Raw genomic sequence first — 144179 nt, 5'->3', positions numbered from 1 at the left:
TGGAAATTGAACTAAAATGTGTCATTCCTACTGACATTAGCATCTATTGAAATGGTTGCTTAGGTCACAAATCTAGGAATCATTCTCAATTCTTCTTTTCCCAGCACCCCACATGAAATCCTATGGTAATTCTTGTTGGTTCCACTTTTAAAATATATACCAAATCTATGTTCCTCTCACTACCTCCACCACGCCCACTCCCCATCAAGCCCCATCATCTTATGCCAGGTCTATTGTGACAGCCTCCTCCACTGGCTTTTCTATGGAGGAGTTCAGAGTGTGCCTCCCCCCAGATATGCCACTTTGACATAAGGATTAATGTGAGCTGAAAGGCATTTAAGAAGAAGCAAACTCAAGAAAACACTCTGTCCACCCCCTCTCCACTAGGAAGGGCAGGATGACTCTTAAGCACTGGAAGCAAATCTAGACTCTTATCAACAAAAGGCAGCATGATCTACACAAGGCAGAAAAACCTACGTGGCAAACCTTGTTAAAACCATTTTCATCTTTCACCAGTTTCCCCCATGTATTTACCTTCCCACAACTTGCCATCCCGAGAAGCTCAAAGCCCCTTTCCTTTTTCTGGTCACTTCTCTGAAAATTTATCATTCCTTTGTTAAGATACTATATATGCCAAGTTCTAGCCACCTCTCTGAGCTGCTCATCACTGAGCACTCCCGTGTGTATATGTGAGGTGTGCAATATACTTACTTCTATTTGTTTTTCTCTTGTTAATCTGTCTTTCATTAATCTAATTTACAGGGACCCCCGCCAGTGAACCTAAGATGGCTAGAAGAAAGAAAAGACTTTTTTCCTCTCCTACATTTACCTTCTCTCTTGCCTTTGGGATGTTCTTAACCCTGAAGACAAAGTGATACATTTTTAAAATAAAAAGCAGATAATGCCACTCTTCTTCCAAAATGACTTTGTTAGTGGTTTTCCATCACACTTAAAATCCACAATCAATACCATTGCTCACCAGGACCTACACAGTCTGGCTTAACCTCTCATCCCCAAACATTCTCTCCTCTTTTTTCCTGATTTAGGGCATTTTACACATGCTAATTTCCTACTGGTACAAAGCCAAAACTGCTCAAATAATGAACCTGGTTTTTGTTCTTTTTTTTTTTTTTTTTTTTTTTTTTTACCATGCAACAAAACCTTTACTAACATTTTGAACTGGTTCAGTCCTCCTTCTCCAGGGCTTCCTATAGCCAGTCTCTTCACATTATTCAAGGTGCAATTTCTGTTTTGCAAGCTAAAACAGAAGCCATCCAGTTAAATCTGAATTCCAGTTAACAACCAATAATATTTGAGTTTATGTATGTCCTATGAATATACATATTGACCATCTTGTATTTTTATTTGCCAAATCTGGCAATACTATTTAAATATTTTAAATAATTAAGGTTGAACTATCTAAATACCCTCACCTACTTCCCTTTCTATCTTTTCAACATGATTTTGTTATTAATATTATGATTATTGTTACAGCACTTTTATTGATAAATTATTCATTTCTTTTTGCTATCTATCTACCCAAGTAGGATGTACTCCATGAGGTAGGGACCCTGTTTTAATCACATTATATCTCTAGAACCAGAACTCAGTACAACTTAGGATTTGCACTAAATATTTGTTAAAGAAGTAAATGAATAGATAGCTAAGTTTCTTTGACCTTTGTGTCCTGACTGTATGGGGACCTCCCTCTTCCCCTCAAGCAGTGTCCAGCTATCTGGGCTGGGAGAGGGAAGACACTGAGAATTTGATTATCACAGAAGGTAGTTAAAAAGGGAAAAGCCCCAAATTATGTTGCAAAATATATTCCCATCACATGTTTATGCAGGTTAGCACTGGACAAACAGAATAGGCTCTCAGCCAACATCAGACCCTCTGCCCTAGGATTACATACACCGTGAATGGCATTTCCCTTCCTGTTTGAGAGAGATGGGGGCAGCTGGCACAGGCCCCTGGAGAAATCCATTTGCGTTTAATTGTCTGGGCACTTAGGAAGGGATAGGGGTCACTTTTCCAGTTCTGCTTTTCCTGTTAATTTAAATGCATACATTTAAATCAGGTCCTTTTTCCTGCCTGGCTGATAATTACTATATTTGACAGTTGCTAGTCCTCAGCAATGCCTGAAACTTGTGAATAATTTAGGAATGCTGAGTTATTCCCTAATCAAGACAACTGAATAAAAGCGTAATCTGGACCTGTAGCATCAGCAGCTCCTTGCCGAAAATGACAGCTTTAAAACAAAGGAAGTGACAGGCTTTCTGCGGGATAATGCTCATTTTTGGATATGACCTCTTTCTGATATTCATATCACAATAGCTACAAATACCACCTTGATACATAGTTAACAAGAAGGCAGAGGAAACACACTAATCCTATATCCTGGATTATATGAAGTCTTTATTCCAAATAGGCTGGGTCTTTGCTCCACAAAAGCCACATACCATGGTTGCTTTGGAAAATAGGGTCACTGTTCATTTGTTCAGTTACCAAAATGGTATGAAGTGCCTACTATTTGTTAAATATTGTGCCAGGCACCAGGATAAAATGATTTTTTTTAAAAAAAAGATATAGTTCTAAGCAGGACATACAGAAGTCTATCTACGGCAGAAGTAGATACCCAGCAAACAATGCCACAAGAAAATATATACACACATGTATAATTATCCGCTGTAATAAGCTTGAAGAAGAAGAACTTTCAAAATGAGATGAGGCCCTAGCATAGGGAAAGCTGACCTGGATTAGTGGGAGAAGAGAGGATTGATGTCAGGGAAGTTCTCTTTGGGGAAATGACATGGAAGAAGAGATTCAAAGGATGGGTGAAAACTAGTCAGGTGAGGAATAGAAGGAAGAGCCTTCAAACTAACTTATGTGAAACCTCAGTGACAGGTTTGCAGCATTTGAATGAATGAAATGAATAAACGAAAACCAGTATGGTAGGAGCCTAAGGAGCCAGGGCCAGAGTGGGAGAGAAGCAGCTGGAGCAGACAGGCCAGGTCAGAACAGGGCAGGAGGGCGTGCTGGCTGCCAGCAACAGGGTTTAGTGCAAAGGGAAGCCACCTTAGTCAGAAGCAGATGAGTAATGTGATTAGATTTAGATTTTTAAAAGTTTGCTCTGGCTCTTGAAAGAAGACTCTCTTGGAGCTGGCTCTTCAGAGTGGAATGAGGGTTCGACAATCCATCAGGGAGTTAGGAAAGATGTATCAGAATGCTGATATTTTGTATTTAAAATTTCTGTTTCTATGTATGTCTTATAATGCAGCACAGTAAGTAAATAAACATATATTGGAGGTGTATGCTTACTGTAAAATGATAAAACTACGGGATTAAAAAAATCTGATAACCAATGGCTTCGGCAAGTTAGAAGTCCATAGAGAAAAAGACAGATGGATTTGGAGATAGTATCTGTAGGGGAGGAAAAAGGAAAAAAACCCTTTCTTCTACCCTCTTAGATATTACATCTGGACCTGCAAATTAGAATCACAAAAGTCAGGTTAACAGAAGAAAAGGTATACAAATTTTATTTGATGTTCATATTTTAATGTTTTATGCAGGGAGGCCTTCATAGAAAAGAAATATAGACCTAAGAACTAGTTAGACCCAGGGCGTTGTATATCATTTTAGCAAAGGGCAATAAATTTGTGGAGAAGGGACAAGACAAAGTAAGGTGGGACTGAATTCTAGGGGCAGCAACTGTGGGAAGGTAAATATATAGAGGAAGCTAATGGAAGATAAAGGTTATTCTGGCAAGACTTGTTTGTGCAGACCCATCTCAGTATTTGCTTTCTCTCTCTAGTGATGAGAGTTATTCTTTCCTCGTATGGGAGAGAGGAAGGGGGACATGTATGTCCTGCTTTTAAGCAGATGGGGAGGGGGAAGAGCCCTTTATACACTTGTTGCTTAATTGTGTTCGGCTTAAAGTAATTCTATGGCAAAGGGGCATATTTTGGAGTGACACAGTCTGCTCCCCTTTACACTATGCCACCCTCACTCTGGAAGATGCCACATACAGTTGACCAGGTGAAAAAAAAAAAAACCTAATCATAAACAGGCAGCCACAATCAGAGGGTCCTCCCAGGACTTTGGATCTTGGAGTCACATTATAGACATCATTTGCTTTCCCTGCCTTCCACATTTCAACATGTCTGGCATGTGTCCGCAGACATGGCCCACCATGATACTGTTAATTATATCTCAGTTTCAGCTTCTTCAGGGAAGGACTGTTTATCTCAAGGTGCTCCCAGGGCCCCTTGAAGTAAATTCTGCATACTTCCCATAGGTTTCATTTTAAGTTCTAATACCCCAGATATACCCTGTGAATATGATAAAAGTTCATCCAGACATTTCCTTGAGTTTTTGACAATGGTCAAATGAAATCTGAATTGCTACTATCCATCTCCCTCCTGACCCTAGACTCTTATAAGGAAGCTTACAAAGAGTAATGGGCTGATGAAAGGCTTTCAGCTTTCAGGATTCACTTTGCATTCTTTACTATGAGGTCATCCATCAAAAGCCCAAGGCTTAGGTGGTCTCCACCACCATCTTCCCTAAGTTGAGATCAGCATCCACTGACTAGAAAATTAGAAGGGGAAAAAAAAAAAAAAAAGTCGGGCATGACTTCCTGTGCAATTGTGAAATTTGCTGGGGCTGTGGTGTGCGTGGATATGACTGAGAAATTTCACTGTCTTTAACCTCAATCTGCATAACAAAGCTGATGTTGGCTGCTTAGCATCATGGGAAGATGTTCAGAACCACCCACACTTGGGATGCTCAACAAAATACAGACAAGCACAGTTCCAAATCCTAGGACTCAGGATGAAGGAGGAAATCACCCTCCCTTGCCTCCTCCCACCGTGCGGAGGGCAGCCAGCCAGGGACGCAGGTGTGCAGCTCATTAAGAACAGAATTAGGCCCAATGGGATAGGCAACAGCCACACAAAGAATGCTCTGCAAAGTACAAGCACTCCTCCTGCTCTGACCTTGGAAAGGGAGTCAGGAGGAAAATGCTGCCTTCCTCATTTACCTGTTCTCCACTCTGATCAACCCGGCAAGAGCCACAGAATTATTTTACTCCAGATCTGCAGCAGGAGGCCCCCAAGACACAGTTGTTTCTAATGATTTATTGAAGGCAATATCTGCTGAGTATATAGAGGTATGTCAAGAACTGTCCTGAGGGCTGGGGAAGCTAATGAAAATAGCAGAACACTACAAAGGAATCCCAAAATAGGTGGACACAACTAAAACATAATTTCTCTCTTAACATTGTTTCCAAATAAGAAAGCCACAGTGACTACATTTCTCACTTCCACCAACCCCAGTTTCACAGAATATGAGCTTCAAATGGGGGCCTTAAGCAAAATTAGGTCATTTCATGCCAAAGACCTATGGGGTTGCCGTCAAATAATAGATTCTAGAAACCAATGCTCAGTGCCTAAAATCTATTCTATAGCCTTGTTTTCAAGAAGGTGGACACAGAGATCTTCAGCCTAGAGTTGTGATCAAAATATGGGCTGGAGGGAAGGGGGGGTGGGAGCTGCTGAGTACAGACTACAGGAAGAACTTGAGTTTTAGTAACCCTACCATCATAATTTATTCTAAAACATTGAAAACAACAAGAAAAATTTCATGCCTGGCTTATTTTCCTGAAAGCTCTTAGGAAGTTTTTTTTTTAACATCTCTGAGTGACTTGGATACAGTATATAACAAGTATGAGTAATGTCAAATAAAAAATGAATTTGGACATGTAAGGAGAGACTATGTGAAAGGAGTATTGTTGTTACCCCAAAAGGTAAAGACCCTGATTCTTGTCTCCCAAAAGACAAGTTCACAGTCGGGAGATGGTGCCTTGTGTAGCGAAAGATTTTATACGATTTATTTAAAAAAAGGAAGAGTACACCCCCAAGAACGGGAGGCGGGCTGATCCAAGGCAGGAAAAGCAGCATTTTCTGTCTCTCCTTTTATTTTCTCACCTGCGCTTAAAGGTGGTCTCCTGACTGATTGACAGCTCTTGTCCCTGAATGCTTAGTCATGTTTGGCCCCTTTGCGCATGTCCTTACCCATGCTGTACACAGAGAAACCCATGGGGTACGGGGGCCTAAACCTCAATGTTTATTATAATACAGTGAGCATTGGCTTGTGTCTGGGTAAGTCCTTTCTGCTACTGTGCAGTCGTGGCTGTTGGGTTTTAACCAGTTTCTTGCTGGCACTCATTTAGAAGTAAAGACCCTTTATGCTGGAGGCAGGCATAACGCCATCTTCTGGACCATCTTCCCTCTCCTCCACCTGTCTGCCTGGGGCTCCCACTTATCTAACTACCTAACATTGTGAGCGGTGAATGTAGGGCAAATACTGCAATAGGGAAAGGTGGGGCTATTGCAATGGGAAGAGCACTCTGACCATAAGACATAGAAGCGTGTCAAGAGTTAGACTGAAAGGATTTCTTTTATAGAGAGGAGTAAACGAGGATACAAAGAGCCAGGGATGGGGAAGCAGGATGAAAAGGTGGGGTAATGAGAGACTAGAGGAGAGAATGTTTTATCATGAAGCCAGTCTAGTCGCAGGAGGGGCTGTGTCTTAGTGCAGACGGCTATAGCAAATACCATAGACTAGGTGGCTCATATCCAACAGAAACTCATTTCTCACAGCTCTAGAGGCTGGAAGTTCAAGATCAGGGTGCCTTCACGGTTGAGTTCTGGTGAGACCCTCTTCTGGTGTGAACACTGCTGAGTACTCCTTGTCTCCTCCCGTGGCACTGAGCAGAGACAGGAGGCAAGCTCTCTCATGCACTAATCTCATCCATGAAGGCTCCACCCCCCTCCTCCTCTCAAGACCTCAGCTAATGCTAATCACGTCACAAAGGCCTCCACCTCCTAATGCCATCTCATTGTGGGGGGCTGGGGAGGGTTTCAACATGAATTTTGGGGAGACACAAACATCCAGCCCATAACAGGCTGTTAAGGAGGGCTTATGTGCAGGTTCAGGCTGAGAAGTGAGCAGAGATTCAATAACTGGCCAAAGGAGGGAATTTTAACCACAGTTTGGTTAACAAGCACTTTGCTTCTATTAATGAGTGAAGACAAAACAGTTCAACTAATCATTCATGAGGTGAAGAATGGGAATTTGGAGGGTCTGCATCAGACCTCTTCATGCGTAAACAAGATGGGGGTGTCCATGAGTCTTATCTGAGTTGTATGAAGAATGGAGTTTCTTTGCACTAAATCGTTTCCAGGAACACAAAGGGTGGGGGAGAATTTCTTAATCTTTGTTCTTTTCTGAGACCACAGGGCTCAGGTAAAACTTAACATTCAGTAAGGATAATCATCGAGGTAACGGGGCTGTTTATTTAAAAACAGATTGTCCTAGAAATACTCAGTTTGAATGGAATCTCTTCCAGTGTTTGGACATGGTATTTTGGCTCTTAAGTAATTGGGCATTTGCATCTTTTTACAGAAATCTACAATACAAGAGCCCTTCCAGTGTGCCATTAGAATACTATATTAACCCAACAAAGTCCTCAACTTACATATATTATAGTATAAAAAGTAGCTGCCACGCCGCCAAGGAAACCTCTCATTTATGACCAATCGGGTAAATATCTATTAAGTGCCTACAGTGTGCATCATGCTTATTACCTACATTTTTATGCAAATTCCACCACCCCTCAATTCCCCAACCCAACTAGATTTCAATAAAATCTAGCTTGAACAGCTAGTTCAAGTTATCCTACAACAAATGTATAATTTATATATGAAAGGAACTTTGTCAAAGAAAATGTCCCCTTCCCACCCTATTGCCGTATCTTCATCCGGGTTGGCTCTACAAGATCTGTACCAAGAGATATTGCTTAGCTGCTGGACAAACATATTCAGGTACTTTTAGACAATTCCTGTTTGAGAATATTGCAGTCCAAGGGGCATAGGGAACAACATACAAAATAAAAGTGATAAAAAATTAATTACAACTTAATCCTTAAATGCTTTACAACCTATACACACAACGTACTGAGCCGACATAATTAGCAGTATACATTTAGATAATCCATTTTAAAATATTACTTCTAAACTATAATCACCCTCAATTATGGAACAAGAATAAAGCATCATTTAGTATGTAACAGTGGAAGGGTGAACTGGCTGAGTTACATGTTAAAAAAGCAAGTCCCCCCACCCCACCCCACCCCCTGCAAGTAAATGCTTTGGAAGGGCCCTCCTGCCTCTCCCCTTACCCCTAATTATGCTTCTCCTTCTGCTCCCTCCACCCACCACCCAGAATTATTTCAAAGGAACTAAAAGCTCTTATTTACGGAGTTGCCAGAGTATTAATCATGTCTAATGGTTTTAACACAAAAGCCACCAACCTTTAAATGTGTTCCTTAAAGGCTACATATGCCCTGCTTCCTTTTGTCCACTTGGCTTCTCCTCCTATCCCTAAATTTGCCCATGATTCCAGTAAACCTCCCTCCCTCTGCTAAAATCAGCACCTCTCTTTTCAGTAAACCTGCGCTGGGGTGAGAGGAGAGAGTAGGGAAGGGACAGCAATAGCACAGAGACTAACAGCTTCAGAGAGACACCTTATTAATCTCTATATTCCCTACACCACCATTACTGCAGGGAAGGCAAAAGTTTTCCCTCTTCCCTCTTAGGAATTTTTTGGCTGGGCCTGCAAATTAAACTGACATAAAACAGATTAACAGAAGAAAAGCATACAGAGTTACATAAATTTTACATGACACAGGAACCCTCATGAAGAAATGAAGACCCAAAGAAGGGGCCAATCTACATGCTTTTACACCAGATTGAACAAAGAGAGGCAATTGTGGAACAGTAACTAAAATATTCTGAGTGGCTAAAGCAAGATTTTAACAAGGTTTGTTTGTACAGAGTTCTCTCAGCTTTGACTCCCTATTGAAGAATTTATTTATCTCCTGACACAGGAAAAGCATCTTTCATATGGGAGTTTTTACCTCCTGTTTTCAGGAAGGAAAGGGAAGATCAGAATGCCCTTCTTGTACCTGCTGTTTTGCAATGTCTTTAGCTCGAAATAATTCCCATGCCGAAGTTGCATATCTTAGGGTCCATATTCTGCCAACCTTCACCACCTAACACAGTAGTAGACACACCATAGACACTCAGTCAATATTTATGAAGTGAACGGGGAGGGAGGGAGAAAAGAAGGGAGGGAGGGCGGGAAGGAAATGTTACTCTTCATTAAGAGGCTAGAGAGCTCCCACCTTCTTGGGGGGACTTTACCAGAGGGCAAGTCCATGGCCAACAGTAGAAAGTAAAGCCATGAGGTGGGAGGAGAGCTCACCAGCATTCCCGACTTTCCTTCTGCTCTGTAGGTGCCAAGGGTGGGCGTGTGAGGGTTGCTTCTGGGACACAAAGAAAAGTCAGCTCTGGAAGCTTCTGCTGCCAAGCTAGCCTGAGAATTAATTGCTCTCTCTTAAACAAGTGCAGGGTCCATTAGCGCGGTGATGCGCTCAGGGCCTCGGGGCTCCTTTCTCTGGACCCAAGTGCTGTTATCCATCATCACTGACCGGGGAGAGCTAAGCCACACGGGTGTAAATGGATCTTGGGTGCAGCCTTTGTGAGCTACAAACACTAGAAGCCACCTACAGGTCACAGTTTGGTTTTATTTCCCATTCTGCATAATTTTCTGAGGAGGTATGGGGTAATCAGTAATTACTTAGACTACAACAGCCAGAGTTAATTGTTCCTCTTCCAACTGTGTCAAGAAAACAACAAGGGAATTGAGCCTGTAAGTGGGCTTTGTGTAGCAGGAGGCATAAAATAACACTTAATACTTTAGTTAGGGGATTTTCGTTTTCAAAACATTCGACCATTTGCGAATGCATTATTCCCACCCGAGAGCCTTCTGAGATAGGTCTGGTCATTGTGCTAATCCTTCAAGCCTGTTAGGAGGGAAACAAAGAGGCTGAAGGCATGTGGTGTCACAGATGTGTCACTGTGAATGAGTGAGCTGTGCCTGTCGGACCATCTAACCACCACGTCAAAAGTGAAGCCGCATCAGAGGGAGCCCGAGGTGGTGAGGCATTGTCCACAGTTAAGCCTGCACAGATGGGGTGTCATTACTGTCCTTTGTCAGTAATCTGTGAAGTTTTGAGGATTAAGCATTCCGTCCCTCCCTAACCACCCCCCAGCTTTAAAAATAGTTAACAAATCCCAGGACTCCTCCTAGTTTTCCTGTCAGAAGAATTAGTTATCCATAAGAAAATGCAGAAAACAAACTCAAATGTAGGAATGAGCATATGCCATTGAAGATACAGATTTGCTTATACTTATATGATTCTATGTGTCTGTATACACACACACACACACACACACACACACACACACACCCCTTCTAAGTCATGACATGCTGATAGCAACCTAGGCTACAAAGTCAAAGATGTAAATGAAGCCACATCTCTCCAACATACCCCCATGTAAAAAAAAAAAAAAAAAAAAAAAACTTTCCAGTTCTAATTGCATCAGGGTCTCAGTAAAGCATTAATTTCTCTTTATAACACTCTGTGGCTCCAACCTTTACATAATTTATTTAAGAAATGTATTCCTGTCACAGCATTAATTTCTTGTTAACATCTCGTACTTTTCTGATTATAGATATTTCCCTGCCTATCCAGACTGCATCCTGTCCCTGAAACATCAAGAAGTCACCCCCTGCAAATGGAAAGAGTGATGGTTGGGATGGTGATGTGGGAGCATGATGTGCAGAATGGACATGCTGTAAAAGAGAGAGAAGAATCTATCCCTATCGCTTTTGAGCAGTGTCTCTTCTGGAGATGGATTCTGCCTGGTATAGCTCTTCTGCAATGCCATGCTGAATATTAAAATTTTTGTTCTAGGAAGTCGAAGAGGAGCCGAAGGTGGAAATATCTACATACACCAGAAAAGCAGGTTCTAAACATCTCCTTGGAAAGACAGGGGTCATCCCGTGATAAGAGAGGCACCCTAAATTTTTAAAAATCTGACTCTGTAATCACAAATGATTCCAATACTAAAGCAAAGAGAGATGGTTCTGAAGAAATATATTTTGTTAATAAAAAGTCCAAAATTCTAGAATTGTGCTGCGCAATATGGTAGCTATTAGCCGCATATGGCTATTTAAAGTTAAGTTAAAATTAATCAGAATTTAAAATCCAGTCCCTTACTTGCACTAGCCAGATTTTGAGTACTTAATAACCATATGTGACTAGTGGCTACTGTTTTGGACAGTGCAGATATGGGACGTTTCCATCATCACGGGAATTTCAACTGGATGGCCCTATTTGAGAGCACGGAGATTTTTCTAAAACAACTTCAAAATCAGGATGGATCGTAAAGGTTTAAATAAATCAAATTTCTAACCCACAAAAAGTTAAACCATGTTACTAAAAGAACCTTGCGTTATGATCACGAAGTAAGTGTCTGAGACTTTCATAAGCAAGAGGCTAAAAGTACCAAGTGAAAATAAAAATTCAAAGTGAAAAAAGACTCTAGCAATTGCAGACTAATAAAATTCATGTATTTCACCAGCATACCCATACTAATGGCTACAGAGAATGTTGGTGCACAAACAGAAGAATGTGATGATTCTTAGGAAACAGCACGAACTCAAGACAAAATACTTTCCCTTCTCTTTCTGATAAGGCAATTTGGTAAGGAAATACAGTTTCACCAAAGATTTCAGCAAAGCTGTGACAGAGTTTTAGGACACAGCTTGTGGGCAGAATGAAGAAATGTTTGCTAATTCATAAAACTTGTAAATTTTCATGAAGAGTAGGACACTGGAACCTAAATGATATTGATTAAAGTATCCATGTCTGTCTGGAGGGAGGTCCCAAATGGCAGACCTAAAGGTCTAGTTCTTGGTTCTATCCTATTCAATAACTCTATCAAAAGCTTAGATTAAGACATAAATGTCACACTTACCAGATGGAAAATGACAGAAATTTTCACTGGAGGACAGAATCAAGCCGTAAGAGATTCTTAAGATAATTATAAAGAGAGAGAGAGGGACAGAGAGACAAAAAGTAACGTAATAAAATTTAGTAGGAATTAAGGTTATGTACTCCATTTAATATTTGGGGATGTTTTAGCAGTTTGTAGCACTACTTTAAGTGATGTTCAGGAGGTCAAGTCCTGAAGGCTCTAGGTGACCTTGTGCTTGCTCTCTCTGTACGTCAGGAATATTGTTACCAAACTCAGGTTTGGCTGCTGGCTGCTCAAAAGCAAATATTCTAGAGACAAATGTTGGCTGGAAAGGAAAAGTTACTTTATTCAGGAGGTCAGCAACCTGGGAAGAATGAGGATGCATGTCCAAAAACCAACTCCAAAGATTCTGCTCAACGATGAGAGTTTTTAAAGGAAGAAAGGGAAAGCTACTTGCAGTTAATCATTTGGGGAGGGGGTCAGAGTCTTTGTCATCTTTCACTGTGTGCAGACCGTCTGACTCCACTGTCCTTTTCTGATGCTCTCTTGGTCACAGAGCCTAGTCACAACTGCTGGAGGAACAGCCTGGTTATCCTTTAATCACATACTCACCATTTTCCCTTCCTTCAATCTAAGAAAAGACTCAACATGTTAAGCACGGAAGAACAAGAACAAACGCCTGGGAAAATATGCAGAAGCTTGAGGGTCCTGAAATCTAGCTATGGTACAGGTTAGGGTGTAAAGCATAACTAGATTCTAAGACCAAGGAGCTGCTTACAAATCTCCACTGTCAAGCATTATTCCATTTCTGTGGGATTGGGGTGAAGGTACATTTTCTGTAACTTCATGCTGATACAGGGCATTACATTCTTAGAGTGCAAGATGTTGACATGGGTCTGTAGCATTTCTTTATTGACAACTTCAGTTGCCTGCTTGCATGTGCTGGCAGAGCCAGCTACAGTTATTTTAATGTCCACAAAGATACATACTTTTATGAGCAATAATGTTAACCCCATTCTCTTGAAGCCAGTTCTTGGAATTGTGCTAGTCATAGATTCAGTACTGCTGAAGATGGAGCAGCTTATGTCATGGCTATAGTCTGGTCATCATGTAGTCAGCTTTTTCCCTCTCGTGGCAGTTATAGTAAGTTATAGTAAACAACTCAAGAACGTGCATTAGGAACTGTCATCTATGTCCTTCAGGGAGGAACTGAAGACCCTGTGACTCTATTGTCCTAATGACTAACTGCTTGAGCCTACTCTTTTGTGACTCACAGGAGGCCTGGGAGGCTTCAGCTTTCCTATAAACAAGAGGCAGAGGACATGGAGGGGCTTTTATACCTGGGAGGGTCCCACAGGGTCCTGCTCAAGCTTCAAAATCAGCTTTTATTCATGAAATTATAATTTGGGGCTGCTTTGAGAGAACTACACTGACATGATCAAGAGAAGTCACAAGCCATGGAAACAACCCAAGTGCCCATCAACATATGATTGGTTTAAGAAGATTTAGTATGTACATGCAATGGAATATTATTTAGTCATAAAAAGAATGAAATATTGCCATTTGCAGCAATATGGATGGACTGAGAGAATATCATACTAAGTGAAGTAAGTCAGACAGAGAAAGACAAATATGTGATATCACTTTTTTGTGGAATCCAAAAAAAAAAATACAAAATGAATCTATACACAAAACAGAAACAGACTCACAGACAGTAGAAAACAAACTCAGAGTTACCAAAGAGGAAAGGGTAGGGGGAGGATAAGTTAGGAGTATGGAATTAACAGATGCAAACTATTATACATAAAAGAGATAAGCAACAAGAATTTACGGTTTAACACAGGGAACTATATTCAATATCTTGTTATAACAAATGGAAAATAATCTGAAAATGTCTGAAACACTTTGCTGCACACCTAAAACTAACACAATATTGCAAATTAACTATACTTTAAAAAACCATAAAAAAAGAAGTCATAGTCACCTCAAATTCTCTAGCGTTCAAGCAGAAGGTAATCCATAGTCTTACATCCCAGCCAGGAGGGAAAGGGAGGCAGAAACAAAAGTGAGAAGGTGTCCAGCAAGCCCACTTGAAAGGCATTAGATTTTGAATTCTATGCTAAGTCTCTCAAGGTCTCATCCCCACATTACTTCCTCTAAAATAATTTCATCTTAGTTTTAACCACCATGATTTATTTCCCTTAAAATCAATGGAAAGACATTCCTTTAAGAGAAGGCATTACTCTGCTTGTCCCCTGTCTCTCCTGAAAATTATATTTAAAGGAAGTAATAAAGACCTAGGGTAGATCTTGAGAAAGGTGACTAGAAGAATAAAACATTCAGAAGAAGAATTCCTCAATTCAGTTCAGCAATAAGGCAAAGAGGAGGAAAGAGAGCAGAAATATGCACAAATTAATATGCTAATTGGCATGACATAAATTCCAAATTCAAGAAGCAAATAAAGTGCTTTGGAATTGTCATTTATGTAAGGAATGGGGATTTTTATTCAGCCTCTAGAAAAGACTGATAGAGGACATGAGAGTGAGCTTCAGCTATTTGGAGGGCAATTATAAGAAAGATGAATTAAACTTATTCTGTGTTACTCCAGGGGATAGAATGAGGGCCACTGGGTAAAAGTTATGGGAAGCATATTTCAGCTCAATAGAAAAAAAGGATTTCCTAATAATTAGCTCTGTCCTAAAGTGGAATGAGATCCCTCAAAAGAGCAATCATCATTCTCGGTGGGATGTTCAACAGAAGCCATATGTCGGTGGCACTTGGGAAAGATTCCTGCTACCGGCAGGAGATTAAACCAAATGACCTCTAAGAACCTTTTAACTTCTGAAAGTCTACGACTCTCTTTCCTATTTCCTTTTACCTGCACAGATCCTACAAGGTGGATAAGTAGGGAGTGGCCAGTCTACTCAACATAGAATCATAAATCAGACTTCCCACTGTTCCCCACTTCCTCACTGTCTCCAGGCAAGATAATGTAGCTGACCTCTCAAAACCTGCAATGCATGGGAGTTGGTGATGTATTACACTATCTCTGTATCTTAGATTTATTTAGCTTTTATATTAACAATTTCATTCTTTTCATTTCCCTCCCTTGGATACAATGCATAACATTGGTTTAACCCTTTTTTAAACATTAAATGTACAGTTGAAAGCACAAGAAGGGCTTATAGTACTTTATGTGGCAATTTGGGACTTGGTTTAACTGTTTGACTCAAACAAACATTTGTAGAGTAATTGCTTGTGTATGTGTGTTCAGTTACTTATAAAATATCTTTATTTTCTTAGACATGGCACCTAATTAAGGATTTAACTGAGGGATTAGGGTTCTTAACATGGTGCTTTGAGATTCTATTCCATTAAAGTAATCTCTAACACCTACTATTTATAAGGCTTACTGCTAATCACTATACGAAACACAAGGATGAATAAGATAAAAACTCTGCCATAAAGAAGTATACAGTTTAATGGCATACAAATAATGGAAGAAAGATAGAATGCAAATGTCTCTACAGAGTTCCATAGTTCTTTGGAGAGAAAATTTGCACCTGGCCAAGAAAAATCAAAGCAGATTTCATCCAAGAGAAGGGCAAAAAGCCATACCATGAAGGGCCATTATGCCTGGAATAATCTGTTTATTCTTGAATTTAAGGAAGTCAATGAATGTTTATGTTAAAGAGAGTCTTACAATAGGAATTATATTTAGGAAAGTTAATCCAGTACCAATGGGCAGCCTATTTAGAGGGTAGAAGGGGTAAGCTTATAGGTCCTGGTTGGAGGGAAGCAACCAGACCTAGAAACCACATGATGGAAGTAAGAGTGGATGGGAGTAGCCAAACTGAAGACTTTATGCAGGTCAATCAAAGCATCTGAAAATTGACAGAAGTGGTGGAGAAGTCTGTGAACTCAAAATGGAGAGGACGGATTGAGAGAATTTCCAGGCATCACAGGCCTGAATAAGCCTGAAGAATTTGGTGAGTGGAGTAAACAAATGGAGACAAAGGAGCACAGGGGTTATGCTGGCCACAAGGGAAATTTCAGAGAACAAGATCCAAAGTGAGTGTGAAGCATAGTTAATCTAATTTAGGGCTTCATCTTGGTAGCTTAAGTAAAGATGGTGATCACTGGCACTGACAGGTTAGGATGTTGATGGACAGTTAAATTCCCAAGTGTGAAAATAGAATATCAAGTTAACTGGGTGGGAAATGGGAAAGAGTTAAGTGGAAAAGAAGATAGAAATCCAATCATTAAAGGATCTGGAGACAATCTAGGAGACTAGACATATTAATCATGCTTGTTTATTTTCTATATTTTTAATGCTTTGACCTCTGGGGTCTTGCTGATCCTTGAGAGACTGTGCCTCCCAGAGCTAGTCAATTTCCAGAGCTATTAAAGGACTCTTCTGCAAGGGGTCCTTTCATATGCAAACCAATGGATCCAAAGTCCCTACCCCCTAACCATCTCCCTTATCTGTCTTACACTCCAGTCCACCATCTACCTACCTTAATTATCCCAGGGCCAAGCACACAGGACAGCTTCCACACTCCTGAGCCCACTAAAAGTACTGAAACTAGCCAATCCTGAACTGCTTACTCTGCCTTGGTCATTCTTTCCCATGGAAACCACAGTGAAGGCTCCTGCCTACACTTTCCCCTGCTCCCTCTGCCACATAACTGACCCCATGCTTCCTTTTCTTTTCAACGGCAGTTGTCTTAAGCTGATGGCCTTGCCACACCTGAACAGTAATAAAATCTACATTCCAAAATACTAGAGATGACTGAAATGAGAAAAGGGAGAGCTGTTAAGTGTATAGTGAGAATGTCGAAGGCAGGGCACCATTTCAAATAAAGACATTAAGCTAAAGACAGATCATAGCCTGTCAGGAAGATTGGGAAAGACTTTAAAAAATAGAACTATTCACTTGAGAAGTACAAAGATTGAACTGAATATTGCAAGAAATATACCAAACCCCAGCTTGGTTCCCAAAGCTCTGGGAAACACAGGGATTGTAAGAAAAAGAAGTTACCAGATATTTGTCTGGTGTTTATTACCATATTCAGAGGCAATCTATAGTTTAAATTAAACCTGAGTAGAAGATTCAATTATGTGTGTGTAGATTAAATAAAATTTAACCTAGAAAGGTTACCAGAAACAGAGTAATGTGAGAGGAAAATCTAGTTTTAGTTGTGACCAGGGGAGAGGGGTGTTAAAAGCAGGTTAGACACCTAGATGGCACAGAAGCAGGGTAAGATAGGGTGGCAGACACTGTTGCATTAGCAGGATGAGAGTAGGAAAGAGATAAGTGCATCAAAGGGGATGGAGAGTAGAAGGGTTGGTAGCTGTGGTTTAACTATCAAGAAGAGAAATCAAAGAAGAAAGAGGTTCACATTGCTGCAGGGAGACCACCAAGTAAGGAGAGCTTCAACCCTAGAGGAATCTGGAGGACTGTTCAGTAAAAAAAAAAAAAAATGCCACCTAGAATCTCTGTGGTCCCAAACAGTCCTCTCCAAATGAAAGGCTCAGACCAAGGGGAGTTCTTGTGAATAACTTTAATCCAAATAGAACCCTGAGACTAATCATTTATGGGTATAAATATATAATGTGGGTATAATCTGTGCTTAATGATGACCATCACTAGGATCTGAGGAGTTGATCTTGTAGAAAACATAAAAGACATTACAGAGTCACCAGATACTTATCTGGTATTTATTTACCATGCGGGGGTGATTTGAAGTTTAAATTAAAGCTCAGTAGAAGCTTCAACTATGATGCCATAGGGATGTATTTAGCTTAGAGGGTTTTGTTTTTTGTTTGTTTGTTTGTTTTTAATCTCTGAAAGGGAAAAACAAAATTTTCATGAAGAGTAGCCCTCTTCCTATCTCAGCCCCTATTCTATCTCCAAAATATAACCTACATTAAAAATAAACCTATCAAAATATTTAGACAAAGGCTATAGAATAAAGGAAAACAAGGGCAAAGTAGGTGGGTCAGGAGTGCCAATTGGATCATAACAGGTTGAGATGTGAAGTTGGATGTTCAGGGAGGTAGTCCTGAAAAGGTGAGATATGAACAAATGGTTAAAGCAGATGAAGATGTGAGCCAAGGAGATATACTTTCTAGATGCCAGGCACTGTGCTTTATAGGCACAATCTCATTTTCATCCATATGAAACATTTACTACCATTATCAACACTTGACATGAGGAAATGGAGCAGAGAGAGTAACAAGCATTGCTAAGCTCACATAACTAGTAAGGGCAGATTCCACATGCAGACCCAGGGAGTCTGAGTGTTAAAAACCATGCTCCTTTAAAAGCTCTCTCTCAGCTTTTCACCACTGACTATGATGTTAGTATGAATATAAATTTGGCAGCCACTATGGAAAACAGTACAGAGGTTGTTCAAAAAACTAAAAATAGAACTACCATATGATCTAGCAATTCCATTCCTGGGTATATATCCAAATAAAATGAAAACACCAATTAGAAAAGATACATGTACTCCAATGCTTATAGCAGCATTATTTACAATAACCAAGATATGGAAGCAAACTAAATGTCCATCAACAGATAAATGGATAAAGATGTGGTGTATATATACAATGGAATACTACTCAGTCATAAAAAAGAATGAAAAATTGCCATTTGCAACAACATGGATGGACCTGGAGGGTATTGTGCTTAGTGAGATAAATCAGACAGAGAAAGACAAATATCGTATGTCATCACTTATATGTGGAATCTAAAAAATAAAACGCACAAGTAACAAAACAGAAACAGACTCACAGATAAAGAGAATAAAGCAGTGGTTACCAGTGCGGAGAGAGAAAGGAGGAAGGATAATATAGGGGAAGTGGAGTTAGAGATACAAACTATTAGATAGAAGATAAATAAGCAACAAGAATATATTGTACAGCACAGGGAATATAGCCAATATTTTATAACAGCTTTAAATGGAGTATAATCTACAAAGATACTGAATCACTATGCTGTACAACTGAAACTAATATAATATTGTAAATCAACTATACTTCCATAATAAATAAAAGCAAACAAACAAACAAGTAAATGCTCCTTCTCTCCCCTTAAGTTCCCTGAATTTTACCATCCTCAGCTGGCCCAGCTACATGGAAGGAAGAAACCCCAGAGTAGAGAGTGCTGGATGAATGTCATTCCTGTGTCAGTGTATAACTTCCACCACAGGGAAGGAAAAGAAAGTCCTGGGCACCAGAAAGAGAGCCCCATGGCCAGGCTGTAACCTTCAGTGCACAGTGACATCACCCTTGCAAATGTGGCCCAGTTGGGATCCTGGAACCCAATGATCAGATCAAGGACTTCTCCTCCTGGGAGGAAGCAGAGAGGAGGTGATGTTAAGCAAGGAGTTCTCCTTAGTCTCTCAAAATACTCCATTTCCCTGGTTCTAAGGTGCCACACATTCATATTCATTCATTCATTTACTCTGCAACGACTGGCTGCCTCCTGTGTTCACTGTACCAGGCTCTAGGTGCACACGACAGGAATGGCCCCTGCACCCCAGGTACTTCCAGTCCAGTGGGGAGGGGAGGGTGAGGAAGTCACAGCTGATGGCAGAATAAGGAATCAGGAGAGAAATTGTAAGCCTTTTGTCGGTAGGGTGAGGAAAATATTACCACCTAAATATGTGAAAGGATTAAAAAATAAATTCTAAGTTTGGAAACTTTAAAATTGAAAAACTATTCAGCTAAGAAGAAAGAAATAATGGACTTATCACTTTTGTCAAATCTAAAGATAGGATCTGAATGCAACATACTGCCTATAAATTATCTGCTCTGAGTGGTTGCCCTGCATCATCCTATGCATCAACAAAGATGTTGTGCTGCAGTAGGAGAAATGGGGATAGAGACCTGAGACTCTACCACTCCCATATACAACAGATGATCCACAGATTATCCAGTGAGCTCTGGGTACTCACAAAAGCCCTTAAAATCAGAGCTTTCTCTTGACTGAAAGAAAAGTGAAAGACAAAGAGATTCAAAGCATGAGAAAGACTAGATATGCCATTGCTCATTTTACGATGGAGGGGCAGTGTGATGAGGAATGCAGGAGGCCTTGAGTCGAGAGACCAGCTTATGACCAGCAAAGAAATTCAGACCTCAGTCCTATGACCACAAGGAACTGAATTTCCAGACAACCTGAATGATCTCAGAAGCAAATTCATCCCCAAAGGTTCTGGAAAGGAAAGCACTTCTATCTGTATCTTTATTTCAGCCATGTGGGCAAAGGACCAGCTGAGCCATACTATGCCCAGACTACTGATATCCATAACAGTGGTATAAAAAATAGGTGTTGTTTGAAGCTGCTAAAGTTATGAAAATTTATTACAGCAGCAATAGAAAATTGATATAGAAGTCATCGCAGGAATATGACAAATCTGTTCTATGTTGTCATAGAGCCTAAGGCTTAAATCTCAGATCAGTCACTCACAAGATGTGTGACTTTGGACAAGTCACTTTATCTCCCAGAGCATAGTTCTAGGATACAAAGCCTCCAGCTATATATTCTGTCCCTTAAAGGATGCATGGTTTCACTGTGAGAATTAAGTAAGTCGAGATCTAGGAAAATGACTGGTGCTTCATAAACTTTTTTTAAACTAACCAAAGTCCATAATTTATTCAGATTTCTTTAGTTTTCACCTAATGACCTTTTTTCGTTCCAGGATCCCATCCAAGATTCCACATTACATTTAGTTGTCATATCTTCTTTTTAAGCTCCTCTTTCCGTGACAGTTTCTCAGACTTTCCTTGTTTTTGAAGACCTTGACAGCCTTAAGGAGTACTAGGCACATGTTTTATAAGATGCCTCTCTACTGGAATTTGTCAGATATTTTTCTCATGATTACACTGGAGTAATAGGGTTTGGAGAGGAAGATGACGAGGTAAAGTGTCATTTTCATCATACTGTATTAAGGGTACATGCTATCAACATGATTTATGACTGTTGGTATTGGCCTTGATTCCCTAGCTGAAAAAGTCATATTTGTCAGGTTTCTCAACTATGTGGTTTCTCTTTATTACCCCTCTCCATACTGTGCTCTTTGGAAAGACATCATCATGTGCAGCTCACACTTTAGGAATAAGGAGTTATGTTGCACTTCCGTGAGGGTGAAGTATCTCCCCAGGTTATTTGGGGTTCTTCTTCACGGGAGACTTCATCACCAAATTTTAATACACTTAAGTGCACTTTTAGTTCTCAAAGCCCCCAGAATTCTAATTCTACAGTATCATCTTTCTTCCTCTGAGTACAAACCAAAACCTGATGAGAGAAAAAAAAGGATTATCACCCAAGGGGCAGAGTGTTGTGCAGACAGTCATTTTCAAATGACATCTGTTCCAGTCATTATCTTTCCCCCAACAAAAGTACATTTGACTCAGTTCAGGGTTTTGAGAGAAGATCACACAGCTGTCTCTCACCTCTCACTAAACCTGTTTCCCATGTCAAGATGTCAGATGTCAGATTACAATCATCAGCTTTGAAAACCAGCATTCTCAAGAACACTTCAAACCATGCATTTTTGACATGAGCAGCAGAACAAAGACCATCTATAGTATTTAATTCTCTCTCTGTATTAGTCTAGACTACAGTGGCAATCCTTGGCACAAATGTAATAACCAAGAGAAAAGAGAAAAAATTAAAGTAGAGCTGGATGGACTGAAAAAAAAATGAACTTCCCAATTACCGTTTAGGATAGAGAACTGACTGCCCTTACTGCTGGCTCTAACATATCAAGTTGCAGATCCAGTGGCCAGAGAGCAAAGTGTGGACATCCCACCAGAGAGGCTGTCTCTACAGTATTTCCAGCTCTGTCTCGAGGCAGGAGGTCAGAAATGCTGGGAGACTCTTTCTGTCTACAAAGTTTAGCCCCAATTTTGTTTTAGCCCCAATTTTTGCACATTGGAGAGTTTGGTCAGCTTCAGCAAGCTCTTTGAGGAACATCTGTGCCTCAAATAACTAGGTTGAGACCTCAAACGTCCCATCAGTGTCGTCATTACCCACTGAGATACTGATACACAGAGCTATATCAAGTGTTGACAGCCTCCTAGATTTTCCCCTAATAAAGGAAAGATGAAAATTAACCTATCGGCAGAGGACAGGAAAGGCAAGAGAGATGCCAAGTAATTGTTATGGAACATGTAACATAAACAATCCAAAAGCTCAGGTAAAAAAATCTATATCAGGAACTTGTTGTGAGGTTGAAAATCCATCATCAGGGGTAAAAGGAGCAACAAAAAACCCTCAGAATTCTATGGAACTGACCAACCAGGTTTTCCCCGAAATTCTGTGGTCAACTCTCCTCTTGGTTGTTTTCCGGAGACACAGGAACGATCTCCAAAGTTTAACTATTGTTGTCATCATCAAAAGTTAAGGTTTGAGCCCTGACTTAGCCTGTGAACATTGTTACCAGTATTAGGGCTCCCTTAATAGCCCTTATATCCCTTCAGGTCCTGGGATAATTTAAAAGAAGACCAGCATGGATCTGGCTTACCAGCTCACACTTGCTATCCTTGGGTGGAGTGAAGGAAGGAGAACAAGGCATGCGAGAAACAGGCATTAGGGCACATCATGCCTGCCTCAAAGGTCTGCAGCACTTTTCTCATAAGATGTATACACTACAAACCTCTTTCCCAGTACAACATCATTTAAGTAATCTCCTAATTCTGACCTCTTTCAAGAGAGTAATATGACTATCCACATCTTCTGCCATGTTCTAGGGCTAGTGGAGAGTATTATTATTAAAAATAATGGGATAAATTGGTGTGATTTGCCACAAGGAACTTTGTCCTTCGTCCTAGAAAGTTACTTTCAAGCCCCTTAGGTGCTCTTGGTATCTTGAGAAATTTATAATAATAATAACACAATAGCTTGAAATTATGATGTCACAGTGTCATCCTAAACACCATGTATATGTTAATTCACTTAACTTTAATGCGACAATATTATGGGAAAATTGCTCTTTTTCAATCTATGTTTTGCAGATGGAGAAAAAGGCACAAAGAATTAAGTAACTTTATCAAGGTACCATAACTAGTAAGTGAAGGACTGGGTTTTACTTGGGCAGCCTGTCATGAGAGTGTGTGTTCTTAATCATTATACTACCCTTCCCCAGGAGCCAGGTTTGTTGGTCATCTGATGTGAGAGACCCTGCACCCCACCCAGGAATTCTACTCACTGAGTAGAAGAAAAGAGAAAATGCATCATATGAAACATGAGTGCCTACTTGGAGAGGCTATGACCTGACACCTTTATGCTTAAGTGGAGACCCAGGAATCTCAACTGGACATAGCCTAAGACACCAAAGAAAGACAAGTGACAAACAATCATCTGACTTGAACAGAGCCGCTTACTAACATGACCATTCTAAATTTTATCCTTCAAATTTTATTTTTCATGCACACATCATTTTTGTGGTTCCAAAATGGAGCCAGACTTCATGTACAAGTATCCAACAGACAGGAAACACTCTCCCCTACTGTATATTAGGCAGAGAAAAGCTGTTAACAGGGAATACAGACGAACATCAATAAACCTAAGAAGTTTGTAGACCATGAATGGGCTCTGGATAAACCAAGTCTCTGCCTAAAACATAGCCTGCAAAGAAACTTGGACACTGGTTCACTGAGTCTGTAGATGCGGATTCTAACCATGGCTTGAACATTGGAACATCTTGGAAAGAATGATGACAGAAAAGAAACAGGGCCGTCCTGTCACCTCAATTTTCCTCTGTGTAGCAAGTTAAGGTTTTCTTTGTTTTCAATTTTCTCTAATTTACAAGATGGAAATTTTCTACCAATTACACTTGTTTTCCTTTCTGAAAGTCCAACCATTGCACTTGACTCTGACAAAATGGATCTTTTCAGTCCTGCCTCCAGGCTTCTGTCTTTGCCCTTCCCTCTCTCTAATATGCCATTCCCCACATTGAGCTCAAGCTCAACTACCACTCCCACCTTCTTTCTTAACAGTTTTAGTAGAGCAATTACGGCTGGAGTCCTCTATAAACTAGTCAGGGATGACTAGGAGGTGATGAAACAAAACTTGCAAGTTTAGACTACTGGCTCAAAGTTTGGGTGGTGAGTAAAAAAATGAGAGCAGGAACATTAATACAGTTGAGAGTAGTGAGTTTTCTGACAAGAAGAACCCTGAGCATATTTGTAGTTAGAAGGAAGCTGGGCTCCACTTGTTAGATGAGAGAAGAAGATGAAAGAAGCAATCAAAGGACAGGTTGACTGCAATTCAAGGAATCAGAGAAAGAAGGAAGTTAACCTTGGAAAAGAGAAGATGGGATTATCATAATGTTAGTGTGAAGGTCTACAAGGGGTTAGACAAATTTGGGAAATTTGGATACCTTCTGACCTCCCACAGCCACTTTCAAGAAAACAAGATTTTTTTCACCATCATTACAGGAATAGAAATGTGGGGTTAAGAACTCATTCCTGTCTTGGCGGTATAAAGCTAAAAATTATGCTGAATTAAGTCTGGTTGTTGAAAATGCTTATATGAAAGTGCTTCGTGTGCTTGACTTAAAATGCCAAATGTAGTCCCTGAAAATGAAAACATAAATGTATACTCTAAAAGGATAAATGTGTTGTAGATGCTGTGAGATACGAACGAAGAATGAGAAAGATACAATGAAGAAGCGCTGACTTTGAAGCACCCTATTCGTTCATCTTCTGGAGGGGTCTGAAAAATCTGTGAATTACCCCTGTAGACCTGTGAAAGTTTTCAATTGCCATAATAAGGGAGGCGAGTTCCTTGAGTTTTTTTTTTTTTTTTTAAAGCTTGAGCCCTAAGCACATGATATATCTTAAGGAGTAAAACAGCACAATTTCACAGAAGGGAAATTTCTGACCTTAGCAATATGTGACGTCCCAGTGCGTACGAGGATTAAGTGAACAGGCTTCCATAATACAGCAGGGAACTTGCAACAGGCACTGAGGCATGAAATGTGAAAGGAATAACAAAGCGTGTTTGGGTTACAAAAGGCAGCATTAAATGTTTGCTGATGCGACTGCGAGAGCTGAAGGCTTACACATGACACACTCTACACGCATAGAAGAAAAGTGAGAATGAGACTGTGTGTTGAGGATGACACTGCTAAAATATGAGCCAAAGAGAACAAGGTGACAGAGGCATAAGAGGCTGAATACCAAAAAAGCATCAGTGCTGAGGTCCACTTGATGGCAACAGGAGGGAACCCACATGGCAATCTGAGGATTTGTAAGGCTCTAAAGGAGCCACGTGAAACTGTCCAAGGGGACTGTTTCCATCTGCCAAGGCCAAGTGGGACAATGGGAGACCTGGCAGGATTTATGTGGCTTTTCCTAAAGCAGATGCAGTTGCTGATTTCTGGCCCGTGTTCCCCACCCAGTTCTGGGATGCATGCATGGATACCAACGCTGGTGTCTGACTTGGAGACACACACAGGGCATTCTATGAGCAGGGCAGGGCAGCATTTGAAAGACCATAGGGAGAGACATCAACACCCCGCAGCCAGGGCATTAAAACCAATGATGGAGAAAACTTCTGAGTTGAGTTCCTGGATCTTCCTGCATGTTGTTAAGTCTCCATCCAGCCACTTTGACTCTTGTGGTCCTTGCTTCCACGTCAGCGATGGAGGGGTTTGGTAATGAGTTCTTACTGTACAGAATCTCTACCAAGGCGGTAGAAAAAGTGCTTCATAATCAACCATTTTACTCCTTGTTAAAAGCAGACAATAGAGAAGACTGAATAACTACAGAAATCCCACTTGAAAAGTGAGTATTATAAGAAGGTTTTAAGATTAAGCAAAAATAATGGCTTTAGTCCCCATCTCAGGATGTGGAGACCATATGAGTCAAAGGAGGACAAAATTGACAATGTAAAAATGATAGTACTTCAAAAAATAGCTTTGCTACAGAATTCTCTGCGGTAGTCCAGGCTTCAGATGAACACCTAATCTTTAGGGGAATCCATCCCAGTGGCAAATCTAAAACAGTTGATGTCCATCCCCACTGAGATTAGACAAAATAAAAAAGGGTAGGGAATCATATAATGCTTTTATATACAATAGAGTACTTTCACGGTAAGCAACAAAAATAAATAAAGCTAACTTAAGCAAAAAGGAAATTTACTGAAAGGATGCTGAGGATAGAGTAAAGATCCAGGCTAAAACCTGGTAGTTCCAGACACATAAGCTGCGGGAAGTACTCAAAGAGCCTCTGTCACTGAAACACTTGCACCAATCATCTCCCCCTCTTCGTGTTGCTCTCCTCAAGATTCGCAGTGCCAGAGAGAGGCTGCTGAGATTAGCTTGAGGCACATGTCTGCCCTTCAAGTAGAGAAAGTGGGTCACCTTGATGTCCAGGGTCCCCCAAGAACAGGCAAATGAAGAGAGGTAATTCACTACAAGGATATCAGGAACTGGTATGAAAGGAGCATGGGTGCTGGGCAAACATCTGCCTCAATTAAAAAAAAAATTGACATAAGAATTTTAATGCAAAAGCAACTAATTCATACCAAGAGACAGTAGGACAATCGCACTGTGATGGTTAATTTTGCAGGTCAGCTTGACTGGACCACAGGGTGCTCAGACCATTTGGTCAAGCACTATTCTGGATGTGTCTGGGAAGGTGTTTCTGGATGAAACCTCTGAAGGAGTAGACTTTTGAGGAAAGCAGACTGCCTTCCCTAATGTGGGTGGGCCTTACCCAATCAGTGGCCTCAAACCCAATCAGGGCTTGAATGGAACAAAAAGACTGATCCTCCCATAAATAAGAGGGAACTCCTTTTGCCTTGAACAGAGACAAAGGCTTTTTTTCCTGCCTTCAGACATGAACTGAAACCTCAGCTCTTTCTGGCTATCAAATTTGCCAGCATTCCAACTGGAACTCACACCTTCAGCTCTTCTAAGTAACCAGCTTGCCAACTGCAAATCTCAGAACCTGTCAGCTTCCAAAACTGTGTGAGCCAAATCCTTATAATTAATTAATTAATTCTCAGTTGGTTCTATTTCTCTGGAGAACCCTAATACTCTCATCTTCTTAAAGTGGAGATACAGAAGCTGATGTCTAGTAAACAGTTGAGGTTTAATGAATGTTTATAACATCTGATATGGACTGTAAATCAGGGCAGGGTCCATGCTGTCTACTCTCTTGGCTATGTTCCCCAAAGTGCTGGGCATAGTAAACAGTGGATGAATGTTTGTGAGCAAAAATGAAATATACACATAAAAACTCTTCCTTTGGTTTCTAAAAGTATACACGCGGCTATGTGCATGGAATGAAGTGTGAATGAATAGATTGGTCAAATAATATCAAGCACCAGCACACAGCATGTGATCTCAGCACAAAAATGGGCAACTGAGTGAGACAACTACAGTCTTCTAGGAAGAGGAATTTAACGTCCTGCTGATAAAAGTATAATCTTCAAGATAAACAACAGGGCCGATGCAGCATGGAGGGACTATCCTCTTCCAAAAAACCAAAATCAAAGTCAGAGCTGGTGATTTCTTGAATGTTGTTGACGTTAACTCAAATGAGCATGCCATCTTTTACTACCATCACTAAGGATCACTTCTAAGTGGAAAATCACTGGCTGACAATTGAGGAAAGTAATATCTGTATCTCATCTCTGAGGATTTTCGGGACCAACTCTTCTAGTTTACTCTCTTCTTTAACTATTCATTTGAATTGTGTCTACATAACCTGAAAATAAACTTTTTGTGATGTCAAATAACAGATTTATTGGAAGCATTTAGTGATTTTGGCCTTGTAAGGACATAGCCATAAAGACACAGAGTATTAATTCCTGATTCCAATATTACAATATTTTTTTTGGTATGGTTACCAAAACTTGAAGTCAGTGCAAATAAAAATTCCCATAAAGACGTAAAATAGAGGTATATAAATTCTTCAACATTCTCCAATCCCTTCATTTTAAGAAAACTGAGACTCAGAAAGAACATGAAAATTTCCAATTATTACAGAACTAGTTTTTAACATGATTCAGATTGTCTGACTCATTTAATTCATTCTTGCAGAAAACATTAATTAAGAATCACCTTGTGAGAGGCATTGTCTAGAAGTTGAAGACACAGAAAGAACAGCACTCTCATGAAACTTGCATGGAACTTAGAAGGGAGCATCAAACAATAAACAAATAAATAAGAGAGTCCTAGATAATGAAGAGTTCTAAAGAAAATAACAATTCAGGATAATATATCAGAGAATGATGTGGATGTGTCCTCAGAGGGAGTTGTCAGCAAAGAACTCACCATGAAAGCGACATCTGAGCTGAATTAAAGATCACAAAGAACCAGTCTTGAAAAGACCTGGGTAAAGGGTATTCCAGGCAGGGAAACAGCAGATGCAAGGTCCTTGGGAAAGTATACACTTGATAGATCTGAGGGACAAAGAGAAAGCCAGTGTGACTGGAGTATATGGATGAAGACGTAAGTAGCATGAGATTGAGGTGTTTACAGCCATGATGAGAAATTACGATTTCATGCAAAATGCAAAGGATACTCCCAGTCCAGTGCTCTCCCAGTCCAGTGGCCCCCATTATCATGAAGCTGAACTTTTTCTGGCAACAAATGCCTCCACTTCTGGAAAAATAGCTAAAAAGCAGGTTTGGCTCCTTGGCTGTAGAATTTCATTTATCTGTAACATGAGGCTGTTCAGTAAGCCATAAATGATTCCATAAAACAGATTCCCTCGGATGGCCCAATCCATTTAATCTACCAAAGGGGGGCCATTTGTCTCCCCTGGGCTGAGGCAGGGTTGTATGTCCAACCCGGACGTTATGTAGTCATCTGGGAGGCACAAGCCCAGCGAGTGAGTAATGATGGACGGCTCACCTCTGAGGAGAGCACTTCCTCAACGAACCCGCACCAGCAGCGCGGAGCCTTCCAGCTTCTTCTATGGAACAGGGGCCAACTCCACAGACTCCTTAGGGACAAGAGTAATTTTTGCTCACATTTTTTTCCTGCCTGAGAAAGAGAGAGAGAGACAGCTCTGTTTTAAATCAAGCTCCCAGTCCAGGGCTTGCCTCCATCCTCTAATGGAAACTAAATGAAAAAGTGAAAGTTGTTTTAACACCCAAAGGAGTTAAAAACTCAGTCAGGCAGTCAGTGAATAATTGAGCCAAGTGGTGATCATGGGAGTGGCCAAGTCAAGGTGCTGTCTCAGGTCATCCTGTTTCCCCCTCTGGTAATTCTTTGTTACAGCAAATAGGATCCATTTTACATGTCAGTTTTCTACCAGACTCCCATCCATTCTATTCCCCCCACAGCATCAATTCCATCTCTAAACGAGGATCCATTTTATAAATGTTTATTCCATCTCTCTCTCTGCTGAGCAAGAGAAGTGGAGACTAGGAAATCTGAAAGTATGTATCTTGGTCTTGGGTCAACTTGCTGGTAGAAAACAGACTTTCCCTGTGCAGTCGTATTTATTCTGTAAAACTCAATTTTAAATCTCATATCTCAGAAGTAAATTAGACACTGAATTAAAATAGGGATAAGTGCTGAGAAAGTAATTATAAAACAATATTCCATGGGACAAAACAACAATGGTAACCAAGTATTACTTATTAAGCACTTATTAAGTGCTAACCACCATATTAAAAGTGCGTTAGATACATTTTCTCAAAATATCCCTGTGCAACAGACTGCCTGGAAAGTGGCAAGAGTGGAATTTTGGTCTTTTTAGCTGCAAAGCCTGTAATCTTAACAAAAATTGGAAAATGTGTTAGTTATAAGCTCTTTATTTGAAATGAAAAATTAATGCTATTTTAAGAGGGTAGATGAATTGGAAATGTGGATGATTATTCTGTTTTATCCCCCCCATCAGAGATCAACAAACTACAGTCTGTGGATCAAATCTGGTCCCCCACCTGATTTTTGTAAATGAAGTTTTATTAGAACACAGCCTTGCCCATTTGCTTATATACTGTCTATGACTGTTATGCTACATTAGCAGAGTTGAGTAGTTGCAAAGAAGACCATCTGGTCCACAAAGTCTAAAATATGTATTATCTGGCCCTTTACAGCAAAAGTTTGTTGACCCTTGCTCTATATTTCTAATAACTCCCTTTACACAAAAATCTTTAGCTTAACTGCATCGGTCCTGGGGTATCCCTGTCATAAACAAATTACTATACAAGATGGATATTTTGTATACTGAAGCAGATGCTGTTGGTGCCCTGACAAGATTTCTTTCATCCCCTAACTGTTGTGAGTTTGGCTCTCAGCAGCTCACAGATGCAGGCTTCTCATGACAATTGCCCTCAGGAGCTTAACTGGAACCACTCTCCTGGAAGTTCTTGTGAGGTTATGTTCCCCTTTCAGGGCAGCCCACAGCCAATGACTCACCAACATGGAATATAAAACAACTAGCTACCTTACTTCAAGGTGGGACAAACACGTAGTGCCATGGTCCACAGCTCCCTGTGGGACCAGGCTTAGGCTAGACTTCAGTGGAATCTGCATCTTTGAAGAGCTTCTTCCCGTACCCTATTCTGCCTTCCTCATTCTTTTTCAGGTTTTACTTGCAGCACTCTCCCATCAAATCCCTTGCAGAGGCATCCTTTTCTTAAACTCTGCTTCTTAATTACTTACTTAAGACACATGGTGAATGTACACAGGAGTATTTATCATATTCATGCACAATTCATGAGGAATGTGTGGAAATATGGTGTGTATTATGTGTTGATGTGATGAAGTTGGGAAGCTGGTATAGGGGAGGAAATTTTTTCTCTACCCTCTTAGGTTCAGTAATGGGTATGTGCAAATTAAACTGACAAAAGACAAGTTAACCAGAGAAATAGATTTATTTGTAGCACATGGGAGCCAACAAAAGGCATAGCTGGTTCCTTAAATGGTTGAAGTTAGAGGCTTATATACCTAATTTAGTAAAGAAAAGAGGGGGTGGCAGGGAGAGAAAATGCTTTTATGAAAAGAATCAGTTTTTTAATAAAAGATAAATGGGTTTCTAGAAGAACAATCAAGAGATAAAATTTGTAATGTTTGTCTATACAAATATGAGTGGACTTTTTGTCTCCCTCAGGTTCATAAAATTCCCCAGAGAATGGATTTGGGGTAGGTTTTATTCTCATCTTTCCTTCTGGGGAAGGTATGCCCTGAAGAGGGGATTTATAGTAGCTTTTTTTCCCAGGAGGTGGTGCTTATCGGAGAAACTCCAAGAAGCCTTCTTTTCTGTACCTGTTGATTCTCAGTTTCCTTCATCTCAAAATAATCCAAATGCTAAAGAGGCATTCATATTCTGATGCCCTTCCATATCACCTCTGGAGTCCCGAGTGAATCTCCACATTGGGAAGGAAGAATTAGAAGAAAGGAAGAGGGGCCATCTAGTGCTCATCTACCACAAGCTGGTGTTGTCTTCTGTGGAGACGATCAATTCCAAAGGAACCTCCATTTTCTTCCTTTTTCCCACCAGTAACACTGACTGTCACCCCTAGGACAGCACATCTGGGTCCAGCCTCAGTGATCTCACACGCCCGAAGAAGCTTGAGAACCTTCCACCACGCTGACTTCAGGAACTGCTGTTGCAAGCTTTGTCAGCCTATTATTCCTCAAGGAGCAGAAGGCTCCGAAAGAGCAGCAAATGACTACCGAACACAAAAGAAAACGGCCCTTTTTCAAAATGTACACTGTATCTGGTTCCTAGCCTGCCATGCTTCTTGGCATGTGAACCTGAGAAGCTTACTGGAGTGAAGAAAATAAGAACAGTTTTCTTCTCTGAAACGGTGCACAATTTGTCATGTGCTTTAGGTAAATTGTTTTCTTTGTTGTTTTGCTTATATATCTGAGGCCTAAAAAAATAACCTTCTTGGGGTTCCTCTCTTCTACAACAGTCACCCCCCACCACCACACCCTGTGAGATTCTGCACCCCCTCTTCAGCACACTCACACACCCCAGGACAGGCAGCTCACTGGAATGTCTATTAATAAATGCCCCAAGGCGTTCTCTTTAGCTGAACAATTAAGAAACATTTCTAAGAGACTGAACCATGTGTGACCTAAATTGGCTTTAAAAATGTTTTTCAGAGCAGAGGGAACAGCATTTGCAGCATAATCGCTTTCCACCTTGACATTAATTATGCACCGTGGTGTTCAGAGAACAGCTCTAAGCCAGGAATATAAGTGTTTGTCAAGTAAACATGTCAAGCAAGGCAGAACACTGCAGAATGAAGAAAATACTAAATACAATGCTGTTATGATCCATTTCTCTACTTTTCTTTTCTTCATAAATCTTCTACCTTCAACCTACACAGGGATGGCATTTTCCTCTTCAAAAAGAGATAAGGTGACTCAACAATACTTATAGTCTGGACTTCTGAAAGAGAAAAGGAGGTGCTTTTTTCCACTTTGTGATTGAAAACAAAAGGGGCTTGCTGATTTAAAGAGCTGCACGGCCTCAGGGAAGCTTTAGAAAGCATTCTCCATAGGAACAATTCTGTTTCTATGCAGCCTAAGAACTGTAATTTCATTCCCCTTTCTTCCTTATCAAGGACATTTGCGTGATGGCAGGGTCCTAGCAGCTCCTGAGTTTACCTGTTCCTAATCCTCACTTCATTTAGTGTCATTAGCCCTTGTAGGTGGCATCTTCATTAATTGTTATAAATAAAATTCCAATGCCACAAAAGATTCCAGCTTCAGCAAGAGGCTTAATGAGAATATTCCACTATTTATGAGGAAAAATCCTAAAATAGTATCCAAAATGATCAGAAGTTTCCACTGGTTTTCATAATAATTTGTAGTCACTCTTCAACTAAATCTTATGACAAAGCCCAATTTAAAACACACACACACACACACACACACACACACACACCAGGTAAGAGCAGAGCACCCCTGGTTGAGCTGGGCATTACACCTTATACACACAGCCCCCTGTGGTACCTGTGTGGGTAACTCCAAGGTGTCTCAGGGTGCCTGCTAAACTCAGTTACAAGCCAAGGACTTAATTCAATCACAAGATAATGTCTGCTGCATGAAGTCTTTACGCTTACTGACAACAGGCCTATTAAAACCGTGTTCTTTTAAAACCATTCTACAGAAAACCATCCCTGTCTAGCAAGATTTCAATCACTGGAAGACAGGTGAAATACATTTTTCTGGGAAATACTGCCTTTACTTCTTTAGACAAATCTGTTGACAAAGTATCTCTGCCAAGAATCTCAAGTTAGTAGAATCTATGATCACGTTAGACGACCATAACGTTAAAGAAAAGAAAAAAATTAAGCAAGAATTTATTTCTGGTGAAGCTCACAAAATCTGTAAAGCAGTCAAAGCTCTCTAAGGGTCAAAAATATTTAAATTTTCCTTGAGAAGGAAATTAACAAGTACTTGGGAGCTGTGAACGATAATTGGAGGAGACAGAGTGACAGCATAGGGTAGTTCCATGAGGTCAAGTGTAGAGTACCCAGGATCTAAGATGATCGACTCAGTGACAGGTAGACCAGAGCATGAGTAAGAGACAAAGGGGATAAAATTACGTTTAGCTAGAATCGTGTAGCTATTGGTTTGCACTTACGTTTGAAATTCTGTTAAGAGAAGAAGTAGATTTGTTCTGTGTTGCTCCAAGAGCAAAATGAGTGGCATTTATAAGAAACCAGATTTTACACTAATGTAAGAAAAGCCTTTCAAACTAGAGTTGATAAAACAAACAAACTTGGGAAGTAATAAGCTTTGAATAGCAGAGGCACAAAAGTAGAAACTGAGATACCTAAAGGGGATTCTTGAATGGGATCTGGTGCTTCGTATACAAGACCTTAAAAGCCCTTCCCAAAGCTCAGTATAAGTATTGTAATTTGATTGCGTTAAATATGTTAAAAAATAAATTAAAGAATGTTGAAATTTTAAGAGTTTATTTAAGGAAGCATAATTCCAATAGAGCAGCACCAAACTGGAAGGGTGGAAGTGCTCCTCCACTGGAAGCTGGGGAAAGACTTTTACAGGAAAAAAGGAGAAGCAAAGTAAGGGAATTATTGGTGGGCTATCGCTTAAAGCTTAGCTGGCTGTTTGTGATTGGTTGTCCTTAGGTTTCAACGTGTAACCTTGAGGCATTTGCAAGCTTAGATTTTGATTTGCTTCCTCATAAGTGCCTAAGCATTAGAATCTCTTCAGTCTAGTGGCTTCCTAGCCACTTGGTTAATTAACCAGAATAAACACATTCTATCAAATGTAACTATTAAATGTTCATGAACTACAAAGAGAGCTCAAAGTCTTCATCAATTTGAGGAATGTGGCAAAATCCACATAAATCATAACAAAGGGAAAAATTAGGAGCATCTTTGGGAGCTTTGATGTGACCTCCCAAATGGGTATAAACCAGATTTTCCTTCAACATTCCAATGCCTCATTATCTCACATCACAGTACATCTTGGAAACAAAGAGACTAATCATATACATCACATTTTTTTAAACATAAACATACATCTGAAGCTGTTTTTCAAGCTAAAATTCATATCTTGAGTAATAGGGAAACACACACATATATACACACATACGAGAGGAAAAATAGCATTAAATCATAGAATCTCAGAATTAGTTGTTCCTTTTTTCTCACTTTCTTTAACCTTGTCTGAAAAGCTCTGCATGGTCTGCATACTGTTTAATTTCAATCTGGCCTCCGTTTCCCCCTTTTCTGAACACACCTCTCTTTTATTCAAACTTCAAGTCCCAAGTCAAATACATCTTCCTAAGATAAGCCTTTCCTACCCATCCAATTTAAAGAAACATCCCCTTTTATTTACTATTTATTTGTTCTTGTTTTTCACCTAAATAATTGATTTATTTTCTTAATCTCTGAGTCTGTGCTAGATTAAAAATTCCATATTTGTTTTGTTCACCATTGTAAATTCAAAACCAAAACCACAGAAATCTCAATAAATATTTGGAGAGAAAATGAACAAGTTCTGAAGTATAAGGAGAACCTTGTTCCTGTGGTTGGTTATGGAAAATCTTTTTAAAGTTTTTCAAAGTTTATAACCGTTGTTTTCAAGTGCTTTAAAAAAAAAAAACCCTTTCATTTAAAAAATTTAATTGTAAACCAATAATAAATTGAATAATTACTATGTGCTGATGTTGTGCTAGGTATTGTGTGGTAGATTAGTAAATGTACACTCTGTTTGAATATATAATGCATGCTCAAACAACTCTCTATAAAATTAGGTGATAAATGATATCTGACAGGTAGGAAACCTGACATCATGGTTCCAACAGGAAAGAGGTGAGACACAGTCAACATGTTTCTAAGTCTTCAGTTTGTGTGTGTGTGTGTGTGTGTGTGTGTGTAATTGGATACCCCCATAATACCCCATATATATGTTATATGATAGGTGTGTGAAAGACTATTGCAAGACAGTATACAATGAGGACTACATGAATATTATAAAATAATTTGATAATATATATATATAACTTTTAATGGGTCCATAGTCTTCAACAATATACTTACTTAAAAATTTTTAACAAACTTTCAAAAATGTTTATAGGTCCCAAGATACATATTTTCGTTTCTTTACTGTTCTCTCTCAGGTTTATTATCTTTACTATTTCAGCCTGAGTTTGACATTAAAAAGAGAAAAACACTCCATTGGATGAAGAATCCTTAGGAAGGCACCTGACTTACATGTCAGACAAAACTTTCCAGAGGCCATGTAGATTAAGATTTAGGGGGAAGTCATTCAGGAGAGGAGGCAGAGGGGAACGTCTTCCGGGCAGAAAGAACTGCACTGCCAAAGTGAGGAGTGAGAAAGATTATGGCATCTTCCAGAAAGAAATCCATTATTTGTTGGAGTGTGGTATATTTGGCATTGATAAGGAGCAGAAGGGCAAATGATGAAGCTACGGAGGTGAGTCAGGGCCAAATCTGAGAGCTCACTGAAACCGAGTTGAATATTTGGAGGACGTTAGCAACAAAGAGTTGCTTTTGAATGTGACATAAGCAATAATGGAGACTGTTACTTGCCAAGAGAACTCTTTCTTCATAATAAATGATGTTTAATAAGTTTTTAAAAAATCTAAAGCAATTATGGCAAAATGTTACGATTTATTCAAACTGAATAGTGTTTTTTAATAGTTTTCTTTATACTTTTGTGTTATGTTTAAAATTTGCATAATAAAAACTTAAGGGAGGCACATACTGAAACATAAATCAAATTCACCCAATAAGTAAGGGCCTTCACTTTGTGCTTTTATATCTCTAGTACTGTTACTGTGAGGAAAGTCTCAGACAGTGGACTTCACTTTAACTCCTAGAAAGAAGAGCCTTTGTAAGTTAAGGGCTGCCTGTCAAGGCATCATTGAAATGATAGGATTTCTTGTTTACAGCAATGTATGTGTTTGCTAACACATATCAGTAGGAAAGAGTCATACAAAAATCATAGGAAGGTAACTGGATAACCCCATAATACATGCAGAAGTGTATGTCTGCCTATTGAACATCCTTCTTACATAAGCATCTTTTTGACTTATTAACATTGATGAATCATTTCCACCTACTGACTGGAGTCCTGGTCCTCCATAGCCAAGAGAAGATACTGGAGGAGAGCAAAATTTGCTACCCCAAATTGTCTCTTTGGCATGTGGATTATATTGAGTGGAAAACAATCAAAGCCCAAAAGATTCAGGAAGTCTTCCTTTTTACCTCTCCCTTTCCTGCCTAAAGAATGAAGAGAGAGGACCTTTTCCCAGAAGGGAGCTATCACCACAGGTAACTATAGTATGAACTAGGTGTATAGACAGGGAGGGACCTAGCAAACATTATTAAAATTCCTCTCTGTGTCTCACTGTCTCTGCGTGATCCAGCAAACATTTATTTACCAAACATTTGCTATTCTATTCTGTGTCAATTGCCTTCCTCCCCTTTGAAGTCCCAAACCACACCCAACATGCTTTTTTGTCTTTAGTTGTAGATGGTATTTAAGGTGAAGGTTGTGGCCATTTTGGTGAGTTACTCAGTTGTTCCAGGTGTCTTCCACGTATCTATGTTAGTAAAACTTCTGTTTGATTTTCTCCTGTTAATCTGTTTCATGTCAATTTAATTCTCAGACTAGCCAGAAAACCTAGAAGGGTAGACTAAAATTTGTCCCTCCCCAAGAATATCTGAAGACTACCATGCACCAGCTTTCACTCCAGTTATAATCTCAGGTTTCAAAACATGTATGGTAATGTATAGTCAGTGTTTTTCCATTAAAATTTGCTTTTAACTCCTAAGCATAAGCCAAAGACACAAGGTAAGGTTCATGCCTGGGGTGGGGGAGCTTCCCTATGAAGCATGACCCAGGCTCCTCACTTAGGTAGTTCCTAACTACCCTCTAACATTCCCTCTAACAAATTTAGATCTGTGCTTCAGAGTATGAAGATGAGATGTGCTTCTTCAAAAGCAGTATCATGGAGTTCCCAGTATTTAGCTATAAAATTACCCAACTGTTTAACAGTCCTCAAATCATCCATGTCATTCCAAGGTTATCTCTACCAACCAGAAATGATGGAAAATGAAAGAATTACTATGGACAAGCATTTGGGAAGGACTCCATCAGATCCTTCTTAGTGTCTTCCTGTCCTCAGAAACAGTACTTCACAGTGACATATTTCCTATCCTAGATTATAATTTATCACACAGTTTTATAGAGAATTGTGTTCCTACTTCTCTTGCTAGACTATGAATTCCTTGAATGGACAGCATAAGGATTATTCACCTTCTGAAATCCAGCAATTAACACACAGCCTGTAACAAAGCAGAAGCTCAGAAAACCTTAACCAACCTCCACTGGCTTGGAACCATCTCTTGTTCCAGAAGAATTAGCCTTTGTGAGAAACCGTTGCTGAGTCAGACATTGGCAAGAACCATTTTATACACTATTGACATATGATTCTTTCCCCATTTCAAAGGTGTTTCTTTCAAAATAAATCTGCCAAGAGCAGAACTCAGGTGTTGACAGTCAGCTGGATGTATCCATTTTCATCAACGGCAGAACTTCCAGTGCGGTCAGGGGTGTGAGTTAAAATTAATACAAACATTTTTTTCCAGTGTTCCCAGCACTGAGAGGGAAGAAATCTTAAAATTAAAGTTTCAGTATTTGGTGAAAATGTAATGAATTTATAATATTCCAAGAGAAATAGGTTTGTCTAAATAGTTTTGCCAGTGGTCCTGGAAAAATATGCTATACCAACCTATTTTAAAAAGAAATTTAAGAGCTCCTTTAAAAGTGAAAGAATTGAGGGCCTGTACTTTCTGTTATTATTCTAATTATCCATCTACAGAACCACAGTGAGCTTTCCTCATTAGTTTTACCTTTTTGGAAAAATATAGCTGGTGGAGGTGATGGAAGCAGCTACACTTTCAGAAAGCAGTAATGCTAAGTTTCCATTCATTCACGTCAATTTGGGTTTTTTCTTTCCCTTTTTCTTTTCATAAGTGTTAATGGTCAGTATTCTCCAGCCCTCACTATAATAATAATAATAAATACTTTAAAATGTAATAGATTGAAGCTTTATGACACCCATAAGCCAAGAAAATATAAGTAATCTTGCTTACAAGTATAGGATGCAAGGTATTCTAGAAAATAGAGGTCCTGATTGCCAGATGGCCCAAATGTACTCCTGCTAATGGGAAACTGAGAGGGTCTGGCTGGTGATAGTTGTCATGGTTTTAATGAGAGATGGAGAGGAAGGAGTGAGGGGAAACCAAGTCGCATAAAAGCCCTTAGCAGTTTTGAAGAGTCTGAAAAATGAAAAAAAAAAGTCTAGAGGCTAGAAGAACTTTTCCAAAAAGGCAATCTTCAAGAAGTGGAGGGAAGAAAAGGAAAATTCCTGAAGTCCTTCTGAATACATGCAACTTCAGTTCCCTACAGAACCTAAAGTGTGATTTGTGATTTGAAAATGATTTGGGTTTGTTTTTTCCTAATTATAAAAGTAATCACCCATGTGAAAAATATGAAAACTATTTAAAGAGTGACTATCACTTATTATACCAATCCCCAAATATAACTTCTGTGACCATTGTGCTATATTTCCTTCCAGATACAGAGACACATACGTGTTTTATATCATCGAGAATATACTGAATACATAAACTTTGTGTTCTACTTTTTCTCACTTTTTCAGTGCCATTAAACTCTTCCTAAATATATCACTATATTGATCTATATTATGTACTCAAAGATTTGCTCAGTGTTGAATATTTTGCTATTTCCAATGGTTTAATTGTTTTAAAAAATCACCCGGAATTCTGAGTCACCAAAAACTGGAAGCAAGATGTCCTTCAATAGTGAATGGATAAACTGTGATACATCCATACAAAGCAATACTACTCAACAACAAAAGGAATGAGCTATCAAGCTACGGCAAAGACATGGATGTATCTTAAATGCATATTGCTAAGCAGAAGAAGCCAGTCTAAAAAGATGATACCCTGTATGATTTCAATCGTGACATTCTGTAAAGGGGACAACTACAGAGATGGTGAGCAGATTAGTAGTTGTCAGTTGCCTTGGAAGTGAGGAAAGGAGTCAATAGGTGAAAAGGAGGGAAACTTTTTAGAGGAATAAAACTGTTCTGTATAATACTGTAATTGTAAACATATGTGTAAAACACATAGTAAGCATGTGCCCAAACCCACCCAACTTTACAGCACAATCTTAAATTTTCTGGTATGGAATAAAAAATTTTAAAAATAATTATCTAACAGGTCAGGGATCCCATGATGGAAATGCAGACTCTGGCAAAACAATCTAACTGTATTATAAACGTATGAAACAACTTCATCGAAAGGGAAGGGAGACCGTCCTGCCCAAAACAGCTTTGGAAATGAAGGCAAAAGGAAGTACACATAAGCACTGTGCTCTTGATAAAACTGTTTCCATGGAACTGTGGATTGACATTTCTGAAACATATGAATAATTGGAATTGAAGAATTAAGTAAATGGATGGTGGGGGATGAGAACTGGATTTCTCACTGTTCTAGTGGGAGGTTACAGACAAACAACGGGTGGAGGCTAAAATGATCCACTGAATGGATTAGAGTTGGAGACATCAACACGAACTCATGTCTACCTTAATAGAAATATAGCTGCTTACATTTAGAAATATTTTAGATATGTGCATTTGCATGGATTGTTCTACATACATTTCCTTGTTCTGTCAGTTGAGAGGGCCTAGAAGTACCACCACAGTAGAAACAAGACCAGATCTTATCTTCTGTCCTTCAATAAAAGGAACAAAGAGTCCTTCATTGAAACAGAAAATATATAAGGTGAGTCTTGAGCATCCAGTAGTGCCAGAAAGTAAAAAAGTGCTAAAAAAAAAAAACAAAAACCCTCACAATGATAGTGTTATGTCAAAGGACACAGAAATCAACTCAAAAATCTCCCAAACCTGGAAAAATTTGAGCAACAAAATAAAGTACTATTGGATTATAACCAAGCAGTATAAAATAAGTATCTATGAATCCATACTTCCATAAATAAATGATGAAGTAAACATATTAATGGAGGAAGATAGGCACATCTCTCATGGAGAAAAATTCCAAATAATTTATGTAAATACTCTGGCCTTAACGTAGGTACAGAATTCCCTACTCCTCATAGTGACTTTCTTCCAAAGAGTGCAGTATGGGAAGGGTGGAAAAAAAGAGTGATTTTACAGCGGAGAAACCAGACAAACACAAACACTACCTCAGCCAGGTAAGCAAGGTCAGCATCAACAGTGGTGAGTCACGTGGATGGTATGTACCCCAGATACGACGTGACAAGAATGGACTTTACGTCTGTGGTTCTCCTCCCCAAAACCTCCCAGTTTAAGCCTGAGAAGAATATCTGAGAAACTCTAATAGAGGAGAACTCCACATGAAGGGTGACCAAGTACTTCTCAAAACTGCCAAGATCATCAAAAACAAAGTAAGTCTGAGAAATTCACAGATTAGAAGAATCTAAAAAGACATGACAACTAAATGTAACGTGATATCCTGAATGGGATCCTGGAACAGAAAAAGGTCATAAGATAAAAGATGGGGAAATAAAGTATGCACTTTAATAAATAGTAATGTTTCAATATCGTTTCATTCATTGTGACCAATGTACCATACTATTGTTAGGTGTTCATGAGAGGGGAAACTGGGTATAGTGCATATGGAAATTCTATGTACTATTTTTTTTGCAACTTTCCTGTAAATCTAAAACTATTTTAAAGTAAAAAGCTTAGTTTTAAAACCACTAGGAATGATACTTTGGCCACAAAGTGTTGTCCATGTTTCTGATTATTTTCTGAGAAATGGAACTGATTAAAAGCGAATTAATATTTTAAGAAGCCATATAGGAATTGCTTGCTATTAAGTTTGCACTAATTTACAATGTCAGTGACAGTGCTTGAGAGAGTCTGGACCTCTGCAGAACCCTTGAATAAAAGTGACTTAGATATTGACTGTTCTTCACAGAAGCCAATTACATAAAAATTCTAGTTTTACTTGACTTGGAATGAAAATAAATCAGAATAACACAGTAAATAAGTGGTCCAGGTAGAGTCACGCTGTGTTAATTTCCACATGGCTCCACTACTTTTTGACCATGTTACTTTGAGCTTAAGCTGCTCTAAGCTTCAATCTTTCTCAGCTGTAAAAGGGTAAAATCAAATAAGTACTTGATGTTAGTTATTATTATTATTGGGTTTTAGACATTCACTCATTTACTTAACAAACATTTATTGAAGAACTACCAATTGTCAAGCACTCTGGAAGATCCTGGAGAGATGGTGGTGAATAAGACCTAGGCCAGTACTTCTCAGACTTTCCACCAAAATTTCCTTACTGCAAAGGGGTATGAGTATGTGCATGTCCAGATAGAAAATTCTGCAACTCCAAAATTTATCTATATTTATCTTACTAATCTTCCAAATTTGTGTTTGTTATAGTATGAAAATAATGGTTTTCCTACTCCAAAAATTTTTTTGAGGAAAACTCACACTTCCAGGAAAATGTAAGACGTTTAGACTGTGGCTCCAGGGACTTCTGGGGGGGCATATATGAATCCTAGTTTGAGAAGAAGCTGTAGGAAAATTCACACTTCTTTTAATTAGTTCCCTCAGATTGTGTCATAGTTTAATGATGCAAAGAATGGAACTCAACTAAAAGAGGCAGTGTTGACCTGCAGAATGGACACCAGACTAAGACTAGAAATTAGGTTCCCGTCTTGGCTCAGCATGAACTGGAAGTGGACATTTGGGTAAGTCGCTTAAAGCCTCAGTTTCTTCTTCTGTGGAGTCGAGGAGTTGATTTGTATGCACATTAAATTTCTTTCTAGTCCAAATTCTCTTCTCTGTTTGCCAATAGGAATATTAAATAGGCAAAAAGGAAAAAAAAAATAGAGACGAGTTAACATGCTTTCAGTCGTTGCTAAATGCAACTAATGTTCAAGAGTCTGGAACTATGTTCAAAGAGTAGCAACTTTCCTAGTAGGATGCAGCTTAAGTGTGCTTTATTCTGCTAAAAGTTTTCCTGAAAATGGGCCACCATCCACATGTCATTGAAGAAAATATGCATCAAAACAAAGAAAATGGCATAGTTTCTACTTTTTTTTACATGTAGAACATTCTTCAAACTCACAAAAGCCGAACTTCTTTTATTCAGTTAACAAATGTTTATTTTTAAAATGTACTATTTAATTAAATACAGTATACCTTACGGGAAATGCAGAAATGAATGTGACACAAGTACTATACTCAAAGAGTTTACTATATTGAAGAAGAAAGAGAAGTCCACAGCTCTAAAAAAAAGGCAGAATAAAATAAATGTCATGATGGAGATACAAGCCATGTGCTCAAGGTGTGAGTGGTTTTGACCAGGGTCTTTTGATGGAGAAGACAGAATTTTTTGCTTAGTCTAACAGAATAGTTTTCTGCTGGCAAAGAAAGGATAATGCTCACTTCTGGCTGATGGAACAATTGGAGCAGAGAAAAAAAGACATGAAAATGCATTGTATTTACAAGAATCGGTGAGTAAAGCAGTGAGGCTTAGGTAGAAAGGAAATTTCTAAAGGTAAACTCAAAAAGTTGGGTTGGGTCAGATCACAAAAGCCCTTAAACTTGAATTCAGTGGTGTCCAAAGTACAGTGAAATTCTCTGAGGACATTAAAAACGATTCACAGGGGCATGAAAAAATATACTGTACCTTCTATTTGTATTTTATTCTCTTTCCCTTCAAATTCGTATTTCTGTACATGTGTATACTATATACTAGCATACTTAGTGAATGCAAGTATTTTATAAATACATACATACATCTAATATATTGGATGCACAGTCAAATTTTTTTATTGATAAGTGTACGTAATCAAAAAATTTAAGAACACTGCTATAGACAGGTGGGAACTATTTTAGTTTTTGAGCAAAGAGTACTGTGACTCAACCTGTGTCAGAGGAAGACAACCATAGCAGGAGGGTAAAGAAGAGTTTCAAGGTAGGAAACTCGAGACAGCTCGATCAGGAGCTAAAAGACTGGGCTGAAATCCTGGCTTTGCCATGCAGCAGGTGTGTAATCTTACTTAAGCAATTCTCCAACTGCAAATGGAAACAATGATAACAAAATTTTAAGAGTCTGAAGTGAGATGAATATATGGAAACATCCAGCCCAGTGATGAGTTACAGTAGATGCTTCAGGGATGTTTGCTGAATTTGAATCTGATGTTCTAACATACATTAGGAGCTTCATGCAAATGGCCAATTACAAGCTGATGATGGGCTAAGAATAGGGCCCTCTCGGAAGCACTAGAAAATTGCAATAACATTGTGTCGTTTTATGAAGAATTAACAGAATCTGTTCACTGATTAGGTGTGAAAATGGGGGAGAAAGAAAAGCCAGTTTGGCTCTGAGGGTTCTTGCATGGATGCATGGAAAGATGGACATTCTATTTATGATGGCAGAACACGGAAAAAGCAGCAGCTGAAAGTACATGTCAGTCTGGTGAATGCTGCGTTGGAGTTACTGGCAAAACATGGAGTTTATTTGGTTTATAAATTTAGACCAAGAATTCAGAGGGGATATCTGGGCTGTGTCTAGAATGAAGCTGTTCTGTGGGTAACGAGGCCATTAGCTGAACCTCCTGGCCCAAGAGCAAGTCATCTAAAAATTGTGGAATGTACTATTCCCAGGTAGTTAACTTGCATCTTGTGGTCAAAAGCGCTGTGTGTAGAGAGTCTGATTAAATTCTAGGTAACTTCAATCCCATTTCTAATGTTTTGCAGACACAGCCTTATGTACACAGACATACAGTGTCTTTCATTTATTCATGTGGAGCTGGTCTAGGGCCTGATGGTGAGACACAGTTATTTTATCCCATCTCCAGGCAGGGACTCAAGCTTTAATCCTCATAAAAATTACTCCTGGTGCTTGCTATAAATGCAGATCGCTTACCTGAAATATTCTGATTCGGCAGGAATTTGCATTTTTAATAAGTACATTATTTAAAGTAGGCTCCCCGGAAAAGAGGATTCTACATATTTCCACCATGTACATGGACTTTTCTTTTTGTCACGACAGCAGCAATCAGGAGGTCAAATAGATCAGCAAGGAAATGTAATTTCTACTGCCCATGTAGAAACTCTAGTATACGGAGTTGAACAGAAACCAGAAGAGATCTGCTAGAATTAGGAATCACTGCAACTGACCTGAACCATCTTTGAGTACCTGTGACGATGACTGCAGTGATTCTAAAGGAGAGGGAGAATTTTACCACAACTGTTTTGAGGTAATAAAGAACTATTCTGTTGGAGCTGAATCCATCCTTTGCCTGTTTTATGGCATTCCAACTCTAGAAAAACTGTAAAATAAACATGTATTTACAGCCCAATGACTCTTGTCCTTGGGTTTATTACAATGGCATTATTTATTGAGGACATTGGTCATCATGTCCTCTCTTTGAGGACCCTGTGGACAAACTTCTTTCTAGTCTTAGTATTAGGAATTAGAATTAGAAATGCTTTTTCTAGGAGTGCCATCGATCTTAATCTTATATAAAATCCAAATTATCCAATTTGACCAGATTCCCTTTTGCAGATTGCCTGCTAGACTGCTCAGAGCCAAATTAAAGGTTTCTTATGGTAGGAATATGCTTTTTGTAACAAGATGAGGTGTAAATTAATAAACATTTGCATACTACCCTTAGAATTCCTAAAGGATATCACATCTATCTTATTATATCTTTATGAGTTATTCCCATTATTTTAATAGATGAAAGATTGAGACTCAGAGCAACTAAAGGATTTGCCTGAGATTACACAGCAAGTAATTGGGAATCTAGAATCCTAACACACAAATTCTGACTCCAAATCCAGTGGTTGTTTCTTTTTTTCTGCTGGCTTTACAACAAAGAAAAGTCATCTTATTTGTCTTCAATTTATGAAAGTGTGTGTGTGTGTGTGTGTGTGTGTGTGTGTGTGTGTGTGTGTATTTCTATTTAATCGGCACACCAATCGTGAGAAAGAATTGCTTTTATTTACCCAAAGCTTCCACAGATCTAAGATTCTCAGAGGTTTCTGGACTTGCCAAAGGTCAATCAGCACAAATCAAAGAGATCAGACACAAATCTAAAATTCATAACACCCAAGTCTGAGCGTTCCCTTAAGCTATTTCTAACGTGTAATCTGCTATACTCGGGGGTAAACTGATAGACCCTCTGATCACTATTATTACCAAGGTGAAACTAAGAACTGAAACGCCAAAATTCTTTTAATTTAATAATTTTATATTTGTTATAATAAAAAAATTTAGAAGATATGAAACCATATCCACCTCCTAGTGGGAACAATAAATGTGCATTGTGCAGAGTTTAGGAAAAGGTAGATAAGGGAGAGATTCCAAGAACACCAGAAACAGAAGCAGCACACCAGAGTTCGAGGACAGACAGTCAGGAGGCAGCAACTTTGATACCCAGCCTTGTCACCTGCACAGTTCTGCCCAAGGAGGGCCTCAGAAACGAGACGCAGTTTCACTATGCCTGTCCCTCTGCTTCTTTTCTGTGAAATGAGAAAATGAAAAAAAGTTAAACATATGTGTCTCCAATGGTGTTAATTTGTCAAGAGCCTCAGTTCCCTCTTAATGTGTTACTTTTCTTAAAATAATTATCTGAGAAAAAGGAGTCACTGGAAAATTTTTCAGCATTTTAACGGCATGCCCCCAAAATACGTGCATTGTACAAGCTTTTCATTCTACCCGTCCTAGCTCATCGGAGCTGCGAGTCGTGTTTCCAAGCAGATTGTCATTATAGATGGTGCTGGGGTATGAATGTGGACTAAGTGGAAATGCAAGGCAAATCTGACTGGCCCAACAAAGACAAATGTCCCAGCAGCACTGCCATATTTCACAGAGCATAGTGTTGACTGTAGATCTGCTGACATGATAAATTTTATGGCCAAATGTGGTGGCATTTCACAACCCCGGGTCTACTGAGGATGGTTGGTCCTTCTCTGATAGGGTCAATTGTGATAAGTTGCTCTATTGAACTCCTCATGAAATATGACATTTCAGGTTAGCCAAATTCTCTTGGATGTGCCTGTCCCGTTTAGCCTTAAGACATCTGCCAGAGGAAGTTTTCTAGTTGGAAGGATGAAATGGTACCAGATCTGCTCTTGTCGCCTTTCTTATTATTTTGTCAGCAATGAAGAGGAAAGTTGCAGAATCTCTTTCCCGGGAATACTGTGGACAGACAGTCTTTGGGAGGGTCAAGAGGTGGAGGGTGTTGTCCGGGAGAAAAGAGAAATAAGACTGCCTATTCAAGCCCCTGCATCTTTCATTAATTCCCCTGGCATGGAGCCGCGACTCAGTTTTTCTTTGGGGTTGTTTTTTCTCACACAGAGAAACCAGAGTAGCCAATGAACTGATGCTGTGCATTCCTCAAAGGAAACTGTCCCTCAACCAGAGCAAGCAAGAATGATTTTTTTCATTCACAGAATAACTTAAGTGTCTCGCATAAGGAAAGAAAGTTTGAAAATTTTTTGGGCTACCCCGTTTCTCCAGCTTTTCAAGATTGGTTTGTGAATGGCAGCAAGAGTGAAAGCACATGGTGCCTGCGGGCTAATGTCCCCATAACTGTCTCCAATTAACTCAGCCTTGCACACAAGAGCACAAACTGTCACGGTTCAGGCTCTGTCACAAAATAATTGTGACCCCGGGCAAACCATTGAACTTCTCCAGGCCATGCGTTTCTCACTTGTAAAGTGAGGCTTGTTATGCTCCAGGATCCCCAAATTCCCTTCCACAGCAAAGCTTCTAGTAGGTAGTACAACAAAGTGCCTAAGAATAGACCCTGGAATCAAGACGGTCTGAGTTCAAAACCTGGATCCATCACACAAATAGCTGAGTGAACTTGAGCAATTCATTTAATCTCTCTAAGCTCCATTTTCCTCATCTGTAAAATGGGGATGATATTATCACCCACCTCTTAGGGCTGAGATGAGAATTAAGTCACTGAATATAGGTAAAGTGCTTATATGCACGAATGGAAGATAGTGAGTTTTCAATGCATGTTAGCTATTATTCTACTGATTCTATGTTGCTGACATTCAGAAAATGGTGACCAGTCCAGCACATTTTTCAGTGACTACGTTTTTTTTTTCATTTTACTAAATAAACTAGTCAACATTTTTTGATGACCTCACCTTCACCTCTAACTGGACTCCTACATGGGGGCAACTTATTTTCGATAAACAATAGGGAAAGACTGTGCAGTATTAATCACTATATTTCTATTTCCTTTATCAGTTTATGTCACAACCATACTCACAAATGTTAATGTCTTGTACTCCTCTCTCTCTTTCATAAGACCCACCACTACCTCCTTCCCCAGTGAACACACACAAGCACACACACACATGCCAACCTTAAACATTACACTAATCAGTTTCAAATGATCGGTATCTCTACACAACGTCCTTTTTTCCCCATTCCTATTACAATTGTATATGGGATGCATTTAATAAAGCTTCACTGATGATGATGATGTGACTAAATATGAGGATAATGGTCATAGATTAATAAATTGTACTTACTATTTCCAAAGTATATACACAAGTCATATATGCTTTATTCATTCACCCAGCAAAAATTTTTGAGAGCCTACCAAATATCAGGTCCAGCAAAGGCTCTGCTGGGCCTAAATAATGTAACACACCAAAGTCTTGTCTAAGTTTAAACTCAGGCAAATGTTCAATTATCATCCTACTGCCAAGCCACAGAGTGTTCATTTTGTAAGCAAACAATTACATGTAGAAAACAATTTAAAGTCACTAACTGTTCCCCGTTTAGGAGTTTGCCTTAGTCTATAGAGACATCTTTCTACCTGTGACTTCCTCATCTGCATACTAAGGGGTCTGACTAGGCAGCCTCAAAGGTCAGTTCCTGCTCTGATATTCTATAGAACAAAGGCAAAACCAGCTCCCTGTGACTAGGGCTCAAGAAAAGAACAGCCTGAAAATTTAACACGTTCTAAAATATTGATTAGAAGGATGTGAACGAAATTGATTATTTCACGGCGGTCAGCTTGTGGATGAATTTTATTATTACTCGAAAAGTAATGGTCCCTGTCTCTCCTCTTACTTTCTTTCCTATTTGGTTGCACTATTATTATATAGGCTGCCAAAAAAAGTAAAATGTGGTCAACTTTCCTGGAACACTATGTCTGGAGAAGTTCTGAGGGGATCCTCCTGGCTCCTGATTAATTGATGGGTCAATTAAGCAACAAATGACATATAATGGGAAAATCATAGGCCTTAGTCCAAAGATTGTATTTGAAGTCCCACTTTTTTCTTTTGACTTTATTATATCCAACCGTGGACAATTCACATTTCCTCTCTAAGTTTCAGGTTCAGTATCTAATAAAACACAGGCCTTCACAATTGGCAGGCATGACCCTAGGCTGGCTGTCTATCTCCATCCATTCACGCAAGATAGATGTTTTTAGGCCTTATTTTCCAGATGAGAATTCAGGGGCTCAATGAGGTTAAAAGTGATCATATAGGTGAAAATGTGTTATAAATACCAAAATTCTGTATGTATTTTGTTATAGTTGTTATTACTGTTAGATCACCCCATCCAAATATTAGGGTTTTATGCCTGGCTGATTACTAAAATTCAGACAAAATTAATTGTGATAATGAGTAAATGTTTTTGTTCTTCTCGATTGGAAATACAGGAAAAAAAATCAAGGGGAGAGAGGCACTTTCTTTTTCCACTAAACTGAGCAGTAAAAGGAATGGTTTAGGACTGGCTAATTCACCAGTGGGTATCTGTAGCACATAGAACAGTGCCTGGCATATAGCAGGAGTGAAGTAGCATAAAATCCTTCCAAAGAGTGGTGTGAGTCCAACTGTTCCCTTTAAAAAAAAAATGCCTGGTCATATTATTGCAAGATTAACAAAATGCCCACACAGTTTGCTAGCTGAGAGCTGTGGGATGTGTAATCCAAATGCATGTAGTCCCATGACTGTGGCTTGGATATACCTCATAGTTATCTGCTCTGCCTTAAATATTGACTCTGGCTCCTCTGACTGGCTGAGATTTCCAGGACGGCAACAATAATTACAGGCATCGCCTTGTGCCTTTTTGACCCGAATCCAGGTACAGATGGGAGAACACCGGAAATATGAGGACCCAGCCTTCATAATTTCCAAGAAAAAAATGTCCCTCCTATTTCTTCACCTGAACTCTCCCCATCTTTTTCTACACAGTTTCCTCTCCTCACCTCCCTTAGACAATAAGAACTTTAATCAGGTTCTGGGCAGAGAACCAACATCAATTACCAACCACTAATCACAGCATTTTACTGTGTTTTACTTTTGGTAAATATATGTCCAGAAGTACGACTTAGAAAAATGAAGGTATAGTTATAGCATATTTAACAGAATAAATGAAACTAGTATGTATGGGGCAAAGGAGGTTCCTTACAAGATACGATTTTTTTTTTTCAAATAAGAGAAATGAGAAAGAGATCAAAGGAGAGTTTTCAGAAAAAAAAGAAACAGAAAGACATCCATACTGATGACTGACCCAACTGTGTCTGCCTCTAAAGGCAGGCCACATTTTGAGAAGGCAGGAGACCCACAGACAAAAAAGAAAGAAAAAAAAAACCAAAAAGCAATTTTTAAATCCTCACTTTCCACTAGGAAATCAGTTACTTTTCCATGAATACCAACCGACCACCCTACTTTTACAACATATCTAAGATAGAATCTATTTGGGGGTCAGTTAATTGGACCAACCTGCTCTTCATAATAAGCATGACATTTACACAATGTTTTACACTCCAAATTTGAAAAAAAACCTTCCCATACCTGCCCCATCAAATTACACTGGCTACCGTCTTAGCTTATCAGATTTATGACCTGCGAGCTTCCTGACCACTAGGCAGCTGTCTTGATTTTCCCTAGGTCCACAGCAACGATGGTTGAGAACAAATTCACAAGTGCTAGTTCTGAAATACTGTAGTGGCCTCATGAGACTAGAGCAAGAAAAGTCATTTGTTGTATAACCCTTTGTCTCAAAAACATATAAACTGTGCTTTGGCCTCTAATGGGAGGAACAGTCCTCAGAGCTTTCTGAAAGACTGTCTCCCAAGTTATAATCCTCAGGTTGGCATGAATAAAATTTTTCATTTCTTAGATCGACTATGAGTTATACACTAACATTATCCCATTGTACAGATGAGGAAGCTAAGCCTCAGTGGGATTAAATACCTTGTCCTAGGTTGCACAGCTAACAGTAAGTAGATGAGACCAGATTCAACCCAGTAATCCAGCTCTTAAGCACTGTGTGTTGTCGTCTCAATTGAAATATGCTTATTTAACTTTGTATTTCTTTTCCCAGAGGCAGAAATTTAAGTCTCCAGCCTGTACTATAACTTGAATACAATGAGAACATGTTTACATTTCTATTGGAGCCCCCATTTGTACTCCTTACAGTAGGTAATATTGCATAGTGTTTCACGTATCCTGACTTTGGTACTAAGTTATCTGGATTCAATTATAGGTTCATCTCTTTGCTACCTTTCTGAACTTGACAAGTTATTTAAAATCTCTGGGTCCTGGTTTTCTCATCTTAATTCAGCACAGTGAGAGTAACTACCTTACAGGATTCTGTAAGAATAAAATTACATAATAGACAAAATGCTGGGACAACGTCTAGCACAAATTAAGTCCTCAGTAATTTGGAAATTATCTTTTCCTTGTATCTCTTACATTGTACCCATCATAATTTCCTGTCTTTCCTTTAGATTATTAACTCCACAAGGCAGGAACAACATCGTTTTCATCTCTGCAGCTCTAATGCCAGCAGTCTGAAACATAGTAAGAGCACATTAAATGTTTGAGATGGATGAATAAACAAGGCCTTTTCAATGGACCAGCTAACATCTTACATCAGGTGAGGCTTTCAGCCTAGAAACGGATCACAGATGTTCTCTGTTAATTTTCAGAGTGTAAGTCACCACATTCATAGCAGTAAGCTGCAGATGGCAAAGGCATCAAAAACGTCCTACAAACAAATTGACACAACATTGTAAACTATCTGTATTTCAATAAAAATACATATATAAATGTAAAACAACAAAATGTCAAGAATTTTTTAAAAAGAACAAACAAGAGAGAGAGGGGGGCGTCTGTGTTTCTAGCACCTTATACATCTTCAACAAATCTACTTAATGTCATTCCACAGAAGCTAGTGAGAAGTAATGAGGAGAAATGACCCAGAAATTCTCTTGAATTCAGAATAATCTACACTAACCTCACTGTGGGTCAAAGCATAAGCACATGTGGGTAGTTTGTAGCAGTAGTAGTTTATAGTCTGTAGTCCCTTGTAGGTGTTTTTTCATTCCCTTCTCCCTTTTAATTAAACCATTTGGTCGCATGGCCCATCCCACCTTCCTTCTCCCTCTCATCCTCAGAACACAGTCCACATATGCGCTGAAAGAAGGGTCTGCAATACATGCCATATTAGCCTCATTGGAAGGCCTTGTATTTGAACATTTATTTAGTTCTAAGAGAAAAAAATGAACCAGAAAACGTAATAGCACAGCACTGTACCATATACCAAAAAAAGGGTGGGGGGGTGGGGGGGAGTTGGCCTCTTGGTACCCTTAGGAATTCAGTACCGCAAACATGGAGTGATACCACTCGTGTTTGAAGTTCAGCTCTATTATTTGCTACCTGTGCCTCTTTTTCATGACACAAGTCACTTCTTTGAGCATCTGTTTCCTCATCATTGTGAGGAGATAATAGTACTTTTCACACTGGCTTTTTGTCAGAATTAAATGAAATAAGTATGTAAAACATTTTCACAATGTCTGGCTTGAAATGAGCTATTATTATTATTATTACTACATACATGTCAGGCCCTGGGAATATATAGAGAGACGAAACAAGATACTTGAATCTCCAAGCACATAAATAGTATCAGAAAAATACAGATGAGAGAACAAAGGAGGAAGGAGGCAACATTCTTGTCACTCTCATTTTACAAATGTGGAAACTGAGGCTTAGAGAAGTTAGCAACTGGCAGTAGGTTAATGTCCTTCAAATTAATTCAGTAAAATTCAGCTTCCTAAAATCTAATTTGTTCTATCTATCAAGTTCGCCAGTCTAATAAAAATGATTTTTATGGTTTGAATAGATGAGGAAACTGAAAATCAAGCAGAATATTTTAAAAGCTTACAAGGAAGGCTGAATTTTGACTTCTGCTAATAAAATTTTTCTAGCAAAACAGAAATGTCAGCATTTATTATGGGAAATTTCTGTTTCTACTGGTTTCTAAACTTCATGTTAACATTATTTCTGTTTTATCAGATTTTAGCAATTTTAGCATTTTTAAGTCTATTTCTAAAATTCTTCTTTCACATTTTCTGGGTCATGGTCAAGGTATTTGAGGTACTAACCATATTATGACCAACCATAGCAAAATATTCTGAACAGTCCCACTTCCTTTACACTCTGAACTTTTTAATCCTTTTATGTTTGGTATTTCAATTGGCCTATCCCAATTATTTCTTATCAGCAAACAGAGTTTCTGCATTTCCTAGGCGATGAGATTTCTTTAGGTTATTTTTATTTCTTCAAGATGCTTTTGGATTTAAGTTTAAACTCTCAATTTAATTTAAATACTTAATGTAATTAAATCTACTTTAAATAACTGAAAATTGGACTCAATCTAAAATAAAGATTTAATTCCATTTTAAGCTGAAATTCAATTTAAAATTAAAATTCAATTTAATATAAAATTCTGACTATTTCACATGCTTTTGAATTTAAATTTAAATTTTAAATGACTACAGATACAAACGGAAAGTTCATATGTTGGCAACAGGATATTAAAAATGCTTAAAGTTTAAAAAAGTACAAAATAACACTCAAAAGCATCCAAATTCAAATCCAAAAGAAGGAGCGGAAACCAATCTAAAATGCATGAAAAAAGTTTCCAATGTTGGTTGGAAAATAGCATTTCTTTTAAATAATTTATTTTAAAAATTCTTTGACCATTTTCTCAGCCTATCAACTTTAGTGTAATTCATATTCTTGTAAACCTTACAAACATTTACGTAAATTTGGCAAAAACTGGTTATTTGTTTGACAGATCATCTGGAGAACTGACTTGCCTCCTAGATAACTTTCCCAATGTCACACACACACTGGGATCCAGTATTGGAGCCAAAATCTGCCTCAAACACTGATACTGCTTCTTTCTGTACGACACTTCAGAGAATATGAGGGGCAAAGAAACTCAAATGGAAAGTCTACTTTAGCAAGTTTCGTGGATTACCAGATGCCAGGCAAAGTGATTTTTAGTTTTGACGACATAATCAGAAAAATTAAGCAATATGTTCTGGGTTATTCCTGACATTTCATGTGAAAAGGTCAACCTCCCCTCAGTGTCCTCCACGTTCTCAGCTAAATATTATTTCCCAAACAACCTCCTAATCAAAGAAGAAGTGAGTTCCATCTTCTGGTTTCCCAGTATTTTATCAGAAACTATATTACTTACCTGTTCACACAAACAGACTCTGAAATATGCCATAATGTTTTTTATTGTCATTTTTATTCCTTAAAGGAGTTGGTAAAATTCTCTTTTAGGAGAAAAGCCAGATGATACCTGATGGAAGAAAAAAAAAAAAAACCCATATTTTGATAGGTAGCCCAAGAAACAGAAAAACAAACAATAGTTGCCTTTTTCTTCCAAAATTTAACAGATTTGTCTCACTATTTTGAACATACGGTTCCTGTTTGGGAAACTCCTTGTCACCAATGTTTGTGATAAAATATTACTAAAATACATATTTATACTATCTCTTTTCTCGAGTTATATAAACCCCTACTTATTTACTGAAAAGAAATGTCATGCTTTTCAATGACTTATTTCCTTTCTGTAATCAAAGGCATTTTAGGAAAAGCCAGGAAAATGAGAGAGAACAGAATGATGCACCACACACCGTGTGTAGGTGCTCAGTAAATGGTATTCTATGTTGATAAGGAGGAGGAAGAGAAAAAAGACTAGGGGGAGTGTAATTCCAAGTACATTCGTTTTCTTAATTTATGCTGCAAGACAGAATTATTTAGTCACACCTCTGCATTTAAGGTAAAATCAGCGATGAGGCAATCTCTAAAATGTAAATCAGGCAGAAGAGAGTAAGTATTAAGATCTACTTGTTAACCATTTTCTTGGTCAGCAGAGAAGAAAATACTCTTTTACGTTTCATGATGAATGTGTTTTAGGAATTCAGAGGGTTAGAGATTTTTTCATGCCCCAGGGCATGTCAGTGTGATTGTCTTTTTAGTTACCAATTGTCAAGTGCCTACTATGTGCGAGCAATATATTTAATCTTCCAGGTAATATTACCACCACTATTTTGCAGATGAGGAATAAAATCAATGTCTTACACGTGTCTAATGGCTTATAAGCAAAAGAGGCAGAAATTAATAGCTGTAATTCCAGAGCCTGAGTGGAAGTAAATGTTTTCTTAATTCCGAGAGGCAGTGTTCCCTCGTGATTTAGAGAGCATGAACCCCAGTGCCAGACTGCCTGCACCTGAACCCTGACTCTGCCCTTTACTAGCTGTATGACCTTGGGCAAGTTACTTAACTTCTCTGTCCTTCAATTTGCTCATCTGTAAAGCTGGCTGCTTTCATGATTAAATAATTTAGTATACCTAAGACAGTCAGATCATTTAGTGCCTGCCATCAAGTAAGCACTATATAATCATCAGCTATTATTATTTCTTCCCCAAGATCTATTCCCTCTTTTAGAAAAAAAAAATCCACATTTTCCTTTGGGGAACATTTCCCCACTACTTTTAGTCTGTATGGTTTAAATGGTATTACTCCACCCTAGTTCCTGACATAAATATATGTTCCAAGCCTTCTAACCAGAGTACTGAAGCTCTATCATCACTTGTTCAAGAATGGACTTAAGACACAAGTTAGTCCGACGAAATTTTTGGAGAACTCTTTGGGAAAAAAAGAAGCTCTTTCAATTGGATTGAGAGCTGTCAGAACTTAAACATGGAGTTTCCAGGAGCCACCTTCTAGAAAAAGAATGCTTAAGAGTGGATCCCACGTAGGACAAAGCATAAATAAACGATAGAGAAGGAGAGAAACAAATCTAAAGGCATCATTTAAGCCCTTCGATCCAGCTCTGATTGACAAAAATCTACCCATGAACTTTAAAGGTAAATGAGCCAAGTTTACTCTTTGCTTAAGTCAGTTTGACTTGGTCTCTATAACTTCCCTGCTGAAACAAATTAGGACAAAATCACAAGCGGCGTTAAATTTGGTTACGTACCATGTATCATTTGGTCCCTCTCCCCACTTATTTCCGTCCACTACACAGAGGAGAATGCTGGGGGCTTGAGAAATTAAGTAAATTTTCTGATTTTATATATGGATTGATTGATTTACATATTACTTTATTTTTTTTAAAGTATCTAAGGTGGATTATCCACATGCAAGTAGAATTAAGAAAAATTTCACGGACACTGTTTGAATTCTCTTGCTATGCTGAGTGATCAAGAGGTCAAGTCTCCAATCTTTCCCTAAAAAAAAAAAAGAAAAAAGAAAAGAAAAGAAAGAAATTTCCTGACAGAGAGTTTGGCCTGATCATTAAACTAAATTATCATAAAATTCAAGGATTTTTTTTCTTTCTCCTACAAGCTGTCATGAAATCGCACCCCTCTCTTCCTCTTTTGTATCCATTAAATGAAGAATTATCATGGGGCAGAGACTAGCAGCCCAGGTATTAAGCACACACTTAGCACTTGACCTTGACATATAGACTCTCTGGCTCCACAGAAATGAGGCTTTTGGAAGCACAATTTCAGATGCCAATTTAAAATTCCAAATGCTATTGAAGTAAGAATTTATTTGCACTATTACTCCTTAGTATTACTAGATGTGAGAAAGATGAATTAAATGTGAACTGTCTGATTCCTGGCCAGACTGCAAGTCTATAACATGACATGAAATTTTTGGTCATTACACTATCTCCTATACCAGTGAACCATTTCTGACACAATCCGGTGATAACATTCATGTCCACACTCTAAGAAAATGATCTTTTTTGTCCATTTGAAAGCACCTCACATAATTTATGGTACAACATACCAGGCACCACCATGAAAATAATTCCCTGTAACTTCAGATTTCAGGTGCAACTAATATTGTTTAATTTCCTAACATCCTCTATCTGCAACTGACAAGCCACACCAGTTCCAGTGATCAAATGCTAGAAAAGAAGCAGATAAACTAAGAGAGATAAGAAGGTTATTAATAGCTGCAGAATTAGACAGCCTTGCTGAATAAAAGGGTGGAGTTGGCAGTTTCATAATTGCCTCTGACTGATTGATATGACAAATGTAACAAAGGCAGATGATGTGCGGCAGAGCTCCAAACAGCAATAAGGTAAACACACATCAAAACACAAGAGCAGACATTCTTTTTTTATTCTTTTTTAATTTTAGCTTAATCTTTGAAAGTTTATCTGATTTACTGACCTCCGTGTCTTGATTTTTCTTCTCTAGAGACAGGAGTTTAGCTTGAGCTATGGGACTCATGTGGGGCTGGAAAGAGGGTCTCTTGCCCAGAGCAGTGGGTTCTCTCATGCTAAGGATCCCATGGATCCAACAGTTAAAATACAAGGTGGAGAAAGCCGGAGTTAATGAGCTAAGGACAAAGAGACCAAAATGAATCTGTAACTCAACAGGAAATCTCAAGCAGAAATTAAGTCTTGAAGCACAGAACCAAGGGTAGAAGGGACAGGAAGATGACGTAGGGAACTTTTAGTAAATGCAAACCAGGAGATTATGTAAGTGAATTCTGAAACAGGAGCCTTTGGCCTCTGCTGTCCCGAAGGCCTAAGGCCATCGTGAAAGGGCCTTAATGTTTAAAAGGCCAAAGAGTCAGAGGACACAAATTTGAACTAAGGATACCCTGTAATCTCCAAGCTGAAGTGCCAATGGAAGATCCTTCAGAGCAGGGAAATTTTTAAATAATTACCAAAATTAGTGCCTCAGTTATTCATCCATGAAATATAAAACAGTGAATGCAGAATATGCTTTGGAATTCTGCAAGTCTTAGGAGGAGGTCCTGGCTCTTTCTCTGACTTTGAGTGCTGTGGTTACTTTGCTTATGTAACATGCAGCCTCCTGAAAATAAAACTAGTGCTTACCTCATGAAGTTTTAAGAAAAATAAATAACACAATCCCCAGAAAGTGCTGAACACGTTCCACGTTACACAGAAAGTGCTATGTACTTTTTTTTTTAAAGAACAGCTTCCTTCAGGTAAAACTGACCCACGACAAACTACACATATTTAAGCTGCACAATATGATAAGTTTTAAGATATGTATACATTTGTTGAACCATCTCCATAATTCAGAAAATAAACATGTCCATCACCCCCCAAGTTCTCTTGTGCTCCTTTCTCTACTTCTTTCCTTCTGCTTTTCCCAATATCACCCCGCTAACATCCCAAGAAACAACTGATTTTGTCACTATAGATTAGTTTTTATTATTTATAAGTTATATAGATACATAGATAGATATGGTATGTACTCTTTTGTTTGAGGAGGAAAAGTCTACCTTACCTCACTCAGTATAATATATTCGAGATTTATTGTGTCAGGAGTCCCAACACCACCACCACCCTTAGGTTTGATGATTTGCTAGGCGAACTCACAGAATTCATATAGTCATGCTGGTGGCTATGATTTATCGCAGGAAAAAGCATACAAAGTATAATCAGCCAAGGGAAAGGGACATGAGACAAAGTCCAGAGGAAACCAGACACAAACTTCCAAGAGTCTCCTCCCAGTGAAGTCACACAGGGCACAATTAAATCAACCAGCAGCAAGTTACGACAACACACATGTACGGTTATCTACCAGGGAAGCTTATGAGACATTCAGGGACTGAAGATTTTGCTGGGGGGCTGCTCAGGTAGGCAGCCTCTGTCTGGTTTGAGCCAATGTTCTAGATTCTCACAAGAAGGCACGTGTTTAGTATAAACTATGTTGTTTGCACAAAGAGTTTAGGTACACTGAGTCACTTTTTAACAATCCTGGGAATGGTGGAAACCCTCTCAAAATCCAAGTTCCCAGAAGCCAAACAAAGACCATCCATTTAAGCAGGTCTTTTCAAGGATAGGAGCCTCAAGCCTGCTAGCCTTGCCTCTTGTCTGAATGCTGACTCTTGTTGTTGCAGGTACAAGAAGTCCATCCATTTTCATTGCCGAGTAGCACTTCATTATATGTCTTACAACATCTGGCTTACCCGTTCACCTCCTGATAAACAGGCAGGTTGTTTCCAGTTTGAGCCTATTACAAATAAAGCTTCTATGAACATCCATGACCTAGCTTTTGTGTGGACCTATCTTTTCACCACTCTTGGGTAAGTACCTAGGAATGAAATAGCAGAGTCACCTGGTAGGTGTATACTGAATGATGTAAGAAACTATCAAACTGTTTTCCAAACTGGCTGTTCCATTTCACATTCCCATCAGCAGTGTATAAAAGCCCCATTTGATCCACATCTTTGTACTTGATAATCTTCATTCTTCCTCATTTTGATATCTCCATTCTTCATTTGATATCTTTGATGTCATTTGATTCTTTAATATCTTCATTCATTCATTATTTTAAAACACTTCTGTCCCAAATCCTCTCTTTTGAGGACTTCAATTATACATATATTAAATCCTTTAAAGTTGTCTCACAGCTCATTCATTTTCTGTTCCTTTTTATTTTCTTTTGGCTTTTTCTCTGTGTCTCATTTTAGATAGTATCTATGACCATGTCTTCAAATGCACTTATCTTTTCTTCAGCAGTGTCTCATCAGCTGTGAGGTACATCAAGAGTAGTTTTTCATTCCAGATATTATGGCTTTCAGGTCCAGAATTTTAATTTGGGTCCTTTTGTATCTTCTATGTCCCTACTTAACATGTTTAATCTTTCCTCTAGCTTCTTTAAAATATGGAATACAAAAAAAAAAAAAAAAAAAATTTGGGAGGAGGGTATAGTTCAGTGGTAGAGTGTGTGCTTACCATGCACAAATTCCTGGGTTCAATCCCCAGTACCTCCATTAAAATAAATAAATAAACCTAATTACCTCCCTCACAGCAAAAATGAATGTCTTCATGTTCTTATCTACTAATTCAGTCTACTATTACACTGTGTGGTTGAATTTGATTAATTTTTCTCTTTTTTTATGTGTTGTATTTTCCTGCTTCTTTGCATTCATAATAATTTATTGAATTCTAGACATTGTAAATTTTATTTTGTTAAGTCCTGAATATTTTGGTTTTCCTGTAGATATTCTTGAGCTTTGATCTGGATCAAAGTTAACTTACTTTGAAACAATTTTATATTTTCAGGTTTTACATTTAAGCTTTGTTGTGTAGTAATACATCAGCATTTAGGCTAGGTCTAATTTTATCCCACCGCTGAAGCAAAACCCTTCTGCTTATTCAATCCAACATACCATGAATTATGAAGTTTTCCACTCTGGCTAATGGAGCAGTTACTATTTCTGGCCCTGTGTCAGTTCTGAGCACTCTTTCCTCTAATCATTTTGGACAGCTATTTTCCCAGCCTTAGTAATGTCTCACAGATGCACTAATCAATACTCAAGGGAAGATGTGAGGGAGATCTTCAGATCTCCGAAGCTCCTGACCCTGTAGCTCCCCTTCCTCTGGCTCTAACTTGTCTGGCCTCCCCAGACTCCCAGCTCCACCTCTTTGACTGGGGAGGACATTGTGCTCATTTGCATTCTCCTTCCCGGAGCAGCAGCCTAGACAGCAATTAGGAAATTTTAGGGATCACCCTATTTGTTCTTTATTGACCAATGTCTCAAGGATAGTCTTTTCATAACTTTTTTCTGGTTTTTAATTGTTTCAGGTAGTAAACTAAATTTGGTCCCTACTTCTTCATGTTGGCTGGAAGGCCTATGTACTGTTTTATATTGATATCTTTCATTACTACTTAAGTGGATTTATCTGTAATTTATTATGAAGTATTTAATAAAGCATTAAAAGCAGCCTATGTGTATATGCTTACGTGTTTTAAAACAGAGAGAGATCTTAGAGAACCTCCAGTCCAAAGGTTTCAAAATTTGTTAATGCTGTTTTTTCAACTGTAGGCTACACGATCAGAAGTCTGTGTATATGTGGCCTACATAAAGTTTATTTTGTTGATAAGAACAATAGAGAAAAGCCATGCCTAGCATACAAGAATAGAACTTAATAGGTGAGTTAGTGCATATCAAAGCTTTATTCATACTATTTTTCTTTTTTGCCTGTCATCTTTCAGAGTGTCCCAATTTGATATAATTTTGGTGAAATTAAACCTGGATGGCTCAAAATGATGTAATTAAATATATTCAGCTTCAATTAAAAATCATAATGGATTCAAAGTTGCTAACATAATACATGGTAGCAATAACACCAGAGCAGAAATAGCCTATTAGTTGATGTGTACCAGACAATTATTGAAAAACAGGGGAAGGGAAGTGGGTACACGGAACATTTTTCATAAAATACATTCAATCAGGAAGGGAAATGACAGAGAGTCTGCATGTAATGTAATATCATTCTTTTACAGATGAGAAAACTGAAGCATAGATTTAAATAATATCCAGAATCACACATTTGATATGTGACTAAATATGGATATAAGCTTATTTGATTTATATCCATATTTGCTTCTTAGCACTGATGATCAATTTACCTGTCAATTTTTTCAGAATGAAAATTCCTTCTTCAGTATGGAACATTTCTCCATTTCAGAATGTGGGACCCAGAGAGAGCCAGTGTTGAGTTCTGACTCATCGATTATTCACATTGTCACAGGGCATCTAATCCGTGATCAATGTTGTTTAGATAATGTGAGAAACCTCATTAGTTAGTTCCAGTAATTGTTTTGAGAGCATCTTCTCCATGCCATTCATCATCTTAGGTGCTCGGGATACCAAGGTGTCCAAGACAGACAAGATCCTACTCTCAAGGATTTTACCTTTTAGATGGAGTAAGGACAAAAAATAAGTAGAGGAATATAAGACAATCTCAGATAGTGATGAATGATATAATGAACATAATATAGTGATAGAAAGTAGGTGTCATGAAGAATCACACCAATTAATGAATTTGTATTTTTACACTGGAGGTAGATTCTATAGGACTTTTTAACAGAATGTATGAGACGAGTGAGAGAAGAAACAAATTGGGGCAGAAGGGGAGCAGGTATAGGGAAGAGTATCTGGGTAGGAACTGGACAGGAAAAAGAAATCAAAAATTCTATTTTGGCCTAATTAAGTGTGAGGTGTCCAACAGAACAGTCCTTCTCAAACTTTACATGTGCACAAGACTCACCTGGGGCTCTTGTTAAAAGGCAGATTCTGAGTCAGTATGTCTGAGGTGGGCCCCGGATCCAACATTTCTGACATGTCTTGGATAATGCCAGTGATGCTGAAATACAAACCATGCTTTGAGTAGCAGGACCTTAGATAACAAAGGTGAATACAGGTAGAATAGAGATCTCAAGCTCTGTAGAAAGGTAAGGGGTTGAGCTGTAAAATTTGGCAATATTAGATGTATTTCTTAAGGAAAGCCCTAATCGATTGAGAATACACGGAAGCATTAGCAAACCAGAAAGTTTAAAGGGAAATTCTATAAAATTTAGTAGAGAATGGAATTTAGTGGAATTTAGTAGAATTTAGTAGAAGCTGGCATTTGTGTAACACAGAATGGGAGTACAAACGAAGTTACAAAAGAGAAAGGGATTTATGTGGAGTTCAGGAAACAGAGACAGGATGTGGGCTGGTTATCGCACCACAGATCTATTTGGCAGGTAAGATGAAAAGGCTCCCTCTGATTATTCCCTTTTGACTAATCTTATCCTGATCCATCCTATAGGAATCCATTTGGAATTTTAGATTTTATAAAAAAAAAAACAACTGTGAGGGCTTGGAGTGACAGAAGGCAAAGTCAAAAAGTAATACGAGTTTTGACTGGTGAATATTAAACACAGAACTAACAGCTTAAAATTTAATCCTTAGACTAATAGCTAAATGGATCTTTTCGGCGGGATGTGGGGAATGGAGAAATGTGAGCACATGCAGGGACTGAAGAAGTTAAAACTATTGCTGAATTTTGACTGTAAGTTAAAAAAGAGAAGGAAGATCCCCTAAAGGGCCATTCAAAGCATTTAAATTTGAGCTCACCAGAGCATGTACTAATGTTTTAACAGCTGGAGTGGTTAAGCATTCTTCTGTTTTAGAAGTTTTAATCGCTGATGACAAGAGGCCAAGGTTAGACACCCAGAGAGCTGGGCAGCCTCACGGGCAACACCTGAAGTGAGTGAGAGTCTTCTGAAGAACAAAAATGTTTAATAGACTGTTCTATGTATTTAAAGTAGACTTGCCCTTTACTTAAACTTGACCAACAGACTCCACAAAAGCTCTAAGCAATAGTATTGCAGTTGCTGGGTTACAAAAAGGGAAGCAGATGATCATCAGTGAACAGACCTACTGACTACCGCATGGGAGCACATCTATTTGTGTTCAGACAGACACCACATAAAGCAAAATAGGGATTCGGCCATAAAGTGAAATAGGGATTTAGTAATTATCTGGTCCATTCAGTCAAAGCAGAAGGCAAATTGGAAAATTGAGAAACTGGATTAGGCTCTGTTCCTCTCTCTCTTTCTTATGTTAAGATCTATGCCCTATTATGCCCATTCATCTACAAACTTTTATGTTTCAATATCCTTTACCTTTTACAGGAGCCTAAAAATCAAAAATGACATAGACATCTTCCCAGGAGCACATTATCTAGCAGAGCAGATGCTACACATTCCCCATGTAAATGAGACAGAATGCTAAGTTTTAGAGCTTTTCAACTTTAGCATATATCAGAATCACCTGAAGGGCTTGTTAAACCACAGATTGCTGAGCCTCATCACCAGAGTTTCTGAATCAGTAGACTGGGGGAAAAGGGGGAAGAATCTGCATCTCCAATATGTGCCATCTTAAAAGTAAGACTTATTTTAACTGTTACTGATGCTACTAGTCCAGTGACTACACTTTGAGAACCGCTGTTTTAGAGGATGGCCAATAGAAACAGGACTTTCAGCCAGGGCTCTCAGAGATAGCTTCATTGAGACTGTTAACTGGGAGTTGGGTCTTGAAGGACTGAAAATTACAACATGGGAAATAAGAGAAAAAGGGTATTAGAAATGTAAGTAATTTACTGAGCAATGAGGTAAAACTACAAATATTTTTCTCTGCCCCTCCATTTTTGTGGTCCTTGAAGATCAAAGAATAAAAGACAGAAAAGAAAGATATTCCCATTTTCACAATGCTTGGAAATTTCAAAAAAGCAAACTTTCAAGGAAGGTCCTCCAGATCCTAATCTTGCAAAATCTTCTCTAATCTTCCTGTCTCTTTTGCTGCTTTTATCACAATGAAATCCACACTCAAAAATAAACAAAGGCATCATTAACCAAAATTCCAGGGCCTGATTTTCTTCTTAGACTTCCATGATTATTATTTTTATTGCCTTCTCCTCTGACCACAATATTAATTTAGGCATTTCAATGCTTTTTGCTAATGTCTAGGATATGTGCTTTTTTAAAAAGAGATACAAAAATACTTTTAAACTAAATATTAAAAAATTGAATTAGAGAGCTAAAAACAATATAGATGAAAACAATGTAGAATAAAACACAATGGTCCTTAAGACAATTTGCTGGAACAGCAAGAAAAGAACCAGGAAAAAGAAAAGATGCTATTTAGGCATTGCATCTTGAAAAAAAAAAATCTAACTCTTAGTTTAATTTTGGAAATAAAATAAAAGAAGTTTTTTAAAAAATATTCTACTCTTTAACATATGAAAGCATAGTTTACGCCAATTCTGACAACCGAGAACCCTCAAAATAAGGCCATGGAAAAGTAAATATTGGGAGAATAATGAGTGGTCATATCTCCCTAGATCCTGGATATGACTCAGGAAACAAGAGAAAACAAAGCTGACAAGGCAAGTTGAAGTCAGATTATATATAGGACTTGGGACGACTAGAGAGAACAATCAAACTATATCCCTACCAAGAGAATACATTTTATCTTCTCCCACAAGTAGCCACCTGAAAGCAAAACGAACAGAACAGTGAAGTAGTAGACATTCATTATGTGTCTACTCAGCACCCATCTTTCCTTTTGGAAACTGTCCCTTTCCTGTCCCACGTGGTCCAGCAAGATTGTCAGTCACAGTGCCTCCCCTATCCACTTGCTGTACAAATGGACACAAGACCTGACCTGTTCCCCATTCCTTAAACCACAGTGGGCACTTTTTATCAAGTCAGAGACCATCAATTTCCTTTCAAGAGAATGTTACATAAAATTTGGAAAAAAACTTTTTTGGATAAAGAAGATATGCATTGATTCAACAAATACTTGGTGTGCACATGTTAGCCCTTGGGGACTGAGTGATGAACAAGACAGACACGGCCCTGCCTTCACGGAATTAGGCATTACAAAGATCATTTCAAAATTAGAGGAGGTAAGTGCTATCAAGGAGTGAACAGGTGGTTAGAAAGAGTGTTCAGTGACTACTTCCTTGTCACTCTTGTACCTGTGGGACATGAGCTTACGGCTGCCATCAGCCCATCACCATGAAAAACACAAAGAGAAGCAGAGTCCAGAGATAGGGGCAGAGAGACACCATCCTTGAGACTCTCTCAGTCTATGCACAGGTAACCCCAGGACTACCCTTGAACGTCCCGTTTTTATAAGTCAAATGGTCCCCTTTCGTATTCCTGAAGTCAGTTTGCTTTGGTCCATCATTGACAATTACAGGAATCATTAGGTAATAATAAATATATGCCTGTTCTACAAATGGTCAAAAAAAAAAAAACCCTATACTCCTTGCGAATCTTTGAAAGTCTTGTTTTTCAGCAAAGTCATTTCTCAGCCTGAGTTGTGGGATAGGCAAGGGACATAAAGAAGCTACTGAAGTCATAAGAAAATAGGAATAAAAGAGACAAGGAGAGAAGGAAATGGGAAGGAAGGAAGGTGGGAAGAAGAAAAGAAAGAAAAAACACTGAACTGAAATCCAAGTCCAAAGTATAATTACAGGGAGCGGTTGCTAAGGTGCCGCTTGTCTGAGTCTGAATTTCTTATGAGATTAACTGTTACAGGCAAAGAATATTAAAGATAAAATGGTGCCGCCAAATCCGCTTGCATGTTCACCAACATGTATTTCAATTTGAAAAGCTGATATGTCCATTATAATCAAAGCAGACCCACCAGCTGACCCCTTGTTCACAAAGTACACTTTTTACCACAAAGGGTCCTACGTGTTGACTTCAGAGCAGTATTGCCCACCCCTCCGCCAAACCATTCCTCAATTCTGCTCCCTCCCACCATCCTATGACTGACCTTATATCAATTACAGTTCAAATTAATTTCCCTTTCAATTTCTCTCCCAACTCCCTTGCAGGTCCTGTAAACACAAAATAGTTCAGCAAGAGAGCATGGCTCCATCACACCCTGATAACCTTTCTTACTGCAAGAATAATAGAATGGTGTCCTTCCTGGGCCACTTCCATCAATTTCTATTAAACGTATCCTTCTAGGCTGTCAAGCCACTCATCTCTCCTTCCTGCTATAGAGATGCCAGTGGGTTGGGGGCAGCAGGGAAGAAGTGAAGAGTGTCAGGCAGATGAGAAGTGTAGAAGGGGCTGCAGATACAGGTTGACTGGGGGGAAGGGCATCAAACCACAATCACAGAAACTTCACTTAATCTCACCAAGGCTATTAGGAGCTGCATTTCCAGGTTGCATCTAGCTGCTCAGAAAGATAACTGCTTTGCAGACTTCAATATACCTTAAGAGAATGAGATTTTTCTAAGCCAAAGATTGAATTCCTTCCTACTTTCCCACTTCTTCACTGTAACAAGGGTCTCACGCAAGCAATTTTATTTTTCTTGTGCAACGGGCAGTTGACATCCTGCTAAGTACTTCAGAAGCAGAGAAGACCAAAATACAAGATCTGTGACATTGCCTGCTAGCTGGCTCGTTTTGCTTACCTGATCCACTGAAGGAGCTGCTGGAGAAAGCCTTAATCAGAAGAACTATAAAATTAAGTGCTCTCTGCAGCTTCCAGGATCCGACCCAAGTCAGCAAAGAGCAGCTTTTACTTTTAACCCCGCGCTACTTGCCTTGATGCATTTCAGCTCATTGTAGTTGTTTGCTGGGTTATAGAGGGAGCACAGGGGAGGGGAAAGATTTGTTGCTGAGCCCTCGAACAATCAAATGTCATCTCAGGGTTAGGGATATAATGTGCAAAGTAAGCACTGCGACTTCACCATCACCAGATGGCATGTCCTCCATGAAACTTCAGCTGATTTTCCTAACGGAGCCCACCCCTCCCTCCTATGTGTTTCCAGAACACTCTGTTGCCACCTCCACTGTATCATTTGTGTCATTGTATTATAATTACCTGTTTGCATACCTGTCTCCTTTCCACTATACTAGGAGTTCCTTAAAATCAGAGGCTGTATTTTGTTTATCTCCAACCCCTGCAGCAAGTCTGCATGTGGCTGATGCCCTATGTATCTGGGTTGGATGAATGAGGAGACCTAAATCAATTTCTCATATAATCCTGGCTGAAGGACCATAAATTGGTTAGCAAAGTAGTTTTTCCATCCTGGAAACTAAATCGAACACATCCACGTATAATCAATGAATACTTACGAGGCAGGGATTCTTTTTAATATATTAATCATTTACAAAATAAAAGTAGTGAAATAGTGGATGACATTCAGATCAGCATTGTCAGCTCAGAGGTTTAAAAAAATGTCCTCTAGCAAATCCCAAAACATCCCTTTAGACTAGGTGTGCCTAGTCCCTCCTCAATCCCCAGAGGGCCATATGCAGTGAGAATTTACATAGTGCAAAGCCTTAAAGGTCTGAGAATCAGCTGGAGCAATGGGGCAACATGCGGTTGTGGGGCTGTTCCCCAAATTCAAGGGCACCACTGACCCAATTACAGGGCCTGGGCCAGGGAGGAGACCACCGGCCAAACCAACCATCCAAGCAGACATGTGAGCTGTACCCTCCTTACCCGGCCCTCTTAAACCTGTCTCCGCAGAGGCCAGCTTGCCACTTTTCCAATTTAGAACACCCTTTCTAAAAACCTCTCAAACACAAGGAAATAAATGCCTAAACACCCAAACCCCACTGCTGTATAGCTTAGGAAATGAGACCCAGGATGGCGTGGCTGTTGGCTCCTTTACCGAGTCTGCACAAGGTGATAGCTGCACAGTCGGGGCGAGTGTTCAGGAGGTCCCCCTGCCCTTCACTGCCCTCTGCCACCTGGTACCACGTCAGAGCCAGCACTCTAAAGTGGGTAACAGGCCACTTCTCTTCAGTTCTCCCAGAACGACCTGTCAGACGGGCCAGCCTCCGCTTTTCCTCACCCTCCATCCCTCTTAGCTCTGGGCGTTCAGGGTCCCTATATTTTCCTTCCTTCCTCAGGGACTGGTTCTTGATCTTTCACTAACACTTATGTACAAAGGTCTAATAACATAAAATTTTAACCCGAAGTTTGATGCTCTAACTCTGAAATTCCCAGGGAATGAAAGAGGATTAAAGGTTAATGGGACTTTCTCAGAATCCCTGAAATAGAAGCTCAGCGCCTCCAAGGATGTCACTAGATTTGGCCTCGGTCCTCCAGTCAGACTATTGCCCAAGACAACAGAAAAGAACAAAAAGTGAAAATTTAGAAGAAAAGCAAGACATTTACAGTAATATCGAGGTCAAAGAGAAAGGAAAACAAAAAAGAGGGTAGAAGGATTAGGATCCCAAGGAAACATCAGTGGCCTTAAAATGGGAAAAGCCTCTTCCCCTGGCCACACCTTTCTCTTGGCATTGTGGAGAGCTGGTACTTCCTCACCAGGGAGACCGAGGCCTTCTCATTTGTCCATACATTTATGCAACAAATCTTTCTCAAGTGCCTACTAGGTACCAAGCACTGTGATAAGTCTGAATTCTGGTTTTTCACTTGGTAAGATAATTTCATTTTTCAGAGAGTTAAATGCTTGAGAGAAGAAGCAAACTTTGAATTGCAGAAGTGACATGCACTGTGGTTAGTGTTCACATTCCAGAATGAGCCATATCTCGGTTCAAGTCCAAGCCCTGACACATCTTTCAGCCTCAGTCTCCTCTTCGGTAAAATGGAGATCCTGTAATCCTTATAATGTCACACCATCGCAGGCGACAACGGTGAACAAAGTACTTAGCACACTCTGGGGCAAGGAACAATTTTTATTTGAATAGACTGAGGCAAAATCTGAACTGAAGGCAACTCTTTTCTTCTAAAAGACAGGAGAGGAATAGAGGTGACACATTTCAGCATCATTTCATTTTACAGCAGCGTGAAATGACTAAAACTTTGTGAAGGAGAGAAAAAGATGAGAAATCAGCATATATAATGAGCATTTTGGATTATCTCTGGGCTCTGAATAACCATACTATGTTATCACAGAAAAGCAGGAATTGTTAAAACAGTGCTTCTCAAATTTAATGTATGTGAATCACCTGGGGATCCTATTAGGCTACAGTTTAAGATTCAGCAGGTCTGGGGTAGAGCCTGAAATTCTGCATCTCTAACAAGCTCCCAGTGATGGCAATGCTGCTGGTCCACAGACCACATTTTGAGTCATGAGGGGGTGAGATAAAATTCAAGCTGTATTTACATATACATGTAAGTGTGTGTGGTTACATATATTGTATGTGTACATATATTGCATATACATATATTGCAGGCATGCATATATTGTATGTACATTTATACATATATTCCCACATGTTAGCAAGAAACTTAAGTAGCTGGGGTTCCTGGTTTCTTGCTCTGGTTCTGCTACAAAGCAGTGGTTGGCTTTGTTTCTTTGGCTAAGTCTCTTCATTTTCTAAAATGAATGATTGAACTATAGGTTTTCTAAGTTTCCTTCCAACTTTAACCTCCTGTTTGAACATTTTTTTTCCACTGAGGAAAAAAAAAAGAAATTTACTCAAAACCGTATGGGATTTAACAGACATAGAGAAAGTAATTTTGGATCCTCAGATATTCTGTTCACCTAGCCCTCAGGAAAATCCTTATGAAGACCACTGCCTCCAACTCATTTGAAATGTAGGAAATGTAACAGATTGTTTCTCCTACCCAAAACATGAATGTCAATGAAGGGAGCACACATAGACATTATTTAGAAAAAGAGCATTAGACTTCCATTTAGAAAAACTCAGCTCAAATCAATGTCATAAACAAAGCCAAGCGTTCAGCCTCACATCTTTAACAATTCCAAGAAATTTATAGAGAAGCGGGTAGGGGCTGGGGAGAGAGAAGGGCAGCAAGGACCTTTCAAAGCACCCTGGAGGGAGAAGTCACCTTGGCAAACACTCCAGCTGGAGCACCTCTTCAGCCAGTGGAAAGAGACACACCACGTGTTCTTGCAAAACCACCTGTGCAAATCGTTCGCATTTTTTCCTTATAAATCCTATCAAGCTATATTATTTATGAGCTAATCCCCTTCATAGCTAGCCTTTCACCTTGTCATATTTTCCTGCATTCTCAGAGCTAATCCTGTCTGACTGGTACCTTTCCTGGCTGCACTGTATAACATGGAGCCATTAAAAGCACTGACTTTGATAGGAAAGGAATCCAAGGGAATCCAATACACAAAGCAAAGGGATTATCCTAGTGATGAGGGAATCAAGACCATTCTTAAATCCATTGATCCTCTGAGTTCTTTTTTTAAAAACTTTTCCTTTTCCAGACACTATGCAAAGTATTTAGAGGCATCTACAAAATAGTAAATGGTGTGAATATTTTGACTAATTTTTTTAATTAGAATGAAAGACATTTGTGGTGACCTGGCCCAGGCTGTCTGTACAATCCCTTCTCGTAAGTCTAAAATACTCCCTTCAGGCAGGCTACTGGAACTGACCTAAGTCATGAATGGCCAGACAGGTGGATGGTGGTGGGAAATTTTGTATAGAGATGATATATTTATCCATTTCAGAGGGTGTGTTAAGAATCAACATTCCCTTAATTTGGTTGAAAGGAATAATAAGTAGATAAGCAAGGGATTTGATCTATTTGTTTCTTTTCTTCTGAAGAGCAGCATCACATTAAATGGTAGATATTTACCCCAAAATTCAGATGCACTCTTCTTCAAGAAGATAAAGCACCCTGAACTACATCCATGCTTGAGATTTGAGTTGTTAAAAGCCTAATGATAAATGAGACAAAATGAAAAGTGTGGCTAAATTAGGCATATCTATGCATGTGCACATAATTACACAGACTATGTACGTATAATTTGCCTTTAATGGTATTTCCGTCTGTACCTGAAATTCCCAGGTGTCCTCAAACAAGCACAGCTTTGTGATGTCACACCTTTAATGAAGCCCTGTTACCATGGGGATAGCAGAGCTCCCTCTCAGAAATAGCATTGAGTTCTGACAATTGAAGGAGCTGGAGAATTTCAATTAGGCCATAGTCTTAGAACCTTCCAGCAACTACAAATTCGAAAGTTCTGAAGTTCTGAAGTCTGCTAGTTTGCTTGAGAAGATGTTGACTTTGGGTCATGATTCAAAGTAGTGCATGTGTATATATAAATATTTATTCAATCCTTCATCTTCTAATAACCTGTAACATGGAGGTATCTACTGCTCAGTCCTCTCAAGAGCAGCTGACTAGGCTCCGTTAATTCATTCACTGGTTTATTTATTCAGTATATATATAGAGAGAGATGGAGAGAGTATCTTGTAGATATCTCCAGTGCCTAGCACAACCCATGGCATCTATGAGGTTATACACATGTATTTCTTGCTGCCAATGACCTTGAAGTATAGCAGATAATTATTATAAGTGTCAAAAGAAGGAAACACAATGATATAATATGAAGAGAAGTAGGAATCAGAAGACCCATTGGGTACAGAGAAAAATCTTGGAAGGTCTAGTGAGTTAGAAAATGTCTCTGGCAAGACTTCAGAAGCAAAGAGGAGAAAATGGTCCATCATGAGCCAAAACAATTAAATTCCCCTCCCTCTGGCCACACTAAAAAGGATTTAGCATGCATGGGGGTCTCAGGCCAGGAATATATTAAATAGTAGCTATGTGGACTGCAGCTTCCCAGAAGGTAAGGCATGTTGCAATTACAGCTTAAGCAACCAGAGAATCAAGACCAGAGCCAGCAGATGTGCAATGGTACAGGGAGAAGCTAATGGTTCACCTAAGACAAAGCTGAGAGGGATTTCCTGGTTGTTCCCAATGTTCAGTGCTTGCCAGAGAAGTCAAGAAGCTGCATAGAAACTGGCATCCCTCAATATTTCCCCCTAAGTCTCGCTGCCCAGTGGAATGAAACAGAATGAACTTAGTAGAGGTCACCTTGGAATTCTCTGTGCCCATGTGCCCACTTCGTGTTTCTTATGTAGCATTTTCTATTAGCTAAATGTCCTCATATACTTTATGGTAAGTGTGCTTTCCCTATACTTTGGACACTTTCTAAGACTGCTGGGACAGGAGAAAGCAAGTCAGGATTGTGTTGAGAAGGAAGAGAAATAATAAAAGACCCCTTCTCTGACATCCCTGGTGTTTTTAGGGAAGTGAAGTGTTTTAAAGTAAGTGAAGTGGGTTGAAGTAAGTCCCACAAAGGTCCTACAATATAAGTGGGAAAAATTCAAAATGTGTAGACTGTTAGCCTACTTAGAAAAAAAGTTTTAACCGAATTTCTCACTTAATTGTCCTTTGCCAGAGTCAATACAGTGTAAAGATTAAGTTCTTGGTTTCTGCAAACGAAGAATCTAGTTCCGATAATGGTACATCCCAGCTTAATAGCTGGGTCATCTCAAGCTTCTTAGTCTCCCTAAGCCTCAATTTCTTCATCTGAAATTAAGGTAAAAACAAAAGCTTATTCATATTGAGGGTTTTCTGGGTGCCAGAGAATACAATACAATACAATACAACATTAACTCATTGAACCCTATTCCACACCCAACAAGGAAGATACTACTTTTTCCTATAGTTTTTTTTTAGTATCTGCAATCTTTATTTTTTAGTATTTTAATTTCAATAAAATACTGAATAGAAAATAATAAAGATACTATTATTATGCCCACTTTTCAGATGGAAAAACTTATGTAAAGAAAGACTGAGAACTTACCCAGGGTCACAAGTAGAAAATGGCAGAGCTAGGATTCAAGGTCAGATAGTTGGGCTCTAAAACCACCTGCATTTTTAATTACTACTCTTAATTCCTAAAACAGTATCACCTGTCCCATTAAAAAGCTTATCTGAGCTAATTATATGTGTTAGGTAAGGCTGCCATAGCAAAATTTCACAGACTGGGTGACTTAAACAGTAGAAATTGATTTTCTCACAGTTCTGGAGGCCAGAAGTCTCAGTTCTAAGTGCATCCTACTGTGGCCTTTCCTCTGTATGCATGTATGGGAGAGAGCGATTTCTCGGGTCTCTTCTCTTCTTACGAGGACACCAGTCCTAAAGTATTAGGCCCCTACCTCAAGACCTTATTTAACTTTGTCTCCCTAAAGGCCTCATCTCCAAACACAGTCATATTGTGAGTTAGAGTTTCGACATATACATTTTAGGGGGATACAATTCAGTCTATAACACTATATAAAGAGCTTAGCAATTTGTAATTGATACACATGGTAAGTACTCACATACTAAGCATTCAGCGAATGGTACCTATCAGTATTTCATGAACTATATTTGGTCAACTCTAGAAATGATCAGGTTTAGTGGAAAGATGAAATTGGAAAGTTAAAGTCTGCTGATGCGATGTGAGCAAGTCACTTCATTTCTGTCCATTTCTCTTTTTCTTACGCTGTGAATTAAAACACACCCATCATCAAACATTAGTGTGACCGTGCATTTACAATTATATTCTTACCAAAATCAGTAGAGTCAAAGGAAGAGAGCTTCTGCAGGAACTAGTTATGTCTTCGGGGGTCTAGTGCTTCCTGCGACCTCCAAGGGCTACGGACACCTATAGTCCTCATTGATGGAAACAGGCTCTCCTCTCTGAATGGCTGTCTGCAGTTTGGCCAGGCTACCTGTTCGTACACCAGCATTTCCCGCTGATGTTCTCCACGTCCAGTTGGAAGCCTGTCATAAGTTGGCCTCTTGTGAAGCTTGTTAAATCCCCTGCAAGCTGGTGATCTATGCAGTCCTAATTGTTGTTGTTCTTTTCAGAGAGGTCACTGCCCACTATGCAGGGCTGTCATTTCAGGCGGGTAGGGCCAAAAGATCTGCTAAGGTTCTACTTTCAGTGTATTTCCTTTCTTTCAATCCCCCATTTTTCCATCTGCTTTATGGTTAATCATACTAACCTGAGTCCCAAGTGGAAATTGGTAATTCCGGGCTCTCAAGGAAGAGAGACAAATTATCTCTCCATTATAAGAATGAATCTTATAAGGACTTACTGTAACTCAGGTTTTTCCACAATTTCTTTGGCCTTTCTGTGCTGAGAGCTGTGTCCTGCATAAGGTTAACCTCCTGATCAATTACCTGTAAATGTCAGCTTCCTCTTGGAAGTGATCATGCATATGTCTCCCTTCATAAAAAGATGAACCTTGTCCTAACCTCAAGGATTTCAGAATATTATTATGAGAAACTAATGAAGCTGTGAAAATATTTTTCCAAGAGGTCTTTAAAGTTGGATTAACTTCTATTGTAAGGTAGTCATAATGTTGTATTTCCTAAATGTGGGAAGGTGGGCCAGGTGACTTTGAAGGGTATTGTTCCATCCCAATATTGCCACAAAGAGTATCCAGCTGACGGGTTGGATAAGTGAGGCTGAAATCCAGCCAGAGCTTCATTCACCAAGGGGTGCACCCTGACTTAGCACTGTGTCCACCTGGAAGAAAAGCATGTTTTCTAATTTGTGCACAGGTATCACAGGGGTTAAGGAGACTCTGCTCCACTCCTACAAGTCTGAGGTTGTGTTGTTCTCCCAATTTTTAATTTGTTATAACAGCCATTCTATTCCACAACGATTTAATGAGCATCAATTATCTTCCATGACCAAGATCCCCCACTCTTTTGAAATATTTGAAATCATTAGTGGTATTTAGGAACTCTGATTTCAGGGCATTATCCAAACTAAATACAGAATAATGATCCCTGTGCCTGGGGCTTGAGGGAGTGAGAACAGATCGCATCATTAAATATTGCTAAGTCATCACAAGTATTTTTTAAATCTGTGAACTAAGATATATTTCCAGATCTGAACCTTGATAGATCATAGCATCATGTCTTTATCATATATATTCAGTTCTTCCAGCTACATTTCTTCCCCAAATACTATCATCTTAAAGCAGCCACTAGGTAAGGAGTCAGAAACCTGCATTTAAGCATTGGCTTTACATGCAACTCAACTCATTTTTTGACCTTGAATACAAGTTACTTGAGTTCTTAGGGCACTGCCTTTCCTCTGGACAGTAAAAGAAAAACTAGCCTCTGACTCCACAGGGATGTGGTGAAAATAAATAAGATGTAGGTCTACAGAGTCACTTTAAGCTCTTAGGAATGAAAAAGCTTAAAGAGCTATGAGATTTCAGTAGTTATTCTTTTTTTTTTTTTTTAAGCCTTACAAGTGAGAGAGAAAGGTTCCACCTTGGTAAGTTTGGAAGAATAGGACCTCACTATCCCCCCAATCTGTAGCTTTTTCTCGTCTGCATTCACAAAGTCTATTGTAATTCTAGCTGTTGAAATTAATAAGGATCTGTCAGACCCTCAGGCAACAAAGAAAAGTGGTCACGCTCTGTGTGGGGTGAATTATCTGCTACCAGTCAGGCATCATACAACACATGCCCCTACAGGGGCTATGAAAAAACTCAAACGAAACAAAGAAAGTGTTACATTGCAAAAAAGAGGAAGTTGCTAGGATAGAGTTCCCAGCCAGGATATTGATCTGACAGAGTCTAGAGGCCCAAAGATAGAAAATTTCCAGCACTTTCTTTTGGGGGAACTAAAATCACATTTTGCCAGTGTCACAGATACTCTCGCCTAATGCCAAGGTAATTCTTAAAGAGGATCACAAATAACCAGCTGAGACTCCCGATACCCTCCCCTGCCCCAGGATGAGGAATCCCTGACAGGTGATAGATAAGTGCTGTACACACTGTCACTTTATCTCCCTTAAGAGAGCAGCACAATCCATGGAGCTCACACAAACTCTTCTGTAGCTTCGATCCCATACTGGCATTCAAGAGAAAAGCTGACAGTCACAGATTAAAGAAAAACATTATAGTGAAGTGATACTTACAATAGGTGCCTATGACTAAAGATGTGTTTTTGCAAGAATTAACTGGAAAGACACATTGGCATGCTGAAGTGGGTCTCTAAGCTAGTGGATCAAGCTAACATCTTTGTCTTGGTCTCATTGGGGCTCATGTTTACTTACAGGCTTTGAGTTTCTGCATTTACTCATTCAATAAACGTTCATTGAGCACTGTAATGGAAATTGCTGGCAGTGCCCACAAATCTATTCTCTCTCCTTCCTGAGAAAGTAGCTGTTTAACTATAACCTAAATTTTCTGACCCATCTTATAGGGAGAGTTGACTACCTAAGTTTGCACTAATGGAGAGTGAATGGAAATGATGGGGCAATTTTAGCATCACTTGCTTAAAAAAAAAAATCCTTGACCTGGACTTTTGCTGTCATCTGCCTGCCTACTGAAAATGGCAAAGTCAAACCTACCTACCGCTGTGGACTGTTATGTGAGAAGGAAATAAACATCTGTGTCTTGCAGTTTCTTTGTTATACCAACTCAGCCTACACTTTTACAAATATAAAGGTGCCTTCTGGTATCAAGTTTTATGTGACATGCTGGTGATTCAGCTTAGCAAAAAATACATATGGTGCACGTCCCCATAAAACATATAGTTTAAAGTCTACCTTAGTCTTCTACCTAGGAATCAAAACTCATGAGACAAATGTCTACCATAATCAATAATCAAAATAAAACAGGGCAGGGAGCAAGAATATAGGAGTGGATAACGACCTGGGCTTTAGTGCTAAGCAAATCTAAATTCAAGCCCTTGCTCTATCTTTTACAAACCATATCCTTGGGGGCAAATCATTTAACTTCTGTAGATCTCATCTTCCTCCTTGTGAAGCAAGGATAATAGAAATAACAATATGTACATAATAGAGTTGTGGTGATGATCAAAAGGACTAGATATGTAAATAGCCTAAACCAGAGCTTGAGTGTTATGAAGTGTGATAATCAGAGTTCAGGCTTATTGTTAACTTCCATGGAGAGGAGCTTAAAGAAAAGATATGAACCTCAGTATCTTATTCAAGTCCTATTTTGCGAGGCAGGTATCATTCCCATTTTGTAGATGAGAAAACTGAATCTCAGATAGAACATCACTTAGGAAATAGCTGACCCAGAATTTCTTTCCAAGTCTCTCTGATTCCAAAGCACATCCTACTGCACAGATGTACCACAGTCAGGACCAGTAAACACTACTCAGTTATTGGTCCAACAGGGCAATTCTTCAAGGTCACACAATACAGCATCCAGCTCTGGACCCCAGTGATAAGTTGATACCCTTTCCTATGTTCCCACGAACTTTATGCCTCTGTCATAATTCAATTAGCTGAGTTAATTCAGTTAATTCAGTTTCATAATTATGTTTTCTCATCTGGCACCCCCTACTAGAGTGTGAACAACTTGAGATAGGGACTATGTCTTCAATACCTCTGTCTCAGGATTTAGTGAGACAGGAGGGAAGGGGGCAGGGCACTACTATAAAAGGAATGACACAGTAACTAGCACTAAGATGGCGAAGAATTCAACTCCTAATAGACCTTGAGGCCCAAGATGGCAGGAGATTTGACTTCCAGTAGACCTTGAGCTTTATTATACAACCGTTGTAATATATTAGCATACAAAATGGCACTGCCACAGGCACCATGACAGTTCTGAGGCTAGCCATAAAAGGTCAAGAAGTGGGCACTGGCCCAATTCTTGGGAATCCCCACCACTTCCCCAAAGTAGTTGGAATAATCCTCCCACTCGTTGGCATATGAAATAACCAAGCCCATAAAAACAGCAACACCACACCTCGTGGCCTCTCGCTCCCTCACCTCCCTAGATGGCCCACACTCTGTCTATGGAGTGTGTATCTACTTTTACTCTAACGACCACCCACCCCACCTTGTGGCCTCTTTGGCCTTCTGAGATGGCCTACACTCGGTCTATGGAGTGTGCGCCTCCCTGAATAAATCTTTTACTCAATTATGGCTCACTCTTGAATTCTTTCCTGCACGAAACCAAGGACCTTCACTTGGTGGGGCCCATCCCAGGGACTCGCCTGAGACATAGGACATGGCCATCTTCTTGTGCCCCATTTTTTCCAGTATCATTAGAACAATGCCTGGTATGTACTAGGCAATCTATTGGTAATTGTTATTAATAATTTCCATGTGAATAAGAGAAAAAAAACTAAAAGCTGGAGTATGAATAAATAAAAACCTACAAAGGTGGTTATTTGTTTGATGCAAAGAAAATGGAGGCATTGGTTTTGAAAATAAATGGATGGCAACGAAATATTTAATAAAACCCATTAAGCATAAGAAATTAATACAGAGAGGCCCCATGATAGAAATAAATATTTTCCAAAAGTTATATGCCAGTTGCTTTGACCTCAAAAACATAATGAAATGTTATACATTCTCTGTAAGGGTCCGGTTCACAAAAGCTTTTTTAACCTCAGTTGAAACTGAAATATTGTAGGATTGCATTAGAAAAAAAATATATCGAACAATATGGTTGAAACATCAAAAGAGAAAAACAAAACTCAACAAACTGAAAAATCAAGATTCTGTCTTTCAGTGAAAGTAAATTTAATTAGAAAAAGATAAGGAAGAAAATGTTGGCCCTTAAAGGTTCTGAGTGCATTTACTGTGCATTTTCAATGGGTTTAGAGGTTAAAGGCACTGATTCTTTATTCTCCCTAATTCCACATCAAAGCTTCCAGCTTTCATTCCCTTTACTATAGAGATATTGCCAGCAATACTCTTAAACTGAATAGTCTGGATAAGCCCCTTTTTCTCTCACAAGTGGAACAAACAGAGGGAGATAAATCTTTCTAAGATAACTGGAAAAGAACTAGGGGAAAAAAAGAACTATAAATTGGCATAAGAAAGGTTAAAAGGGAAATAAGTAAACTGGCCTGAAAGATAATACCTGGTGAGAACTATGCTGACCTATGATCAATGAAATGATAAGAAAATAGAAAGATGAGGCAAAAGCTTTATAATACTTTTTTTAAGAAAAGGAAAAGGTAGCAGGAAAGATAATGACTCATGTATTCTTCCATGCTGGTCAACAAATAGTATCATCAGCCCAAGGAATTTTGGTTGTTAATAAGAACAAACAGGAGGAACAGATATCTTGCTGCAGGAGAGGAAAAGACGTATGGTATTTTCCAATCACATAAACAGGTTAATTGCAACTTGATTTAATTTTAAGTTCATAGAAACTGAACTGATGTCCTCCATGTCTGTGAAGAGGAGAACACAAAGGATTAATATAAAACGGGTATTTAAACTTGAAAATATAAGGAAGAAACTCTGTGACGTGGTATTCATACAAAGGCTATTGCATGGCAAACTGGAAAATCAGCAAGGAAAATGAAAAACTAAGAGGGAACCACTCTTAACCTTTATGTAAAAATTCAGTCACAGTTTAAAAAGATAGAAATCAAATAATGAAGAATCCTAGAAAATCTTTGAAGCTACCTACATGGGTTTAGCAGAGAAAAAGTGATGCTTCCTGGTTAATTGGGTGAGATACTTTTTTTCTGAGTCTTTGATAACTCACCCTTTGCCCCCACCCACCTCTCTCTCTCACACACACACACACACACACTCACTCACTCAAAGACTATCAATGGAAACATCACTGTCAGCACCAAGGACAGCAGCCTTCACTTTGACATAGGTGTCAGTGACCGTTAGAAACCAGGTACACCCATCTCAGGGGCTCATTTGAATTCAGGTTAGAAGTCCTTGGGGTTTAGCCCAAAGTTGTGAACACATGACCTACAATACTACCTTTCCTATTCAGCATATGATTATCCGTATTTACTAAAACAGTGGACATTTTACTATGGTCTCAGAGTAAATCACTGACAAAACTGAAGATCAGAGTCTACTAGAGCTTGAAAGACCCTCCAGGAGTCTACAACCCTGCTGCTTCTTTGCAAAGATGAAAAGAATGAGGACAAGAGGTCATGCAAATAGGTTCTAACAGACTCTAATCTGGATATTACAGAAATGGTAATGTTTCTATTTTAAAAAATTTAAAAATGTACTTTAAAAAATTAAACAAAATTGAGGGGGTTCTTTCAAGTTCATATTACTTGAAGACTTACAGTGTTTACTCAACCAGACTCTAATAATCATTTGTCACATGAAAAAAGCCAAATAGAAATTTTAAAATCCAGCCCTTGACCCTAACATGTTACCATTTCTTAACAGTAATTTAACAATGGTATATCAGCTTATGGAACTGTTTTTACAAAAACATAACCAATAGCTCCACACCTCATCTGCCACATGCTAAATGTTTCAAAAATATGACTGGAGTTTATCTTTCATTTTTTGTCATGGAGAGGATTATATTACTTGAATTTCCTCTAGATACACATTAAGTGGGAATGCATCTAAGAAGTTAGTGTGTTCACATTCAATTTAGGCATCACCTGTTTTAGGAAACCAAGCCCTTGAAGTCTGGGCTTTATGTCCCTCCTCTTCACTCTCACAGTAACCCTTGCCTATCTATAATAGTGTATTCATCTTATTATGTGAAAATTTTACTTTTAGATGCCTGCCCTCTCGTTTTATGAGCAACTTAAGGGTAGGTGCAAAGGCCTCCCTATTCATTCTCTGTGTCCTCAAAATGTGTTGCATGAAAGACACTGTACTATGTACTGGAGCTGTAACTATGATTAAAACATTATTCCTAACCTCAAAAAGTTTAAAGTTAAGTAAGTGAGAGGTAGAGAAAAGGAACTTTTTATACTGTATCTTAAGAGAGAGTGAAACAGGTTCTGATGTCTAACAGATCAGGGCTTAAACACTAGTTCTGGTATTCTAAATGCCTGGGTAAATTAATTAAATGTAGCTGAAGATGAGATAATGGCAATAATATCTAGCATTTAGACTTGTTTTAAAGATAAAATAATAAGGGAGAACCTATTCCTGACCATAGTTAAGTGCTCAGTGAGTATGAGAATGTGCACACAGCTATAATATTGATGGTATATGCACAAGACACTGGCAAAACAAAGAGCTGGAGTGCACAGATTTATTACACTTTAATCCAAAGAGTGATAACTGTACTAGTGGATAATAATATAAATCATTTTATTTAACTAGATGGTTATTTAAATAAGCTGATGGGGGCTGCAGCAGTGTAGAAGGAAAGTTATGAAAAGCTCCCTGAAGGAAGTGGCATTTCAATGAAGCCAGGAAAGATGAGTAGCCACTGACCTCATGCAGAGGGGCAGGAGGTAATCCAGGTTGAGAGAGCACCTTTTGCAAAGACCTAGAGATAAGGAAGCACATAGTGCTTTCAGGCAATTACAAGTAGTTCTGTTTAATGGTGGCATCAAATCAGAGGCATGCTGAGGGGTGGCCAAAGATGGGGCTGGAGGGCAAGCAGTAGCCCACTCATGAGAACCTCAGGTGTCCTGCCCAGGAGCCAGGACTGTATTCTGAGGGCAACTTATAGCCACTAAAGAATTTTATTCATGGATGTAGTGTAATAGAATTTACATTTTAGAGGGATGACTCAATCTGTACTTTGAAGAACAAGTTGGGAGAAAGTGTAACGATGAAGTGGTTAGACCAGAAACAAGATCCCTGACTAAGAGACTGGTGCAGCAATCTGGGAAACAGCTGAAAGTGGCCTAAATATTTTGTATCCCAAGTGTCTTAGCACACAGTGTCTGACACCAAATGGAATCCTAATATACTTTTGTTGAACTAACTGAATAGTAGGAAAAGGAATTCATATGCCATAGTGGGAAAGAAGCAGCGTCTCTCCTGGCTACATAGAGTCATCCATATCTATCCCTCACTTCTGCATCTTATGCAGTCCCATATAATTAAAAGTTTTGAGAGCTCTTTACGAGAGGAAAGTAAAGAGATAAAATAAGACACCTGTGATCACAAAGTGTAATCACTTTATATTACTGGTGTTTCATAGTTAGGATTAACACCCACTTTTATGCTGATTGTGATGTCAGGTTTTATACGTGCAATTTATATAAAATTTGCATATCTTGGGCTATGATTTGACTTACAATCTGCCCCAATCCATGAAACAGCAGAAGATACTAGTGTGTATGTCTATTTATTTATTCCAACACAATACATTTCTACCTGCATATTTTTACATCTTCCCTAATTTAAAAAGAAAAGGCTGAAATAAAAATAAAACTTACCAGTAACATAGATCCTCTGTCTCTTTCATGGTATCAGTTTCTGGCTCCTTAAACCTTTTTTTCCTTCACTGTTCAGTTTGTTCAGATTGGTGCTTCATGTGGGATTCTCAGTGCTCATGATCACAGCCAAATACATCGACATAGGGCATCACCTCCTTGTCCGATCTATTATAATTCCAAAGGACTTTCAAAGGGCCTGTGACTTCTGTGGCTTCCCAAAGGCTCTGTGTATCTAATTTCTCCTGACCCCCCATTTCTTGGCATTCGTGTTGAAACAGGTGTGAGCAGACACAGGCAGGTCCATGGAGCCCATGGTTCAGTGCCGGCACAGGCTAAGGGTTACCTTCCTGCAGGAGATGACTCCGACAATGTTTTCCAGGATGCCAGCTTCCAATTAGTGTCATCTTTTGCTCCATGTCTTAGGGCAAATGTCCAGTTTATAGTAAGTAGATTCAGGCTGTTTTGAGAGATGAGCACTAATGCCATAAAAGAGCTGCATTTTGACTTCTTCCCATGTGTCAAAGAAGACTGGTCTATCAAGTGAAGGCACGGTCACTGCTGTCCAGTACAAGGTCAGCCCCTTGTTCATGATCTGGGATGCTAATTTATTTTCCAACAATGAAGCCAAATGTGCTTCCAGATGTTGAGCTATGAACACATAGCTCATAGCAATTTCAATTGAAATTGTTGCAAGCATATGAGAAAAAAAAAAACCTCACAGCTAAGACCTACAAATTGTCCTTGGGAGACCATTTGTACTAAGGCAGTGTGTTGATGCAGACAGCCAGGCAAAATTTTTCTTCAACCAGACCCAGGATGGTCTTTTATCAGCTACCCTATTGTTAACAAAAAACAAAAATTCTTAAAATAAATTTCCTAAAGACCATAGATTTCTCTATAGCTGATGGAGGTGAGGGGAGGAAGCACAGGCTACAGGCATGGAAACTTATATAAGACTATGTTCACATGATGCCATAACACAGTTGGTGGGGTCAAGTCAGTGCCAAATATGCTGAAAGATTATTGGATCAAGTTAACTACTTTTTGTTTTCTTGTGTGTTTGTTTTTACTGAATGAGTGGGGTAAGTGATCATTAAAGGATGACCCTGTGTAAGCAGACAGCCTTTCACAAAGGCGTCTATTTAAAGCTGCCTGACACATAAATTTCATAGCAGAACCTAATCCAGGGACAAGCAAAGACATTCCATTCTCTTCCATGGGCCTGGCCCACATACAGAAGCCCAACCTTTGGCAACAACTCCTTGACTACTTTTTAGTCCAGACCACTGGCCAACTTTGGTCTACTCTTCCATGTCCTCATATCCGACTCTGAAGACACTTTATACACTTATTCATCATTAACCCTCGATGAACTGTCTTACATATACTTGTGTACTCACACTATGGTCATGCACACTGTCAGCTATGATCAGAGATATGCCTCAGCATTTTCCCCAGTCCTTAGGTTCCAATAACAGCCAGGCTATCATCCTTCTTTGCCTTCTCCAGTGCAAAAGGAAAAAAAAAACAACACACATTTACTGTCAACTCCTGTGCAAAGATTAACTTTAGATATGGAGTCACTTTAAGTGTTAAAATATCTGGTAACTCTCCTCCTTTTTAAGTCTTACCTAAAATCTCATCTGCATTTTACCCTCTTTCAACTGCCACAAAAAAATTAAGCTGAGCCATGAGAACAAGAGTTTTACGTGTGAGGCGGAATGGGGTAGCAGAAGAGGCATAGGCTTTGGAACTAGACGGGCATGATTCTGAAGTCCACTTTCCACTGCACACTTGCCTGCTATGAGAGCTTAAGCAAGTTACTTGAACTCCTCCTGCCTCAGTTTCCTCATCTGTAAAAATAATGATTAAATGAGATAAAGCATACAGGGATATTAAGCAGAGACTTTGGGATATAGAATCACTATATATGGGTTATATAATAAGGGTTCTATGCCCCTTCTGTGCTTTTTTCTTTTTAAGTTATTGATGAGAAATCTGAGTTCCCAAGCACTGATGTTAGCACATCTACTCCAGAGCAGTTCTATTCAAATATAAGCACTTGTTATAACCTGGATGTGAATGTATTTTCCAAAAATGGCCACAGTAATACTTCCAGTCCCACTTGCTCTCCCAGCACCTTGCCACACCCCTATCAATTTTTCCTTTCCCTTTAAACTGGGCATACCTTTGTGACTTCCTTGACAAACAGAACGTGATGAGAAGGACTCTGCATGATTCTAAGATTAGCTCATAAAAGCGATACAGCTGCTTCCTGGCTGTCTCTATCTAGATGCTTGCCCTTGGAACCCAGCCACCATGTAAGGAGGCTCAGGACAAATGAAAATGCCACACAAAGATGCTCCAGCCAGCAGTCCCAGCTAAAGTTCCAGCTAACAGCAAATATCAACTGCCAAGTGTATGATGAACAAGCCTTCCGCTGATTCCAGCCTTTGAGATGACTTAGCTGATGCTAAGTGGGAGAGAATGACTTCTTCCAGATTCCGACCCAAACTACAGATATGTAGGAAAAATACATGCTGCTGCTGTTTTAAGCCACAAAATTTGGGGGTAGGTTGTTATACAATAGACAACTAGAACAGTAATTAAATGCACTGCTATTAAGTTTAGAGTCAAAAAAGAATCTTCACAAGATGTCATCTGAAATTCTTGGGATATAAAATGGAAATATATCCTCAAAAACTTCCCAATCCATCTTCCTTATTCTGTAAAAAACGAAGGACCCAAGACACTTTGTGTCTTGCTTGAGATCCTATCTATACCTTTGGTTACGTGTGTGTCTTAAAGCATGTCCAATTCAATACTGCCCTTTCCCCAATATGACTCTGAGTCCTAGGCAAGTTTGTTGGGTTCAAGATTCAAATAATCAACTTGGGCAACTATTCTCCAAGTCTACCAAAGTTCAGTATAAGGGTTCTATGCCCCTTCTGTGCTTTTTTCTTCCTGCTTAGCAGAGAGCCTGATCTAAACTTGGTTGATTTAGTGTGTGAGGCTGGGAGGCCAGATAGGATCCAACAGGCTCAACAGAGCTAACAAGAGTAAAAAGAAGTGTCAAACCATGAAATCAGCAGATGTGACTTGAAGCAAGGAGAGAGGGCAAATGTGCTGAATGTGAGGCTGCTGTTTTTCTACAGTCACTTTTCTGAGTATAAATGCCTAGAAAGTCTGTAACATTGATCAAACGTTTGGCAGAAGCCTGCATCTGGAAGGCAGAGAGTTTTCCATATGATGGTTTTATCTTAACAGGAGCTAATCTGTTATGATAGCCTCACATACATACACAGTCCAGCAATTAGACAATGTTGTGTCATGTAATTGATTGTAGACTCTTGGTCATTGAAGCAGCGATAGGAAAGCGTGTTGAGATGCAGATGTTTTTCCTCATTGCCGCCAGACATGCAAACTGTTTAAATTGGCTAAAAAAGTTTGTTTCTTAAGGCTAACGTGTTCTTCCACTCCCATTCTACACGAAAATCAAGCCAGGACTAAATGCTACCTATCTATCAGAATAGCCCAAGCATTTTCATGGAATAGATATGGGAAAGTGACATGCACACAAGTCTAAAATTTTATGGAAAACAATAAAGGGGAAAATTGAAATGAGAACAAAAAAGAAGAAAGGCAAAGAAGAGAAGAGAGCAGAAGAAAGCATGAAAGAATTAAACTGACTACACTCACCTTAATTGTGGTTCTATGCCTTTCTCTTTTTCCAAAAACCACATCTCAATAAAAAATAAGGCTACATACAAGTTCTGGTGATCAAAGAGTTACCTTTTTTTTTTTTTTCCTGGAGTTTTAACTCAATACCTCACAGTAGTTCAGAGTTTTTTTTCTCCTCTCTATTTTCCCTAAATTAGTGTTTAAATCAAGGATTAGCAAACTACACCCCTCATGTTACACTTGTTTTATAAATAAAATGTTGTTGGAATGCATGTTCATTTGTTCAGTATTATCTATGCCTTCTTTTGCACCACAATGATGGAAATGCAATAGAAGCCAAATGGCCACAAAGCTGCAAATATTTACCTTGCTGGACTTTAAGAAAAAGTTTTTAGACTCCTAGTTTAAATACTACCAAATACTACCAAGTTTATGGCTCTCCTTCTAAGTTCTGAGAGTTTTGGGGGAATTTTTCATTCTCAATGTGGTTCTCTTTTTCTACTTGCTGGTAGAAGAATCTGATTTTAAAGGCACCATCAATAAGACCACTAACTCTATTACTTCGATGAAATTGAGAATTTGCTCCATGGACACTCTCCACAAAGATTCACTTTAGAATTAGCTTATAGAGGACACAGTTAAAGTTTTTCATAACTTTACTTCCTTCGTCTTGAAACATTTGCAGGATGTTGTAACGATTTTGTTGAACAAGAAGTAGTGGGAATACCTTCCGTGAACCTGACTATATTTAGCCACGGACTGCAGACAACAAAACTACTTCTTTCTACTTGAGCAAATTTTGCCTCAGCAGTAAAGTCAGATTTCTTTCTCATTTAGCTACAAACCGCTGATTTTCTTGTTCTAGGAAAGGAAAGATGAGAAAGCTGAAAGTCAAAACAGCCCGTCTCTTACATAGTTTGGTGCTAGGTCTTTTGAGTTACAAAAATCTCAGGGAGAAACTTGGACCAAAAATGGTGGGGGGAGGGACAGAGTGGAGTATAAAAATCACAGAGAACAGTGAAGCTGTTAATCATTTTTATTGTTCTTACCTGGGTGCTTCTGAAGAGTCATATTTAATGGTTATCTAAGCAAAGTGAATTATTTTCAATGTTTCAAACAGAATGAAATGTAGATACTGGCTACTGTTATGGGACATCTGAAATTGCCTAAAGGGTAATAAAACGCATCTGAAGAAGGACCCAGGAGAAGTAGCAACAATGTTGGTATTTAACACTCAGAAATAAATGGCTTGAGAATGAGAATGAAGCCAGAAAATGAAAATCACAAGTTAAAACATGAAGGATAAGGAGTGAGGAAGTTTAGAGAGGCTAAACTTTTTGTTTTGCTTTGTCTGAATTTACAGTGTGGTTTTATACATTGCTCTGAAAGAAAAACAAATTGGGAAAACTTCTGAAAACATCTCCATACGTACCTCAGCGTTCTGATGCCTTCTAACTCACGCAAGCTGGGCACTAATGGCTCATTATAGCACACAAGATGCATGTGTGTCCTCCTAACTCACAAGCAGTTACTCTGTACTTGTCTGTAGATAGTGAACTTCCATCATGTTTAATTGCCAGTTTTGTCCACCCTGGGTGGTTACATTCCCAGATGTCGACTAACTGTAAGGATTGGTCGTCTTCCAGATGTGTTAGGTTTTCACACATCTCTGTCAACTCCAAAAGAGTATGTGAACGTTTTTTTGAATCTATGACCACTGATGGATCTCTCCCAGATGTCTTCCTGGTGAAAGTGCCCCTTTTCTGGACTGTTAAAATACACTAACCACCATCTGCACCCCCAATGTCACCAGTTGGTCTTAGAAAAATGAAATACAGATGCAAATTAGCAATGGGTAATCTCTGGTCCCACCATTTCAGGTCTCGTATAATTGAAGACTTGCTGATGTTACAAACGAACATCAGACTTTAAGTCTGATTGGACCTCAGACTTAAATCCAAATAAAGTAACATCAACATCAGAGACAGACATAGCAAATTGCATAAAATGTTTCCCCAAACTGTGGAAGTAGTTTGGACCCAGACATTTCATGAAATGTGTATTGTATTTTATGTAATAATCACTTTTTATATTGATTTGCCTTTGTTGTTGTTGTTGTTGTTTTTTATTTTAGGTAGAAGAGCCAAGTGTCATAATAGATGAGGCTTGCAAAGTCCCGAATCAGATAAAAAGTTTGGACAAGTTTCAGTTAAACCTCCAAGCTTCTCGGTATTTATTAAAATTTGGTTGGAACTCTGGGCTTTTGCAAATCCTCCATGTTTGATAGATATGCTAATGTCCCCACCAAGACAGTATAAATAATCTAAGAATAAAGTAAAACTTGGAATAATCCCAAAACAAGCTTTCAAGAGTTTTTCTTTTCCAAAATAGGAAGGCATTTGTCTTTTTTTTTTTTTTTTGTCTGCTAGATAGAGTCTTCATTTCAACCAGTGATGAAAATGAAGACACTAAAATGTTATTTAATAATTACAGTTACAGATCATTAGCATGGATTCAAATAATTATACTACAACCAGTTTTTAACTTAACAAATGAACTGCATTTGCCCTGTGATGCAGAACATCTGGAAGGACAAGGAATACCTCAATCAATTGTAAGCCCTTTCTAACATCCTAGATATCTGGATAAATTGGTCAATTTTTCCACTTTCTTTAAGATGCTAGGCATCAAATAGATAATACCTTACTGTGAACTAATTCCAGATAGCCATCAAAGAAGGAGTCTCCAAACTGTGCTGTTTTTGAACCAAAGCATTTTTCTCTGATCTATGTTATTAACACACAGAGCAATCATCCGAATAGTTCTTAATGGGGTGCTAATAACTGTAGATCGCATATGAAAATGCCACACTTGATTGAATAAAGCCTCAATAGGCAAGGTATGGTGAAAGACGTCCAAGAACACACCTAATCACCATACTAGTTTTGTAAAAGAGAAATCAAACGCAAGTCCACATATTCTTTGCCAAAACTTTTGCCCACTGATCTACAGGGCTCTTCCAAAATCACTTGACTGCCTTCTTTATCAAACAACTTGATTTATCAGAGAGACAGACTGAAAGAAAGACAGAGATGCCACAGAGAAAAGTATCAAATTGTGGAACCAGATTTCCCTCTAGATTCATAATTTCCTTAATGATGTTTCAGAAGCCACCAGTGGTGAAGAACATAGACTAGGGAGAAACTAAGGGTTGCTTGCAGCCATCTCTACTCTTGTCTATTTTACACGTGAACATTGCACACAAGATTTCACATGAAAAAAAACAAAAGGGAAGTGGTGGGGGTGGGTTAGGGGGTGAGTCTACAGCTAAAAACATTCTGAAAGTAGTCCCCAGAGTATGGTCCCTGGATCAAGAATACAGCATCTCCTGGGGAACTTGTTATAAACGCAAATTTTCAGGCCCCATCTCAGATCTACAGAATCAAAAACCATGGAGGTACGGTCCAGGATTCTGTGTTTCAACAAGTCCTCCAGACAATTTTATGCATGCTGAGACTTGACAACCACTGCATTAGGTGATTCCCACACCATTTCCTCCAAGAAACCTTTTGTAACCAAAGCCTTTGCTCCTTTCCCCGCCTCCATACACCACACACTTACCTGACATGCTCACACAGATGCTGGGTTGGGTGTCTGTTTTAGCCCACATGAGCAGCTACAACAAAAATGCCATACAACAGGCGTTTATATCTCGCAATTCTGCTGACTGGAGAGTCCGAGATCAAGGCACTAACAGATGCTGTGTCTGGTGAGAGACTGCTTCCTGGTCCACAGATGACCATTTTCTTTTTGTATCCTTAATGGCAGAAAAAGAGCTCTTTGTGGTCTCTTTCATAAACGCACTAATTCCATTCAAGAGGGTTTCACCCTCATGACTTAATTACCTCCCCAAATTATCATTTGCAAATACTATCATCTGGAGATTAGGTATTAATACATGAACTTGAAGGGGACACAAACATTCAGTCCATAGCAGTGCCATTCTGCACTTACATCAACCAGAGAACACATGCCATTTTTTGTGTTATTATTTCTCTATGTGTCTACCTCTCCTACAACCACATAAACTCATCAAGAACGGTGCCAGTTCTGGCACTTAGCATAATGGCTAGCACAAATAGGTGTTAGGTAAACATTCATGAAATAAATAATGGATACACTGATATCTGTGTATTTGCTTTATTTATTCCTTCTTTTTTTTTTAATTGAAGTACCATCAGTTACAATGTGTCAATTTCTGGTGTACAGTTCAATGTCCCAGTCATGCATATACATGTATATGTATATATTCATTTTCATATTCTTTTTCATTAAAGGTTATTACAAGATATTGAACATAGTTCCCCGTGCTATACAGTAGAAACTTTTTTAAATCTATTTTTATATATAGTGGCTAACATTTATAAATCTCAAACTCCCAAATTTATCTCTTCCCACCCCCTCTCCCTGGTAACTATAAGATTGTTTACTGTCTGCAAGTCTGTTTCTGTTTTGTAGATGAGTTCATAGTGTCCTTTTTTTTTAGATTCCACATATGAGTGATATCATGTGGTATTTTTCTTTATCTTTCTGGCTTATTTTACTTAGAATGACGATCTCTAGATCCATCCATGCTGCTGCAAATGGTGTTATTTTATTCTTTTTTATGGCTGAGTAGCATTCCTTTGTATAAATATACCACAGCTTCTTTATCCAGTCATCTGTCGATGGACATTTAGGTCACTACCATGTCTTGGCTATTGTATATAGTTTTGCTGTGAACATTGGGGTGCATATATCTTTTTGAATTAGAGTGTCCTCTGGATACATGCCCAGGAGTGGGATTGCTGGATCAAATGGTAAGCCTATCTTTAGTCTTTTGAGCAATCTCCATACTGTTTCCCATAATGGCTGTAGGTTTATTTGTTTATATTACACCTTCTTCAAATAAACAATCGAGGTCTCATATAAGCACACTCACACAAATGCAATATGACCAAAATTAAAGCAAGTAACCAAGACAAAGATAATCAAGATCAGAAGGTTTGATCAATCAACCTAGGAGTCATCTTTCTATCTCTATTAATGTTTTAACACCCAGGGTCACTGCTCTAGTGCTTAGTTCTTCCCAAGAAATTCTCTGACCCTCAGGTTCTTGTGAGAGTGGGCTATGCATCACGCCCAGGGTAACTTCTAAGGGGAAGGACTGGGGTATGTATTTCTAAAAATGGATGGGTGAGAGTCAGGGTTATTAAGGAGATTGCTTAAGTATTTTTCATATTCTTTTCACCATAATCCACAGTAAAGTAATACACTCTCCCTTTTGTCCCAGCACATACATACATACATATGCACACATGTTTTCAGAAGCTGCTCATCTTTACTCCATGTGTTGCCCTCTGGCATTTTCTCTTCTGTTTTATTTTATTCTACTCTATCTCACTAAAGTTAAAGTGTCTGAGACATAACAAATAAATTTCACGACCCATTATTGGGTTGCAAAGTACAGTTTAAAAAGTACTACACTATATAACGTATCAGATGATTTTAATGTAATTAAGTGGGTTTTGGTTTTCTCTGTTTTTAACGAAATCATAATTTTCCAAATAATCTCTTCTCAAACTTAATCTCCCCTTTATCTTCCAAATGTGGAGAGCACTAGTGACTCCCCCTCCCCCAACAACCAACGCTGCAGTTGAATCTTCCAGAAATCCCAGTTCTACAGCTTAGTAACTATGTGACTTTGGACAAGTTACTCATCTGTCCTGAGTGCTACTTTCCTTAACTGTAAAACAGAGGTCCTAAGATCCCTTTTACAAGATTGTAATAAGGCTTAGAGAAAAATGCGTGAAAAGCATCTCACCATAGGAATTTAATCAATAATAACTTTTATTATCATCTCAGACCCCTGAGAGGACCATCAACTAATATTTTTAAGGCACTCTGAGATATCCATGTAAAAAGGGACATCAAAAGTCTATGCTGCAGATCAAACTGTGCAGAAACAAAAATTCCTACTCAAACTGTGGTTCTATCCCTTAGGACCAGAATCCTTGCAGCCCAAAAGGAGTCCCACGTGTCAGGAGCTGGCAAGGTCTCTTTTGTGAATAGAATGTGGATCTCCTAGGTCTTTCCAACTAGCACCTTGCACCAACAATAAAGCACCATCCCCTCCATCCCACGAGGTTCTTTGGAGTTTAAAGACCCATTTGCTGCCTGCTCATTTGCTACAGCTACTGGTGAAATTCCATGTCCCTGTTAGGCTTATCAAACCTGGTGCCTAAAGATTCCTGTTACATTTCATATGTGGAAAGATAGCTCTGAAAAAAAAAACATTAATAAAAATGTTGAGGTTCCATCTGCTTGTGTGATCCTGAGATATTGGATTGGATACTTAATAACTGAGCAGAATTTAAAATGTCAACTGTGAAAGCAGACCAAAATATACAAATTGCAATCCGAGCAGGTGCTTTACGTAAAACAGGACCTGTAGTATTTCTTACAAGCAGATGCCCACCACCACTCCAGTCCCAGATGCTAAACACTCCATCCCTCCCAACTTTCCCAGAGCTTTGGAGCCCTTTTGAAAATACTGAAACCAAGTGTGTGTTCAAATGTTGGAGGCATGGAAGAAGCTGATAAGGAAAAATAGTTTAGACTGCTGGGGCTAGCCCCTTAGGCAAAAATACACCTCATAACCTGGGAAACATGGTACATAAATTACACTTTCCCTTACAGTGCTAAACTATGTTCATCTCCCTTTGTCACTCCTCTTGAAATTTCACCAAAGATTTTATTAGTTTAACGAGCAGCATTTATCTTTTTTTTAAAAATGGAGGGTTGTGGAGCTACCAAATAGGCACACACCAGGGCAAATAAATTAAATGAGACAATTTTCCTCCTAATGCCAGGGTAAAATCAGAAGATGAATTTAGGAAATTATAGAGCACGCTGCTTCCAAAGAGCTCCTCTCTGGAGGCACTTTAGCATGTCAGGCACTGCCTAGACTCTGGGGAGTCAAGTGATTTGAAAAAGTCACAGTTCTGCCTCACATGGGACTGACAGAAACACAAGGAATAGATTTTTTATCTCCTTGTACCCTCTCCATCCCCTCCACAGTGCCTAGCACAGAGAAAGAACATGCGTTCATAGACTTCTTAACCAAAACAGATAATAGGAGGTCTAGTCAGAGACAGATCATGCTTCACATAGTTAGCTAGAACCTTGGATATTACAGGTCATCCAGCCCAAATCTTTGATTTTATAGATAATGACATTGAGGCACAGATCGATGAGGTTATGCAACAAATTATTCAACTAGGGACAGAATGAAGGTTACATCCTGTTTTCTGGCTCTTAATCCAGTGTGCCTTCTAATTGGACCCAGAGGCTGACAGCTAAACTAAATTCTGGGAACAGTCAGTTTGACTCAGCCTGAACTTGCTACAAATGTTCAGGCTTACTAAGATGTACACATTTCTGATTGCTCTCCCAAGTCTATGCCCGCATCATTCCTCATCACTGTCATTCTACCTTGGCCATATTAAGCCACAGCAGTGACTTTCAGGGTCACTGAAAAGCAATTCATTTCATCTTAAAAAAAAAAAAAAAAAACAAGGGAAATGTTAATATCATAAGATCTCTGTCTAAAATGCCCCTGGACAAGTTTCTTCTCTGACTTTATTCTCTCTTATTTCCAACTTCCTTTTTATCCCCCTCTCTCTGTGTCAGGTTGCCAGGATGACTTTGATCTTGAAGACAGGCTTCCTCTCCTTCCCTGATTCCAACAGAGCTCCCACCAGCCACCGAGAGACAATTCCACAGAAACCCATCAATTTTTCAAGGCTAAGATCAGTCCCTGTGCTCTGTCCACAGGGGCAGGGAGGGTCCCCGGCACAAAAGATAGATGTAACTCGGAAGAAAGTATAAGCGTGCATGCGTGTCAGCGGGTCCCTAAAACCTAAAGCAGTTTGTCTTCATTGAACCCAGAGATCACAGCTTCCCAGGCTTTCTGTTTTGAGACAACCTCAGGAAACCAACTTTCATATCAAACCAAAAACACAGAGTAAATAGAGCTCTACATGTTGTTCAAAACAGCCGCTGCACATCTGAGCTGCGGCCCAATTACTTCCAGTTGATAAGAACTGCATTTAAAACGAAGAGATGATTTCGGCTTAGGGAGGCCCTTTGGTTATAGGAAAACAGAACAACTCACAGAGAAGTGTCTCTTTTCACTTCCCATTTTCATAAACATTACAGTCAATTCTGGGTAATAAAAATGTAAAGTTTAATCAGTAGCGAACAAACATTTTGGCAAGAAACTGAAAATGGTTTATTGGTGAGAAATAAACAAAAGGGCACTATCCATTTAAAGTCAAACTCATGCCAATTCTCCTTTGCACCTCAGTTTTTCTCTCTCCTCCACTTCAACACACCTGTTCCAAAGGACACATGAGGTCAGGAGAGGGGGAAAAAAAGAGATACAGAGAACTAAAAGAACTGGATGACTGGTTTACAAATAATAAACCTCTATCTGTAAATTATTTACTTTGCAGGGGAAAATTCATTTCATTTAAAACATTAACAGATGTGAAGAGCTCTGAGTTCTATAGAATAAAAGCAACTAAGTTAAAACACCTTTGAAAATAAACAAGAAAGGGGAAACATCCTTCACATCCCTGCCCTTTCCATCTTCCAAGAAGTAGCAATCTTAAGACCCTGGGAGGGGAACCATAATTTTTATTTGAAAACCTCTCAGGGCGGTCCTTTTGTATTTCTCTTTCTTTCTTCGCAGATCACAGCAGCAATTTTCTTTTATAGTCAGCTATTTATAGTTTTCTTTTCTCAAAACCTTGGTCAGAAAGAAACCGGGCAAAAAGCATTTCTTTCAAAAGCCACAGCATTTTGTAGCACTCCTTAAAACTATTAACTACAATCAAAAGGCAAAAAAGACAGAGAGCTCCCAAACTTGTTCAACTCTTTTTTTTTTTTTTTTTTTTTTTTTTTTGGCCATTTGGTCTGTTCTACTCAAAGACATGAAAACCGAACAAATATTCTCCTCCTGCTTCCTGGCTGGATATGTGGGAAGAGGTACCACTCAAATAGTATCTTTCCTATTCAGAAATGAAAATGCAGCAGCGAAGTATCATGGGGTTGGCATAAGTCTCAGTCCTGTTTCCTGTGTCTCAGACATTTCACAGAAGCTTCAACAATCTCTCGAGAGACTGGGGTGTGTAGAGTCAAGATTTAGAGGCCTGTCTGCCACCAGCAATCCCCTGGCATACAGTCATTTCTTTTGTGCCCATAGAAGAGTGGCAAAAAGCATGATTTGAAGTCAGACATAATGTGACCCTCAGTTGTGGCTCTACCTCTTGAGAATTTTGTGACCTTGGGAAAAATACTTGACCTCTTTCAGCCTTGGGTGCCCCACTCATAAAATAGAAATAATTTGACCCTTAGGAAATAGATAAGGCTTTGCACATTGTGACCACGTGAAGCACAGACAATGCTTATTCCCTGCAATATTGTCTCAGCCTGGGCTTGTACACAAGAAGATGACACTTCACAGGCTGCTGTTAATTGGGACCATGTGACTGAGTTCTGGACAATGGGATATGGGCAGAAGTAATTTAAGTCATGTCCAGACCTAGTTATAAAAGTTCTGTCTCCCTCTAGATCTCTTCATGGCATCTCTTGAAGTCAGGTAGAGGCCTGAGGACCTGTCAGCTTAGATACCAGAGTAACAGAGCTCCAACCTACATTGGATGTAGAGAGTGGGAGAAATCAAACTTGCCATGTTAAGTTATTGAGATTCTGAGATTAATCTGCTACTACAGCATAATCAAGCCTATCCTGATGATAACCCCCTGAGTCAGCTCAGGTCCTCCAAAAAGCAGATGCTAAGACAGAGTTAGAAGCACAAGACATCTAAGGAAGGAACCACTGGTGACAGATAAAGAGGAGAGGGAGCAGGATTAAGCAAGAAGAGTCTTCAGACCATGATGCAGGCTAGGTCTGACACCCATGGAAAGAGAGGGGGAAGGAAGGAAGGAAGGAAGGAAGGAAGGAAGGAAGGAAGGAAGGAAGGAAGGGAGGAAGGGCGGGAGGAAGAAAGGAGGGAAGAAAGGAAGGGAGGGAGGAAGGAAGGTTGGGTGTTGGGGTGTCAGACTGTGGTGCAGCTCTGTGAAGATCCAGGCAGGGGATGGGCACTCTAGAGCAAAGAGTGCCCCCTAGAGGAGCTCTGTATTGGGCAGAAACGTCCCACCACTAGCCCCTCCACTGACTTCAGTCTCTAGCTAGCAGCAACATGGGAAGAACATGTCCTCCTTGTGAACAGCACAATGGATCCCAAAGGTGTAGCCTCTGGGGCTTGTCAGCTAACTACGAGCCTTGCCTCTGGGTCCCTTTTGAAGGGAGACCTGAGCTGTGTACCTCCAAGTCTACTACAACCTCTCAATAAATACCAGCTATTTTCCACATTCCACAACCCTTTGCCTCACTCTCTGATGTTGCATTAATCAGGGATGTCTGCCTCGCTAGAAAGTGAGCTCCTTGGGGCCTCATCAATGGCTTACTCAGCCCTCCACATCAGTGTTTGGTTGGCATAAAGTAAGAACTTAATAAATGTCAAATGAGGGAGTGAGTGACTGAGTGACAGTGCGGGTCCTTGGAGGAAGAGAGGCAACGCCCCAGAAGTTAATGCTGAGAGGAGCCAATCCTTAAGATAGTGGGCTCCTTCCTTCAGACGGAGGCTGCCGCCGTACATACCTGAAGTCAGAATTTCAGGACTGGACACCATGAGAGAAGTCTGCATGCTCCAGAGTCCCTCAGGTTACGGAAAAAACAAAGTGCCGTGACAGTTTCCATCTCTTCATTCTGAGCTCTGTGCAGATCTTTGGGGTTTTTAGATTTGCTACATTAGGTTTAGGAATATAGAATAAAGTCAGAGAGACAAGGAGAGGGAAGATGAAGAAACAAGATGAAAAAGCAGAGCACAGACTAGGAGAATAAGGGAGGCAGCAGGGGGCTCCCGGGGTTTAAGAGTCCTTATCAGACGTGCTGGGGAATATCTGGGTGGTGCTCGGATGCCCTGTAAGATGTGACTTTTTGAAAGCCCTCAGTCCAAACTTCCAACCCAGAATAGCTGTGTGGCCCTAGACAGCTCATCTAATCTCTCTAGCACTAGGAAGTATGTTCTGGGAAGGTCAGAATCATGTCTGCCCTGTTTATACTCTGTCCCCAGTGCCCAGCCTGGTTCTGGGAGCATGACTGACACTCAAGTTATGTCATAGTGAAGGTCTCAGAATATGGGTCAGACTAAGTGGATTTGAACCCTGGCTCTGACATTGACTGACTATGTGGCCTGAGGAAAGCGACTTAAACTTTTTCTGCCTGACTTCTCCATCTGTAAAGTGATGACATAAATGGTAAGTACTTCTTAGGGTTGCTATGAAGATGGAAATGAAATAATCCAGCTGAGCACTTAGAACAGGGTCTGGCACATAGCATGTATCCAATAAATACTAGCTATTATTATAATTATTACTGTTGAATGCGTGAATCTCTCTGCCTGCAGTTTCTTACCTATAGAAGAAGACTGAACATCTACCTTGTGCATTTGTTCTGAGGATTAAAAGAGATAATATAAATAAGAAAAACCTTAGTTCATTGCCTGACACAAAGTTGATCTCAGGAAGTGATAACTATTCGCAGCCCCATTCTTCCAAAATTTAACCCAGGCATCGCTCTGTGTGGAATTATTCCCCTGAAGGCTCTTGTTCAAGGCTGCGACAGCCCTTGCTAGACTTGTACACAAGACGGCCCTCCAGGTATCCTCCAGGGGTTCCTGGAGTGCACTTCTAGTCTCTGTAGTGAAGCCACTGGGAGGATCTAAGTCCTGAGACAGGAAGCTCTTGTGCTCAGGATCAGGGTCCCATCCCCTTCACTCCGTTTGCCAGCCACCCTGAGCACCACACAGCCCTCAGAACTCTCTCCCTCGACTCTCACAAAGGGGCTGCTGGCTGTCACTAGCTCATTTTCCCAAAGGAAAAAAAAGTGTCAGCAAATACGTCTTTCTCCCTGGCCCAGGCCCCTCAATTGCTCTCTGCAGCTTGCACCTTTACAGATGCCCCAGTCGAGCTGCCTTCGGTAATGCATTCTCCATTGGCTCTCTGCTTACAGCTGAAGAATTCTGTGATGCAGATTCAAGGAAGAATATTATGTAAACTGATGTTGCATTCTCTCTCTATTCTAAATCTTCACCTCGGGACATTCTTCTAGAAGTTAAGAAGTCCCAAAGTCAATGGAGATCACAGCAATCGAAAGAACAGTCATTTGTTTTCCACTGCAGAGGATGCAGACCCTGCCAGTGCTGTGCTTCCATTATGGATGAGTTCATGTTTAATGCTTCAGCAAACGCTAGAGGGAAAGAGAAAGGATTAGACAAGATGCTGCTCAAACCACTGGCACCAAGCGTGGTCGAGGGCCAAGACCATCAAGCCTGCCTCTCAGGACGGAAAACCCTTCCTTTCTCCTTATGGAGGCCATTTTATGCAAAGAAAACACCGAGACACACAATCTTACTGGTACAAATGTATCTCACAGGACAGTGGGCCAGAAAATGTGGAGTCTGACATTGATTAACCAGCGCCCACAAAACACAAAAAGCATCCCCATTTCAAGGCCTGCCTGGTAGGGAAGGACACAGTGAGAACCAGGAAGTGGGTCTAAGAGACAAGTTAGCTGCTTCTCGCTACCTTTCATTCTTTTATTGACTAGTTACTTGACGGATTTCCCATATATATGTCTTTGAAGAGGAATTTGAAGGATGACAGTGATTTCTCTCCTTTAAGTCTAATGATGACATGAACAAATAAAAAAAAAAGATAAAATTTTAAATGACCAGGAAAGCAAGATTTGTAAATGGGTAATGCCCATATATATATACACACACGTACACACACATATGTATATATATATATGTGTGTGTGTATACACACACACACAGAGTGTGGGGAATAGGGGAGTGTCATTTGCTCCCTTGACTGGATGCCTTCTGAAGAAGCCAGTCATCCCCTGTCATTAAGTCCAAAGAGTGTTACCAGCCCTCATTTTACTTGTCTTCCCAGTAGTTTCAACAAGGCTGCATTCTAAAGTGGTACTCTGTACTCTTTCCTCTTTCCTCTGCCAAAATGATTTCTTCCTTTGTCATGACTTTAAACACCATATGCCAATGAAAATCAAGAGTTACAGCCCCAGTCCAGACTCCCCCTAAACCTGGACTTACTCACCCCTCCACCTGGCGTCTCAGAGAAAGGCAGCTCATGTTCAGCGCGTCCTAGACTAGACTCAGGAGCTTCGTGTGGCTGCCTCCCACCCATTTCATTCTCCCTCTGCCTTCCATCCAGCTGCCTGGGCCACAGAACTTCCTTTGTCACTACGCAGACATCCATCTATCTGTGTGCATCATACTGCAGTTTATGAGAATATGTATTTGGTCTTCCTGACCTTTTCGGGCACAGAGCTGAAACTCTTGGAATTTCCTAAGTGTTGAAGTTCATCAAGGTGTCTTTTGTTATGTTAATGAGGTAACTCTTGGAAAGCACCTAAGGAAGAGGGCCAGTTGCCAGTGGCGACAATCTGGTGAATAGAGGGTTGGAACTTTCAGTTCCTCATCTGCCCCACCCAGCCTCCAGGGAGGGGAGAGGAGCTGGAGATTGAATCAATTACCAACTGCCAGTGATTTAATCAATCGTGCCTTTGTAATGAGCTCTAGGTAAAACCCCAAAATGTTCGCAGCACTTCCAGGTTGGTGAACATGTGGAAATTCTGGGAGAATGAGGCTCTGGGAGAGGGCATGGAAGCTCTGTATCCTTCCCCCTACCTTGCCCTAAGCACCTCTTCCATCTGGCTGTTGCTCAGTTATATCCTTTTTTAATAAACTGGTAATCACTTAGTAGGTAACATGTTTCTATGAGTCCTGTGAGCCACTCCAGCAAATTAATCAAAACCAGGGAGGGAAGTTGTGGGAACCTCTGATTTATAGCCATGCCTGCAGAAACACAAGTAGCAACCTGGACCTGTGATTGGCATCTGACATGGAAGGCTTGTCAGGCTGAGCCCTTAACCTGTGGAATCTGGTGTCATCTCTGGGTAGACAGTGTCAGAATTGAGTTCAATTGTAGGATACCCAGTTGATGTTAGAGAATTGCTTGGTAGCGTGGGAAACCACACACACACACACACACACACACACACACACACAAACACATTGGAATTGGTACCAGAGTCTTCATATGTAAACCTTGATTTAATTAATGTCCATCTACCTTATTAGATTCACAAATGCATGGACTATGGGCTTTAATATCAAGAGACCTGTTGGTGTAGCACAGTGCCAGGTACACAGTAGTTCTCAATCAATATTCAACGAATAACAGAAGAAAATTAAATAATATATGCAAAATATCTGGCACATGTGTATCACTATAGTTCTCTCCTTCTTCTGGGCTCAATGATTCCACTAGAGGAAAGTAGAAGCATGGATGATAAAATGAAAAAAAAAAAAATTCCCACAAATATTTATATTAAGTGGTGGAATATTTTTATCCAGAGAATTCTTTTTAAAGATAGCAATGAAGCCACACCATGACCATCGGCCTTTAGGCCCTAAGTCTTGCTTTTCAGGTGTTCTAGGAAAAGAGAGTTCTTTGCTTCCAAATCCAAGAAAACACAAGAAATGTCTCTGTCTTGGTTCTCACACAAATCCTTTTCTAACCTCCAGGTTTTCCACTCTTCTCTGATCATCTGTGTTCCCTTCTACATAGAAGCCTTCAGAGTTCATAGACCTTTTGCTGAGACTACCATTACTATATGCGATTGTTCAAAATCCAGACTTTGCACAGAGTGATTATGCAACCAAAAAAAGGTAAAAAAGTATATGAAAAATCTATGTGGTTAACATCTCCCTCACTGGTGAGAAACCATGTCTTCTGTGCCCTATGTGTGTTGCCGAGTCAGAGGCCCTAACCCAACTATGACTCCGCAGTCTTCGTGGTTTAACTGTTTCATTCCCACTTGTCTGTACGCTGTAGCAACCTCTCAGTAAACTTGGAAAGCTTCTGCTGCTAGCTACGCTGTAATTACTCTTACCATGAACCGGATTTTCCCTCAAGAGAAGGGGAAAATTCTTGGTTTGACTTAAGACTCTCATTTTGCTTTGAAAGCAAAGAAAAGAACGAAAACAGAAACGAAAGGTGACTTTTCCTATTCCCAATTCCCTTCAGCCCAGGCACCTGATACCCACGTATGGTTCAGAGTTCATCCCACCCACAGACCTCCCATGCTCAGAGCCTTGCTGTGCTTTTGACGATTACCACGGCAAAATAAGTCTGGGAGAAGTGTGGTTCTTGTCCTTGGGGTGGTCTCACTGCCCCTTTATATGCACTGCTTCTTTCCTTCTATTGTGTGAAGCCATTGACCAACATAAGCATTATTCATCATTATTCACTTCTGCAACCCCCCGGCCCCTGCAGTAGGCCACCAAATATTATTTCAGGTGGTCTGAGGGTCAGGCAGGAGTTCCTCCATGCCGTAAATGACACAGAAGAAACAGACACTGAAACTACAAATGCCTGTTATTCACTAAACTAGGTGATCTGGCCTCAAAAACTCACAGATGTTGTCACCCCCAGATAGTATTTTTCTCCCATTTTTTAGGCACAGCAGACCTCTATTTTAACCCTACACATTCTTGCCTTCTACTTCTTTCCTTTATTCTAATGGGTGAAATATATTTCTTTGATAAATTTAAGTTCAGATTTAATGAGGATTAATAAATTCATACTTCAAGAGGATTACTGCTTTGTAAAAAGGAGTACAGGTGAACAGAAGCCTGGATTTGGACCCCAAGACTTAAATTCCAGGTAACAACTTGCTAGGTCAACTGGGCAAGTCTCTCAACAACTGTGAGTTTAATTAATCTCACCTCACAACGTGGAAATAAGACTTTCCCTTTCCCCATCTCCTATGTATATTCTGAGGATCGATAGAAAAACAGCAATAAAATTACACTGGAATGAAGGCAGTGCGTAAATCCAAGGTTATACGCCTCACTCATCACCATCATCATCGTCTTTACTCCATGAAGTGCCTTAATGCTTTTCATGTCGTACTGCTGCCATCTAATGGCAGAGCCGAAAGAACGTGCCGCTTTCTTAAAGTGGTACAGTCTGGTTTTGCATTTGCTTACATTTGTATTCATCCAGACTAAAGTCAGAAAATGTGCAGGCTCAGGGACCAAAAAAAAAAAAAAAAAAAAAAATTAAACAGAAATGATTGCACTTGTTATACTTGGCAAGTGGAATTCAGCCCCAACCTTGAATAAATGGGGCAGAAATGAACCCAAGGTCTAGATTAAAGGGAAGGACCACCAGGTGGTCCTATTCATTTTTTTATTAGTCCAAATGTGTTCTGCATGTAACAAACCATGCTCCTATTAACTTCCAGACAGAAAATGAAAACATTTAGGGCAAGCTGCAGACTTATTGTCAGAATAGGCAGGAGCATGGCATTTTAAAGCTCTTGAGACAGAAAACGGGATCTGTTGGTGTAAGAAGTTGTTAGTGGCAACCGGTTGCAGCAATTGAGCTGGAGCGAGTGGCTTGGCAGAATGTCTTTCCGAGGATTTCAGACTCTACCGTCACTCCCAAAAGGGCAAGAATTTCTCCCAGACTTTACGAAGAGACAAATGCTCTGACTCCTCTTTGGTCTCCTTCTCAAAACATTCTAGCTAGACTTTGCAAAAACTAGTATCTTGCATTTTTCATTTCCATGGTAACTTTCCTATGGAGGTATTCCAAAGTTCTTACAAAAACAGGCAGCTCTGATTGAGCTACATCCAGGAAATGAGGCGATGGCTTTATTTCAGGCCCATAAGCAGAAATCTGCCCTTTCTGATGAGTATCTGTCTGCAGAAAGTCAATGGAGCTCCAAGTGCAAGGACAATGGGACGCACACTTGGAAAGAAATGTCTCATTAACACAGATCAGGGAGACGGCTTAACTCACGCTTTGTTCTGAGAGCGAGGAAAGCTCAACCCAGCCCAGTGAGAGAACCCCTCTGTCAAATATAACTTGGGGCTTTATGAAGACGGCAGAAGATTTTGGAGAACGGCTAGATTTATTACCCTTTGAAACCAGAACTAGGTATATTTCACTGTACATTAAACTTAGAATAAATTTTCAGTATGATAGAAAGGCTTAGTGAAAGATGAAAACTCACACTAAGAGAAAAGTAGAGACAGAAATATAATTGTTAAATTGGAAGAATCAATTTGAGCTCATAATTTTAAGCAAGCAATAGATTTTCCAGCTCTGTCCATGATTCAAAAGCAGAACCTTCACCTTTTCCGAAAACTCAGGCATGATTCTGGTCTGTACAACCAATTGGTCAACAGTCTAGACACACCATCTTGGCTAGTCTGGGAAGGTGTTACTTTGCAATTGAGTCTCGTAAGATTATCACAAGCGTTGGATGAAAATAGAGCACACAGCACATCAACTGTCAGTTTAGAAAGGTAACCCTGGGAAGGACTCAAAATAAGGAAAAGAATAAGAACAGAAAAAAGAATTAGGATAAAAATTAAAAATAAGTTTAGCAACAAGAAAAAGAATAAGAATGAGAATAGAGATGAAAAACTACATTTCAGTTCACACTGTTTACATTATGGTACCAAGTTTTACTGTAAGTAGACTAGTCTGTTAACTATTGAGATATTTTGTATGTGTTCCCCCTACATCCTAGCATATTTAAGCATTTTTTGAAGTCTCCGGGAGATCTGTGCTTAATCAAATCATAAGAAGAGTTTTAAGAAGCAAGTTTATGTTTGCAGCGAATGTCTCAGTATTTGGGGAAGTTAATGTTGTTAAATCTGTAAGTTTTTATTTATCATGATCTCATAGTATGTGAATATTTAAAAGAATATTATTTATTGCTTTAAAAAATCATTGTTAGCAAAATTTAGATATTAAATAAACAGCAAAGAAGTAATAAAAAGGCTTTTCTATATATGAGTCACTTGGGTATTAAGAATCTTTTTTAGAGACAGTTATACAATAGCCCTAAGTGGGTTTTGCAAATGCTCAGCTCCTCTTCTCAGTGGGACTGGTAGGAACCTTTCTTAGTCCATGTATCTGAGCAAGTGGTCCCCAGGTTTTACTGACCCTCTCCCGAGAGCCCTTATCATCTCTGGGGAGATGTTACTCTCTCATTTCCAGGCCCTTATTTTTTTCCTAAGGTGGCCATAGTTTTGCATCAATGTTTCTAACTGTGGCTGTGTTTCACTTCCTCTATCCTAATCAAAGTTGCAATGTTTTCCACCATGTTGACCTCGTGGGAATTACAGGACAACCCTGTCCTTACTGTCACTTTCGTGTGAATAGGGTTTATGTTAGTGAAGGACTGACTTCTTGATTATTCGTCAGAAGTCCCTACTCAAACTGCCTTAAACAAAGCAAACAAACAGAAAATATTTGCTCGTGTGCCCCGCAGGCAAGGGTGTGGCTGGGATGGCTAGCCAGGCTCAAGTGCTACTAGATCTCTCGTCTCTGCTTCTCTCTGAATACTGGCTTTATTTTCTCTTTATGTAAACAAACTTCCTCCTCATTGTGGTAAATGCAGCTGCCTGATCAATGGACTCACATTCTAACAACTGCCTGACTCAGACAACAGTGTTTTTCTCTCCCAACTTGAGTTGATAAGATCCCATGGAAGGAATAATATTGGCCAGACTAGGAGCCTGTCCAGCCCAAAGAAGAGTGAGGACTATCCTTCGCTTACTTTGGCTCATAGATTGGTATCTGTCATCTAATGGTTGAGGTTTGCTTCCAAAAGAAATAGAGGAGGCTCAGAGATGGTTACTGGGGAGATTGTCATGATCTAGGAAATTGTCGTGAATAACCCAACTTGTATCCAATATAGAGTGTGCAGATACAAGGCAGTGCCAAAGATGCCAACACTGACAGCATCTGCCAATGGAAATTCAGTCTCAACCATTTAAAAGCACCTACGGTCTGCATACGAATATTCTGATGGAAATCAAGTAATAATCCAAATACTAAGATATCTATTTGAGTTTGTTTTAATGAGCAAAACAATATTCCTCTTAAATGTACTTACATGGTTAATCTAAAAGACGTTCTGTGTGTAAACAAATTAAGAAAATTCTACTTCTGAGCTTCAATTTATATAGCCAAGGTAGGCTCACAAGTGTCTGGAATACTAAGAGGTTGGAACAAATTTTTTGAGCTTCTCACACTGCCAAGGCCTAGAGATGAATTGCAATGAATTAGATTACGTCCTCTAGCCATATCTGTTTCTCCCGTGTCATAATAAAACCTGAAATTGCATTTAAATGTAATCATATAAAGATAAAACTTAGGTAGCATTAAGTCTTCAGGCTCCTTTATGGATGGAGACTGAGAGACAATTAAGAGAAAACACAAATATATCTGGATGCAAATTAAAATTCTGAGTGAGCGGTGAGAAGCCCCAGAAGCACCAATGAAGCAACTATAAAGTCTTAGTTAACCACTTGATTGGAAGCTAAGTGGATGCCTTGCAGATATTTTTGCATAAGAGAGCTGCAAGCCTTAGTGGAGCTAAAACAAAAACTTGTCCTTTTCATAAGAAAACGGTGTGATGCGTCCTCCTCAGTGAATCAGGAGCTTTGATAAGTGCTTCTTGCCCTCTGAACTGTTTCTCCAACAGAAGGAATAAATTCCTACTGAGCCTTGTATATTTTTCTCAATCTCTGCTTTTGATCAAGGTCACATGTTTTTTGAAAACATGGCTAGGACTTCTTAATGCCTCATCATTCTAAGCCTGACTCAGATTCTGGAGGGGAAATACACTTGTCTCTCCGTGTCTGCACGGGATTGGTTCTAGGACCCCTCTCAGGTACCAATATCTGCGGATGCTCAAATCTCTTATATAAAATGCATAGTATTTGCATATAACCCACACACGTACTGCCATATAGAGTCATCCTTCAGTATCTGTTTTTCCACATTTGCAGATTCAACTGACCTCGGATGGTGTGGTGCTAATTGAAAGAATCCCAGGTATAATTGGACCCGCACAGTTCAAACCCGTGTTGTTCAAGAGTCAAATGCACTTTTAGTCATCTCTAGATTACTTACAGTACCTAATACAATGCAAATGCAATGTAAACAGTTGTAAATACAATGTAAATGTTATATAAAAAGTCCTGTATACAGAGTTTCTAGGGAGTGGCAAATTCAAGTATTGCTTTTTAAAATTTTCTGGAAGTTTTTATTTTTTTTTTAAACAAATATTTTTACTCTGCAATTGGTTGAAGCCACAAAGGCAGAACCCACGGAAATGGAGGCCAGCTGTATTAGGTGTGAAAATTAGCATTTACTTCTAGAAGCCCAAGCCTAGAGCTAAATATTCAGCCTCACAAGGACTCAAATGCCTATCTACCTTATTCCTGCAATCCCCACCTCCCCCTGGGAAGCCACAGGAAAAGAAGCAGTAAAAGATTTCCATGAAGACTTATCAAGGGCCACTAATTGGTACCTAGAAAACTCTTCTATCAGGATTTACTTGGGTTCCAGGAACAAGGGCTCAGATATTTAAAACTTGAATAGAAGATGATCTAAAAAGGATATTTAAGTCCAGTTTTCTGAAACCAGGTTGAGGGGTACACAGTCAGACACCACCGTGTGGACCTCCCATTACCTTAGGCCCTTACCTTAGACTCAGGAGCCCATGAGGGCACATAGGTGAGCTGTTGTCCTTTAGAGCAGCAGCAGCAGCAAGATGCAGACCCGCCCCTACTGAAACCCTTCTGTTTGAAATCTGGGCCCTGTCTCTCCCTGCCACACTCATTCCCCCAGGCACTCATTGAACACGCTCTATATTGCAGCCATTGTTGAGAATTCAGCTCATTCTCAGCCACACTGAGATTACAGCTAGGAACAAAAACAGGGTCTCTGCCCTCATGGCATTTACATCCATGTGGGGAGCACCAGAAAATAAACATCTGAACCAACAAATTAGATAATTACAGATGATTTCTATAAAGTACATGAAACTGAGTAAAAAAACTGGAGGTGAAGGGATGGGGCTATTTTATATTGGACGTTTATGGAAACTCTCTGCTGGGTGACATTTAAACTGAAACCTGAACGATGAGAAAGAGCCAGCCACATAAGGACCTGGAAGAAGAGCTTTGCAAGAGGAGGAAACAAGGGACAAGTGCAAAGCGACTGAGATGGGGAGAAGCTGGGTGGCTGAAGCACATTGGAGGTGGGAGGGAGGGGTGCAGCAGGGAGTGGGAAACAGAGAGGTGGGCGGAAGAGAACTTCTGGAGCCCCAGGGGCTGCTCCATTACCACCCACATCTTTCCATTATTACACATATAACAATATACCATCAAAGTTAATTTACTCTGCTCTCTGAGTAGATGGTGAGTTCCTTAAGTACACTATATCTGATTCACGATAATAATTATGCCTCCCATTTATTGAGGTGTACCAGGCACTAAGCTAGCTACCTCGCATACATTATCTCCAATCTTCACAACAACTCTGCATGGTAAGTATTACTAGCATAATTTTAACACACGAAAATACCAGCAAAGCGCTTTGCCCAAGGCAAAGCAGAGACTTAAATCTTTGTCTTGTCCGGCTCTGAAATCCACCCACTTTTTACTATCCCACATTGTCTTGACCTCATTGCACTCGACAATCTTTGTAGTCCCAGCTCCTAGCACACTGCCTGCCACACTACATAAACTCAGATGTGTAACAAACATGTAGCACTGAACTGGAGTGAACTTAGTGTAAGCCCACACAAGAGGAGCTTGAACTCATGAGGCCACAGGTTTGGGGAGACAAACAAGACCACGTGCGGTGGTACAGGTAGGATGTATTTGAAACATGTTGGAAACTGGCAGAGAGGAGACCATCCTTAATAAAACTAAATGAAAGCTATGGGGTTTCCAGAGAGCTAACGTGTGACACACTGACACAGCTGCATAGTGTGTTCTGAAAAAATTAATGGGATTTTAAAGAGAGAGGCTGCTCAGTGTGCTTGCAAAATGGAGCTACAGAAGAATGCACCCGATGACGAGGAGAAAAGAGCAGTGAGAGGGGAGGATGGCACTGTTGTAATTGCCTGTAATTTCTACTCCCCTCCTCCTCCTGACTTTAATTAGGACACTTGCGAGACACACACATTTGTAAGAGTGACAGAGCTAATTGAAGAAAACCACATGTCTCATCAACAACCAAATCAGGAATAATAATCAAAGCAGCAGAAGCAAAATTGGAAGCCATGGAGCTGTCAAAAGCAGGAGGAACTCAAATACAATGAGGCATGTAATTTAGAAAAAGCGAGAGGGCTGTGCGGAGGCATTCAAAATGGGACATGAAATAAAACAGATAACTTGACTCAAACTGCAACTTTCACTCCCACAATCTGGTCACAATTAAATCTGATCAAATTCATCTAATCTTTTCGGCCAGTGCTCTGGGGACTGCTGCATTATGCCATTTCGTTGCCAGGAATAGTCCAGTTAAGTGAAAGCCACTCACTCTCTCCCTAAGCTCTTCATTACGTGACGTGGTTCTCCTGTCACCACAGTGGTTGGTGCAGTCCTGAGTAGAGATGGGAAATGACAGGCCCTCATCTTTCATTTTTAATACTGCTTGCTTTCAGAGGTCATTATTAAGTTACTCCTCCATCTTCTGTTTGCAAATCCATAGTAAAAGATGAACCAGTAGGTTCAATTAGGGAAGAATTCTCCCTACTCACAGTTTCTGAACTGACTGGACATCCACTGCTTGCCTCCCCAGCATCCATTCTCCCTCCCTTCAATAGCCCTGCCCAACTCTCAGCCAACAAGGTCAAGGAAGGGCTCCATTCAGATCTAATCCAGTGCAAGCAAGTGCAGTTTGGTTGGGGGGTAGGAGGGTGGGGGCGGGAGTGACAAGTGACCCAAACTGACCAATTAGAATCTCAACAACTTCCTAGGCCTATTGGGACAATGTTACTTGATCTTTCTCTGATTTGACCCTTGGAGCTGTTTATAAAACTTTTGCAGGGGAGGAAAATTCTCCTGTATCCTCTTAGGTTCTCCAGGTGGGTCTGCAAAATAAAGAGACAACAGACAGATTAACAGGAGAAGAGGGTCACAAATGTATTGTGCTAAAAGTTTTACATGGCACAAGGGGACTTCAAGGAAAGAAGAGAAAATCTCCAAAGATACAGCTAAGCTTGGAGGCTTTTATATTATTTGGACAAAAGAGGATACATTTAAAGAGAAGTGTTGGAAAAACTGGATAGCTACATGTAAATCAATGAAGTTAGAACACTCCCTCACACCATACACAAAAATAAACTCAAAATGGCTTAGAGACTTAAATATAAGACAAGACACTATAAACCTCCTAGAAGAAAACATAGGCAAAACATTTTCTGACATAAATCTCAGCAATGTTGTTCTAGGGCAGTCTACCCAGGCAACAGAAATAAAAGCAAAAATAAACAAATGGGACCTAATTAAACATAAGCTTTTGCACAGCAAAGGAAACCATAAGCAAAACAAAACGACAATCTACGGAATAAGAGAACATATTTGCAAAAGATGAGACTGACAAGGGCTTAATTTCCAGAATATATAAACAGCTCATGTAACTTAATAACAACAACAACGAAAACAAACCACCCAATCCAAAACTGGGCAGAAGACATGAACAAGCAATTCTCCAAAGAAGACATACAGATGGCCAATAGGCATATGAAAAAATGCTCAATATCACTAATTATCAGAGAAATACAAATCAAAACTACAATGAGGTATCACCTTACACCAGTCAGAATGGTCATCATTCAAAAGTCCACAAACAATAATTGCTGGAGAGGGTGTGGAGAAAAGGGAACCCTCCTACACTGTTGGTTGGAATGTAGTTTGGTGCAGCTATTATGGAAAACAGTATGGAGATTACTCAAAAGGACTGAAAATAGACTTACCATATGATCCAGCAATCCCACTCCTGGGCATATATCTGGAGGGATCTCTAATTTGAAAAGATACATGCACCCCAATGTTCATAGCAGCACTATTTACAATAGCCAAGACATGGAAACAGACTAAATGTCCATCAACAGATGACTGAATAAAGAAGCTGTGGTATATTTATACAATGGAATACTACTCAGCCATAAAAAAGAATAAAATAACGCCATTTGCAGCAACATGGATGGACCTGAGATTGTCATTCTAAATGAAACTAAGCCAGAAAGAGAAAGAAAAATACCATATAATATCACTCATATGTGGAATCTAAAAAAAGAAGACACTAATGAACTTATCTACAAAACAGAACAGACTCAAAGACGTAGTAATGGTTACCAGGGGTAAAGAGGGTGGGAAGGGATAAACTGGGAGTTCAAGATTTGCAAATATTAACTACTATATATAAAACAGATAAACAACAAGGTTCCTCTGTATAGCACAGAGAACAATATTCAATATCTTGTAGTAACCGATAATAAAAAAGAACGTGACAACAAATATACATATGCATATGTATGACTGAAACATTATTCTGTACACCAGAAATTGACACAACATTGCAAACTGACTATACTTCAATTTATAAATAAATAAATAAATAAATAAATAAATAAATAAATAAATAAATAAATAAATAAAGAGAAGTGACAGGACAAAGGAAAGGGACTCTGAGCTTCTAGGGGCAGCAAACTGGAGGAAGGCAAACATACAGGGAAACTAATCATAAGTGAGGGCGAGTCATAAGGTTTGCTTGTGTAGGTTGTTTCTCATCTCCAGTGATAAGGTTGTCATCCTTTTCCTGGTATTAGAACTGGGTGGGGGATTGTGGGGGAACCTTCATAAAGAGAATTTATGATACATTTTCAGGCAGACAGGGGGACAGCAGAAAGTTCATCCTGTGTCTGCTTTTTCTCAGTTGCATGTAGCTCGAAATAATCTGTATGCCAGAGTGGTATATTTTGCAGTGGCATATTCTGATCTACACAATCTTGCCACCACATGGAGATTGGGAATGAAATAATTATCTCTCATGAAAAAAAAGGGGAAAAAAAGACATCTTGTCACACTTTATAAATCCTGAACCAGCTATTCCTAAAATCTGGTCTACTCCTCGACTTTTTAGTTACATATATATATTTACAGTCTAGTAGATTTTCCTTTTTTTGCTTAAACCAGATGAAGTTTGGTTTTCAGTGCTTTCAGACAAGATTTCTAACTATGATTTATTAATGTAACACTAAACATAACAATAAAAGAGAAATAAAAATAATAGTTAATACTCTTGAGTAATCTTTATGTACCTAAATGTCCACCAACAGATGACTGAATAAAGAAGCTGTGGCATATTTATACGATGGAATACTACTCAGCCATAAAAAAGAATAAAATACAGGATCCTCTTAATTATTTTGATATCCAGTATGTATTATTATTTCCATCTTACCAGCACAGAAATTGATATTAGAGATTTAGTACAATTTTCTACAGGGTGAGAGAGATGAAATTGGGACCCAAGATTTTGCTTGAAAACCCATGTTCTCAAAATCCATTGCAACGGCAATAATAGAAGAGAATGGGTCACAATCTCAATTCTAAACTTCTTATATTCATCAGTGAATAAGTGGAGAAAAATGTCTTGCCTGTTTTCTTCCTTTTTCTCAGAGTACCTCTAAATATCCTTGATAAATTCCTTTAAGCTTTTTCATCAAACCCCTTTCCTCACATATACTATCACAGATTTGCAGATAGTTTTCTTAAGCACAATCCCACAACAGAAGCACAATGCAGAAACTGAAATACTTGTTATTATTCAGGTTCTCAACCACCCAAACAGATGTGTACAAACCGAGGTCGCAATCCCAGAGAGAGAGCCATAGAATTTTAGAGCCTGCTCAATAGAAAAAGAGAATTGACCATTACAGTGTACAAAAGTTATCTGAAACTAGCCATGCGAAGTCATAACAGAGTGCTATTTTCTGGGTCAGTTACCATAACCAGTGCTAAACAGTCATTTTAATTCTATTACTAGAGTCAGAAGGTACCAGGTGGTTCCTCAGCTCCCTTTACTGATTTATGGAAACCATCTGTAAACCTGAACTCATACCTTATTCCAAATTTACATCACTATAGCTCACCAGCATTTAGGGTTGTTGTGAGGTAGGCTTTACCCAGTTTATTGCCAACAGGAGTACTCATGGCACTTCTTCTTAAATAGCATCAGTCTTGCCTGATGTGGCAGGTACATTCCCAGAAAGGATATGGAAACATAAGAGTCCTTAATCAAATGTAGGGAAGACTCTTTATAGAAACAAAATTCTCTCCCTCTTTCTTAACAATGATGGGTCACCAAACTGGTAACCAGCCCTAAAGCTTAAAATCAAAATGCATTCTCACAACATTCTAATGGAAAATAAGCAGTACTTTTTAAAAGAAAATGCTGGATCTGAATATAATTCTAATCATTCTATGGATATGAGCAAAATAAATAAATATATATATATATATATATATATATAAGAAAAAGGCTCTATAACATGAAGAAAAGGGAACATGAACTCAAAAGGCAGAGGCAAAATATGTGTTTGAAATATACTTATTGCAGAAAGCATAAATAAAACTTAGCCCTTATTTTATGCTTATAATGAAGTAAAATATGAACACCCTATGAAGCAAAAGATAAAAGAGTAATATCCTCAACAGACATGAAAATGGAGCTGAATGAGAGGCAGGAAGTAATAAAGTGGGAGGCAGATGAGGTAAAAAAGAACATTGACAAAATGAAAATTCTAACAGAATTTGAAAATGTATTAGAAATAGTAAGTTGACAGTACAGAAAATAAGTAAAACAGAAGACAAATCAGCTTGCCCAAATGCAAAGAGAAAAGGACAAAGAAATTAAAAGGACAAGAAAAATAATGATAGCTTTGAGCAAAGAATAAAGATGCAACTTATAATTTACTGGAGAAGAAACGAATTATACTGAAAGAGAATAAAAAAATCAAAGGTATAATGGGAGAAAAACCTTCCTGATGTGAAAGATCTGAATCTGCAAATTCACCAGATATCAGATAACACTGATGAAGAGACCAAAATCTAGCTCTACCCCATGAAAATCTTACATTTCAAGCATAAAGGGGAAAAAACCCAGTAGCATTCATCACAGGAATGAAATGTTGGCTACCAGGCAACCAAAAATCAAACTGGCCTCAGATTTCTCCTTTACAATATAAAATGCCATAAACAGAGGCAGGCTGGCCATGAAGTTAATAAAGTTTAAGCTTCAAGACCCCACCCTTGCATGGTGCCTTCCGAAATAAATCTTAATTTTCGTAACTAGTTTCATGTTGCCGGTTTTGTATCCTTTTTCTGAAAGAGCTTCCCTCAAATTGTGCCTGCTTCAGATTTCACAAAACCTAGATCTGCCTCCGGTCAGAAGACAGCAGGACAACAACTATAAGATTCTGTCCACAATAGGTTGTGACTGAAGAATTAAAACCACAGAAAGTGAGAATTCTAATATGAAAAGTAAGGGATAAAGGAAGGTAGGAACGGAGTGAGGATATATTAAAATTTGCAGTGCCACACAAAGTGTAAGATCTGTGATCACTCTTGTATTTCAAAAGATTCACCAATATAAGAGATTTACCAAAATAAAGATTTCAAGAATGAGTAAACTGTCATTTTAAAAAAGCAGGGGAGGGGGGAGGGTATAGCTCAAGTGGTAGAGCGCATGCTTAGCATGCACAAGGTCCTGGGTTCAATTCCCAGTACCTCCTCTAACCATAAATAAATAAATAAACCTAATTACCTCCCCCCACCCAAAAAATAAACAATGAAATTTTTAAAAAGCAGGGGGTAGGGTTGTTGATGACTGGCATTGAAATCATTAATGTATGAAATTAAGTCTAAAGAATCACTATAAATGTGGTTACAAAATATAAGAAAAATGTCATAAACACTGAAAAGAATACATAATCAATATTCTAATATAATTATAAAAGTAGAAAGCTTTGACACAGGTTGAGATGAGAGCTTACAGATTCAGCAAGAGTTCTACGTGGTCTTAAAATAAATTCCAGACATTCTTCTTTTCCAGCTTCAACCTAACCTTAATCTATTTCTCCTGAGAAAAACACCAGCTAAGAGGTCATCAGGGTGACTGATCATAGAAAGAGGATTTGAAGCCTGGGATTCTGATGATGTCCCCGAAGACAGCAGAGATACAGGACAATTTCCCTCTGAATCCAAGGAAATCCTGCCAACCTGAAGCCAAGAGACCTGGAGCAAGGTTCTGGATCTCTTATTCTCCGACAGGGCTTGTACTGAAGAAATCCCTGGAATCCAAGGAAGAAAAGGGGGTTCCAGCTCCTGTTTGTGGTCTTGGGAAAACCTGCAGATTTCCCTGTTTTATGAAGAGCTGTTAGAGGCACTACATAGGTGGACTGGGTTCCTCCTTGACTCTGATGACTCTGAAGCTGGGAATGGTTGCAACCAATGAAATCAGGGAGCAAAGACGCTTCCTCCAGGTGTTCGCCAGAGGACTGACAGCTTGTCACTTGCTCACCCTTGACCCACAGGGAAGGAACGGGTGCTGCCGTGCCAACCATCATCCATGGGCTCGCTGCCTCTCAAAGTACTCACTAGAAAGCTAAGTAGAGCACAGGCAAAGGGAATTAACAATGCACCCAAGGGAACCCAGCAATCCAAAAGCAGAAGAAAACACACTCCCAGTTAGGTACCTTCAAGGGAGATAGGATTCCTGGAGGACAACGTGACTTTCATGTTTATAAAGTGAGTTTGTTGATCCAAGAAAAGGATTGTGTTTTTGAAAACTAAATTAGTGACTTAGAAGATCAATTGCAAGAAATATCTCACAACCCAGAGGAAATGTACTCAGAGAAGGAAATGAAAAAGGAAAGATACAATTTTTAAAAGTTGGACAAGTAATGGGAGTTTCAGGAAGAGAAAAATGAATAGCCAGAAGATCGGCAAAAATAGCCAAGGAAGTGTTCCTGGTGGGAACACTTGATGCTGCAGATTAAAAGGGCTGAGTTCCAGAGGGATGAGGACGGGAAAGAGGGAAAGAAAGAGGAAGAGATGGGGGGGCGGGGGGAGACAGACAGAGAGAAATAAACAAAAGGAAAAGAATAAAAGTGTTGTGGCCTGAATTTATTACCCCTCAAATTCATATGGTGGAATTCTAATCCCCTGTAACTATCTTTGGAGATAGGGCCCTTAAAGAAGTAATTAAGTTAAACGGCATCATTAGGGTAGGCTCTAATCCAATATGATTGGTTGCCTTACAAGAAGAAAAGATTAGAACACAGACATGCACAGAGAGAAAATCATGTGAAAGAACAGAGAGAAGACAGCCACCTATAAGCCAAGGAAGGAGGCCTCAGAGTCAACCCAGACGACATCTTGATATTGTCCTTCTAGCCTCCAAGACCACGAGGAAGTAAATTTCTAACATGTCAGCCATGCCGTCTGTGGTACTTCGTTATGGCACCCCTAGCAAATTCATACAAACACTAACATTACATTTTTCATCTGTAATTTTAGATGCTAGAAAACAGGAGAACAATACCTATTAGTTAATGAGAGAAAAGGATTAGAACAAAATATTCTTATGCTCAGAGGAAAGAAGTCTATTTGCAGATATATAAAGGATTCTGAGACCATATCCCCCGCAGAACCCAACTGAGGGAAATACTTAGGAAAGGACTCTAATCAAATAAGTGAACAGAACAGATGGCAAGATAAGGACAACGACAAGGAGAGAAAACAGCAGTAGGCAATAAACTTTGAATGGATAATGACAGTCATTAGGAATTTGTAATATTAAGAATTCTTGAACCAGAGGAGTCACATAGCAAAGCTGAAACTAACACTAGTGTGGAACTAAAAGCATAAACTATCGCAGCAAAATCTATGACTTGAGATGGAGCAGGGAATCACAACCAACAGTTTGACAGCATGTTAATAAAAATGGCATAGACACTGCTTTAGGCAATTCATTTAATTAAATCGTCACAACTCTGTGAATAAAGCTATATTATTATCACCTTTTTACAGATAAAGAAACTGAGGAAGAGAAAACAGCTTGCCCAAGACTGCACAGCTAGAAAGTCACACTGGAGTCTGCTTTTAACTACGGCACTGCCCTGCCAAGAGGAGAGAATTAAGGCATTCTAGCGGATGTCTACATAAAAGGTGTATGGGGAGGTCAAAGTGATCTAAAATGTTTAATTGATTGTGCACATTTGAGTGTACACATGTAATTTAGTGAACAAACTGGGGCAGTTTTAAATTAAAGGGGCACAATTACTAATTATGCCAGGAAAATAGAAATAAACCAGGATTTGCATAAGCAAATCAGGACATATAATCATCTTGTATCTTTAGGTCTCAACTTAATGACTGAGAGCAGTAAGTAACCTTGGTTGACAGATATGGTTAATTTCTTTATTTCATATAATAGTAGAGAAATATAAATTCAATTATGCATCTCAGGAATAGTAAGATTGCAAAGATTGTAGAAGGGAAAATTACCGAGAAACTACTAAACATGGAAAGAAAAGGAAATCATTGGTAAGTTGATCAAACACACAACAATAAAGAATAAGCAAGAAAAAGGAAAAACAAAGTAAGGTGGAAGGAATAAAACTAAGTTTTTCAATTCTTAAATGTAAACCACCTTAATTTTTTTCTAATAGAGAATGTAAGATTAGAACAACAAATGAAAATATGCTAGATATTTTTATAAAAATAAAATACATAAAACGAAGCAAAAATATTTTTTTAAACAAGAGTATAGCACTAACCAAGAAATAAAAATTTATAAAATACAATGTGCCAAAATTATTCTGCTCGTCAAAAGACACCACTGGGAAACTAACAGGCAAGCCACAAACTGAGAAAAAATAAAAGTAATACATATATCTGACAAAGCACTAATATGCAGATCATGTAAACAATTCCTACAACTCAATATTAAAAGATAAAAGAACAGCTTTAATAAGGTGGAAAATAATAGACATTCCACACAGGAAGATACACAACTTAGCAATAAGTAAATGAGAAAGTGCTCATTATTAACAGCCATCAGAAAAATCTAAATTAAGCCCACAGGGAGTTGCTGTCACACACCTACTAGCATGGCTAAAATTTAAAAGACTGACAAAATCAAATGTTAGTAAGGATGTAGAGCAAACTGTCATACACTGGGGGGAAAGATGATGTAACCACTTTGTAAATCATTCTAGGATTTCCCCACACCTACCTTATGATGCAGCATTTCCACTCGGGTATTTATGCAAGAAAAAAATGAAAATATATGTCTACAAAATGACTTGAATATAAATGTTCATAGCAGCTTTATTTATAATAGCCAAAAACTGGTAATATACCAAATGTCCCTGGACAGTAGAATTAAAAAATTGTGGTTTAGTCACACATTGACTACTACTCAGCAAAGGAAAGCAATGATTTCTTGATAATTACAACATGGATGAAGCTTCTTTCAAGAAAGAAGCCAGACACATACCTTAATTAAGTCTACAGGCAAAACTAATCTATGGTTAAAGAAATCAGAATATTTGTTGTCTTTGGAAGAAGGGGTAGGGATTGATTGTAAAGAAACACGAAATATCTGCGATGATGTACTGTAGCTTAAGAATACACGCACTTAACTGTTCTAGCTCTCTTATTTCATGAGTCCTTGGAGCATGGTGTAGATGAGGAAGAGGTTGTAAAGTCAGGCAATCAGACCAGTTACCACTGCATGTGACATCCAGGCCATACTGAATCCATTTCATACTTTAGGAAGAGGGATTCTGTGAGCACTCCAGGGGCTTGCTCAGTAAGGAGAGAGGACAGATCACTCATGTTCAACAGCAGGCAGCCAGCCCTCAAGTTACCTTGATAGCCGACGGCAGATAGCTGCCGGGAAGAAAGACTACTTAGTGAGGGCTGGTGCCCAAGGACAGTCACAACTCAGCTATGGGGTTCTTGACATAGCAGGGATCAGAAAGGGGAGGGTAGACAAGATAGACAAACTCTTGGCTTGTCAAAACAATGAAAAATGAAAACAGAATAAACACAAATTAGAAATAAGAAATGATTTAGAAAAGAGAATACTTTTTCGGCTGAGTTTCATGTCAGCACCCATCTCCTTCACCTTGTGCCAGATAGCCAAAGCCCAGAGATGGATGTAAGAGAAAAGATTACGGCTGGAGAGCCAGGTAGCAACCTCTCTCCCTCACCATGTCACACTATGGCTTTTGGTCCAAAGAGGGATTTCTCTATCCATGGCTAAGGAAAATGAGAGCCACGGGGGAAGAGATGGGGAAAAAAAAAGTGGAGGATTCCATAAGGAGGGTCTCAGGCCCTCCTTCCCCCACACAGCTGTTTACATTCAGCAAGAGTCCCTGGGTTTGGGGGGGGTGGGTCAAGTGAGTGTGGGGATATTGCTCTTCGACCACCTCATGCACCAGCTGGTCTCAGAGGTAGCGTAATAGTTACAGGCACCAAGGATGGCACAGAGCAGAAGGTTAACAGTGAAGGGGCCCTGCCTGCCAGACCAAGTGCATCTCCACAGCTTCTTGTGTTGACCAACAATCAAAGGTCAGACCTGGAAATGTATGTCTAGGCAGATTCCTGTGTGGACATAACGACCCTGAGAGCTGCTAGCCTCCACCTCCCTGACACACGCAAACGTGGCCACAGCAACATGTAAGTCCTCCTAAACTTGCACCTGAGAGAGAACCAGCTGAAGGAGATTTGGAAAAAAGTTAGGTTGTAATATAGAAGAATATAGAAGAATAAATCCTGTGTTATTCAAGTCTTTCTTTCAGTTTCTTGTCAATGCTTTCCACTTACAGAAATGTGTTTTAGACAATATTATTTGTTTAATCTCACTCTCTTGCCAGCAAGACCTTAAAGGTCTGTGAATCATAACATTTAATACTGCTTCTCCACCCCTCCAACCCACACCCCCCACCAAGAATTGTTCAGGTATGTAAGGACAGGAGAGAGACAGAGGGAAGAGAGGCAAGGGGAGGAGAGCAGGGGGGAGGGCTTAGCCTGAGTGTTCAGATCTGCCGAAGGGACAATGTTATGTAGCCCTAATATCTTATTAGCAGCAGAGAGTAATTGAGAAAGGCAAAGGTCTTCAACGAATAGAGGAGAAACCTAACAGCCTTGCAATCAGATCATCTCAAAGTGAATTCCTAATTTTGCTTGAAAAATTATTAATTTCCACATCAGAAATATGCATATTTTAAAATTAAGAAGTCTGTACTTTTGCTCTAACTGGCTTCTACTCCTTAAAGCCACAAGTTGGACGTTAGTCCTTGTTACCTGAAGTTCAAGGGTCAAAAACTAATACCAAGCCAAAAGCCGAGTAATTTCTTAACAATATAATTAACACAGAATGGAATGTACACCTCTGATCAAATCTACAAAAAGTCCAGCTAAATATTCATCTTTCATCTATAGATATAATTGTGTTTTATACTAAAGGTATATATTTTAGAAATGAAAAAATAGATTTTTTTTATTGTGGTATAGTCAGTTTACAATGTTGTGTCAACTTCTGGTGTATAGCACAACTCTTCAGTCATCCATAAATATACATACATTGATTTTCATGTTCTTGAAAAAGTAGATTTTAATGATGTAAAGCATTTTTCACCATTCACCACTTGTGGACAGCAATGCAGACTGTCACTTGGTTTTCTGTTTCAAATTCACCTTAAAGGGTTTTGCAACTATATTTGTAGCAAATAGTTCATCACAGGACCAATCTATTTTCTGCTGCTTCTAATTGAAAAAAATGAAAAATTTTAATGAAGCAAATTTCTTTGAAACATAGGACCATGAATAAATAATTTCCATGAGAAAACTGAAAAAAAAAAAAATACTGAGTAACTTATATGCCTCCAACCTTTGTGCTAGGCCAAGATTCAGAACACAACTTGATTCTTAAAGAAAGTACTGGGTCAAGGTTATGGTCACCAATTCCAGGCACCACCTTGGAAATGCAGATTAGAAAATCTAGCAGTAATGGAAGAAAATGTTAAGTGGCTTAATTTAAATTTTTATAGAGGGTTGGGGCACAGGTAAAGACAGTCACTATTCTGGGCTGGCATTAGAAATGCAGAGAACTGGCCTAGAAAATAAAGCTTTATTTAATAAGGAAGTCTTGCTAAAGGGGCTTTTGAAGATAATCTTCATTAGAATTCCAACCAAAGGAGAATAAAAGGAGACTATGTGGAAAAGGAGGCATCAAAGAAAACACTATCAACTTACTTTCCATAAATATACTTATAAGGGAGTATATTTTTTACACCATAAAATACCAAAACCACCACAGAAAGCCACTAAATAGAGATTCTTCTTTGTCTGATCCATAGCTGTCTGTAAATATTAATCCTGGGTAGTTGAAGAGCCCCATGGGGGCCTAAGACATGAAGGAGACAAAGAAGCAAAAAACAACTCACTAGCTCAGTGCATTCACTTCATGATGAAGAGACGCTGCTTTAGGACAAGAAGTAATGATTCCCCCAACCAGAAAATCCAGACAAACCAAATGTGATTATTGGACCGGAGCTGTTTGGCAAGAATTCTCAAATGTAATGTCCTTACCCACATGTGAACATGGAGAAGCCACTCAAGGCACAGCTGCTTCCCTTTCATCCCAAATGAAAGTCCTGGAACCCTAGGATTTGCAATTGATTTTGTTGCAATACTAACATAAAAGCTGGGAGACTTCTATTATGATTTACCACCACCCACTCTGGTATGCATGACCAGGATATATGAGATTATGAAGGGAGTTGAAAAAAAAACAGGTATATGTAGGCCCTGAAAAATCCAGATTAGTAATCTACAAAGGGTACAGTACCCTGGTTCCAGACTAGATGTTTTGAATATGGCTTTAGTAAGAAAATCTCAATGCAATATTTCACTATTATCTCAATGTCTTTTAATATCGTAGCAAAAAAATAATAATAATACAAAAAGAATCACTTGCTACCATCTTCATCATCTTTAAAGAGACACACATTTATTCTGGGAGATTTCCATACCCTATTCTTGCAGCTCACCATCTGGGGATCCCTAGAGTTCTGCTCCAAAATGGCAGAAATTGTATAATCTTACTAGAATATAAATTCCAAGGAGGGAGAGTTTCTGTATTCCCTGCTAAATTCCCAAACTTAACACGTATCAAGTGCTTAATAAATATTTGTTAATTGCATGAATAATCAACTAAAGGAAGTGTACAGGCAAAATGTACCGAAGCTAAAAATTTTCAGTATCACTTGACATATCTGGTTGATGAACCTGTAGTATGTCAAAGGAAGAGCTGTAACATTGCTCAGTCATGAACAATAATAGCAAAGAAATATGACCTGAGTAGCTAGAATTTTGAAACACGGATGCTCAGAAAGCTCCCCTGATTCTGATTCAAGTCACCCTAAATATATGAAAATAAATATCCAGAAAATTCTGGTACTGAGCATGCAAAGATAACCTTGTCCCTTAGAGCTTCCTTGGACATTGTCAGAGATGCTTTGATAGACTCCAAACCAAGACTGTCTTAAGCAATAAAGACTTTTCATTTTCTCACATGATAAAAAGTCTGCAGATAGGTGATCGAGATTTGGAGAAACTGTTTAGGAACACTATCAAGGGCCTAGATTCTTTTCTATCCTTCTGCAAGATTCTCTTCAGCATATTGGTTCTTCATCTCTAAGCTTTTAGCCTCATGCTTTCAAGATGGCTGACATAGCACCAATCATAAAATCTTTGCACAGCACTTCATAGCAGAAAAATAGAACCAGCCTCATCACCATCTCTTGTCTTACCAGACAGCAAAATCTTTTCCCAAATTAACACAGTAGATTTTCTTCTATGCATCATTGCTTAAGACCTGTTCTCATGCTTGCCCTTAAAGTAAGCACCAGCAAAGGGAATTGCATTATGCTGCCTCCTTTAGACAAAATATGATTCATCCTGAGGTTGGGAAGTAGTTCACCTTTCCTAGAAAAAAAAGTGAAGCTTTTATGATAAAAAAGGTGGAATGGGAGTTAAGGCTAGATAGGCAACTAAGAGTGACTGCCTAGATCCCGAATTACTTTTAGAGCCTTGTGTGGCATGGATTTATACCTTGGCTCCTTCTGTCCCTGTAAGATTATCATCTCTCTTATTCTCACATTAGTCCCTGAGATAGACTGAGTGAGCCTCAAACTCTCATTGTAATCAAAGAACTGAATCTATACACTAGGGAAAGGGAAAAGAGTCATATTTTTTTAGAGCATATGTATTTATAATGTATATGCATAAAAATATGTGTATCTATGAGGGATGTGTGTGTGTGTGTGTGTGTGTATATACACACACACAAATAAAGGTTTACATCAACATCTATCTTTATGGCTGAACTTGGAAAATTACATTGAACACTAACACAAAGCGTTCCCCTCGTTATGTACCTACTCAACTATGTGAGGGACTATGTGATGGCTTCAGTCTATTTACCCAGGGATTTCCCAACAATCAGCACCACTGAAAATAATTACAATTGCATTTAAATAAATGCTAACTATCCCAAAGCTAACAAAGGGTGGAATTAAATCCAATTCTGATTTCCTCTCCTTTAGTCTGGAAAGAGCTGTTTCCACTGTTGTCCACTACCCTGGAAGCTCTCATTTGCTCTGAAAGTCGTTAGACTACAGTTATCGGCTAATGAGGCAGTAAGTGTTTGGAAGCAGCCTGAACTACTTCAGCATATCCGAGTTAAAATAAGGCAAATTACTAGTGAAATCAAATTGGTTTAAACAGTGAAGTGAGTGTGAAAACTATTCCCCTGAAAACTAGTATTGGGTCGAATTGCTGCACTGGGACAACTGGGGACGACTTCAACTTGCAAGCGAAAAATGTTACTTTTAATGAATTTCATTCTTTAGAAGGCAGTATATGTTCATTACCCTGGAAGTCCAAAGGTTTTATTCATAGAAGAAAAAAAAAGATACCCAGAGAGGTAATAATACATCATTCCCCCACTAGAGACAAAATTTATTATCCACACTGGGACATGCTGGGGAGAGGAAAGGGGAGAGTATTAATAATTACAATGGGATAACACATGTAAAATAGGGTGTTCGCTCACCCTTAGTATCTGATGCCTTTAGGAAGAGTGTCAAAAGCATGACAGAAGAAGGGAATCTCTACCTCCATACTCATGAAAAGCTAGAAATCCACTTCTTTAGCACATTTTGGAGGGAAAAGAATCACATGCTAGTTAAATACTTAGTTACATGGTATTGAGGTCAAAGAAAATTAAGCTTTCTTCACTTTTCCCTCTCCCACCCACATACAAAATGTCCAATTCTTCTTTTAAGCAAATAGTAGGCCACTATTAACAGAGATATAATATAAAAAATATCCAACTTCAGATACAGGGATTCAATGACTCAAACCCTTGGATGATTAGTGGAATCTGGCCCACAGATGTGTTCTGTTTCACTTCAGAGGGTTTTTCTTTTTTCTTGAATTTGAATTACTTGCCAGGATAGAAAGAAAGATTAGAATATTTCACTTACACACTTGCATTTCTATCTTGTCTTCAACAACACGATCTGACAACGGGTCTACACTTCTGTGCATGACAGTGAGTGGTAGAGCTGACTAGCTGCTCGCTCCTTGTCTGGATGGTCTTAGAATGAGAGGAGGAGTTGTGCACAAAAGGGTTTATGGGAAATATTCTTGGGAGATACACTGTGAGAAAGGGAGGAAGGCGGAATTTGGTAGAGGGAACTGTGTTTGTCTTTTAAGGTCTCAGGCAATCCTACGAGGAGCTCTGGAGTGGAGACGGGCCTTCAGGACTGTCCCCCACGGAGGCACAGTGTCACTTGTCTCTGGAAAACTCAACCTGATTTGGTCGCTAATCCTGAACTTCTCCTGTTAATTGACCTGGCTTCATACACCGAGAGCACAATTAAGGGATCCAGCCCTTTGGGACCAAATCATAGGCTCCATTTCTCACCCTCTCCCACCTGATAGGGGAAGAATACAGATGTTCCCTAGATAACTAAAAGCAGACTTCTCCAATATTCCAGGTATTTGTTTGTTCCAGACTTACGGGATTAGTGCATAAGTGGACTACACGACATGGGTTGTATTAATTACCTACTGCTGCATAACGGATTACTCCAAACATCAGCAGCATAAAACAGCAAACATTTATTATCTCACAGTTTCTGTTAATCAGGAATCCAAGCCTGGCTTCCCTGGATGCTTCTGCCTCTAGAACTCTTACAAGTTTGCAACCAGGACTGCATTCTCATGTGAAGGCTCAACCGATGGAGAAGCTGCTTATAAGCTCACTCACGTGGTTGCTGTCAAGATTCAGCACCTCAGAAACTGTTAGGCTGGGGCCTCAATTTCTTCCCGGCTATTAGCCTGGAGTGTTCCTCAGCTGCTTGCCCCAGGGCAGCTCACAGCATGGCAACTGGCTTCCACCACATCAAGCAAGCAAGAGGGAGCCAGAGTGCTACCAGGACAGGAGTCATCGACCTGCTGTAGCTTCATTTTGGAAGTGACATCCTAACACTTTTGCCTCATTCCATCCATTAAAATCAAGTGACCGGATCCATCAGACAGCTGAGGGGAAGGGATTACATAAGAATATGCATACCAGGATATGAAGATCATTGGATGTTATCTCAGAAGCCACCTGGACCTTAACAAGAAGCTTACGGTCTAGTTGGAGACAGAAGAACAGACATACACGTTAAATGCTGAATAGCCATGCATATGGTAATAATAAAACTAGATGAAACTAAAAAAAAAATTAAATGAAACTACAAGTTTTGTTTGTTTGTTTGTTTTAGGAGGCAAAATATATATGGAACACCAAGGGAGAGGTAAAGGCAACTGGTGCCATTTTAGTAGGTTAGGTAAAGAACTTGCAATGAGCTGCAGTAATCAGGGAAGGCTACATGCAGGTGATGGGCCTGGAGGTAAGTCATTTGAATGGACAATTATGGTCACAGTTTCCGTAATTAGAACGGTATTAATCAAGGATCCTTTAACAACAATAGGAAAGACAAGATGCACAAATGTGACCCAGACATGCGGCATGTGACCGAATGCCGACAATTAGCTTAGATATGTTTCTAACTGCAGCCCCCCTCTTCTTGATTATAAAGCCTAGTAAGACTCCTTTAGATCTTGCCCTTAAACAAAAGACTAAAGAGTAATGCAAAGAGAAAGGTTAGGATGGGAAAAGGATACAGAAAATGGAACCGGAACACTTTCGATTGATTGTACGTGCAAGGCACTACAGCTTCAGCGCAGGAGTCTGTAGGTTTCTCTCCAAAATGGCATGACCGGTCCTGAGCCTGCTACATCTTTAGATAAGAATAATTAATACTAAGAGCTTGTTATGTGCCAGACACTGTTTCAGTGCCTCGCATCTCAGTTTGAGAGTGAACAACAGCACATGAATCAAGTCGACTGGCCGCTCTCTGGTCTTCCCTTTGCTCCCTTCTCCCTGTTTATATGTTTCTTTCCATTCAAGCCAGAGACTCTTTCTTCCCTGAACCATTAAACTCACTCTCCAGAGAGTCCAGACTCCAGTCACTTACAGCTCAGTGTGTTCTTAAGTCACACCTAAGGTACTTTCATTAGGAACCTTATTACTGACTTCCAAATGAAAGGCATTTTTTCCTATAAAAGATATTTCAGGCATCCGTGGGCACATAGGAGCCATATTTCCCATTTGGAGGATCAAGGGAGTGGTTATTTCAGTTCCTGAAATGAAACCATATGAGGAATCACCTACTCATCAGGCTGGCCTTGGACTTGACCCATGTAACAGGCATTTGGTTAATAAATAGGGCCTTTCAGTCATATACACGTTGACCTCCTGATCTGGCCCAAAGGGGCCACTGTTTTCCATTCACTAATGAGGGAGACCGGCTTCTTCCTGCGCCAGTTAGAAGTGTAATATTTTATTTCTCTTTAAATCCCTAAAACCTGAGAGAACAAAGTTGTCAGAAACTCCTGCTGGTAAGTATCGAAGACAATCTGAGCCATTAGAGAAAAATTTTGTTTTTCCTCTTCCCAGGGAAGCTAGGCAGGGTCATATAACAAGCCGGCTGGAGGCCTCTCAGTGGCTGCAGCCCCTGCACCCTCTCCCCCGGTCTCCCCTGTGAAATGTGCAGGCTTGTGTCAGGGCTGACACCGACTTTTCAAAAGCCCCCACTTTTCCTCATTAGGAAGGAGAAGCCCACCCATTTGTGTCCCCACCAGGAGAGTCCAGTTTGCAGCATTTTGGTTTGCAATAAGCTTTTTCTAGAAGGGGTTGAAAAGGAAGTGAAATGTTTACTTTTGATCTAGGGTGATCTTTCTGGGCTCAGCCTCTACACGTCACTACCTTTGACAATCAACAATGAACAAGGGATTTATGTTTTGAACATTTGCTATCGAAGCTTTTTTAATCATATTCCTGTTTAAAGCTGTGTATGTAACTGAAAGAAACAGGAGGGGCATTTTAAAGGGGAACTCTGTCCAACCACAAAACTTTTTTCCCTTATGAGCAGTCCCGATCACACTAAAAACTTCAATCAAGAGGAGCCACTATTCTGATCCTAAGTTCTTAAAATTCCGTGAGACTCAGGTACTTGAATCTTGGTCTCTGGTTTGGCTGGATAAATGGTCATGATCTGTCTGCTCAGTTCACAAAGTGTTATTTTTAATTGGACTCTGTATTTCCAAGATGAGAAATGTAAAGATGGCTAACTCAGCCTCTACAGAATGCAAAGCAGGAGAATCACTGGGCCGTGAGGGGTGGGTCCACCCATCTTGCCATCTAACATTTTGGATTCTCTCCATTAGTCTTTACTTCTCCCTGAACATACAAACATGCATCCATGCTATCATTAGTCAGGAAGAGTCTTCACCTTGGCTTGGCTAACATTTTCTGGGCTTCCGTCCAAGAAGAAAAAAAAAAAAACCTTACTCCACTTTTAACAGTAGGGCTTCTTCTCACCTCTGCAGAAGCTAAACATCACACAGTTTATGGTACCAGCCTTTGAAAAAAAAAACAAACCCTATGTTTTCCTAACTAAAGGGAAAGAAAGGTCAATATAAATATTGAGAGGCAAGAAATGGCTTTTGGCAGCCAAGCAAAGTGAGAGAATGAAGTTAGCATTTGCTTAGTACCTACTGTGTGTTGAGCACTCTGTTTTCATTTTCTCAAGAGAGGTTCTTTTTAGTTATTGTTTTGTTTTTTGTTTTTTGGGTATTTTATGGTCTGCACCTGATCATACATCAGTACTTTTTTTTTCCTTAGAGCAATATTCATCCACTCAAATTAGTGTTTCTGCCTCAATTGCTTTATTGGCTGTGAAGAATGAATTCAAAATGTTCGTGTGAATAGAAAAGGAGAAGAAACATTGTAGAATTTGTCAGGACAAGAGATTTGCAAGCATTTTTAACCAGAAGAAAAAGGGAACTCATGGTACTCTCTGTCATGTTAATCATAAGATAATGCACTCTTCTTTCAACAGAAGTTCTCATTTCTGGCTCTGATTTAGCATAAATCAGATTTCTAACCCAGGGAACTAGGTTATAGACTAAAAAATGTGAGTCTGTGAGAAGACTGGATCTCTATAATAGTTTCCTTCAACTAGTAAAACATTTACCAAGACACAACTCAAAGCAATTATTTATAAGAAAAAGAAGGAATTTAAAAGACACTGTAACGTGGAATAAGGCAATTTTTAACTTCCGTGTTTATCAAACATAACATAGTGTCGGACACTACTTGAAACATGTCAAAAATATCCTTATTTAATCCTAAAAGTGGTAGTGATGTTTTATTCTTCATCTCATAATTGAGGAAATTGAAGACAGAGATTAAGCAAATTGCCCAATGTCTCTTAGCTGCTAAGTGTCTGGGCTGGGATTAGAACAAGGCACTTAAGTCTAAAGAATCGATACCTTCAATCACCGTGTGATCTGGCCTCTATTCTAAGATGACTGTAAAATACAGAGCAGATCAATCAAAAGCCTTTTATACATACAATGAGAACACAAAACTCAAGCTGCATAGGCCTGTATATTTGAATGTGAGGCCACGGATTGCAGCTGAGACCTGAAAAGCCAGGACAACTGGCCAGCTGCTTGAGAGAGAAGTCCGGCAGTCCTAAAAACAAAGGTCCAGTGTTGAGACTCCCCCGTGAAATTAACAGAGCGTTCTGCAAAGCCACAGAGAGCCTGAACGTGTTTGCTGTTCTGGTTTTCATGCTTCATGAACAATGGTGGACCTGAATAAAGCCTAGAAACAGTTAAGGAGAAAGGTAACTTTGTATCTGTTGATAAGCCAGGAGTGTAAGACAGCAAGTGTTCAACATAGAAAAGTGGAGAGGGAAAAATCAAGCTCAGTGCTTTTGAGTGAACACATCAGGCAAGCAAAGCAGATTCTCCTTCCCCAGGAGTGCTAGTTTCTTGAATATGCTGACTCAGGAGGTAACATAATCCGAAACTATAACAATGTTTGGAAAAAATAAGTCTAACAAGAGGAGTTAACTTCATAGGTGACACATTAATAGTGAGTTACTAGAAGAAGCTGGTGTGCCTGGCAAGCATCTTCTCTATATCTTACTTTGCTCTATCCTTTGTAATTCTAGGGTTAAAATGTCTGTAATTTCAGGAATTCGTTTGCAGCCTCATTTAGAATCTCTCTCGTCCCGTTAGGCCCCACATTAGACTATAAGCATCTGGAGAGCACAGACCCGATCACCAGCACCCTTGCATTACTCATAGCATGCTCAGGTATGTGGATATTAAGTACTCAGAAATAATCATAAAAATAAAAAAAAAAAAGAATGAGAATCCCAACTCAAAGTTAGAACATTGGGTCTACATTCAAAAATATTAATTTCATTTCAGACTCACCTACTGACTGGCAGCCCCATACATCTACTCTGATCTTTCCCCTGAAATGCATTATCTTACTTCCTACCAAACTACAGATAATCTTGCGGATTATCTGTAAGAGCAGAGACAAGAAAGGTTTCTAAATTCTACAGAAATATCAAGCAAGATTTGAACCTGTCCATCCAATTCAAAAATTCCTGCTTTTTGAGCTTCACCAGGCTACCTCTCTTAGAATCCTCACTACCCTGAACCTACCTTGAAAGTCCAAGCTTTGCTTTTGACTTCTCACCAACCTTTCTGCCCCTCTTCTACCCCTTTCCCAGGAACACCAACAAGGTGCCTCATAGCCCCCGCGCCTGCAGGGGATGAGGTAGGAAAGAAGGGGTGGAATGATCGGTCGATATGCTACTTGCGCAGAGAAGAGTTAACACAGCCGACTGCATGTATGCGAGGCCGCTAGCTTGGCCCTTGGCTGACATCTGGAAACTGGAGTTTTGGAAGTGTTCCCATTATTTCCAGAACTGATAAGAATGGCTCGCTGTGCCTAAACTATTTGCACAAACAATACAGCTTATTCTGAACACCTGCTTTTTATTCTGGGAGTCTGGAATTTTAACATGTCAGGCAGAGGGTACCTACATGATTAGTCCACAACTTAAAAACCTGGATATTAAGTCTCTAATAAGCTTTCTTGTGAAATAACATTTCACATACATTTTCACAGCTGGTGGCTGGGGAAATGAAGAGCATCCTTGTATGACTACGCTGGGAGAGGCTTGAGCCTGGTTTCCTCCAGACTTGGCTCCACATGCCTTTTCCCTTTGCTCATTTTATTTTGTATCTTCTTGCTGTAATAAATCTTAGCCATGTCCACTATGTTCTGAGTCCTGTAGTCCTGTGAGTACTCCCAGCAAACTATCGAAACTGTGGGTGTTCTTGGGAGACCCCTAACAAACTACTGATGGCAGCTCTGCTGAAAATTTTCTTGGAGGAAGAGAGAGGATTGAAGAATGAAGTTTGGAGACTCTCTGGAGATTCCTAGAATAATTCCAGGGATTATTCTGGAACTCTGTTGCCCACACTATGCTGTTTGATGTTTGGGGGTGGGGTGGGGGAGAAATTCCCATTATCCTCAAGAACATTACACTTTTTCTTAGCTATAGAACAAGGTTTTGCTGGCACTTCAAAATGGCCAGAAAGCAAGGATACAGTGTAGCCTCCAGCATCTGTCCTTAAGGAGATAGGCAGTGTGAATGCTCTAAAAACAGTTTCAGAGTGTTTACAAACCATGGCGTCCTCTGGGATGGGAAAGCTCTCTATAAACTAAAGGTGATCTGCCTGCATTTTGTTCTTAAAATAAACATGCTTTTGATTTAAAAAATGGCCTTTCTTGCTGTTGAAAAATTTCAAGAGAGTTTCCTTTTTCTCCACCCCCTATGATTAAAATAAGCACGTATCTGGATTTGTGTGTCTAATGACAACAAAAGACATAGTGGGGCCATCACCAATATCTCAATCATTGGAACATCTCCTGAGGAGCAAAGCAGGGTAATGAACGTAACTGCATCAGAGAACACCGGGGAGGACAAAATTACCTTCACAAGGAAGAGGAAACTCTAGAAACTTTTTCCCCATCAATATCAGATTGGAAGAAGCAAACTGATAGATTAAAGGGCTATAGACTGAGTTCAATTTTCTTGATGAGTGCTGTTGAATTAGTTGTTATGTGGAGGCTTTTTTTTTTTTTTTTATCGTTTTTCTGCAATGCAATAAGGGTTGCATGGATTTTATCCAAACCAGGCTAGGGAACTAGGGCTTTCTACATCTACTGCCAGATTAGATCCTTGCCTAATAAATGAGGTTTTTGAATCTTGACTGCGGCAATTTACTCCAGAGAGTTTCCTGCTGTCAGTTTCTCTAGAGTGGGAAGACTGGGAGGGGGGAGAGGGAGGAAGGTGGGGGGACAGCCTTATTACTCCCAATATGCTCTGTGCTGTTGCGCCTGGCTGTGCATATGCCGGAGACTCACGGCATATGGCCCAGGGGCCGCCAGTGGCCCGCTTAGCAGCTGTCTCCAGTATATTTTGACATAAAAGCCATTATATTTTTGGCTGGCTAATTGCTTTTTATTAAACAATTGTTGGAAGTTGGCTGATAACTTTTATGAATTTAAAATGAAAGCCTCGCTGAGAACTTCTGAAAGCAAACAGTGTTGGTCCACCTGGGAAAATCAGAAAGGGCTGACATTTCATCTGCCAAAGAGAACTGGTATCCAGCACAGAGGATGACAGTTTCCATTTCCCAAAGTACTGGGTTCTCCTGAAAGGCCAATGCATGGCTCTGGGAGAGGACAAATGAAATGTTATCCTCTTTAAGGTCTGCTGGGGAAATAGAAGTAAAACAACAACAACAACAAAATCTTCTCCCAACCCAGAAATCCTCTCCATAAAGATAGTAGGAAAAAAACCACTTTTATTATTGAAAAAGCATTAACCAGAATGCAATGCTCACCACAAGCAATCCAGGGAGAGTTTGCAAAGACAGAAAGAAATTCATCCTTTTATAGAGCCAAGCAGACATAGCCCATTACATGTGCTCAAGATAAACCATAACTAATCCTCACTAAGAGGGCTGGACACCACCATTTGTCACACATAATTCACCCTAACTACACCCAGTTGTTGGGGTGACCATCTCTGTCGGCCACGTGACTTTATCCAAGAGGGAGGAGTGAGGGATATTGATGGCAGGAGGGAGTTTTACAACTTGTTACAAGGCACCCACTGAAGTTAGTCCCATCCTCCCCGAGAAACTGGGAGGGAGGGTGACATCTCCTTTGATGTTTATGTTTCAAAGAGAAGGCCCCCAGGTCCTTGAGAAAGACAATCCTGGGTCACAAGGCTGACAAAGTCTTACTGTTTCTAAAAAGGATGCATTTCAAAGAGACAGAGAACATACTTACATTTATGAATTTTCCAAGGTAAATGTCCTGACAAAAGGGACAGGAGGAAAAGCGCTTCCTTTGTTTTCAACAGAGAGAACTGAGTCTCTTATTTTTCACTCATATTTGTCCTTGCAGGTCTTATTTTCCAATGATAGGTATTAGGGTTTCTCTAGGGACCAGGCTGTACCCCAGATTCCCAAACCACTGGAAATAAAATTAAAGGCAATGAATTATTTTGCTCGTTTTTATACCTAAGTCCTTCTTAAGAAAGAAAAAGAAAGGCAAGGAGGGATTAAAGAGGAAAAAATATAAAGAAAATAAAATGGAAATGGCATGGCAGTTCATGGATTTTTTTTCAAGTTATTTAGCAATTTTTAAATGGATCTCAAAGGTAGAGAGGAGAATTGACCTTAAAAAAGGAAAAATGGAGAAGAAACACAGATTCTGCCCTTAACTCCAGTCCCAGATCCCCTAAATGTTGACCACAGGGGGAAGCAGGAAAGAAAGTATAAAAGACTTTGGAGCAATTCATCACCAATCCAATAAAAACTCTTCAAACTGCAGGTCCTATGGGCTTATCACTCCAGGCATGGTGAATTCTCCAGTCCTCTATGATACCAAGTCTTTCTTTTTAGGCCCTCCTCCCTGGGCCCCTCTACCTGAAACAATTCCTGGGCCTGCCCCATCTCTATCCACCTCTTCATCTAGTTAACTCCTTCTCACCCTTCATGTCTTAGCCTCAATGCCATTTCCTCTGAAGCCCCACAGGTTAGACCCTGTCTTACTTGCTCCCATGGTCCCCTGTGCATTCCTTATGTAACACATCACACTTGCACTCACAAGTAAGTCAATTTCAAGTGCGACCAGAGGTCCAGGCAATAGCACAGATGAGGGAGGCAGTGGGGATCTGAGACCACAGCAGCACATGAGCTACCCACATAAAGACCTTCAACTCACTTTTTTCTAAAAGGTGCACTGGACACAACACGTATCAGCTGTTCAAATCAACTAAGCGGTTGTGGAGCTATGGCAAGGGAGGAAGAAGGCAAATGCCCAATCACACAGCAAGAGTTAAAGGATGGACTCTGTTGGGGAAACTTGCAAACTGAGGCTCATCCAAAATAAGTCTACTGTCCCACATTCATTTGTCATCCCTCAGAGAGCCTGCAGGGGCAAGGGAGAAGCTTGTGGACACAAAGTTTCTGTCCTGGGAGGGATGCGGGACGCTGCCCTCCTGCTGTTCTGCCTTCTTATAGTACAAGCAGGAGAGCAACCTCACTGGTGGAAAAACACAAAGACAGGAAGTAAGTCCCAGGCAGTAGGTGGAGGGAGAGAGTACCAGCCTGCAAAGAACTGTCAGAGTACCAGCTGCCAGCACCTGGCAACCTTGGGAGAAGGCAGAAGCTGGCTGCTGGAGGGTGGGGACCCCAGCCCCATAAGAAGGTGTGTTTGGGTGCAGTGCCTCCCAGCAGGAAGGGAGAAGCTAGCCTTTTCCCAGACGCAGTGACTTTCCAGGATCATTCCTCAATCCTCCTCCTCCCTCTTCCACGGTGAGCCCCTAGCCCATACCTCTGATTGCTCTGTCTTCCTTTCCCACGAGAGTGTATCATTTCTGCCTTTACACAGTTGAAATCTTGGAGCCTCCGTGCCTGGCATGTAGTAGCAGCAGAAAAACATATATATGGAATAAATGAAGAATCATCTTCATAGTTTAAAGTAACCTAGGCTTGCCAGCTGGATGTTTTACTGTCTCTCAAAAAGTTGTCCTGTGAAAACTGCAACGTGGGAGGCAGGAAGGAAAGCATTCATTGTTATCTGGTTGTTATGACTTTCCCCGCCCTCCCCCTTTCAGTCAAGCCTCCTTTATTCTCCAGGGCTTTGCCCTATCTCATTAATGTTAATATCTCACCTTTCCTCAGCTCTCCGCAGTGATGGGACGTCTATTCCACTGCCTAATCGCTCTTACTCTTCATCTTTCAAAATGTCCACCCTAAACTTTTTCCTCTGTCGCTTCAGGCCATTTCATGCCTCTTCTGAGACTTAATCATCTTTCTCTTTGCCTGGGTTAGCTCAGAGAAGTAGACTGAAAAATGCAGAAAGGCTTTAGAAAAATAAAGGAGAAATCCTGTATTGGGCACATTCTTACATCTGGTAAAAGGTTCATTCATCACTCATCCCCCTTTTCCACTGGGAGTTGCAGTCCTCCTGGTGCAGGATTTAATGTCAAGTCATGAGCAGGGGAATGAATAGATCTGCCTGCCAACCTGATCCCCGTATAAAATTAGAGCTGAGAGCCTGCGATTTCATCTAAATACCCAGCCTGCTTGCAAAAGACCAGAACTTTTCTATCAAGGTCACCCTCCCTTCAGATCAATAAGCAGAGGAGACTGCAGATGTTAAGGACCCGTCTGGGTCAAGTTAAGACCACAAGGGAAGCCTTAAGGAGGTGAGAGGGTTAAGACCTGGAGTTCACAGGCGTTTAGATCTCAAATATTTCTCGATAACATAGAGCATTTAGCTTCCTCAGACTGTACCTGCGTTCAGGCTATTTGAGTCTGGGAAAAACCATAAAGCAAACCATCAAAACAGGACCGTGACCATTACCACAACCCGGGTGCCGCCATTACTGAGCTGTTCGAGGCACCCAGAGGCAGTTGACAATGAAGCCGAGTAGGAAAGCAATCATATGTGAAAACTTCAGTCAGGGAACAACTTCAGATTGCTCACCCTCTGATTAACTGCTTTAAAAAAAAAATGGAGTTCTAACTTTATATTCCATCCCTCACTTTGAGTCACGATTGTCCTGTAAAATGTCTTTATCAAGCATGGGAGGGACAAAATTAATAAGCTCAAAGAATGCCTGGTGTTCCTTCAGCCAAACAAAGCAAGCAAGAAAATAGTTTCTCAGACATAACTATTAAGGTCAAGGCAGGGACTGGAATGCAGACACTGACATTCTTAATGATACTCAAAATGTGTAGCCTCAGGAGAAGACCAGGCTAGCAAGAAGCCACAGAGGGAAGGAGCAGAGAGAAGCCATACGGTCAGAAAATAAACAGTTACTCCTCTTTTTGTCTAAAGAGTCTATGTCAATAATCTTGATAAACTGAGAAGAGGAAGGAATCATGGGCATAGGCTGTGACTACTGTATTTATTCTTGTTTTGCTCTTTCCCAAAAGAACACTGGAGGTTGCACTCTGAGCTCACCTTTGAGAAAGGCAACATAAAAAGGCAATTTCAGAACAGCAGGGCATGGCTTCTGACATCTGATAGACAGCCTAAATGCATTTTATCTTATCAGCCGCTCTCAGTCTCGCTCTCCTTATTTTTCTTTCGTCCCCTATACAGCCATCTTTTGCTCTTCCTCAACTCCCTGATTCCCACCTCGCCCATGGCAGATTTTAAAAGAAAAACATGTTTTTATTAAAGTCATATACAAAGCATCCCTGTGTCCCTGGACCCTCTGGCGTGTGTACATATTGATTTGCTTTGTTTTAGAAAAGAAATTGGTGGTGTATTTTGTTCCCTATCTGGACACCAAGAAAATTAAACTGAGTATCTTCCTGTCAGTTGCCACACAAAAAACATGACAATCAGCATGGCTTTTGTGGGGGGAGCCCTTTGAATGAAAAGAGTTTCAAATCTGTGTTTCAAGAATGTTATCTAGATGGAAAGAAAGATATTCTGATATGATCAAAATTCAGCTCAGTGAGAAGAGAAATACAAACTATGACCAAGGCACCCCCCCCCCAAAAAAAGGGAAATCCGGAAATAATGAAATGACCCAAATTATTCAGAAGAGCCAGCAAAATGGAGAGGGACAAGATGGAAGATAATGCTTCGTGAATTATCTGATCTAGTTACATACATCAATCAGATCCAAGAGAAAATTGGAGGTGGCTGGAGGTGGGGAGAGATGGAGACAGAGACAGAGACACACAGAGAGAGAAGTACTGACAAATATCAAATTACTCAAATTAAGGGTTTGTTTAATTGAGCTCTGCCATTGTCATGACTGAATGACAGCAAAGTAAAGCTATATTTTGCTCAGTGTGATAAAAATGGATATTGTCCTACTGTTTACTACTTTATTTCCAGAGATGATGGGAGAAGGAGGAAGCCTAGCACAGATTTTGGAGTCAGAATGTCAAAGCACAGATTTTGGAGTTAGACCACAGAGACTCAGGTCCCAGCTCTGCCATTCACTGGATTTGTAAATTTGGACTTTGTAAACTCACCTCTGCAAGCCTCAATTCCCCATGGCATCTAGTTTAGCCATTTAGAAACCATTTGTTTTACTTAATTATTTTTTTACATGTGGTGAGAATTAAATAATAATCCGTGAAAGCTTTTTGCAGAGTTCCTGGGGCATGTGCATGCACACACATACACATCACCACTCAGGGAGTGCCACCTGCCATTATTATTATTATTATTATTATTATTATTATTATTATTATTAGCACTTTTCAGTATAAAAGTCTTGATGAGAATAGCATATCGAGGACAAACTGAATGAACAGATCATTGTGAAAAGAGCAGAAATATCTGTTCATCTTTACAAACTGTGCACATTTACTAAAGGTAAGCAGCATTTTTTAGAATTTAAGGTATGGGTTAAGAAAAGGTAAGTATGTATCTGCAACAGGAAACAGAAAGCAACGGAGGGATACAGCAGTCAGATTAGTTCATCTTTCACACCTGCTTTGCAGATTTGCAACTTTACATGCTATAAAAATTTTCATTCTAAAAAAAAAAAAAAGAATTTAAGGTATGGGTATGTATACATCACAAAGAGCATTTTTTTTCCTCCACAAATTTGTTGAACAAAGAATTACTTCTAACATCTACTTTATGTTACAGAAATGTGTCATTTTAGTAACATTATCAGGTAATAAGCCATTCGGTGAATAAACGAATTTTTTAAATGTGAAAAGGTAAAACTGTTAGGTAGAGAGCCAAAGATGGAAATGGAGATTTTGTTGGGGGGCAGGGGAGAGAGGAGGAGAGTTTTAATAGAAATCATTTTTTAAGGCAGTAAGTACTTGGGTGGGTTCTAAAATATAACCTTTCCTGAATCACACATCACTGATACCACCACGAGCGCCTGCTTCGTGCTAGCTCCTGTTTTTCCTAAATAGCAATGTTCTCAATGTACAGCGCAGTGGAGTAGGAAGAACTCTCTGCCCAATCAGAGTAGCCCGTAAGCGCTACTACCCTTTTTTAATTCTTTCAACATCATGGGGATCTTCTATGTCCCCTCAGCCTCTTAGTCACATCTATTTTGTTAGTTTGTTTAGACAGTGCTTACTGAATGTCATGTGTCAGGGACTGGGCGGAGAACACAAAGACAAACAGGACACCATTAACCGCACTAAAGGAGATTCCAATGTAAAGAAATACACAAACATCAGTTTTTATGTCTTATCCTACACAGCGTGTGAGCTTCTTCCTCATTTCTCTCCCTACCACCCCTACTTCCCCTCTCTCTTCCTTGTTGAAGGCAAGGAAACCAATTAGCTAAGCTGGTTAAAATTACTTTTTTTAATGAAAGCAAGCACATTTTGAGTCAGGGGCTCTCCTTTTAGTAAAGTACATGACATTTATTTTTAATGACTTTGATGCATCTGGTTTAGCCGTTTAGAAACTATTTGTTTTACTTATTTTCTCTAGTGTTCCAAGTAGATGAGGTTGCCAGAGTAGTGACCTCTGGATAAGAGAGGAATTTGTATATTATAGTAAATAAAAGCCCACGCAGTTGGCCAACACTTCCAAATGAGAATGTATCATAAAGGCTGAATAATAAGCAAGGTTCATGGTATGACTAAAGTAGCTTTGGCAACAGACTGTCCTCCAAATTCTCATTTTACAAATTGGTATCTAAGCTTAGAAGAGTCATTTTGTCCCAGATTACACACATTTTTAAACATTAGCATTTGAGGGAAAATAAAAGGAAATACTACTTCAAACAACAAGTACATCATATTAACCCCTCACCCCTAAGAGGTTGCATGGGCTGCACATACGATTAGGTTAAAAAATGACTCGGGGATAGAGGGCAAGATGGAAGAATGGCTAAACTTTTTAATCTCTTTAAAATACACAAACAAAAAAAATGGACAATGCAATTAAAATGTCAAACAAAAAAACTCCTCCACTGTTGTAAAAAAAGACATTTCTTCCTCATTTCAAAACTCTTTCAAATATATTTGGGTGTTTAAAGCAAAAATAGTGGTAATAAATTGTAGGGTTTATAACACAGGTAGAAGTAAAATATAAGACAGTGGTAGCACAAAGAAAGGAAAAAAATAGAAGTATAGTGCTTTAAGATTTTGTACAGAAACTGCCATAATATTACTTGAAGGTAGATTAGATTATAATGAGTCAAAGATGTATTTTGTAAATCCTAGAGCAATCACTAAAAACTAAAAGAAGAATACACAAAAAGCCAACAGTGGAGATAAAATGGAAGCACAGAAAACAGTCAGTTAATCCATCAAAGACAGGAAAACAGGACAAATGGGACAGAATACAGTGGGACAAATAGAAAACATAGCAAGATGTTAGATTTAGGCCCAACCATATTAATAAGTGATCTAAAAAATTCAAAGCCCAGCTATATATGTATACAAGATATCCACTTGAAATATAAAGACATAGATAGCTGGAGGGCAAAAGGAGGAAAAACATGCCATGCAGCACTAATAAAAAGAAGCTGGTGTGTCTAAATTAATACCAGACAAAGAAAACACCAGAACAAGCAATATACCAGGGATAACGAGGAACACTTCATAATTATCAAAAGAAAACATAAGAATCCTAAATTCTCACATTTTTAATCGACCTAGTAACAGAGTTTCCAAACATATGGGAAAAAAATTTAGAGAACTGAAAAGAGATATAGACAAATAATTATATTGGATCAGTAATCCTTTCTATAACTCATAAAAGAAGACCAAAAAAAAAAAAATCAGTAGGTATACAGATGATTTTAACAACACTATGAACCAACTTAGCCTAATTGCCATTTATAGAAGCTCAACTCAAGAAAAGAAAAATACATATTCTTCTCAAATGCACAAGGAAGGGATAGTTACCATGAAAGACTCTATTTTGGGCCAAGTCTCAAATAAACTGGAGAACTGAAAGCACTTAGAGTAGGTTACCTGGCCCCAACAGAACTTAAATAGAATTCAGTAACAGAAACGTCTCTGAAAAAAATCCCCAAATATTTGGAATCCAAATATGTAGAATCTAAAAAATAAAACAAACAAATGTATAAAACAAAACAGAAACAGACTCATAGATATAGAAAACAAACTAATGGTTGTAAGTGGGGAGAAAGACGGGGGAGGGGCAAGATAGGGACAAGGGATAAAGAGACACAAACTACTGTATATAAAATAAATAAGCAACAAAGATATACTGTACAGTTCAGGGAAATATAATCATTTTGTAATAACATTAAATGCAGTGTAATCTATAAAAATATTGAATCACTTTAATGTACATCTGAAACTGTACATATATAATATTGTGAATCAACTATACTTTAGTAAAAAATAATAATAATAAAAGAAGGAAAAAAGAAAAAGGAATCACATGGAAATTAGAAATTACTTAGAATGGAACAAAAATAAAAACATAGCGTATCGAAATTTCAGGAATGCAGCTAAAATAGTTCTTAGAGGAAAATGTATAGCTTGAAATGCTTCTATTAGATAAGTGGTCTAAAACAAATGATCCAAACTTCAAACATAGGAAATGATAAGAAGAGCAAATTAAGCAAACTATGGAACTAATGAAGAGTGGAAACTAATGAAAAAGAAATGGACCCCAAGAATAGAGAAAAATCAATGAATCCAAAAGCTGCTTCTTTTAAAAGTTCAAAGATTGATAAATGTTTGGAATGACCGGTCAAGAAGAAAAAAAAGGGAAAGGGAGAGAGAGAAGACACAAGGAGCATTCCCTGCCCTCAGGGCAGGCATCCTCAAAACGTATGTCCAGCAATATTTTAGAATTGGTAGGGACCAGTGACTGCTGTGTGCCACCCATTTTTTCTTTCCAAAGGAGAATGTTTATTGAAATTACCCTGTTCCTACTCCATGAAAATATGCTAAGGGAGTGGGGCATTGAGAAATCATCTTTTTTGGTGGTGGTTTGGGATTGTTTTGTTTGGTTTTTGTTTGATTTTGCTCTTGTTTATAATTTTCCTAGTCAAGAATAACATCTGGAGCTGATGAAACATGGTAACACAAAATCCTGGACATCGAGCTAGTGCTGTGATTGAATAGGACTTTTCTGGTGGCTGGGGAAAGGGTAAATGCATTTCCGTGTAGGAGGCAAATAGAGTGCAACTATGTAGGCTGGGTTGTTTTCCCCAAGTATTTACTGCTAGCTGTCTCAGGGTATAATCTTCTTCAGGAAAATATGACCACAGAGGACTATACACACTAACCTAGTGCCATATCTTGCAAAGCCTCCTAAGAAAGGAGTATATATACTTCCTGCCAGAACTCAACCAGTAACTGCCTGGTTCATTATTGAAAGTCACCAGATACATCACTCCAACAACTAACGAAATAGCAGTTTTGGGTGGCCAGAAGCCTATACAATTTGGGGAGCCATATTTAAGGCAAGAATATAAAATAATGAATATAAAGTTAGAAATAAATATTTATTTAAAATTTAAAGAGAAGTGAAAAGTCACAAATGTGGAAAAGCTAACAAATTCATCAAATATCACAAAATCCAAAAAAACACACAATTTACTGGCCTGACACACATCTATAAAAATTTTTACATCTTTTTTGCCAGCACACTCTTTATCTCTTGATATAATAATAATTTTGTTAAAAAAATGAAAGAAAGAAAAAGAAAAGCTTCTTCCTAAAATGAGAAAAAATAACTCACTTTCCTTTAATATGGTTGATCAAAATTTGTGTTTTAACTATGGTTAGTTTAGAAAAGTTTCTTATCACCTCACAACTCTTACTAGTAATTTTTTACAGTGACTAGTCATAAATACCTTGGATTTATGACACTGTTAATATTAACTAATTTGTCACTGACATCCCTGTTGTGACTGGATCCTGAAACCTGATGTCACGATACAGGTGAGTTGGCACATTACGTACGAGGGATCCTCCTGGAAGGCATTCCTGCACTCGGACAGCTAGCAGTAATTTAACTATGCACAAAATGAGGGAAACCATAAATATGTCCCACTAAACTCAAACTACATGTATATTAATTTCAGTTTCCCCCTTGACAAAAATGTTCTTACTGATACGCCCTTTCAACCAGCAATTCCAATTCTAAACATCTATCCCAATTACACTGTGGCAAAATTATTAAATAATTTGTATGTAAGACTATTATTTAAATTAAAAAGACTGAACAATTCAAATGTCATTAATAGGAGACTGGTTTAATAATACAAGGTACATCCACAAATGGAATACTATGCAACTGTAATAAGGAATGAAGAAATCTTTATATACTGCTATGCAGTGTTCTCCCAGATATGTTAAAAGAAAAGTGTATGTTGTAGAACAGTGTGAATGGCATATACTATTTTATCCAAGAAAAGAGCTAGTGTTAAAAGAGAAATTCCATTAACTCTTAGAGATACATACTAAAGTGTTTACAGATGAAAAGATACCAAGTCTGGGGTTGTCTTTACAATATTATCATATGGGTGTAGTAGGGGAAGAGGAGGAATAAACTGGGTGAAGATACAGATAAACATCATCTTTGACTTAGCGTGTTCTTAATCCTACAGATAAATTTAGATAAATGTATAAATATAAACTTATAAAGATGTACAGTGCTGCATTGCTTGTAATAGCAAAACAAACAAAACTCAAACAACCTAAATTTCCCTCAACAGACTACTGGTTTAATAAACTATGCTACCTATATACAGTGTAATTCGTTCCCTTATTAGGGGATGGATCTCAAACGGCAGGAAGACGTTTAGTTAAGAAACACCTCCTCCGTTTAATACACTAGAGAATCATGGAGTTTACATGATATTCTCCAGAGAGTCATGTGTCACAAATTCATGGATTGTAAACTTGTTTACCAGGGATATCCTACTCAAAACATTCCATAGATAAAGGCTCTCTGGCTAAGGAGTATTATTAGCCTACTTGCTCAGTGGTCCAGTTATCATGCTTATAAGGAGGTTAGTCTGGGTTATCCGCTTCGGTTTCTCTTCCCTGGTGCATCCTCCCCAGTAATGAAGAGATAAATGTATCACAGGTCCCCATATACACATACACGTGTTTGCATATGAATAAAACAATTCTGGCATAAATGCACAAAAATATTAAGTTACATCTGAGAGGTAGCCCTGGGGAACAAAAGGGTGGAAAGGAAAATGTTTACTTCTTACCTATACTCATTTGTATTGTTCGACCTTTTTATTGGAGGGGGGAGATTATTAGGTTTACTTATTTATTTATTCTTAGAGGAAGTACAGGGGATTGAACCCAGGACCTCATGCATGCTAAGCATGCACTCTATCACTTGAGCTATACCCTCCCCACTGACTTTTTTTTTTTTTTCTATCAGATCTCCATTTTTTTTTATTGAAGTGTAGTTGATTTATATTATGTTAGTTTCAGGGGTTCATCATAGTGGTTGAGTATTTTTATAGATTATATACTCCATTAAGTTATTAATAGATAATGGCTGTAATTCCCTGTTATAAAATATATCTTTATTGCTTATCTATTTTATACATAGTAGTTTGTATATCTTAATCCCATACTCCTATTTGCCTCTATCCACTTCTCTCTACCCACTGGTAACAACTAGTTTGTTTCCTGTGAGTCTGTATGTTTTGCTATACACATTCATTTGTATTATTTTTTAGATTCCACATATAAGTGATATCACACAGTATTTATCTTTCTTTGACATTTCACTAAGCACAATATTCTCTAGGTCCATCCATGTTGCTGCAAATGGCAGAGTTTCATTATTTTTTTGACTAATATTCCATTCTTCATTTATAACACATCTTCATCAATTCATCCATTGACAGACAGTTGGGTTGCTTCCATACCTTAGCTATTGTTAAACAGTACTGCTATAAACATTGGGGTGCATGTACCTTTTTGAATTAGTGTTTTCATTATTTTCTGGATATATACCCAGGAGTGGAATTGCTATGTTGTAGTTCTATTTTTAGTTTTTTGAGGAACTTCCATACTGTTTCCGTAGTGGTTGCACCAATTTACATTCCCACCAAGAGTGTACAAACATTCTCTTTTCTCCGCATGCTTTCCAACATTCGTTATTTATAGATTTTTTGATGAAACCCATTCTGATAGGCGTGAGGTGATATCTCGTTGCTTTGATACGCATTTCTCTAATAATTAGCAATGTTGAGCATCTTTTCATTTGTTTGTTATCCATCTGTATGTCTTCTTTGGAAAAATGTCCATTCATGTCTTCTGCCCATTTTTTTAACATTTTTTATTGATTTATAATCATTTTACAATGTTGTGTCAAATTCCAGTGTTCAGCACAATTTTTCAGTCATACATGGACATACACATGCTCATTGTCACATTTTTTTCTCTGTTAGTTACCATAACGTTTTGTGTATATTTCCCTGTGCTATATAGTATAATCTTGTTTATCTGTTCTACAATTTTGAAATCCCAGTCTATCCCTTCCCACCCTCCATCCCCCTGGCAACTACAAGTCTGTATTCTCTGTCTGTGAGTCTATTTCTGTCCTGTATTTATGCTTTGTTTTTGTTTGTTTGTTTGTTTTTTAGATTCCACATATGAGCGATCTCATATGGTATTTTTCTTTCTCTTTCTGGCTTACTTCACTTAGAATGACATTCTCCAGGAGCATCCATGTTGCTGCAAATGGCGTTATGTTGTCGGTTTTTATGGCTGAGTAGTATTCCATTGTATAAATATACCACATCTTCTTTATCCAGTCACCTGTTGATGGACATTTAGGCTGTTTCCATGTCTTGGCTATTGTAAATAGTGCTGCTATGAACATTGGGGTGCAGGTGTCATCCTGAAGTAGGGTTCCTTCTGGATACAAGCCCAGGAGTGGGATTCCTGGGTCATACGGTAAGTCTATTCCTAGTCTTTTGAGGAATCTCCACACTGTTTTCCATAGTGGCTGCACCAAACTGCATTCCCACCAGCAGTGTAGGAGGGTTCCCCTTTCTCCACAGCCTCTACAGCATTTGTCATTCCCACTGACTTTTTTTAATACCATGAATGTTGCCTTTAAGATTTTCAAATTTATTAATTTTTTAAAGAAATGCTTTGGATAAATTAATGGGAGAATAAATCCATGATGGGTTCCTTTAAAAGACTAGAGTATACCTAAGGATAATTCATAATATTTTAAGGAAAACCAATAACCCTGTCATGCATCTTTGGTACCACCATCAGATATACAGGCC

At 39.2% G+C, this 144179-nt stretch overlaps 1 long non-coding RNA gene and 1 other non-coding gene across 3 annotated transcripts; one reads left to right on the top strand and one right to left on the bottom strand.

The window, feature by feature from the left end:
• Window positions 1-45461: 45461 nt before the first annotated feature.
• On the bottom strand, window positions 45462-133478 carry LOC116664373. Of its 2 annotated transcripts, none has more exons than XR_004320885.1 (5): window positions 133301-133478; window positions 61879-61974; window positions 54010-54117; window positions 51395-51510; window positions 45462-46001 (listed from the first exon to the last, which is right to left on the bottom strand). It is a non-coding gene; the product is annotated as an uncharacterized LOC116664373 (long non-coding RNA). The 2 variants fall into 2 exon arrangements; XR_004320886.1 differs by lacking the exon at window positions 133301-133478 and adding an exon at window positions 82053-82649.
• On the top strand, window positions 59523-59594 carry TRNAG-ACC. Its single transcript has one exon. It is a non-coding gene; the product is annotated as a tRNA-Gly (tRNA).
• Window positions 133479-144179: the final 10701 nt, after the last annotated feature.

Source organism: Camelus ferus, chromosome 6, assembly GCF_009834535.1.
Source record: "Camelus ferus isolate YT-003-E chromosome 6, BCGSAC_Cfer_1.0, whole genome shotgun sequence".
In the NCBI taxonomy this organism is placed as follows: Eukaryota; Metazoa; Chordata; class Mammalia; order Artiodactyla; family Camelidae; genus Camelus; species Camelus ferus.
This window is presented reverse-complemented; position numbering and strand designations above follow the sequence as displayed.